At 37.9% G+C, this 144,179-nt stretch overlaps 2 long non-coding RNA genes, 1 other non-coding gene and 3 pseudogenes across 5 annotated transcripts; 2 read left to right on the forward strand and 4 right to left on the reverse strand.

Annotated features, from left to right (window-relative positions):
• Positions 1 to 35,779: 35,779 nt before the first annotated feature.
• On the reverse strand, positions 35,780 to 40,734 carry LOC138891670 (uncharacterized). 2 transcript variants are annotated; one of them, XR_011408039.1, is made up of 3 exons: positions 40,298 to 40,734; positions 40,091 to 40,184; positions 35,780 to 35,867 (listed from the first exon to the last, which is right to left on the reverse strand). It is a non-coding gene; the product is annotated as an uncharacterized lncRNA (long non-coding RNA). The 2 variants fall into 2 exon arrangements; XR_011408038.1 differs by lacking the exon at positions 35,780 to 35,867 and adding an exon at positions 36,133 to 36,812 and having other exon boundaries at positions 40,298 to 40,733.
• Positions 40,735 to 46,934: 6,200 nt separating this feature from the next.
• LOC104098053 (TMV resistance protein N-like) lies at positions 46,935 to 66,013 on the reverse strand (annotated as a pseudogene).
• Positions 66,014 to 71,470: 5,457 nt separating this feature from the next.
• Positions 71,471 to 96,726, forward strand: LOC104098050 (uncharacterized). Of its 2 annotated transcripts, XR_004507446.2 has the most exons (4): positions 71,471 to 71,646; positions 72,591 to 73,131; positions 73,344 to 73,568; positions 96,402 to 96,726. It is a non-coding gene; the product is annotated as an uncharacterized lncRNA (long non-coding RNA). The 2 variants fall into 2 exon arrangements; XR_686679.3 differs by lacking the exon at positions 96,402 to 96,726 and having other exon boundaries at positions 73,344 to 73,641.
• On the forward strand, positions 90,403 to 90,509 carry LOC117277171 (small nucleolar RNA R71). Its single transcript, XR_004507447.1, has one exon. It is a non-coding gene; the product is annotated as a small nucleolar RNA R71 (small nucleolar RNA).
• A 36,600-nt stretch (positions 96,727 to 133,326) lies between the features above and the next one.
• LOC138891672 (TMV resistance protein N-like) lies at positions 133,327 to 134,894 on the reverse strand (annotated as a pseudogene).
• Positions 134,895 to 134,944: 50 nt separating this feature from the next.
• LOC104101302 (TMV resistance protein N-like) overlaps positions 134,945 to 144,179 on the reverse strand; it is a 13,727-nt pseudogene continuing 4,492 nt past the window's right edge.

Genomic DNA, 144,179 nt, shown 5'->3' on the forward strand with positions numbered 1-144,179 from the left:
CCGATGAACCATTCCACTCCAGCTTAGGTAATGCTGGAATAGCCAAGGTAACAGTCTTGGCATGACAATCTAGAATAGCATGATATGGAGATAACTAGTCCATGCCCAGAATAATTTCAAAATCGGTCATATCAAGCAATAGGAGATCTGCTCTAGTTTCATAACCACATAATGCAATAATACAGGACCGATAAATCCGGTTCACAACAACATAATCGCCCACAGGAGTGGACACATACACAGGAGTACTCAAGGACTCACGAGAAACACCTAGGAATAGAGCAAATAGAGATGACACATATGAATATGTAGATCCTGGATCAAATAATACTAAGGCATCTTTGCCGCAAATAGAAATAATACATGTAATCATGGCATTTGAGGCCTCTGCATCTGGTCTGGCCAGAAAAGCATAGAACCGAGCTGGAGCGCCAACTGGCTGGCCTCCGCCTGGCTGACCTCCACCTCTAGGACGGCCCCTACCCACCTGTCCTCCACCTCTTGGTGGTCGGATAACTGGTGGGGCAACTGGTCCAGTAATCATAGGCTGCTGACCCTGTTGCACTAGCTTACCCCGAAGCCTAGGCAAAATCTCCGTATGTGACTGGGATCCCCGCACTCATAACAACTCTTCGGTGCGATGGGCTGCTGACTAAGAGTCTGGCCCTGGGGAACTGAATACCCACTGGGAAGACCCTGAATAGCTGGTCGGAGATAAGAACTCTCTGGTAGGGGTCTATGCTCCCCCGCCCGCCTGAGATGTGGCTGGGTTTGCCGAAAATAAACCAGCCTGAGTCATATTGTCCATGAACGCACCATACAACATATGACATCCTGGAATCTTGGTGTAGATTTGAAATCCACCGGAGCTGGCTCTGCCACATGCATCTCACCCTGTTCCTCAACAATAGGGTTATCTGTTGGACCCACTAGCGGCATAACTGGAACAGTCTTGGGACGTCCTCGCCCCCTACCACGGGTTGGAGCCCTCCCTCGGCCTCTGCCTCGGCCTCTGCCTCGGCCTCTAGCAACTAGGGGGAGTAGCTCTTCCCTGGTCTGAAACCTCATTAGAGCACGTTCTCACCATCTGTGAGACAATAGGAGAAAGATAATTAGTATTACCTCAATTGCACGATAGAATATGAAGAAAGGTAGTTTCCTAACACCCTATAGCCACTCGAAGATAAGTACAGACGTCTCTGTACCGATCCGCAAGACTCTATTAGGTCTGCTGATAACTTGTGAGACCTATGTAAACCTAGTGCTCTGATACCATATTGTCACGATCCAATTTCACTTATAGGTCGTGATGGCGCCCAACACTATAGCTAGGCAAGCCAACTAATAAATTAAATATATATCGATAAAATTTAAATCCAAAAAAAATAATAAGGCACCAAATTCTACCAATGTGTGTGCCAAAACCTGGTGTCACAAGTGTATGAGCATCTAGTAGATTATACAAAACTCCAAATACTGTCTGAAATAAAAATAGACAGAATTAAAAAAAATACAAGAAAAGGCACTGGTAGCTGCAGGACGGCTCAGAAGGCAGCTCACCACTATGCCCCTGGATAACGAGGATGTGCGATGATAGGTCCTCCACTAGTATCTGTCTCAGATCCTGCACAAAAAGTACAGCAAGTGTAGTATGAGTACGTAAACAACGTGTACCCAGTAAGTATCAAGCCTAATTTCGAAGTGGTAGAGACGAGATGGCCGACTTTGACACTCACTAAGGGTCAACAATAATAAATGAAATAAATTATAATTATTCAAATCAGCATGATTCACAGAGTTAACAATAATTTTATTCAATTAGCAGAAATAATAAAAATCCTTCAAATGTAACAATTTTCTAATTTATTAATTAAATCCTTCAATTTCAATAAAATGTTCAATTTATCAAATAGCTTTACAAGCTGCAATTCAATTTCAATAAATTTTCAATTTATCAAATAGCTTTACAAGCTGCAATAAACTGTCCAAGTATCGTGTAATTATTATTATTATTAAGCACGATTTCTGCCGAGGTCGTACGGCCCGATCCAGAGTGTCGTGTACACTGCCGAGGGACGTGCGGTACGATCCATAGATGCATCTATCCTGCCGAGGCGTTCGGCCCGCTCCACAAAAAAGGAGGACATTTTCTTATGTACCTCCGGAAGGAGAGTATATTTATTATAAGATAAATTTGGGAGAAAGAATAATTTTTCTTAACAATTAATTAATTTAAACAGAAAATCAAGTATATGAGATTTCTATCCTTTAATATTTTTATCTAACAGTTCACAATATATATATATATATATATATATATATATATATATATATATATATATATATATATATCAAGTAATATTAATTAAATAAAAAATATAATTTACACAAGTAATTTATGTTTTGAGTCCTAAACTACTCGGACTTTAGCATTTATAGTAGCTACGCACGGACTCTCGTCACCCCGTGCATACGTAAACCCCTATAATTAGCAACATTCTTCTGTGGGACCCACGTCTCGAAATCCAGTAAAAGTCACGAAATCAGACAACCCATTCAATTACGAGTCCAACCATACCAATTTCACTCAAATTCGACTCCGAATCGATACCGAAATCTCGAAAATTCGTTTTTATGAGATTTCAAAAATTTCTCAAATTTCAATCTCAAAACACTAATTAAATGGTGAAAATAATGATATATTTGTGTATATAGACCAAATCCGAGTTGGAATCACTTACCCCAATATCTTTCCTTGAAAATCTGTCAAAAGTCGCCTCTACTCAAGCTCAAGTTCATCAAAAATTGCAAATGGGACGAATGCCCCTGTTTTTATAACTTACATATCTGTCGAGGCTGACCTCGATCCTGGACCTCGATCATGGAGTCCGATCATGGAGTTAGATCATGAAGTTCGATCATGGAGTCCGATCATGGAGTCTAATCATGGGCCTCGATCTTGGGCTCGATCACAACCTAGAATTTCCAGCAGAAGAGAAAAATTGTAGCAGCTGTTTTTAAGTCCAACTTTTGATTTGTTAACCATCCGAAACTCACCCGAGGCCCTCGGGGTCCTCAACCAAATATACCAACAAGTTCTAAAATATCATACGAACTTATTTGAAACCTCAAATCACATAAAACGACGCTAAAATTATGAATTATGCTCCAATTCAAGCTTAATGAAACTTAAAATTTCCAACTTCTATATTCGATGTCGAAACCTATCAAATCAAGTCCGATTGACCTCAAATTTTGCACACACAAGTCATAAATGATATAACGGATCTATAAAAAATTTTGAAACCGTATTCCGACTCCGCTATTAAAAAGTCAACTCCCCGCTCAAACTTCCAAACTTAAATTCTTGTTTTAGCCATTTCAAGCTTAATTTCACTATGGACTTCCAAATAAAATTTCGATCACGCTCCTAAGTCTAAAATCACCATACGGAACTGTTGGAATCATCAAAATTCTATTCCGGAGTCGTTTGCACATAATTCGATATTCGGTCACTATATGAACTTAAACTTTTAATTTTTTATCAAAATTTCATATCTCGGGATAGGTACCTCGGAATTTGATTCCGGGAATACACCCAAGTCTCAAATTACGATACGGACCTACCGGAACTATCAAAATACTGATCCGAGTCCGTTTGCTCAAAATATTGACCAAAGTCAATTCAATTGAGTTTTAAAAATCTAATTCACATTTTAATCCATTTTTCACATAAAAACTTTTCGAAAAATTTTACGGACTGCGCACGCAAGTCGAGGAATGATAAATAGTAATTTTTGAGGTCTTAGAATACAGAATTAATTATTAAATTTTAAAATGACATTTTGGATCATCGCACCAATAACCTACGTTTCGTCTCTTTTTTCCTTCTGAAACATATTTTTTCCTATTCTTTGTTTGTAGATTTGGAGTAATGACAACCTGTTATAGATGGTATATTATGAAACATGATAGCTAGGTTGTATACAATATAAAGTCCTACCAGTTTGTCATAACTTGTGCATGGCACAATTCACTGATTTTGGTTGCTCTTGTCGCCACTTTCATCGCTCAACTCTAAGGGTATTTTTATTCTGATTAAAGGTGCGTTTATATATATGGGGGATATTTCTATAATATTATCAATTCGGGGGACAAAGATTAACACAAACAGCCGCCCATCTAATTACTTAAATTAAAAATAGCCGGTAGACGTATAATATATGCATAATTTATGTATTATATATGTATATATGTGTATAATATATGTATATGATTAGAAAAAATAAATAATGAATATGACCGACTATTAATGTAAATATCCCAAGTTTTAAGACTTACTTCAAAAAGTCCCCTTTTCTGTCAAATCTCACTGTGCACTAGGCTTCGACGGGCAGTGGCAGACGCACGTGGTGGCAAGCGGGTTCAACTGAACCCGCTTTATCAAAAAATAATACTGTGTATATGTATACATTAGGATTAAAACTGCGTAAATTTTGTATAAATATTTTATTTGAACCCACTTGACAACTACTATTTTACGACTAAAGTTATGTACTTCTAAGATTGTACTCGCTTACACAAAATTCTGAGTCCGCCACTGTCGACGGGTGGAAAGGAATCACCTAGTTTTGTCGTTCCAAGTTCACTAGTCCACCCACATGAGTGATTTATTTGTTGTGTGAAGCTAAGTTGAATCAAATAATTGACATAGATAATCATAGCTTAGCTTTACCTCAAGGAGAAAAAAGACAGTCACTGCTTAGTTTACTCAGAAGGGAAAGGCGATCATAGCATATATAGCTTACACTGTGTGCGCGCGTGCGTCCTAGAGAAGTAGTATTACTGAATAAAGAATGGCATTTAACTCACTGCATGTATAATTTTTAAATATATTATAAATTTAAATAATCTAGCGTACGGAGGGGACCTCAGTTGGCGGACAACAATCGCACTGACATCGGTTACTTAGCCTTACGTCGCCCTTTCAAGGAACTTCAGGAAGGCGCCGCGTAACAGTTATTATGATTAGAAAAACCTTTGTAAAAGAAGAAGAAGAAGAAAAGAAAATAACAGGATACCTCTACACTTGTAACATTTTTAAGGATCCAACTCAATGACCTCTCCTGACTACAAAGTTTGAGTAAATTTTGACATACTGATTTATACCTTTTACTCTTTTTTTGAAGTCTAACTAAATGAAATAATCAAAAAACGTTACTCACGACCATACGGTTTAAGAAAAATGTCAGGAAAAAACAGAGAGAAGATAATTAGAGATAACTCATATGATCTTAGATATTCAAAAAAATATCTTTCAATGTTATTATATTCTTTTTGCTTTTACAAAATGTTACAACTTCACAATATTTTTGTCCTACCCCTCTCGCTAGGTTACATGCTTTGGATATCTAGGGTATGCAACGTGAGCCATGTCCGCTAGAAGTAATTGTTGCATCGAATGTGGTGGACGATGCAATATTACCAAGTTTTCTATTTGTGTTCTTCCCAACTTGGCCAAGTGATCAGCACACGTATTTCCTTGCCTCAAAGTATGGATTAGAGTTATTCCAAGTTTATATATGAGGCTCCTGCATTCTTCCATCACAACCCTATCCGGGTGACTTTCAGGGACGTTACCTTCCACAGTTAGCCACATTAGGGCATCTCTCGAGTCGGTTTCGATTATTACATTTTTCAAGTTGTAACTTTTTGCTAGAGTCAGACCGCCATGTATAGCCCATAACTCCGGTGTAAGACTTGATGTCGCTCTCATGTTAAGTCGTCCGTAAAATCCTCCTATCCACCTTCCTTTATCATCTCGAGCAACGCCTCCGAACCCTGCTAGCCCTGAATTAGGCATAAAACTGCCGTCTGTGTTGATCTTGATAAACCCTTTAGGAGGAAATGACCAACATATGAAAATAGGTGTAGTACTATGTTGAATTTTTGTTGATTGAAAATGGCAATTAGTTGCACTTCTAGGGCCGATTGGAAGATGACTTTGCCAGCAAATAGAAGACACGTACAATGATGCCATAGCTTTTTAAATACCACGAGATTCCACTATAAGACTCTGTTTTGACTATCAAAGGAAGAAAAAGAGACTATAGAATTAAACAGAAAATTGGAGCTCTTAAATTTATTATCACAACACATGTATATATATAAACATGCAACCTAGCTAATCCTAATTTATGTAGGATTCTGCGTTTAGGAAATTAATAAGGAAATAGGAAACTAAATAACGTGACTTTTAAAATCCTAATTCGAACTCATATGGGATTTCCATTTAAGAAACCCAGACGGAGAAGGAAACAAAAGAAAAAATGGAAATGAAAACGTGACTTTTTAAATCAAAACTCCAATGGGGTTTCCATTTAGGAAATCGAGGCGGAAAGTGAAACAAAAAAAATTAGTATTATAAATTATATGGTTTCGGATCCCCTTCTTATATTCATTATTATTACTATCCCATGTTAAATAAAATTATAAATTATGATTTTGCCACTAAAAATTTTCCTACCTACGAAGATGAATAAAATCCGTTTAAACCAAAAAAATGATAAAAATAAAATCCATTAGAAAAGCACATCAACTAAAAACTCGTTCCTGTGAAATTCGTAACAAAAATACTCTCAATATAATACTTACATTGGAAAGAACTCTTTTGCTTCTTAGAGCCCGTTTGGCAAGTTATCAAAAATTGATTATTTTGAAATGTATTTTTTCGAAGTGCTTTATCCAAAAGTATTTTTGAAAAACAAAACAGTTTGTGTTTGACCAATTTATTTAAGAAGTACTTTTTATAACATTTGGTAAACAAATTTGATTTGACCAATCTTTCTTAAAAGTACTTTTGAGTGTCAAATAACAAAAAGGATAGTATCAAGGTCTTATAATTATTTTAAAGAGAAAAATAAACTGAAATATTTATCGTAAGAGACTTTTATTATTTTTTGTTTTATTTAATTAAAATATAAAACATAAAATAAGCATACATATTAAAGAAATAAATATAACATATAAAGTTATACCAAAGCATATAATATTATCTAGTATAATTACTTATTGTTTACATGATGATTTGAATAATCAAAATAAATCATTCAGTATGAATTAGAAGTCTATTCCACAAATTACTATATATTGATAATTCACCATAAAATAATAATTAGGAAAGTCACTCACATATGATAACATCTCTCCACAATTTTATCTCTAATTCTATCACACAACGCCTCCATATTAGTAAAAGACTTGCCTTGCATTTCTTAAGGAATACCAGAAGGCCAATCTCCTTCCTCAATCTCTACAGTAATGTCTTCATTAGCACAGTAGTTGAATTCCTTATCGGTAGAAGAATGTTATTGGATGAAATTTTGTACAGCTATGGTAGCTGTAACAAGATGATTCTGAGTGTCAAACATGAAAATTGGCATTGAGAGTAAAATAGAAATAATTTTAAATATACAAAAAATTATTATTTTCATAAAAAAAAAAGTTAAGTATGTTTACATTCAAATTCAAAAAAACTAACTAATTATTAACAACACATAATGCATAATTGTTTTAAAAAAAATTAAATTAAAAAATAATCTAATTATTACCTATCCTAACTAACTTTGTACTAAATTGCCAAGTGGCCTATTTGTAGGTAATTTTCACAAATTAGATTTGATGACTGTTTTAAAGATTCCGCAATTAATAGCCTATAAGAGAAGAAATTATAAATGATTATTTGTAAGAAAAGATTTGATAATCCAAAGAAGGGTGTAGATAATTTGCTTTAGCGTGGACTAAGAATAAGATAATTTGAAAAGTTACAAGACATTACACAAAGAAAAAATCAAAAACAAGAAAAGTCAATAAAGAATTTGGAAAGTTACAAAAGTAGAAGTTAGAGTAAAGGAAAGAGTGAAGATCAATAGCCAAAAGATAGAAGATTTTCAAGTTAAGATCACTACAAGAGTAACATGTCAGCTTCCTTTTCATGGTTGGTACAAATGTAATATTGATGGAGCTTCAAAGGGCAATCCTGGACCTAGCTCCCTAGGCTTTTGCGTGAGGGATGATGAAGGTGATGTGGTGTATGCTAGGGCAGTAGACCTGGAAGTGACAACTAATGTGGTGGCTGAAGCTAAGGCTATTCTTCAAGGGTTGGAATATTTTATGGAGCATGATCTTCACCCTCTCATACCGGAGACTGATTCATTGGTGATGAAGAAGGCGATAGAAGGGGAATGTGATCCTCCTTGGGTAATTGCACAGGATGTGAAGAAAATTATAGAGATGAAGGATAACTTCAATGTGATCTTTCAACATGTGTTCAGAGAAGGCAACTCAGTGGCGGATTTTATAGCTAACATTGTGTTCTCTTTTACAGGTACATCTGAGTTTCATTCATTCTCTGAACTGCCTAGTGCATGGAAGAGGTTGATCAATCTAGACAAATCTCAATCACCTAACCTTAGGGTTAGGATAGAAAAGAGAAGAATCCCAGACTGATGGCTTTACAGGATTGGACTCTGCACAAACTGATATGTCCAAATGCTAAGGAAAATGCTGAACCCATCATATAGTATTTTTGGAGATTGTTATATCATTTCTCAGTGGTATTAGCATGTTTTAATGCTCAATCTGAGGATGGTTTAGTAATGTTTAGAATGATGTCTACATTAAAGGTCCTAGTAGGGAAGGATCTGAGCTTACAAGATCACAAAAAGGCACAATTTCAAAGGCTGGCCTTTGCCTTGCAAAGCCTGCTTAATTCCTGGCTTTTGCCTTGCAAAGCCAGCCTAAAGCCAGCTCATACCTGGCTTTTGCCTTGTAAAGCCTGGCTAAAGCCAGCTCATGCCTGGCTCTTGCCTTGTAAGGCCTGCCTAAAGCCAGCTCTAGCCTGGCTTTTGCCCTGCAAAGACTGCCTAAAGCCAGCTCAAGCCTGGCTTTTGCCTTGTAAAGCCTGGCTTTTGCCTTGTAAAGCCTGGCTTTTGCCTTGTAAAGCCTGCCTAAAGCCAGCTCTAGCCTGGCTTTTGCCCTGCAAAGCCTGCCTAAAGTCAGCTCAAGCCTGGCTTTTGCCTAGCAAAGCCTGACTAAAGCCAGCTCATGCTTGGCCTTTGCCTTGCAATGCCTGCCTAAAGCCAGCTCAAGCTTGGATTTTGCCTTGCAAAGCTTGCCTAAAGCCAGGCTCCTCTTCTACATATTAATTTTGATGAGTGAGAATATGATTAATACTTGAACAAAATTAGTCCACTGCATATGGAGATCATATAGTAGCTACACTTGGAAGACTATGCTAGCTTCAATTCTATGGTGGAGATGTTTGGAATTCATTTTAGCCTATGGACAATATACCCTGGCGCCTGGTGAGAGCTTGATAGGTGCTTCTTGGTATTTGCCAATGACAATTGGATTCACATACACTAATAGGAGAAAGAAGCATTCAACTTATCTTGTTGTAATAGCTAGTTCATTAGATTTTAGCTTTTTCTATCTTTTTAATAGCTAGTAGCTTCATGCAACTTCTATTTTGGTTTGGACATCTTGTAAGCTTTGGACCTATTTTGGGATTTTATTTATATATTAGCCACTAGAAAAGTGTTGCCGAGTAGTATAGTTGCTTAAAATAACATACTGCACTAGCTGACAGGATATGCCTACAAGCCTCTACTGATGGATGTACTGTGATCGGAACAGGGCCCCGACCTACCCATAACCTATCTACATATATACACAAGATGTACACCAAACTTCTAGACCCGGCAACTCCAAAGGACGGGGAGCTTGCCGATAAAGCTAAAGTCGGGCAACACTTACTGAGGAAGTCTACCCGTCTATCTGTCTGAACCTGCACGCATGAAATGTAGTACCCCCAGGAAGGGACGTCAGTACACAATAGTGTACCGAGTATGTAAGGCAATATATTGAAAACTGAAACTGAACTGATAATATAATAACTGAAAGCAACTGGGGGTCAACGATAATTTGAAGATATGCTCACTTGCTGATACTAACTCTATTATAGTAAGTAAAATAATTGTCCGGCCTTATAAGGCTCAGTATATATATAACTGCTCTGCCGTAATAGGCTCGCTCATATGCGCTCGTCCATACTAGGCTCTGTATCTCGGCTAACTAGGCTCGCTCATAGGCGCTCAGCCACAGTAGGCTCGATATATAACTTACCATCTGATCAGAGGTTGCCCAATAGGGGCCTGCCCATCGATTATAGCTCGATGGTAATGAAAATACTGTAATAATGTATATATAAGATCTCTTCTCTCTTGACTGGAAGAAGATAATACTCAATTAAATATGAAGTCCCGATAAGGAGATTGATGTAATTTATGAGACTAGGATAATGCATATAAATTCAGGAGTATGAACTTCTCTTTATGCCTCGTTATCAAATACATGTAATTACGAGATCATGCCAAACTGAAGGAAGGCTTAGCCTTAACATAACCGGATTAGGAAAAAGTCCGTGCGATGTTCTTGGAAAAGGTTGCACCGTACTCCTTTAGAACCGCAAAATTTTACGTTGCTATGATTTCAATAATTCTCGTTATTTTTTTGTGTAGAAATTTGAAGAATCACGTTGCTAGTGTAAGGTTTAGAATCTGATTTGAAGTGTTTTTGAGAATGAAATTTGTTGAAAACTTGCTAAGTGTAGCGTCTGTTTGAAATGCTTAAATTAGAAAGATGTTATAAGACTTCTTACAGAAAACTTGCTATATTGAGTGTTCTGTTTGAGATGGTTGAATTAGGAAAAATGTTATAAGATCTCTTACTTTGTTTCTTTAAGTCCAATGAAGCCAAATACTAAATGACTTACACGTACTCACTTATGATGCCACCTTTCAATTAAGATCATTAGTCACTTATTTTAAATGGAGGGGTTGCCACATTTAGTCATTATCATATATATCCCTAATTAATTAGGTGATATCCCATTATCCAATAATTAACTAATTACCTACATAATTAAGAATTATCTCAACTTACTTAAAATACTACTCATTTTTAATACACCTTATACATCATACTATCGCGGTCATATGGTACCTTGTATGGCACTAGTCCATAAATACAGGGTATTATAGCTTGGACCGTATTTTATCCCAAATTGCCAAACTTCGACGAAACTCATTTTCTTCTATTTGCTTACCTTCTCTCCTTCACGAATTTTACTCATCATGTATTTGAAATAGCATAATGCTTATAATCCCAAAATAACTCCATTCCCGAACTTATGTCGATTAGCTTACTACGGAACATTAACGTATGAAAACGCAAGACGTAACATTCTGGCACCAATACTTCTTCACCAGTTGATCAAAATACTTCTTCACCAGCTGATCAAAGTAACCCTTCACCTGTTGATATAGGTATTTCTGAAACCTCACCTAGCCTCTCAAATACTATAGACCATCATACCACTGATACTTCCTCATCCCCAAGCCTCACAAGACCATCCAGAACAGTCAAAACACCAAGCTACCTAAATGAATATGTTTATTCTCTTCCAAATCTAAAGAACAATGCCTCACACCCTGTTTTACTCAATATTCCTTCTTCAAATCACCAACATATCTGTTTTAATGCATTAAGCAAAGATAGTCAGCATATGATGAGAAATATTTCTCATGAATCTGAGCCATGTTCTTATGAGGACGCAACCTTAAACCCTGCATGGCAAGCAGCCATGACACAAGAGTTTGAGGCTTTGTATGCTAACCATACTTGGGATTTAGTGGCATTGATTGCAGGTAAGAAAGCCATAGGATGCAAATGGGTGTATAAAATCAAGCACAAAGCAGATGGCATTGTTGAGAAGTTCAAGGAAATACTTATGGTGAAAGGATACACATAATAAGCCAGAATAGACTATACTGAAACATTTTCTCTAATTGTCAAGATGACAACTATTAGGACCCTGATCAGTATAGCAGTTAAAAGAGGCTGGGACCTATTCCAATTAGATGTGAACAATGCATTATTGTATGGAGACCTAAATGAAGAGGTGTATATGGATGTACCACATGGATTTCAGATTGAGGTTCCTAGTCTAGTTTGCAAATTAAACAAGTCCTTGTATGGACTGAAACAAGCAAGCAGACAGTGTTATGACAAGCTGACTGAGGCATTGTATACCGGGGTTTTTAGACATTCAGACAATAATTACGTTCTGTAAGAAGGATGGCTCTTTAATTATGTTTGTGGTACAAACACAAATATAGAAGAAATGAAGGCACTAAAAGCTTTCATCTATGATCAGTTCAAAATTAAGGATCTAGGGAGGTTGCATTATTTCTTGGGACTGGAAGTGTTCTACAAAGATAATGGGGTCCCCATTTCTAAGAGAAAGTTCACTGCAAATCTGTTGAAAGAGTATGAAACTTAGTACACTTTAGTCTCTTCTCCTCTTGACTATACTGTCAAGCTGAAGGCAGAACCCTGTTGGCAGATCCTACTCACTATAAAAAGTTAGTTGGGAAGCTCAACTTCCTTACTAACACAAGGTTGGATATTACCTATAGTGTTCAGCACTTAAGTAAATTCATGTAAACACCTAGAGAGTCTCATCTTAAAGCTGCCTTCCATGTCTTAAGATATCTTAAGAATGATCCAACCTCAGGCATTTTCTTTTCCAACAACCTATATTGTACTGCGAAGGCCTTTTGTGACTCAGATTGGGCTGTATGCCCTGATTCTAGAAGATCAGTGAGTGGACACATTGTCTTGCTAGGTGATAGCCCTATTAGCTGGAAATCTAAGAAGCATGAAACAATTTCCATCTCCTTTGCAGAGGCAGAGTATAGATCTGTAAGAAAGGTGGTTGGAGAACTAGTCTGTCTTAAAAGATTGCTGGAAGAACTGATAGTTCATTTCTCACATCCTATCTCAGTTTTTTTGTGATAGCCAAGCTGCAGTACATATGGCAAGAAACCCAATGTTTCATGAACGTACCAAGTATATAGAAGTGGATTGTCATTTTGTACGAGACAAATTGCATGATGGTCTTATCACCCTGCATCACATCCTAATGAGTGTTGATTTTACCATTTATTTTAGTCCCTTTATTTAGTTTTTGCATCCGTTAATTAAAATATAAGGTTAAGTATTGTGTATTGCAAGATTTTCAGGTAAATAAAGTCTTGAAGAGAATTGAAATCAAATGAAGTGGAATTAAGCAAAAAAGAGTTGAAATAGTGCAAAATCCTTAAGTGATTTCGCATGTGCGAAACACTGTTCGCTTCTGCGAGCTCACATCTGCGAGAAGAGGGACACTTCTTCTTCTTTTTCTTCTTCTTCTTCTTCTTCTTTTCTGAGTTTGCATGGCCGTATCCCCTAATTCCCCGTTTCCTTATGATTAGTGTTATTATTAGTGGTGAGAAAATTGGTTGAGTTTAGTGTGTTTGCTTGGTGCTGTTGAAACAAAATTGGGGAAATCTGAATTACCCAAATTGTTTTAAGAAAAGTCAATACACTTTATGCTTATCATGTGTTCGACGAATTGTCCAAGTGAAATAATATTGCCATTGGCCCTGAAATCATGTGTAACTGAGTCTCCTAATCATTTAGTACACCAATTTAGAAGTCTTGAGTATAAATTGTGTGGCAAAATCATGTTTGAAATTGAAAAAAGATGATAGTTCAGGGCTTTTGAACCCTCTGATGAACACCACAGAAGCGGAAAAAGGGTCGCAGATGCGGTCTTGCACCTGCGATGCCTAATCCGAAGGTGAGATTTTTAGTCAGCAGTGACATTGCGTAGAAGAGATATAATTTCCACAGAAGCGGAACCGCACCTGCGAGAAGTTTTCCGCAGGTGCGATGACTGGCAGAATTGTGCAATTCCAGTAGCTTTGCAACTGGAGCTTTCGGAGCCTGTTTGACTTAGTTCTTTGCCCTAGTTTATGTCCTTTAAATTGTTTAACATATCTCTAATGCCCGACTAACTTTATTTTGACTTTTTAGGTACTTTAAGCTTAAAATGGACCTGAACATGAACGAAAATGTGGCGCTTAATCATGAAATTGAGAGTGAGACTATGGAGGAACAATTCGACACTGATCGATTCATGTATGCTGATTGTCATTGCCGATATTATGACAACCTTTATACAAAGAAGGTCGTACTTGAAAAGGGAATCTCTGAGGATAAATTGGCCGAGCTACTTCCCAATTTTTATGGCCGTCTACAGACCACCGACTAGTCTTGTTTCATGCCTACTCCATGTGAGGAAAATAAGGAGTGGGTTCGTGAATTTTACGCAAACCTTAAGCGTACATACTTCGACGACCCATAACTCACCATAAGAAGCAAAACAGTAAGGTTTGGAACTGAACAAATCAATGATATTTTAGGGCTTCCCGGCCATCCACTTGAGCCGGTACGAGAAAAAGATCATTGCTCAAATGGAGATTGGATAGTTTCTAAACTTTATCCCCCACCCAAAAGAGCAAAGTAGGCCAACAAGAGAAAGGGTTTGAAGTCCATCGACTTCATAACTAAGGCCAAGATGTGGCTTTACATCATATGAAACAGAGTCTCACCTTTTGGCAATGTTTCATATGGCAGGACTGTGAAGTAACCTACAGGCTTGCACTACCACCTAGTTATCAGCAGTTCATCCGGTGTTTCATATATCCATGCTCCGAAAATACCATGGTGATCCGCCCCATGTATTAGATTTTGGCTTAGTCCAATAGGACAAAGATTTGACTTATGAAGAGGAGTCGATAGCTATTCTATCCCGGCAGGTCCGACAGTTGAGGTCTAAAAGTTATCCTTCAGTTCGGGTGCAATGGAGAGGTCAGTCGATTGAGACAACTACTTGGGAGTCCGTGTCGTACATACATAGTAGATATCCACACACCAGCTCAGGTATTTTTCTAATTTCGTTCGAGGACGAACGTTTGTTTTAGAGGTGGAGAATGTGATGATCCAATATGTCATCTCTAATTTTGAACATTCATTTCTGTATTCTGAGACCTTGAGTAGAACCTTTCAGAATTTCTCGACTTGCGTGCGTAGTCTGTAAATTTTTTTGGAAAGTTTTTATGCGAAAAATTGATTAAAATGTAAAATAGTGCTTTAAAACTCACTTAAGTTAACTTCAGTTAATATTTTGAACAAACGGACCCGGATCAATATTTTGATAGTTCCGTATCATAATTTGGGACTTGGACGTATGCCTGAAATTTAATTTGGAGGTCCCTAGCTTGAGATATCGCCATTTATTGAAAATTAGAAGTTTGAAAGCTTAAAGATTCTAAAGTTTGACCGTCAATTTGATTTTATGGATATCGGATTCAGATTGAGATTCCGAGAGTTGGAATAGCTCCGTTATATCATTTATGACTTGTGCGTCAAATCTAAAATCATTTTGGATTCATTTAATACGTTTCGGCACAGGTTTTGTAAAGTGAAAAGTTTGAAACTCGTAAGTCCGAATCGAGTTGTGATTTGTAGTTTCAACATTGTTTGACATGATTTTTGACCCCGAGTAAGTCTGTAATATGTTACGAGACTTGATGGAATATTCGGACGAGGTCTCGAGAGGCTCGAGTGAGTTTCAGACGAGTTTCAGACCATTTTGTTCAAGAACACATGTCTGGTTCTAGTGTGTCGCACCTACGCAATTTTGGTCGCAGGTGCGTGATCGCTTCTGCGAAGGCAGTGTCGCTTCTGTGACTTTGAGCCAGGGGAGAAGCTTCGCTTCTACGAAGCTTGGGACGCAGGTGCGATGCCCGCTTCTGCTGTGCCATGATCGCAGATGCGATCTTTTGCGCTTCTGCGGTTCCCTTCGCGCATCTGCGCAGTCTCTTATGCGACGTGAAGGTCCGCAGATGCGGTCCTCTGCTTTGCTGCCTTGTTCCACAAATGCGAGATTTGTCTCGCAAATGCGACCTCGCAGATGCGACCTCGCAGATGCGAAAATGCTGGACAGAATACATAAAATCGGGCGTTAGCCATTTTTACTCATTTTTGAGTTTTGAGTCTCGGATTTGGGCGATTTCAAAGGGGTTTTTCATGAATTCAACTTGGGTAAGTGTTCTATATCTGAAAGTGATTATATTTCATAAATCCATATTTATATTCTTCGTTTATTTCGGATTTATATGGAAGAAATCAGTATTTTTTTTTAAAACTTTCCAAAAATAAAAAATTTAGGATTTGAAAGACAATTCGATGTCGGAATTCGATAATTTTAGTATGGTTGAACTAGTATCAGAACGGGTGTCCAGATTCAATGATTTTTCGTTGGGTTCCGAAAAATGGGCCCCACTTTGACCTTTGGTTAACATTTCCAAAACTGACTTAAATTAAGTCTCTTTCAAATTATGAATAATTTCTAAAGATCCCATTGAATTGTTGGCCAATAATTTGATAGGTTTGGAGACTAACTCGAAAGGAAAAGTTGTGGTCGAGTGATCACTTGAAATTGCGAAATGAGGTAAGTGTCGTGGTTAACCTTGACTTGAGGGAATAGAACCCTTGATTATGTGGGTATGAATCCCCGAATTTGGTATGGTATAAATTGTTTGGAGGTGACGCACACGATAGGTGACGAGTATGTGGACGTGCACCATATAAATTGTGTCTTGAATAAATCTTATGCAGTTGTAAGATTAATGAATCATGTTATTATCTGAACATTTTCCACGTGTTTGAGAAATTGAGCTGAGTTTCTTAAAGATCATGTTCAGGCTACGTGCCAATATTTTAGGACCCATGGGGTCGTATTGCTGTTGAATTAATTGTTCAAAAATATACATTTCCCACTCAATAATATTTGTCCATTGTGAGGATATTTATGGGATTGAGTTGCGCGACGCAGCAGGCCATAATGGCTTTATACGTTATTATTATATGGATCGGGGTTGTCCGCCTGCAGCAAGCCTTATAGGCTTTACTATTTCCTGGATCGGGGCTGCCCGCCTGCAGTAGGCCTTATAGGCTTTGTTACTATACGGATCGGGACTGCTCACATGCAGTAGGCCATATTGGCTTTGTATTACGTTTGGGCTGAAGGAGCCCCTCCGGAGTCTGTACACTCCCCCAGTGAGCGTAGATGATCATATATATTCGGGATGGACTTCCCAATGCATGGAGTTTCCTTACTTACTACTTATATATATATATATATATATATATATATATATATATATATATATATATATGTGATAGATTTTCCTAGAACATGGACTTGCCTTACTTATTTGTATTGTAACGAGTTTATCTGGACATGGATCACAACCTTTCATCCGCAGACCGACGGGCAGTCAGAGCGGACAATTTAGATTTTGGAGGATATGCTCAGGGAATGTGTGATTGACTTTAGAGGTCAGTGGGATCGTTTCTTGCCTTTGGCCGAGTTCTATTCTAATAACAGTTACCAATCCAATATCGAGATGGCTTTATATGGTCGGCGATACCATTCGCCCATCGGATGGTTTGAGCCCGGTGATGCTAAATTATATGGTACTGATTTGGTGAAAGATGCCTTGGAACAGGTAAAGTTGATTCACGAGTGACTTTCGTACAGCACAGTCTAGACAGAAGAGTTACGCAGATCAGAAAGCGCAAGATTTATCATTTATGATGGGTGAAAAAGTTCTCTTGAAGGTTTCACCGATGAAGGGAATCATGAGATTCGCGAAGAAGGGCAAGTTGAGCCCGAGGTTTATAGGCCCATTTGAGGTGTTGAGATGAGTTGGGGAGGTTGCTTATGAGCTTGCATTGCCTCCCAGCCTATCGGGAGTTCATCCAGTTTTTCGTGTATCTATGCTCCGAAAGTATCATGCCGACCTATCACATGTGTTAGACTTTAGCACAGTTCAGCTAGATAATATCTTGGGTTATGAAGAGGAGCCAGTTACCATTGTTGATAAACAGGTTCACTAGTTGAGGTCCAAGAGGATTTCTACAGTAAAAGTCCAGTAGAGGGGCCAACTAGTCGATGAAGTGACTTGGGAGGCCGAGGAAAACATGTGGAGCAGATATCCACACTTATTCAGCACTTCAGGTGTAATTCTAAACCCTTTCGAGGACGAACGTTTGTTTTAGAGGTGGAGAATGCGATAACCCAAAATATCATCTTTAAATTTAATAATTAATTCTGTGTTCTAAGACCTCGAAAAGCACTATTTATCATTCCTCAACTTGCGTGCACAGTCCGTAAAATTTTTCAGAAAGTTTTTATGTGAAAAATAGATTAAAATGTGAATTAGAGCTTTAAGACTCAACTGAGTTGACTTTGAATAACATTTTGAGCAAATGAACTCGGATCAGTGTTTTGATAGTTCCAGTAGATCTGTATCGTGATTTGGGACTGGGGCGTATGCCTAGAATCAAATTCCGAGGTCCCTAGCCCGAGATATGAAATTTTGATAAAAAATTAAAAGTTTAAGTTCAAATAGTGGACGGATTTCGAATTATGTGCAAATGACCCCGGAATAGAATTTTGATGATTCCAATAGCTCCGGATGGTGATTTTGGACTTAGGAGCATGATCAGAATTTTATTTGGAAGTCCATAGTGAAATTAAGCTTGAAATGGCTAAAACAAGAATTTAAATTTGCAAGTTTGACAGGAGTCGGAATACAGTTCCGAAAATTTTCATAGCTCTGTTATGTCATTTATGACTTGTGTGTGCAAAATTTGAGGTCAATTGGACTTGATTTGATAGATTTCGACATCGAATGTAGAAGTTGAAAAATTTAAGTTTCATTAAGCTTGAATTGGAGCACAATTCATGGTTTTAGCGTCGTTTTATGTTATTTGAGGTTTCAAATAAGTTCGTATGATGTTTTAGGACTTGTTGGTATATTTGGTTGAGGTCCCGAGGGTCTCGGATGAATTTCGGATGGTTAACAGATCAAAAGTTGGACTTAAAAATATCTGCTGCAAATTTTCTCTTCTGTTGGAAATTCTGGGCTGTGATCGAGCCCAAGATCGAGGCCCATGATCGGACTCCATGATCAAGGTCCAAGATCGAGGTCAGCCTTGACAGATATGTAAGTTATAAAAACAGGGGCATTCGTCCCATTTGTCATTTTGACGAACTTGAGCTTGAGGAGAGGCGACTTTTGACAGATTTTCAAGGAAAGACATTGGAGTAAGTGATTCCAACTCGAATTTGGTCTATATACACAATTATATCATTGTTTTCACCATTTAATTAGTGTTTTGAGATTGAAATTTGGAAAATTTTTGAAATCTAATAGAAACGAATTTTTTAGATTTCGGTATCGATTCGGAGTCGGATTTGAGTGAAATTAGTATGGTTGGACTCGTAATTGAATGGGTTATCTGATTTCATAACTTTCTCCGGATTCTGAGACGTGGCCCCCACAGACGAATTTTTAATTAATTTCGGGATTTTTATTGAAAATGTAGTATTTTCTTATATAGTTGATTCCTATAAATTTTATTGATTATATCGAATTATTTTTTGTTAGATTCGAGCCAATCAAAGTTGGATAATCGAGGAAAGGGCCTTCTAGTGGATTAAATTGGAGCAAATTGAGGTAAGTCTCTTGTCTAATCTTACGAGGGAGAAATTACCCCATAGGTGATTAGATTAAATAATTGTTGCTAATTATGGGGGGCTACATACGTACGAGGTGATGAGAGTCCGTGCGTAGCTACTATTAATACTAAAATTCGGGTAGTTTAGGACTCAAAGCATGAATTACTTGTGTAAATTCTATTCTTTATTTAATTAATATTATTTGATATATATATATATATATATATATATATATATATATATATATATATATATATATATATATATATATATATATAATGTTAGATAAAAATATTAAAGGATGGAAATCTCATATACTTAATTTTCTGTTTAAATTAATTAATTGTTAAGAGAAATTATTCTTCCTCCCGAATTTATCTTATAATAAATATACTCTCCTTCCGGAGGTACATAAGAAAATATCCTCCTTTCTTGTGGAGCGGGCCGAACACCTCGGCAGGATAGATGCATCTATGGATTGTGTCGCACGTTCCTCGCCAGTGTACACGACACTCTGGATAGGGTCGTACGACCTCAGCAGAAATCATGCTTAATAATAATAATAATTACATAATACTTGGACAGTTTATTGCAGCTTGTAAAGCTATTTGATAAATTGAAAATTTATTGAAATTGAATTGCAGCTTGTAAAGCTATTTGATAAATTGAAAATTTTATTGAAATTGAAGGATTTAATTAAAAGATTGGAAATTGTTACATTTGAAGGATTTTTATTATTTCTGCTAATTGAATAAAATTATTGGTAACTCTGTGAATCATGCTCACACCGTGCAACCGAACTATCTCCTGAATAAAAATTTGGGCCAAACTCTCTGAAGTATACGTAGTCACAACCGGAATGAAATGTGCCGACTTGGTCAACCTGTCAACAATGACCCAAACTGCATCAAACTCCCGCAAGGTCCGCGGCAACCCAACTACAAAGTCCATAGTGATGCGTTCCCATTTCCACTCTGGTATAGTCATCTGCTGAAGTAGGCCACCTGGCCTCTGGTGCTCATATTTAACTTGCTGACAATTTAGACACCTAGCTACATGCTCACCAATGTCCTTTTTCATTCGTCGCCACCAATAATGCTGCCTCAGGTCACGATACATCTTCGTAGCACCTGGATGAATAGAATACCAAGAACTGTGTGCCTCTTCTAGGATATATTTCCTCAGTCCATCCACATTAGGGACACATAGACGATCCTGGAGTCACAGAATGCCATCCGCTCCAATAGTAACTTCCTTGGCATCACCCCGTAGTACCGTTTCTCGAAGAACCATTAAGTGTGGATCATCATACTGGCGAGCCTTGATCTGTTCAAATAGTGAAGACTGAGCTACAACACATGCAAGAACTCGGCTGGGCTCTGAAATATCCAGCCGCACAAGTCTGTTGGCCAAGGGCTAAATATCTGAAGCCAATGGCCTCTCCTCTGCTGAAATGAAAGCCAAATTACCCATACTCTCCGCCTTTCTACTCAAGGCGTCTGCAACCATATTTGCTTTGCCCGGATGATACAGGATAGTAATATCATAATCTTTTAGTAACTCAAGCCATCTGCGTTGTCTCAGATTTAGGTCCCTTTGCTTGAACAAATATTGCAAACTGCGATGATCAGTGTAAACTTCACAAGACACCCCATAAAGAAAATGCCTCCAAATCTTAAGAGCGTGAACAATCGCAGCTAACTCCAAATCATGTACTGGATAATTCTTCTTGTGCGGCTTCTGTTGACGTGAAGCATATGCAATAACTCGCCCTTCCTGCATCAATACACAACCCAAACCAATGCGTGAAGCATCGCAATACACTGTATACATCCCCGAACCGGAAGGCAACACTAACACTAGTGTTGTAGTCAATGCTGTCTTGAGCTTCTGAAAGCTCACCTCACAATCATTGGACCATCAGAACGGAGCACCCTTCTGGGTTTATTTGGTCAAAGGTGCTGCAATAGATGAAAAACCATCCACGAACCGACGATGATAACCTGTTAAACCCAGAAAACTCCTGATCTCAGTTGTCGAAGTGGGACGATGCCAATTTTGAATTGTTTCAATCTTTTTGGGATCAACCTTAATACCCTCGCCCGATACAATATGCCCCAAAAATGCTATAGACTCTAGTCATAACTCACATTTGGAGAACTTAGCATATAGCTTTTGTTCCCGCAATGTCTGAAGCACTACTCTCATATGTTGCTCATGCTCCTCCTTACTGCGCGAGTAGATCAAAATGTCATCAATGAAGACAATGACAAATGAATCAATATATGGCCTGAATACCCTATTCTTCAAATCCATAAACGCTGCCGGAGCGTTACTTAAACCGAAGGACATCACCAGAAACTCATAATGACCATATCTAGTCTAGAAAGCAGTCTTCGGAACATCCGAATCCCGAAACTTCAACTGATGGTACCTCGACCTCAAGTCGATCTTAGAGAACACCCTAGCAACCATCCAACCGGTCAAATAGAATATCAATACATGACAACGAGTACTTGTTCTTAATAGTGACTTTGTTCAATTGGCGATAATCAATACATATCCGCATAGTTCCATCCTTCTTCTTTACAAATAATACCGGTGCACCCCAAGGCGATACACTCGGTCTGACAAACCCTTTGGCTAGTAACTCCTCAAGTTGTTCTTTCAATTCTTTCAATTCTTTAGGAGCCATACGATACGGTGGGATAGATATAGGCTGAGTATCTGGAGCCAAGTCAATACAGAAATCAATATCACGATCAGGTGGCATACCTGGAAGATCTGAAGGAAATACATCGGAGAACTCCCTAACTACAGGCACTAATTCAATAGCCGGAGTCTCTCCAGTAGTATCCCGAACATATGCCAGATAAGCCAAGCAACCTTTCTCAACCATGTGTTGAGCCTTTATAAAAGAAATAACTCGATTAAATGAACTAACAGACGAACCATTCCACTCCAGCTTAGGTAATGCTGGAATAGCCAAGGTAACAGTCTTGGCATGACAATCTAGAATAGCATGATATGGAGATAACTAGTCCATGCCCAGAATAATTTCAAAATCGGTCATATCAAGCAATAGGAGATCTGCTCTAGTTTCATAACCACATAATGCAATAATACAGGACCGATAGATCCGGTTTACAACAACATAATCGCCCACAGGAGTGGACACATACACAGGAGTACTCAAGGACTCACGAGAAACACCCAGGAATAGAGCAAATAGAGATGACACATATGAATATGTAGATCCTGGATCAAATAATACTAAGCCATCTTTGCCGCAAACAGAAATAATACATGTAATCATGGCATTTGAGGCCTCTGCATCTGGTCTGGCCAGAAAAGCATAGAACCGAGCTGGAGCGCCAACTGGTTGGCCTCCGCCTGGCTGACCTCCACCTCTAGGATGGCCCCTACCCACCTGTCCTCCACCTCTTGGTGGTCAGATAACTGGTGGGGCAACTGGTCCAGTAATCATAGGCTGCTGACCCTGTTGCACTAGCTTACCCCGAAGCCTAGGCAAAATCTCCATATGTGACTGGGATCCCCGCACTCATAACAACTCTTTGGTGCGATGGGCTGCTGACTAAGAGTCTGGCCCTGGGGAACTGAATACCCACTAGGAAGACTCTGAATAGCTGGTGGGAGATAAGAACTCTCTGGTATAGCACTGAAATAAGGTCCTAGTGGAGCACTCCGAGGATGCGGTTGTGCTGGACATGGGGGCCTGCTAGACTGCCCTCTCACGAACTGACCTCTGCCCCCAGACGGAGCACCTCTGAACTCTGCAAAATACCTAAACCGCTTATCTCTCATAACCTGCTCTCGGCTCCGCTGACGTACACCCTCAATCCTGCGGGCTATCTCCATGACTAGCTTATAAGAAGTACCCATCTCAACCTCTCGAGCCATAGTAGCCTGAATGCCAGTATGTAAGCCCGCAACAAACCTCTGCACTCTCTCCGCCTTAGTTGGGAGTATCATAAGTGCATGGCGAGATAACTCAGAAAAGCTCACCTCATAATCGGTCACTAACATCTGACCCTGCTGGAGCTGCTCAAACTGAAACCTCAACTCTTCCCTCTGGGAGGTACCTTAGTACTTTGATACTTTTACCAGTCTGTTTCTCAACTTCACTACAGAACCTTTTGAACATTTCAAAAGATTAAGATATGTGTTTCATAAGATACACAAATTCATATCTTGACATATCATCAGTGAAGATGATGAAGTAAGAATATCCACCTCTAGCTTGAATTTTCATGGGCCCACAAACATTTATATGAATTAGTCCCAATAATTCAGAAGCTCTTTCTCCATTTTTAGTAAATGGAGATTTGGTCATTTTTCCTTTGAGACAAGATTCACAGGTTAGATATGATTCAAAATTATACTTGTCAAGGTACCCTTCCTTGTACAACTTATTAATTCTTTTCTCTCCAATATGACCAAGTCTACAATGCCAAAGGTATGTATGATTTACTTGATCATCTCTTTTTCTCTTAACACTAGAAACATGCATAATCGAATTAGCATTCACATTAGGTAAGACATAAAAATCATGTTGGAGATAGTCATTCACATATAAATTATCACCATAATAAATAGAGCAAATACCATTGCCTATGAACCCTTTGGAAGTCAAGTCGTTTCTCACATATATTTTAAAGGTAGGTACTCTTACCAATTGTATCCCCATACAATATCCTTAAATAATTTTATGTCAAATAGTCCCCTGGCAGTCAGGTCGATCCTATTGGCAGAGTTGAGTTCAACCATCATGAAAGCAAAGAACTTATTAAATTCTATACTCCCCCGGTTAGTCCAGGCGTCTAGTGTAAAATTAAATAATTCTTTCAATCCATGCATCTAATGCAATAAATAATTTTAACATATTCTCGAACTATAAGTCTCCTGGTTGTCAGGCCGCTCCATATAAACAAGAAATAAATACAATTATTTATTTTGATGGATAGATTTGCAATAAAATATCTTATATTTTATTATTTAAGAACTCAAATTTTAGTAAGACGGAGCTGTTACCAAAATAATTTTCAATGACATAAAGATCAAATCTTTTATAGCATGTGAATTTAGTTCAAGTTGTCTACATGCTTAGTCCTAAATTAATTTACATCACATGTAATGAATAATTAAAAAATATGTAATGAACAAGCACATGACATAAAAACGAAATTCAACATCTTCTAACATGTTTATCTTATATATCATATAAACATAATTCATGCCAGAAAACTATTATTAATTAATATCTCATGAACTAATAACAATTAAACTAATAGTAGAATCCAATAACCTATTATAGATTACCGTCATATCTAATACAAAAAATTTCAAATTCAAGTTATGAACTATCTCAATAGATTAAATTATATGTATACATATTTTATTCACAATAAAATTATATCAATTCATATGCATTCAAACAATTTGACTATTGCACATGACACATGTATGATTTGAACTCTTCAAATATAATCTTAAAATATTTCGTAAATAAATTTTAGACACAACAAACCACGGCTCTAATACCACTGTAGGATTGCTGGAGGTGTTCATAACACGCAACAGAAGACAATAACAATCCTAGGAATATCTTTTCGTGTTTAAAATTTATTTACATGTCAAAGATCGGATCTAAGGCGTACCTGGTGAAGAGAGTCTCGTTTCAAAAATTCTTCGATAGTGCGAAGACTCTATACGTATCCACACCGAGACCGGTCATTACTATCAACTCTTTGATCAATAAAAACCGCGAACAAATTGAACGAAAAATATTGTGTTGAAATTTTCTCAAAAATTTCAACTCAAAGGTAGAAGAATAAGAAATAATATAATATTTTCTCTTTGGGGCACACATACACCTTATAGGTTTTCATATATTCTTCAATTTCACAAATATATCTCTATATATAAGTGAATGGAAAGAGAAGAATTAAAATGGTGTTTTAATTCCTTTCCAAGTCAAAGTTGAACTTTAGAAAAATAATTCCAAGGAAGAATTAATTGGTGTTTTGTGGACTTTAAATTAGTCTCCTTATTAATATTTAATATATATTCCATATATTAATAATGTCATGACCCAAACTCTCACCTATTGTGATGGCGCCTAACTCAATACTAGGTAAGCCGCCAATTCCAATGAATTACCATATCTTTTAAATTTGAAAACATAATAATTAAATTCAGCGAAACAAAATCTCACAAATACAAATATAAACACTCCCAAAACCCGATGTCACTGAGTACATGAGCATCTAAATAAATACAAAGTTTGACTGATAAAAATTACTGTCTGAAATATAGAATAGCACAATAACTAAACAGAAAGGGAATCAAGTATGTGGTCTTCAAGCAGCTACCTTGATAGTCTCCAACGGAAAGAACTCTGAATTCTAATAGCCGTCGTATCCGGGAGCAGCTGGATCTGCACACGAGGTGCAGAGTGTAGTGTGAGTACAACTAACTCGATAAGTAACAAGACTAACCTCTGGGATGAAAGCAATGACAAGCTCCGCAGATACAATCCAGTATAAATAATGGTACAAAACGTAGACATGCTTCTAAATTTATCAGTTAAACTCAGTACAAATGAAATAGATCAATACTACATGATATGAAGAATATGACATCTCAGTAAAAGACCTCATGTAAATACCGATCACAAATTATCCGGTCACTCGGTACTGTTTATGGCCAATCCATCCCAGGGGTGTTCCAACCCGTATATAAATACACATCGACTGACAGTCAGTCACTCAGTACCGTATAAGGCTAATCCAGCCCTAGGGTAATTTATCCCCAAATATAAATGATACTGACAAGATCCATGTCCAGATAAACTCTTTACAATATAAATACTTTGGGCAAGATCCATGCCGAGGGAAGATCTATCCCTCAATATAAATGCTTCGGGCAAGATCCATCCCTCAATATAAATGTTTCAGGCAAGATCCATGCCCAGGAAAGATCCATCCCTCAATATAAATCAATCGCGCTCACTGGGGGTGTGTGCAGACTCCGGAGGGATTCCTTCAGCCCAAGCGCTATAAATCAACCGCACTCACTAGGGGTGTGTGCAGACTTTCGGAGGGGCTCCTTCAGCCCAAGCGATATATAAAGCCTATATGGCCTATTGCAGACGGGCAATCCCGATCCATATAATAATAAAGCCTATAAGGCCTGCGGCAGGCGGGCAACCCCATCCATATTATAATAAAGTATATAAAGTCAATATGGCCTGCTGCGGCGTACATCCCGATCCCATAATTATCCTCACAATCAGGCCCTCGGCCTCACTCAGTCATCAATCTCTCCAGTCTCTCTCTCATGGGCTCACAATGTCATAAAAATAGCCCGAAAATGATGATATGATGTATCAATAAGTAACAACAAAGACTGAGATATGATATGTAATGATATGAATATGACATAGTATAAATTTTTAATTTAAAATAATTAATTCAACAGCAACATGACCCCATGGGTCCCAAAATATTGGCACGTAGCCTAAACATGATCTTTAATAAGAATCTCATCTCAATTTCCTAACACGAGGAGAATATTCGGATAATAATACGATTCATTAATTTTACAACTGCACAGGATCAGATTTCGACCCCGATATCAAAAAGTCAGTTCCCCGCTCAAACTTCCAAACTTAACTTACTATTTTAGCCATTTCAAGCCAAATTCTACTATGGACTTCCAAATAATTTTTCGGATACGCTCCTAAGTCCAAAATTACCATACGGATCTATTGGAATCATCAAAACTCTAGTCAGGGGTCGTTTACACATAAGTCAATATCCGATCAACTATTTTAACTTAAGCTTCCAACATGAAATTCATTCTTCTAAGCTAACTCCGAAATACCTGAAAACTAAAACCGACAATTCACACAAGTCATAATACCTCGTAGGAAGTTATTCAAGACTTCAAATATTTTAAAGGAACGTAAATGCTTAAAATGACCGGTCGGGTCGTTACAATCTCCCCCACTTAAATATACGTTCGTCATCGAACGTGCCAAGAGTTGTTCCTAAGCCTTTAAATCATTGTTCCTCCTTACCATGCACATACCTGGGGGTGATCCCACGTCACCCTATTCTATATAGGCCTGACAACATAACATAACTGAAAATCATTAATTTAACCTTAGCCCGAAACTTGGAGCCCAATTTCTAACACCCAGAATTCTTTCCAAGATCTAAATCTCACACACCGCTTAAGTCTGAACAAACAGTATCAAGCCATATCCATAACCCCAGTTATAATCACATTACATACTACACAACTCACATGCTCGCAGCACCATTCCCGATCACAATCATAGTAATTACTCCAAACCAACCAAGTATCTGGACCCGCACGGACAATTCACGTGCCAAAAATATCAGTACATGGATCCGCACGGATAACTCACGTGCCAATAACATAATCCGCCTGGCATGGTCACAAGCCTCTAATCCAAGCATATCATACAGGAGCAATCAAATAAGTACACATGAACCATCGTAACTGATCACAACTCCAGCACTCGCATGGCTATCACATCCTTCATGCACAATCATCCCACTAGGAATATTTCCATAATTCCTCCGTGCCACATATCAATAACTCGTATATCAGTAGTCTATTAACTAGGTGAGTATCGCAATACCGATGACATCTGAAAGTCAGAACACAATGCGCCTTTTGAAATCCGCACCCTTCTCAGGATTACCGCACAGTTATAACATTCATCTAAATATCTGAAACTGACCATGCTGTCCAACATTCATTACCTTCTCTTCAAGACTGAACTGTCACCTAGTACATGCAAATCATAATCCCGCACAACACACCACATCTATTATGCCATCATGTGACAAGCACAAGAATCCCATTACTAACTCTGAGTCACCAGCAAATTACATACCCGGTTAGTTAGAAACATTCCTCTTGCTTCCTTCCAGGAGGAAATCACAATACACAACACGTTTCCCACGTCAGTAGAAAATATCTGGTTCAAACCATGGTAGAAACCATTAAGAACGCTTTGAAATCTATTTGCACCTAATTGAGCTATCATAACTAATTTCCTCTAACTCGTCCAAGCCAAGCAGGTCACCCAAACATCTGTAAAGCCTCCACATCATTATTACCCAAAAGAACCGAGCATGACATTACCATACTGGTCTAACCTACTACCCAGTTGTCCTATTTACTTAGAGTTTCTTCTAAATTATCCTCCATTTGATACTTCTCCTTGTCAGAACTCCATGATCCTTACCGAAAGCTCACTACAAGACACCCTAACATAAAACCATACTGCCATAAGGCCCATAAGCCATTGTATGCCTCTTAAGTACCTCCATAAATACCACAACTGTAACGCTCACTCTGAAAATACCTTATATGAATTTAAAATTATTCTTCTTATCTTTCTTATACTAAAATGTAGAATCCATAATCATATAGAATTACCGCAAATCCTGGTACCATTAAATGTGATCTCAGATTCTATCCATGCGCAAATCCGAAAAAATTCTCAATTTCCACATATACATTTTGAATCTATTAGAACCCTCTCGAGAGTCACCCACTTTGCTCAAATCCAAATTGCACCGCCCAAACGGGCCAAAAGATATGTGCCCCATTATCACAACAACACCCAAAGAAGTAACTATGCCTTAATACTACCAATCAAATTCATACTTCGTGCACACTACATTCTTTAAATAACAACTTAATCATTTCATGATTATTTTTATATACTCATAAAGTGCAATATAACCTGTATTCAGGAATTTCTTTACTCGAGTCATCCTCGATCTCAATCTCTGCAAGTCATAACCGATTCACATGTATGCCTCAAACCGAAACCAGTACAACACATAACCATGAAATCAACTTGTCAATAGTAGGCTCCCCCAATAGGCTCAAACCCATTCCACTGCTCATCGAGCACAAATTCCACTCGTAGGGACATTACCGGACATATGAGTCTAAATGTATAGGTTACAACTGAATCTACCGAGTCTAAGCTGCGGTCTAAACCTGGCCTCAAGTCCTCCAGACTGGCCCATCACCAAAACATAGAATACACATCTTGAACCTCGTTCATAGAATCACAAGCCGGCGATGCACAACTGATATTGAGCGCTCACATACGCACACGAATGCGTGGAAGGAATTCAAATATTTATATTTCAAACTGAATCAATTGCGCACGATAGAAAACAAGAAAGTGAAATTTTCCTAAGGGTTCGACAACCTCTCGAAGATAAGTACAGACGTCTCTGTATCGATCCGCAAAACTCTACTAAACCTGCTCATGACTCATGAGACCTATGTTACCTAGAGCTCTGATAGCAACTTGTGACGACCCAAAATCTCACCTGTCGTGATGGCGCCCAATTCAATACTAGACAAGCTGCCAATCCCAATGAACAACTATATCTTTTAAATTTGAAAATATAATAATTAAATTCAGCGGAAGAAATCTCATAAATACAAATATAAACACTCCCAAAACCCGATGTCACTGAGTACATAAGCATCTAAATAAATACAAAGTCTGACTGGTAAAAATTACTGTCTTAAATATAGAACAGTACAATAACTAAACAAGAAGGGAATCAAGTTTGCGGTCTTCAAGTAGTTACCTTGATAGTCTCCAACGGAAAGAACTCTGAATTCTAATAGTCGTCGTATCCGGGAGCACCTGGATCTGCACACGAGGTGCAGAGTATATTATGAGTACAACTAACTCAATAAGTAATAAGACTAACTTCTGGGCTGGAAGCAATGACGAGCTACGCTGATACAATCCAGTATAAATAATGGTACAAAATGTAGACATGCTTCCAAATTTATCAGTTAAACTCAGTATAAGTGAAATAAATCAATATTGCATGATATGAAGATTATGACATCTCAGTAAAAGACCTCATGTAAATATCGGTCACAAATTATCCGGTCACTCGGTATTGTTTATGGCCAATCCATCCCAGGGGTGTTCCAACCCGTATATAAATACACATCGACTGACAGTCAGTCACTCAGTACCATATAAGGCCAATCCAGCCCTAGGGTAATATATCCCCGAATATAAATGATACGAATAAGATTCATGTCCAGATAAACTCATTACAATATAAATACTTCGGGAAAGATCCATGCCGAGGGAAGATCCATCCCTCAATATAAATGCTTCGGGCAAGATTCATGCCCAGGGAAGATCCACCCCTCAATATAAATCAACCGCGCTCACTAGGGGTGTGTGCAGACTCCGGAGGGGTTCCTTCAACCCAAGCGCTATAAATTAACCGCGCTCATTGGGGGTGTGTGCAGACTCTCGGAGGGGCTCCTTCAGCCCAAGCGCTATATAAAGCCTATATGGCCTACTGCTTACGGGCAGTCCCGATCCGTTTAATAATAAAGCCTATAAGGCCTGCTGCAGGCGGGCAACCCCGATCCATATAATAATAAAGTATATAAAGCCAATATGGCCTGCTGCGGCGTACAGCCCGATCCCATAATTATCCTCACAATCAGGCCCTCGGCCTCACTCAGTCATCAATCTCTCTAGTCTCTCTCTCATGGGCTCACAATGTCATAAAAATAGCCCGAAAATGATGATATGATGTATCAATAAATAACAACAAAGACTGAGATATGATATGTAATAACATGAATATGACTGAGTATAAATTTTCAATTTAAAACAATTAATTCAACAGCAACACGACCCCATGGGTCCCAAAATATTGGCACGTAGCCTAAATATGATCTTTAATAAGAGTCTCAGCTTAATTTCCTAACACGAGGAGAATATTCGGATAATAACATGATTCATTAATTTTACAACTACACAGGATTTATTCACGACATAATTTCTGTGGTGCACATCTACATGCTCGTCACCTATCGTGTGTGTCACCTCCAAACAATTTATATCATACCAAATTTCGAGGATTCATACCCTCAAAACCAAGTTTAGAAGTGTTACTTACCTCAAACCATGTAATTCTTTACTTTGCTATGCCCTTGCCTCGCAAATCGTCCTCCGAATGCCTCGAATCTAGTCACAATTAATTCATTTCAATCAATAAAATTCATTGAAATTAATTCCATAAGAAAATGCTAATTTTCCATAAAAATTCAAAATTTAGCTCAAATATCGCCCGTGGGGCCCACGTCTCGGAACCCGACAAAAGTTATAAAATCCGTCAACCCATTCAATTACGAGTTCAACCATACTAATTTCACTCAAATCCGACTCTAAATCGGTGTTCAACTCCCAAAAATTCGTTTTATGAAATTTCTACAATTTTCTCCAAATTTCCATCTCAAAATACTGATTACATGATGCAAACAATGATATATTCATGTATGTTAACCAAATCTGAGTTAGAATCACTTATCCCGATGAATTTCTTGAAAATCCCCCAAAAAAATCATCTCAAACCGAGCTCCCAAGGTCCAAAAATAAAATAATAACCTAAGCCTCGGTTATATAGCACATTCTCTAAACTCACCATGTACGGTCCGCACAATCCGCACATCCCAGCTCCTGCGGTAGCACAAAAATGGTGTGGCCGCACCTTTTTTGGTGACTGCACTGCTATGCCTTAGTATTTTGGCAATAACTTTCTCTACAGATGTCCAAATGGAAACTAGACACAAAGTGCTATAACTTTTATTTTTGAATCATCTCAAAATTCCTTGTAGATCAAAAGATATAAACTTCCGAAGTCGGACCGGCGAATCTGCATAACTCCTTGGAGTGCGGCCGCACACAGAATTGTGCGGTCCGCACTCCTCCTTTGAGGTCCGCATTTTTCTGGTGTGGTCCGCACTCTTATGTGCGGTCCGCACCTCTCCTTCGCCTTAGCACCCCAAAATGTGCCGTCCGCACCCCCAAAAGTGCCAGAATAATATTAGAGTGCCGAAATGCACGGACTCGCTCAAAACTCACTCCGAAACTCATCCGGAACCTCCCGGACACAAACCATATATGAATTTCAATCATAAAACACGCTACGGACCACGCACTCAAAATACTGAAAAGAGGTTGTTTTGACCCGATATTGACCATGGCCAAACTCTCAATTTTCTTAACTTTACTAATCTCTCAACCAATGACCCAAAAATACACCCAAGCCCCTTAGGACCTCAACCAAATATACCAACATATTCCATAACATAACACGGACCTACTCGAGGCCTCAAATCACATCAAATAACATCAAAACGTCGAATCGCACCTCAAATCAAAATCTATGAACTTTGAACTTTTAGATTCTATATCTTGTGCCGAAACACATCAAATCAATCCGGAATGACTTCAAATTTTGCACACAAGTCATAAATTACATAACGAAGCTATTCAAATTTTCAGAATCGGATTCCGACCCCTATATCAAAAAGTCAACTCCCCGGTCAAACTTCCAAACTTAACTTTCTATTTTAGGCATTTCAAGCCAAATTCTACTATGGATTTCCAAATAATTTTTCGGACACACTCCTAAGTCCAAAATCACCATACAGAACTATTGGAATCATCAAAACTCTAGTCCGGGGTCATTTACACATAAGTCAATATCCGGTCAACTATTTCAACTTAAGTTTCCAACATGAAATTCATTCTTCTAAGCTAATTCCGATATACCTTAAAACCAAAACCGACAATTCACACAAGTCATAATACCTCGTAAGAAGTTATTCAAGACTTCAAATAGTTTAAAGGAGCGTAAATGCTCAAAATGACCTGTCGGATCCTTACAAATAAATGTTAATTATAAGTACCAAATATATATATATCACACACACACACACACACACACACACACATATATATATATATATATATATATATATATATATATATATATATATATATATATATATATTCAATCAAGAGATATAATTTAATTTTCTATTCCAAATAGAAAACTTCAATTTGTTCACAATATTAATTATATTCTCTGTGCTAGCAAAGAATATAAAAATATTTTATTTGGACTAATAACTAAATTTATTTGACTAAATTAAATTTTTTAATTTAATTATCAAATAATAAAGTAATTCATCCTTTAACAAAGATCAGAACACTCGTTAGTGTGCGACCCCATAGGTTCAATACTAAATCGGTAGTAAATTGATCACATCAATATACTAATCAAGGGTGGCGTCTAGCAACACTCCTCAACGACCGGATAGCATGAAGTATACAATTTACTCTCAAGAACCGGTAGAAAAATAATGCATTAATTCCTTCTGTCCTTATAGCTTTGGGTCACCCTAGGATATGGTTCAACTGTCAAATCCTAATAGGGGACCAACTATGTGTTCATGTAAAAAATAATCAACCATTGAATGACCTAAGAAACTCTTTTCTACTTCCATTCAATCGCCCTGGCCAAGGTCTTAATTTGGTGGGTTATAATTCACGACAACATGGAGCTTAAACTCACTACCAAGAGTTGACAGATTCCATCTTGATCAATCACTAATTCTACAAGTATTTAATCGTACCCAATACCCTTTCAACTATCGCCCTAGGGCCATATGTGTCTAGTATCAAAGCACAATAAATAACTTGTCAATTACTATGATGATATCAGGTCAAATGAAACTCTTACATCACATTCTTCAAGAGAATAAACTATTGACAGTTTATGGTAATTCTAACCATTAGGAATTATCCAATGATTTGGTTCAATGATCATATCTCTATATGCATCATCTATTTATGTGATTTAGTTAATGAGATCAACTAATCTTTATCCCATAAAGACGATCACATAAATATTGATCTAACCGGACTACCAATGTCCAAATTAATAATCCTACGATCAAGAACAAATTTAGATTAAATTATAAGAAACTTCACTCTCATTATCATGATCTCCATCATGATGACAAGTATCAAAATTTAATCAAATACCTTATCAAATTAATCAAGCAATTAATAACAACTATGATAAAAGAATATCAAATGACATATATTTTTATATCAAATAACATTCACAAAAATATGTTCAAATCATCAAATATGAGATTGGATATAGGGCATATTTAATATATCCCAAACAAGTTGCTCTACTACTGGAGGTACGTTCCCTTCCTAAAAATAGTTCCACTTTGGTCCGTTTGCTTTGTGATGTGAGGCGGCTTATTAATAGTTCCATTGCTTCTTTCATCCACCCGTTTTGGCAAAGTTTTCTTGCTTCGCGCACATTCATCTGCAATTGGTTTGTGGAAGCTACTTGTCAAAGGCGAAGATATGAATTCGTTTTCATAATGAAATTTAGAAACAACGAATTATTGCATACCCAAGTTCTTTAGTGAATCTCTTACTAAGGCCAAGAGCCTACTTGTTCTGCTGCAAACAGAGGAAACATCTGCCCTTCATAGGCAGTGTCACTGGTTCTGTTCTCAAAGTACCATGTTCCCAGTTTGCTCTGCAAAAGTAATCCAAAACCCAAAATAAAACTTCTTAGAACCACTTATAAGTAATCAAAATACAGATGCTATTACTTTATCAAGATCAACGTTGAATAAGACAGCAGACATAAAGATAATCGCGTATTCCTAAAGCGAAACGATCACATCTAATCATGAATCAGTGCATTCAGTCTTGAGCAAAGGACTTACAAGTAACTTCTGGCTTAAAAATCTAGCACTCAATATTTTGTTAGAAATGGAAATGTCATTCAACTGATGTAATAGACAAGTTAATGCAAAGACATTGTTGCTTGTTTTTCACCTTTTTCCTGCAAAAGAAGTACTCCTACTGATCCATTTTATATGACACAATGAAATGCTCTTATAGGCATAAAAATGTCAATTTTAAAACCATAAGGTCTAAAAGGGAACTTTTGGTACGTGACAAAATTCTTCTATCTTTCTTAAAAACTCCATGTTCAGTCAAACATTGTCATATAAATGAACCGGATGTAGTAGTACAAAAGAAGAGAAAGAGATCATGAGGGAGTACTAAACTCAACTTCACCTCGCGCTCCAGCTTCCTCCACTGTCTCATGTTGTGCTGCATCTTCGACTTTTTCATCATTTTCCCAACCTCCCTGCCACAACAAGAGAGATATCTGAATTTAAAACAGAGTTTCCTCCAACATACTCCTCAAAGAGAGCATCAAAACGATATATTAAAAAGTTTTAAACTCATGGATCAGTAGCTACCTTTGGGAATAACAACCCTTTCCCTTTTCTCTGGAACTTGTGAGAAGAATTTCAAAGGAATCCTCATCTAGTACCACAGTGAAATTTTTATCTGTAGAGTATACGTCTGCAGAAAGACACGATCAGGGAAACAAATACAGTTAATAATTGAACTACAACCTTAACACCAAATATGTCTTTCCACATGAAAATCAGTACACAAAGACAAAATCTGAAACTTGGTACTCAGAAAAGCAGAAAACTAGCTTTCGGTAAATGAATTATGATGAAGCATCAAGACATGACTCAAGTAGCAACATGTCACAGAATACTCCACGGGCTGTCACTTCAGCCCCAGGACCCGAAACCACACACTACTAGAGGTTGCTTCGCATATCTTTCAATCGTGAATGCAATTATGTTATCCTATCCTGAGAGTTGTGCAAAAGGGTGTTCCTTACTGTATCTCCACAGCTCGACGGCTCCTTTTCTATCGACAACATCCACTACTCCAACGTATCTCAAGACCTTCATATACATCAATTTTGTTAGAAGGAGCACCTGAATCTATTCTTTCTGTGGAAGCATCTGTTCATTCCTCAGTGAAAGGAAATGCTACTCAGGGGTCAAAAAAGAAAGCTGGTGCCTCACCAGAAAGACTTGGTTCGTAGAGTAGAGGCCTTTCACCAAGATATTGGTTTTAAGCTCCTGCGGCTGACTTTTTGTCTTACGACACGACATGGTAAATGATTGAGTGCGCTTTCCTTTCTCCTACTCCTACTTCGGGAAGGGAAGTGCTAAAGGGCGGGCATGCTCGACTAAAAGGAGAGGAAAGGTTCTTCACTTTCGGCACGGGCGCGGACTCCGCGATCTCTGGGTCGCCTAGGTTTGATTTCTTCCGCCTCTTGAGATCCGCTATCTCTATGATTTGATCCTTCGCGTATCGGCCCCATACTTCTTTGATCTCCCTTTCTCCTGACGTAAGAAAGTGACACAGGCTTTTCCAAACTTGACGGTCAAGTTCCCTGCTACTTCCGTAGATAAGCCTTGGATGAGCCTAACAACCATGTACCTGGAAGCACTTTTGTTTTCAACCACCAAATGGCAAAAGGAAGGTAAAATAGCACAAATCCAAGAAAACAAAACATCTAATACATGCTTGTGACCAGGGGCGGATGCATGTTTGATGAAGCGGTATCACGTGACACCGCTTCATCGGAAAATTTTATTAAATATATGTATTAATACTGTGAGAAAACGGATAAGTAAGAAAAAATGACACCACTTGACATAAATTGTCTCTTGGTGAGTTGGTTATGTGCTTGATTTTGTTCTTGTGGTTAAAGTTGTGCTTATATAGAAATGAACTCGGGACCTTTTCTAACATAAGATTCAACAGAAACAAATAGATTAAGATAATTTCTTATCCAAAAATATGATAATTAAAGTTATTATTCATGTTCTTTTATAAATTTTGACACCGCATACAAAAATTTCTGCTTACGCCCCTGCTTGTGACCTACTCAACCTTGTGACAAGAAAATATTTTGTCATGCAATGGCTGCAACTGAACAAGATTGAATCACGCATAAATAATCCTTGTGACTTCTTTCCCTCTCTCATCTCACTTTCTCCCTCAAAGATTGGATCAAATCAGTAGTCAATGATGAAGCACGACACTACATACTATGACTTATCTGGTACTAAAATTCTAAATGTAAGAGCAATTTTCCTATGCAGGAACTGCTAAGTATTTGAAGGAATGATGGTATGGAGATGTAGAAAATTCCTTTCTTCCATTAGGCTCTCAGTCTCAGATTGATGCTCTACTTGGGGGAATGTATTTTACCAGATAGAAAATATTTCTCGTACGTGAGGCTTCTTGATATAGAAGCACGTACAGATGTACAAATCAAGTTGAGAACTATGCCGTTTTTGTAAACTATAGGGGAATGATGCTCAAATATCACACAGCAAAGCCAAAGAAGTTCAGATACACGTCCTAATAAAAGACTCCAATTAACCAATCCGAACATCAAATTGGTTAATAACAATTAAGATATTATGATACATCAAAACAAATGATAATTAATTATTGAGGAAAAAGCCTAGTCTGTCATTCTCATTACAAAGGTGAGTAAACTACTCCTCCCGACTCAATTTATATGGTACTATTTCCTTTTTATTTACTCCCAAAAAGAATGTCACATTTCTATGAGTGTATTTTGGCATGAATTTTCTTGGAAAATAAGTGGGTTTCTTACCTATAGACCCAAAAAGATGATTCTTGATTTTTCTTTAATATTTGTTCATGAATTTCCCATGCAGAGAAGGAAACCAATCCTATGGTTTGACTAGAAAGTTGTGGGAAAATGAATAATGAAACATCCAGGAAACTTCATTTACGGAATTTTAAAAACATGAAATGGAGATATATTTAAAAGATGCCAAAATTAGAATCTTCATATATCTCAAATCTTTAGATGTTTTAATTTGACAATAAATAGAATTAAGCTTCTTTCCAATTTATCAAAGGGATAATGCATAAAATCCTCCCCGACCTATGACCATATTACCAACTACACACATTTTCTTTTCGGGGGTCCTATTACCCCCTGAACTATTTTAAAGTGTAATAAACACCACCCTAAGTGCTGACGTGGTATAAAGAGTGTTCACACTCTCCTAAGGGCATGTGGACGTTACAAAAATAATTTTAAAATTGATTAACATGTACAAGTGTCATCTTTTGATTGGACATTACACAATTAATTGCATCTAATTAATTAGTCTCCTTCGTCTTCTAAGCCTCTTCTTACACTGACTAGTTCCTGCACACAATTACAGTTTCTTCATTTTTTTAAATACAATTGGACTTGTTTTTTATGTTAATATAAAGTGGGCGTAGCAACCGAAAAGGCAGGCGAAAATTAAGATGCCACTGTTTTCCTTTCCCATATCTGGCTAGTTTAAATTTTAAATAGGAGATAAAAATAGAAAATAAAAAAAGAGGAGAACGAACGATGTTACAATATACAGTATTCCGCGTACACTTTCTTGTACATTTTCAAAAATAACTATCCAAATTAAGCTTCAAAATTTATTTTCTTCCCAGTTTTATTTATTTCCATATACAAAAAGTAAAATATCTAGATAACCTCTTAAATTTGTCGCAATTTGTATACTTCAACTTAGCTTGTGACATGATAGACATTATTATTTGAAAATATTGTTTTACGGATATCTTATATTGACCTAACAAATTACTAGTGTTTCACTTAAATTGAGCATATGAGGGGCTCAATATTGTTTTTTCCCCTCTCTTTTCCAAGTACAATATTTAGTGCCCGTTTGGCCTAAGAAATTTTTTACTTCTTTTGCAAATTTTTTTTACTTTTTTCGGAATCAGTGTTTGGCCATAAAATTTTCAAATTTCACTTGAAGTTAAATTTCAAAATTTTGCGAAAATTTGAAAAACTCCAATAAAATGATGTTCGGCCAGAACTGACAATATCAAACAAGTATTATATAAAACCCATCAATAACTCAGTTCACCGGAGAATAAAGATCTCGTCGTAAACGGCAAGTCGTGATAAAAAGGGAGGGACATCTAACGTTTAATAAGTTCTGGCCATTGAAATGAAAAATGATTGAGAAATTAGGAAAGAGAAAAAAAGAATACTTTAAGAAATACTTTATGTTAGACATATGGAAGTCCAAATTGTCAATCTTTTGGAGTTGGAGCTCAGATGAGGCTTTTGCCTTTTGGCCGGATATGATAATGAAGGTCTGCAAATAGGAAAACAAGGAAGAAGGAGAAAAAGGTGAAAAAAAGTTTTTAAGTAAGAAATACACGTTTTAGGCGCGTGTATTTCACCACTTTGCACATATCTGGTTATAGCTTTTTAGGGGGTAAATAATTACACTTTAAAATAGTTCAGGGGATAATAGGACCCCTGAAAAGAAAAGGTGTGTAGTTGGTAATATGGTCATAGGTCAGGGAGGATTTTCTGCATTATCCCTTTATCAAACATGCAGCTAAATGAAGTAATTTTATAAGCATGGAATAATATTGTTTGATATGGTTAGATATATAGCGCATCCTTAATCAGATCTTAGTTATGGCTAGCCCACCTTGGAAGACTATATGTTGTAAAATTGAAAAATGCAGCATAAACCATATGTTAGTATTAATTTCATGACCTTGAAGTTCAATTTGATAGTATAATATAGAGTATACTAACACTATTAATCAAACATGTAGCATGGTTTGAAGAAATTAAATGAAAAAGCTGACAATGAGAATGGTTAATCATGGAAAATTATACTTGTTGGAATCTTTTAACTCACCATGGTTAATCATGGGTCAAAACAGGCGGAGACAAGATGGAGAATCAATTGAAAAAACTCATTGTTGATATGTACATAACCCATTGATGAGCTCCTGTCAATAGAGGAAAGAAGAAACAAAACAAAAAGGAAAAAATAAGACAGAATGAGAAAAAAAAGTTCATTGGTTTTGGAAAAAGACTATAGCTAATAGAAGGAGAGAATTACATAAAAAGCGAGAACACAATTTCACCGCCAACTAGGAAAAATTTCTGGGAATGAACGATTGAGCCCCAAAATTTCTGAAGAGACTGGCGACTGTTATTCCCGGTCAATATTCCTGTATTTGTAAATATTAATTCTGCAAAATATAAGTTAACGTAATGAAACAATAATAATAAATTCGAGCCCACTGAATTCACAGTGTTTCCTTAAGGAATTTAATCCCCTCCTAGTACCCAAGGTAATGGATTATTTCCTCCCAGGATAGAACGAATAACACACTGGTGTAGCGGTACTTCAAACCCCAGTGTTTCGGCGAACACAAAGTTCGGTAGCAAATCACACTTACAGTTGCTTTGTTTGAAGTTAAAAAACAATGCAGAACGAAGGAGTATATACTCAGAAAAACGTATGGAAGTTCTGAGAGGAAGGAGTGCAATGTATAGCCAATTTGTTGAGCGAATTGTATGTTGAGTTAAGTATTTCTTCAACATTTGCTGCTCATATATATAGCAGCCAAGAAGGAGTGCAAGACCAAACGTCCACCCTTCATGGTGGAGCAAGCATTACATGTTTGTGGAGCAAGCACTTCATGGTGGGAAGACCATTATCCGGCTGCCAAATTATCAATACACGGATTGAAAAATATCCGTTACAAATACGGATAATCTTACGTTAATATTTACTATTAACAAATAAATTTGGTCCAAAAAATTAATCAATCAATCGATCATTTGACCAAATCCAAATCCAAATCCGAATCCGAAGCCGAATCCGAAGCCGAAGCCGAAGCCGTAGCCGAAGCCGAGCGAGCGACGACGACGGCGCGAGGCTTGCTTTCTTCTTAACTCTTTAAGAGCTACAAGAAGAGCAATTATATATATACCCACCAAAAATATCTTCCACTTCCAATATGGGACAATGTCTCATTGTTAAGAGGGGAAACTTAAAATTTTACTCAAAATTTTATTTTCCCTCCATTTCCCATTCATCCTCATTTTAAGAATATTACATCTTAAAAATAAAACCTCAACAATCCCCCACATGAATGGGGAATGGCTATATCACGGAAGTATGCATGAAAAACTGTGTGATTTACAAGCAAGGATTAATTGCATCTGGATAAGTAGGTTTCCCTTTGAACTTTCCGTAGTAAACTTATGTCGGATATACTCGGTCAATCGGTAGATTTGATATCTTTGAACCGTCGATCTTTGGTGTATACCTAGACAACCATAAGTCACACAATCAACCCTTAACCGTCTTTGGTTCTCATTGTTGTGTTCGTTTCAGCCATGAACACCGCCTGGTTTCATAAGTGCGTAGAGAACTGGCCTTACAAAGTTCTCCTTGAAGCGGCTCACACTTCACACTTAAATAGGTGATTCCTAAACGTGTCATCCTGTAGATACACTATTTGATATACCCCGTATCAAATTTAGAAATCATTAAAAAGCCTTAATGCTTTATCCTTGGTACTGAACATTGTCTCATCACGAGAATGGACTAAAATTTTATTTGACAATGTTGAACCGTCATTAATGACTTTGTTTGATCTCTTTGAACCTAGATCTTGGGATCTCCAGTCTTCTAGGTAGAGTTACCGCCACAATGACTTGTTCTCGGCCATAGCCCCATTCCCCTTGATGATTTCTCAACTACCTCTCTAGTTAGGCCTTTTGTAAGTGGATCCGACACATTATCACTTGACTTTACATAGTCAATTGTGATAATTCCTCTAGAGAGTAATTGCCTAACGGTTTTATGTCTTCGTCGTATATGACGAGATTTACCGTTATACATGACGCTCCCAGCCCTTCCAATTGCCGCTTGACTATCACAATGTATGCATATTGGTGCCAACGGTTTGGGCCAAAATGGAATGTCTTCCAAGAAATTCCGGAGCCATTCAGCTTCTTCACCGGCTTTATCTAAGGCTATGAATTCAGCCTCCATTGTAGAGCGGGCAATACATGTTTGTTTGGACGACTTCCAAGATACCGCTCCTCCACCAATAGTGAATACATATCCACTCGTGGACTTAGAATCAGTTGAACCGGTGATCCAATTTGCATCACAGTATCCCTCAATCACCGCAGGGAAATTACTGTAGTGCAATTCAAAGTTCTGGGTATGTTCTAAATATCCCAAAACTCGTTTCATTGCCATCCAATGAGATTGGCCTGGATTGCTCGTATATCGACTCAGTTTACTTATAGCACAAGCTATGTCTGGTCGTGTACAATTCATGATATACATTAAGCATCCCAATACACGAGCATAATCCAATTGTGATATGCTTTGGCCTTTGTTCTTTGCTAATACAAGATTCACGTCAATTGGAGTCTTTGCAACTTTAAAGCCCAAGTGCTTGAATTTTTCAAGTACTGTCTTAATATAATGAGATTGTGACAATGCCAGACCTTGAGGAGTCTTATTGATCTTAATTCCCAGAATTAAATCAGCAACTCCCAAGTCTTTCATATCAAACTTGCTATTGAGCATACGCTTAGTAGCATTTATGTTGGCAATGTCATTACTCATTATCAACATATCATCCACATATAGGCAAACAATGACTGTGATTTGGAACATTTTTAATGTACACGCATTTATCACATTCATTTATCTTAAAACCATTTGACAACATTGTTTGGTCAAATTTCGCATGCCATTGTTTGGGTGCTTGTTTTAGTCCGTAAAGAGACTTAACAAGTCTACATACCTTCTTTTCTTTACCTGGAACCACAAACCCTTCAGGTTGTTCCATGTAAATTTCTTCCTCCAACTCTCCATTTAAGAAGGCCGTCTTAACATCCATTTGATGAATTTCAAGACCATACACTGCAGCTAATACTACTAACATCCGTATGGACGTAATTCTTGTAACTGGAGAGTATGTATCAAAGTAGTCTAGACCTTCTCGTTGTCTATACCCTTTGACTACGAGCCTTGCCTTGAATTTATCAATAGTGCCATCATCTTTGATTTTTCTCTTAAAAATCCATTTAGAACCCAAAGGTTTATTTCCAGGAGGAAGATCAACCAATTCCCATGTATGGTTGTTCAATATGGATTCTATTTCACTATTGACTGCCTCTTTCCAAAACAATGATTCCGAAGAAGTCATAGCTTCTTTAAATGTTTGAGGCTCATTCTCCAATAAGAAAGTCACAAAATCTGGTCCAAATGAAGTAGACGTTCTTTGACGTTTACTACGTCTTGGATTCTCCTGATTACATGTACTTTCTTTTGTTTCTTCCCGAGGTCGTTTAGATCCTTCACCAAACGACTCACATTCCTTTTTATACGGATATATATTTTCAAAAAACTCAGCATTATCTGATTCTATAACCGTATTATTATGAATGTCGGGATTTTCTGATTTATGAACCAGAAATCGATATGCTTTACTATTTATCGCATATCCTATGAAAACACAATCAACGGTTTTCGGTCCTATCTTTACCCTTTTGGGTTTAGGAACTTGCGCTTTTGCCAAACACCCCCACACTTTAAAATAATTCAAGTTGGGCTTCCTTCCTTTCCATTGTTCATAAGGAATGGATTGTGTTTTGCTATGGGGCACTCGATTTAATATTCGATTAGCCGTAAGAATGGCTTCCCCCACAAGTTCTGTGGCAAACCAGAACTTATCAACAACGCATTCATCATCTCCTTTAATGTGCGATTCTTTCTTTCCGCAATCCCATTAGATTGGGGCGTGTAAGGGGCTGTTGTTTGATGAATAATTCCATATTCTAAACATATTTCTTCAAAAGGAGATTCATATTCACCACCCCTATCACTTCTTATCATTTTTACTTTCTTGTTAAGTTGCGTTTCAACTTCATTTTTGTATTGCCTGAATGCGTCTATTGCTTCATCTTTACTATTCAGTAAGTAAACATAGCAATATCGAGTACCATCGTCAATAAAAGTTATGAAATACTTCTTTCCACCGCGAGATGGTATTGACTTCATGTCACAAATATCTGTGTGAATTAAGTCTAAAGGATTTGAATTCCTTTCAACTGACTTATAAGGATGTTTAACATACTTAGATTCCACACATATTTGACATTTTGATTTTTCGCATTCAAACTTGGGCAGTACTTCCAAGTTAATCATTTTCCGCAAGGTTTTATAATTGACATGACCCAAACGTACATGCCATAAATCATTTGACTCAAGTAAGTAAGAAGAAGCTGAAATATTATTATTATTTTCAACAACCATTACATTTAGATTGAAAAGGCCCTCGGTGAGGTAACCTTTTCCCACAAATATTCCATTCTTACTAATTACAACCTTGTTGGATACAAAAACGCACTTAAAACCGTGTTTAACAAGAAGTCCAGTAGAGACTAAATTCTTTCTCATTTCGGGAACATGAAGGACATTGTTCAAAGTCATGACCTTGCCAGAAGTCATTTTTAGAAATACCTTCCCATATCCTTCAACTTTTGCTGTTGAAGCATTTCCCATATAAACTGTCTCTCCGGGTTCAGCAAGAGCATAGGTAGCAAAAGCCTCTCTAACTGCACAAACATGGCGAGTGGCTCCTGAATCAAACCACCACAGTTTAGGATTTCCCACCAAGTTACATTCAGAGAGCATGGCACACAAGTTATCAACATCATCATGGTTTACTACCATGTTTGCTTGACCCCTTTTCTTGTCTTTCTTCGGAGCACGACACTCCGTAGATTTGTGTCCGGTTTTCCCACAGTTGTAGCAGTTTCCACTGAACCGCTTCTTGCTTGGGTTGTATTTCGGACCAGAAGCCTTCTTCCTCTTTTTGTTAGCTTCAACAATATTTGCTCCCATTATTGTTGAATTTCCACGGCCTCTCCTTTCAGCAGCTTTATTGTCCTCTTCGATTCTCAACCGAACAATGAGATCTTCAAGGGACATTTCCTTTCGTTTGTGTTTCAAATAATTTTTGAAGTCCTTCCACAACGGAGGCAACTTCTCAATCATTGCTGCTACTTGGAATGCTTCGTTGATTACAAGACCTTCAGCAAGTAGATCATGAATAATCACTTGCAATTCCTGGACTTGAGTAATAACAGACTTGCTATCTATCATTTTGTAGTCCAGAAATTTTGCGGCAATGAATTTCTTCATCCCGGCATCTTCAGTCTTATATTTCTTTTCAAGCGCATTCCACAATTCTTTGGATGTCTCCATGCTACTGTATACATTATACAGATTATCATCCAGTCCGCTAAGAATATAATTCTTGCATAAAAAATCAGAATGCTTCCATGCTTCAATCACGAGAAAGCGTTCATTATCTGGAGTTTTATCCGGCAGATCAGGAATATCTTCCTTGATGAACTTCTGTAGACATAACGTAGTTAAGTAGAAGAACATCTTCTGCTGCCAGCGTTTGAAATCAATCCCGGAAAATTTTCCGGGTTTTTCTGCCGGTGCCAACGCCGGTGTTCGGCTTGTCGTTGCGTTGGCAGTCACCATCGGAACAGCTTGGTTTTCGTTTTCAGTCATCATCTTTTCTGTAAAAGAATGACACAAACAAACGTTTAATACACGTTTTCAAACTGGAGTAAAAATCACGTAGATTTTAATATCCAACAAAATGCCACGAAGGCTTAACTCTCCAAAACGGGAGTACACAAACCACAAAGGTTTTAGTTTGCAGAATAATAAGAATAACACAAGTACAGAAATAAATATTAAATTCCTTAAGATTGTTATTCCCGGTCAATATTCCTGTATTTGTAAATATTAATTCTGCAAAATATAAGTTAACGTAATGAAACAATAATAATAAATTCGAGCCCACTGAATTCACAGTGTTTCCTTAAGGAATTTAATCCCCTCCTAGTACCCAAGGTAATGGATTATTTCCTCCCAGGATAGAACGAATAACACACTGGTGTAGCGGTACTTCAAACCCCAGTGTTTCGGCGAACACAAAGTTCGGTAGCAAATCACACTTACAGTTGCTTTGTTTGAAGTTAAAAAACAATGCAGAACGAAGGAGTATATACTCAGAAAAACGTATGGAAGTTCTGAGAGGAAGGAGTGCAATGTATAGCCAATTTGTTGAGCGAATTGTATGTTGAGTTAAGTATTTCTTCAACATTTGCTGCTCATATATATAGCAGCCAAGAAGGAGTGCAAGACCAAACGTCCACCCTTCATGGTGGAGCAAGCATTACATGTTTGTGGAGCAAGCACTTCATGGTGGGAAGACCATTATCCGGCTGCCAAATTATCAATACACGGATTGGAAAATATCCGTTACAAATACGGATAATCTTACGTTAATATTTACTATTAACAAATAAATTTGGTCCAAAAAATTAATCAATCAATCGATCATTTGACCAAATCCAAATCCAAATCCAAATCCGAAGCCGAAGCCGAAGCCGTAGCCGTAGCCGTAGCCGAAGCCGAGCCGAGCGAGCGAGCGACGACGACGGCGCGAGGCTTGCTTTCTTCTTAACTCTTTAAGAGCTACAAGAAGAGCAATTATATATATACCCACCAAAAATATCTTCCACTTCCAATATGGGACAATGTCTCATTGTTAAGAGGGAAAAACTTAAAATTTTACTCAAAATTTTATTTTCCCTCCATTTCCCATTCATCCTCATTTTAAGAATATTACATCTTAAAAATAAAACCTCAACAGCGACTCTACTTGTTGCTGTAAATTCTCAATGACAGAGCTGCCCTGAATATTAGAATGTGACCTTTGTTTCTTACCAGAGGAGCAACTAGCTTCATTGATCGCGGAGTCATGGTGTTCACTATTGTCATGTCTGCTCCTCCTTATCTTAGTGCAATTTTCTGTTGACTCATCATTATTTTCCCTCATTTGTAACAAGGCCTCAATCTCAGGTTCATCTTTATTTTTTTTTATAAGGTAAATTGTATTAATCAAAAGGGAGAGAACTCCCATATACACGAAGTATACTAAAAACGTAGAGAATTTACATCAGAACATGATTCTCTACAAGACGCCAAATCTTCTATACAAGTAGGGGCTAAATGAGTGCACCGAAAAGCGATCAAAGATAAAAGACTATTCTTAAGATGTGAAAAAGGAGACTCAATCTTCTCAAAAGCTCTCCTATTTCTCTCCCATATGAGAGCTAACAGGGCGAATTTCCACGTCTTTTGCTTTCTTCTTCTACGAAAACCGCCCCACCTATATAACATTTCCTTTACAGTGCTTGGCATCACCCATTGAACACCAAAAAGATTCAGGATTGACCTCCACAATACAGAGGACACAGGGCAATACAACATAAGGTGATCAACTTCTTCCCTAGACCTTTTACACATGTAGCACCAACTAACAAGTGTAATTCCCCTATTTTGGAGATTTTCAGCAGTCAAGATCACTCCCCTTGCCACTAGCCATGCAAAAAAGTACACCTTCATGGGCGCCCTAGGAATCCAGATCGAGGAGTATGGAAAAGTGGTCTCCTCTCTCACCAACATACTCTGGTAAAAGGACTTTACGGTGAACAAACCATCGCCACACAAGCCCCATCTCCAATAGTCGCAGGATGGCTGGAGCATGTCTTGCCCGTATAGCAGTGCCAACAAGACTTGAAGCTCCGCAATCTCCCAATCTTGCATGTTCCTCCTGAATGAGAGGTCCCATACTACCCCCCCTTCATGCTCCTTGCGAATCTGTTGGACCATCAGTTCCTTCTAGTTTGAAACTCTAAAGACGTGGGGGAAGGAAACTCCACACCACCTATGATTCCAAAAGCTGATTCTCCTTCCATCTCCCACCCTATAAGTGATATTGCCACTGAATGCTTCCCAATTCTTCATGATACTCCTCCACATGCCACACCCAAAAGGTGTTGTGATCGCCTTGGTCCTCCAACCCCCTCCCATTGAATCGTACTTTTCTACTATGACCTCCCTCCATAGAGCATGCTCTTCTACCCCGAATCTCCACAGCCACTTTCCCATTAAAGCTCTGTTAAATACCCTAAGATCTTTCACTCCAAGTTTACCCCATTTCTTTGGGGAAGTGACTGTATGCCAATTCACTAGATGAAACTTTATAATTCCATCCGCCGCATCCCACAGAAAGTTCCTTTGAAGTCGCTCCAGTTTTTCTGTGATGCTCACCGGTGCTTGCAACAGGGATAAGTAATAGGTGGGCATACTCGATAAAGTGCTTTTGATAAGCACTTCCTTACCTCCTTTTGACAAATACTGTTTCTGCCACCCTGCTAATCTTTTTTCAACCCGCTCGATCACTGAATTTCAAACCGTAGTATCCTTATATGAAGCACCCAAAGGGAGGACCAGGTAAGTAGTGGGAAGGGAGCCCACCTTGCATCTGAGAACACTAGACAAGGCATCAATATTAGTAACCTCACCTATCGGGAAAATCTCACACTTGCCGATGTTGATTTTGAGTCCTGATACTAACTGAGACCATTGCAGGACCTACTTCAGGTAGGTCAACTGATCCATATAGGCATCACAGAAAACTAGTGTGTCATCCGCAAAAAGCAAATATGAGACTTTTCGGGCACTGAGCACCCCAATCGGAGCTGAGAATCCTCTCAAAAAACCTCTGCCCGTCGCACGATCCATCATTTTGCTCAGAGCATCCATCACTAGAATGAATAACATGGGGGATAGGGGGTCACCTTGCATGAGACCCCTGGAGCTGCCAAAGAAACCACACGGGCTACCATTAACCAGGACAGAGAATCTGATTGAGGAAATGCAGAACTTTATCCATCCCCTCCATCTTTCCCCAAACCCCATCCGCATCATAATGAAGTCCAGGAACTTCCAATTGACATGGTTGAAAGCCTTCTCAAGATCTAACTTGCATAGTAAGCCGGGTTCTCTATTTTTCCTTCTGGAGTCTACAAGTTCATTTGCCACTAAGGTAGCATCCACGATCCACCTACCTTCCACAAACGCATTTTGGGAGGACAAAACAGTCATGTCAAGAACCTTCTTAAGTCTGTTGGAAAGCACTTTAGAAATAATCTTGTAAATGCTCCCCACTAGACTAATAGGCCTGTAGTCTCTGATACAAGATGCACCTTCTTTCTTAGGCACAATAGTAATAAAGGAAGCATTGATACTTCTCTCGAAAACACCATTCACATGGAAGTATTCAATGGATTCCATCAACTCCCCCTTGATGGTGTCCCAAAAGAGCTGAAAGAAAGCCAAGGAAAAACCATCAAGCTCGGGGGCCTTATCACCAGCACAACACGACACAGCCTCGTACACCTCCTCCTCCTCAAAAATCCTTTCTAGCCACTCGTTATCTCCCTCCCCTATATGGTTGAACTCTATTCCCCCCAAAGTTGGCCTCTAACTAACTTCCTTTTTATTTAAGTTCTCATAAAACTCCGTTATCGCCCCTTTTACCTCCTCCTCTCCCTCAATCCTCACTCCATCCACAACTAAGGACTCTATGAGGTTTTTCCTTCGATTTGCGACCGACACCCTATGGAAATACTTGGTATTCGAATCCCCCTTCTTTAGCCAGAGCGCCCTCGATTTTTGCCGCCAACTAGTCTCCTGAGCTATTGCTAACTCGACTATTTCCCTCTTAACCTCCCCCAATCTCTCTTTCTCAGATTCGTCTAACTCCCCCACCCCTTCCTCTATTTCTAAATCCCCCAATTCATGCATAAGCTCCCTCATTTTAACCTCTACCCCTTCCAAAAACCTCCTTATTCCACCTAATAATATCTCTCTTGAGCAATTTGAGTTTCTTCGAAAGACGGTATGAAGGTGTCCCTGATACCCCATAGCTTGTCCACCATTCTTTCACCTTGTCACAGAATCCTGGCACTTTCAACCACATGTTTTTGAATCGGAAGGGAGCACGCACCCCCTCCCTCTGCATCCATCTAGCAAAATAGGCAAATGATCTGAAGTCAACCTAGGTAAAGGAATCTGCAGCACATTCGGCACCAGCTCATCCCATGAGGGAGATATCAGGAATCTATCAATTCTAGACCTTGAGTTGGAATCCTCCGCCCTGGCCCAAGTAAACCTTTCCCACGACAGAGGAAGATCAATGAGAAAGTGATCATTGATGAAGTTAGAAAACTCCTCCATGGCCCTCGAAATCACACTACCCCCTAATCTCTCCTCCAGGAATCTAATAATGTTAAAGTCTCTCCCTAGAACCCATGGAATGTCCCATTCCCCCATAATATTGGTCAGTTCCTCCCAGAAAGACACCTTGGACCCTTCCCCTACCGGCCCATACACTCCCCCAAATCCCCACTCCACCCCACTCACTCTATATTTGACGAGAGCTGCCAAAGAGAAAACTCCCTTCCTAATCTCCTTTACCTCCAAGCTTCTATCATCCCATATAAGTAGGATACCCCCGGCACTTCCCACTGCTGGGACCCAGTCATATTTCACCCAGCTACCTCCCCAGACACTTCTCACGATCGTATCCGGTAAAACTTCCATTTTGGTCTCCTGAAAACAAACTAGGTCGGCACACCACTCCCTAACTCCCACTTTGATGATGGCCCTTTTGTTTGGGTCATTCATCCCCCTCACATTCCATGAAAGGATCTTAACTTCCATAAGTAACAATAGCCCCCAATTCCCCACCCCCCCCTAGCCGAGGTCCCTTTCTCTTTGTCACACACTCGCCCCCTTCTCTGATACACCACTATATCCCCTAAGTTATTTTGCTTAACACCTTTACACAACTCCTTCCCTGCATCATCGTAAAGGGATTGTTGCTCAATCTCCCTCAATAGTTCTAACACCCTATCTTCCTTCCCTTCAACAGAAACACCTAAAAATTTCCCAAAGTTTAATAGTTTATCCTCCATCCAAAAAGACATATCCCCTCCTCCGATCCTTGACGAAATTGGGCAGGCTTCTTCTATATATGCCCTTTCCTTGCTACTACCAGAGGAATACAAGACCATAGCATTGCTAGCACTAGGAGTTTTAACCTCCGAAATGGTCTCACCGTTTCCTTGGGGGTCAGCAACCTCTGAAATTAATACCCCACTGCTATAGGAATGTCCAGAACCATCAGTAGGGTAGCATGGCGGAAGAGAGCACGGAACCCTTGGCGGCATATTAACTGAAAATACTGGTCCGACACTAACATCAATTGGGGCATGCTCAACAATCTCCCTAGAAGAAGAAGAAGCTTTAAGTGTGGCCTCAGCACAACTAAGCCCAAGAGCAGGTGAGGGGTTGATGGAACCGGGTCCAGCAGAGGCGGTGGGCCGTGGATTAACAGCACCATCCTTAGCTGGTTTTGCCCCTGCAGCAGCGGCCATCGTAGAGGGGCACATGTCACTAGAGCTCGGTGAAGGAGTGCCACTGTGTGAAGCACCTTGGCCAGAGGAAGGAGGAACAACTGTTCCTATATGCTTAGAAGCCTTATCATGCGCAGCTTGAAATAAACTGGGCCCCTTAGGATCAATTCTAATGGAATTGGGGAAAGTTGCTGGGCCCATCTGAGGAGGCCCAGGCCTATACTTGCTGAAAACATGCCCGGCCCTATGATAAGTAGAAGAGGACCGTCCCATTCTGTCTTTCCAGCCCGCCTCACTGACCCATTCACGTCTTCTCCTCCTGTTAAAATTTTGTCTTCCTCCCCCAATTTCAAACCTCCCGTCTCTTCTCGATCTAACGTTTGATTCCGGCTTAATCCCGTGATCCGGTGAACCCTCCCCTCCCCCTCAGAGACTGATTTTCCCTCCCCTCCCTTCTATCTGACCTTCCATTTTCTTCCGTCGCTATCACAGGCATAAAGATAGGGCGAAATTCAGGGCTCAACCGAACCCTATAACTCAAGTAGCCATCTTCCACCACAGTGGAGACATAGATTCTGCCCCCTTTCCTCACCACAATCCTCACTCGCGAGAGATCGTGTAAACTACAAGTGACATCAATAAAACCTCCACAGATTTCCCCTATCTTCTTGAATAGGTCAAGACACCAAAGATGCACCAGGAGACCCACCATGTTGACCACCAATGTTTCGCCAGTGAAGCGAGGGTCAAGACACCCATCATGCTCCACCCATCTGTCTAGATTTAAAAAGTTCCCATTGAACCACCTGTTTCCTCTGACAAGAATTTTTGAAGATTGAGACTTGTCAACAAAACGAAAGAGATATTGAGTGTCCCCCAATTGCGATATTTTCAGCCCGTCCTTGACGTTCCATGCCTCTGCTGCCCAGTTCCTAACAGCCTCCGGAGAACCAACCCATTTGGAGAAAGACCCAATAAGACTAGATTCCAAAAAACCCTTGCGCCTGAGGGTGTGCTCCTTGGACAGCGTGAAGTGCGGCTCCTGTCCTACGTCGAGCTTTCGATGGCATCTTTCCCCAAGTTCTAGGGCTGGCCAAGAGACAGCTTTCATAAAAGACATGTTTTCCAGTTTTCTAGATTCTAGAGAGAAAAAAGAGCTTCTCTATGTACAATCCATCATATTCTAAATGCGGCTGTCCCGGAAAAACTGGCCGGAAAAAGCCTCAATAGTCGGGATAACAGTATTCACAGTGGGTGAAAATAGTATATATGAAGGGAGGAAGGTTTTCTCGTACTGAACACAGGAAACAATCGTCAGAAACTGGGGTTTAAAGGCCGAAAAAAGAAAAAGTCATCGGAATTTGGTGAAACTGGCACGGGATGGCTCGGAAATGCCTCGAGAAGAGGCTGTCTGAAGAAAAAATTTTTGAAAAGTCACCGGAAAAGGCCACACGCGCCGGCGCATGGCTGAAATCTCGCCGGAAAGACAGGCGAGTTGGCGGCGCATGAGAGCTCAGTTGCCGGAGAAATTTACTGGGGTTTGGACGCGGGGAGCTTGGCTCTTGATGGGTGTGGTGGAAAATTAGGAAGAAGAATAGATGGAAGAGGCTCGGCCATAGGAAGCACTGTTGCGAAGGCACTGTTGCGATGGCACTGTTGCGATCCTTCAGGTTCTGAACAAGCCTGTTCGCAATGCTTTTCTTTTTAGTGATTGATCAGTATTCCTTCATCTTTATACAACAAACGAAATCCAAACTCCTTCATTGCTCCAGAAAAAGATAACGTAATAAGACCATAGTCATTTGGTGTTTTTCCATTTGCCTTAGATGGATCCCATAAACAAGCAAGAGGTACAAAGAAAAAATGAATAGTAAATTCTTCATCACATTCTGAATGGTCGAAAAACTCTAGTTCCAGGGTCATCCACGACATCTCATCGTTACAAAAGGGAATCAAGTGGGCTGTGGTGTCAATTAAGCAGCCAGAGTAACATATAGCAAATCCCAAGAAGTTATCGCGTATATACCAATTTTCAAGCAAATTGACTGATACACTACTAACCATTCCCTGAAGGCGGAACCAACTTGGGATCCTCTTCCCTTGATGCAAAATGGTAAACACTCTTTGTGACAAGGAACCTGAAATAAAGATGTCATTTTGATACAAGGTAAGTTGAAACGAATTATAGAACGAATTAAGATCCCTTATCACACAGTCTAGCATGTGAATCTCTAACTCCAATTTCATGCTTCCAAGGATATCAGGAAAATATTCTAAATTAGAACATTTCTGTAGCAGCAGACATTTAAGGGAATCAGTCAAATTTAATTCAGTGAGCTTTTCAAAAACTCCTATGGAATGAGGAACCTCTTCAAGATTCATACAATATAACAGATTCAAAGTTTCCAAATTTGGCATTCCCATGAAATCTGGCAACTCTTTAAGCCTATAACAATATGATAAGTCCAACGATCGAAGAGCACCAAGTTGGGCCATGCTTTGAGGCAAATGCTCAAAATAATTTCCCTTGAGATATAACTCTTTCAAAGAATATAAGCTGCCAATGTCTTCTGGAAGTCCTCCATCTATTAGATTGCAGTAACTGAGATTCAGAAATTTCAATGACCATAACCCTTCAGCCACGGGAGGGAACACAAAGTAAGCTGCAATTTGACCATTATCTGATTCTTTTTTTTGCAAAAGTCAAGGAGTTAAGTTTGTTCAAGCGGACGATGGAAGTTGGAGGCCGTGATATTAAGGTATTGATGGCATCAAGTTTCTCCAAGTTATCTAAATCTCCTATCTCTTTTGGCAAACTTTCAAGTCTGTAGCAAAACGGCACATCTAGACTAACCAAATTTTTCAACCTACAGATGCTGCTTGGAAGAGTTACAAGGTCTTTTAAAAAGCTCAAGTCTAGCTTGGTAATATGAGTTTGGTGCTGGATAGATGATAGGTTTTTCATTTCTGGAAATTTCTGTAAACTAGAGCAACCATGCAATTCCAGATGTTCAAGAGATTCCACGTTAACACATGAAAACCTCTTAAGGCGTTCACACCAAGTCAAATTTAACTCGACAGAGTTTTCTGCAACATCCCAGGAAGTAGTGAAGCTCTTCAAAATTACTGCAAAAACTCAAATCCAAATACTCCAAATTTGGCATCCCCGTGAAATCTGGTGTTCGCATCAGGCTTCCAGAGCCGCTGAGAATTAGCTTTCTTAGAGACGGCAAATGCTATTCAGAAAATGTTTGAATGAGTTTATTGAAATTCTTAGTTAAATGGTGATGAGAATATTTGAAAAAAAAAAGGACTGAAAGATCCCATAGTAATACTATGAGAACAACCCAAAATAATATAAAATACTTCCTCCATTCAATTTTACTTATCCAATATACTAAAAATACATTTTTACTTTAATTGACCCCTATGCTAAATCAAGAGAAAGACAATTTTTTTTTTCATGTTTTACCCTTATAATTAACTACTCATTCCCCAAATCATTTCCCAATTCTTTTGGAAATGCTATCGTTTTATGGGTAAAATTGTAAAATACATACTTCATTTATTTTTTCTTAAAGAAAGTGCAAAGTCAAAAGTGAACAACTAAAAGTGAAAGGAGGGAGTACATTAATTTGAGTTCATGGAATTAATAACCTATTTTCATTTAAAGACTTGCATCATAATTCTAGGACAAACATAGAACAGGTGAAAGCAATAATATTTGCTCATTAATAAAGGATAAAGATGGTTAGAGAGAAAAATAAAAATAAAGTTGAATTCAGCTATTATACCGTTATTTCCGTCCATAAATGACGCAGTGAACTAGACTGGAGTTTAAGATGAACGAGCCTTTTGGGTTCAAATGTAGATGGCAATGACTCCCAAGGATAGCAAAACCAGACAAACCAACGCAAGCTGTTGGGCAAATACTCAATGGAACCATTATGGAAAATGGAGCCAGCCCGGATCCTCTGTAACTCATCACGTATATATAATATCCTAAGACTTTTCATATTTCTCATGCCCTCTCTGCTAAAACATAGTCCTTTAAAACAAAGAAACCAAATTGCTTCCATTGCCTTTGTCCCCTGGTAAAAAGATTATTAGCTTACAAAGTATAGCTTCAAATGTCAGTAATAAATCTCCTTGCCAATATGACCTATGTTGCTCGAACTCGCCAAAAATATTATCGGGTACGTGTTAGATCCTTCAAAAGTAGTGTATTTTTGAAGGATTCGACACGGGTGTGACATTATTTTGGAGAGTCCCACAACATAGAATATGACTACACAGAGTGGCTAATTTCATCACGTTTTGTATTTATTATTGCACTTTAAGTTCTTGAAAAACACCATTAAATTTTTTTAAGGTACAGTATTAGCTAGGTCTTTTTCAAGAAACATGTTGCTTAAGAGAAATACTTTGTATAATTAATTCTTAATTCTACTTTGTTTGTAATAATATTTTTTCTAAGACCTTCTTTAGAGGCAAGTAAAGTTTTTCATGCAATACCAATAAATTGTAGTAGTTTTTTAACATTAAAAATAATCAATGGTAACAAGAATCCCCATTGAGTTATTATGTATAAAATGTCATACAAATCTCAAGTAATCAGAAGAATGATGGATTAAACAGATTAAGTGCCTACTAGACTAATTCATGGCTTAATAACATCAGTATAATGGATTAGGCAACGCTAATTAAAGTGCCTACTTGAGGACTTAGGCAACATCAGGCAATTAATGTTACTTTTTATAATCTTACTAAAACAACAATTAAAATGACTTACATGCGAGAATATGAAGCAAGAAGAACATATAATTGAAATTGCTGACCCTTTTATGTATTTGGAATATGAAAAACAGAAATTGAATATTAGTGCAGTGTTTAGCCTACTTACCGTATTGCTGATCATCACTTCTTCGAAATCTTCAGCGAGCCATAGTCTGCTATGTTCTCCCGGATCCTTTTGCATGTTCACTACATATTTACCCATATCTTGTATTAAGTCATGCATTTCAATCGTATCTTTTTCGGAGATGAACACAAGAGATTTATCAATTAGGACACGCAATCCGATTCAGCTCCATAATCACAGCTCTCAAGAATTTGCATGATCTCATCTTTTTTTCTCCCTCGTAAAAAGCATGTTATATCTAAAAATATCCTCTGTTCTATGGGCTCTAATCCATCATAACTAATTTTGAGCTTGTCAACAATTTCTGAATTAGAGTATTTTTTTCATTTGCATTATAGTACTTTTCCACTCTGTTATATCCCTCTTATGCAAGAAAGAACCCCACACTTTCAGCTCTAAAGGAAGGCCTTTAGCATGACTTACTACTTCCAACGTTAGCTCCTCAAAACACTCGTATGGAATGTTAGGATTGGGAACTCGGGTAGTACAGAATTTAGCCAAACAACGGTAAAATGACAATAACAAAGACAATGAAAGTTGATGATAACATCAATTAAAGAATATAAAGAAGACACAAATTTAACGTGGTTCGGTCAAGGTGACCTACGCCCACAAGCGGAGAGGAGCAATTTCACTATACCAACAAGAGTACAAAATTAGAGTAAATACTCTAATTAATCCCAAATACCCCAAAGAGAATAACCTCACAAGATCACTCCAAAGAAAGGGTTCACACAAGTGTTTCCCAACACTCACTCTCTTACAAAATACTCTATAATGAAATAAAGGAGGAGCAAGAAAGACAAGAGTGAAAAGCTCTTGAATTTGTGTGTTTACAAATGAGGAGAAACTCCTCTATTTATAGCAAGAAATCATTGGCCTAATAATGGATATTATGTCATGGCAAATGTCATGATCCACAAATTTGTTATAATGGATATTATGTCATGGCAAATGTCATGTACCACAAATTTGTTATAATGGATATTATGTCATGAAAAATGTCATAAAAATTTGGCCATATTACAAATCTCTACCTTGGCCTAATTTCGGCTTATATATAGTAAATTTGCTCCACCTTCTCCGCAAAAATCCCAATGGGCAAAATCATTCTTCATAAATGCCAATCAAGTTCAGGCAAAGCTTGAACTTGGTCACTAAAAGAGGTTTTGTGAACATGTCAGCATGATTGTCTCTAGTGTTGATCTTCTGAACAGAGACTTTTCTTTCAGCAATGGTTTCTTGGATGAAATGATACTTTATATCAATGTGCTTCGTCCTCTCATGATACATTTGATCTTTAGTCAAGTGAATGGCACTTTGACTATCACAGAAAATGGTAATACCACTTTGGTGTAAACTGAGTTCCGCAAATAGACCCTTCAACCATAAAGCTTCTTTGGTCGCCTCGGTCACTGCCATATATTCTGCTTCGGTAGTAGATAAAGCTACTACATGTTGTAATGTAGCTTTCCAACTAATAGCGCAACCACCGATACAAAATACATAGCCTGTCAGGGATCTTCTTTTGTCAAGATCACGTGCATAATCTGAGTCTACAAAACCAACCAAAGTGTTAGTATTTCTCCCAAACTCCAAACATGTGTTTGAAGTAACTCGCAAGTATCTGAGAATCCATTTCACAGCATGCCAATGTGCTTTACCAGGGCAAGCCATATACCGGCTTACCAAGCTCACTGCTTGTGAAATATCTGGACGTGTACAAACCATTGCATACATAATACTGCCGACTGCACTGGAATAAGGAACCTGTGCCATGTACCTCTCTTCTTCCTCTGACTGCGGTGACTGAGCAGCTGATAACTTAAAATGAGCAGCAAGAGGGGTACTAACTGGTTTAGCATCTTTCATGCCAAACCTCTCCAAAACTTTCTCCAAGTACTTCTTCTGGGTCAGAAATAACTTGTTGGCTTTTCGATCTCTTTTGATCTCTATGCCAAGGATTTTCTTAGCTGCTCCCAAATCTTTCATCTCAAATTCACTTTTCAGCTGACTTTTCAAATTGTAAATTTCTGTTAAATCCTTAGCAGCAATGAGCAGGTCATCAACATATAATAATAGGTACACAAATGAACCATCAGTTAACTTTCGGAAGTAAACACAACTATCATACATGCTCCTCGAATAACCATGACCCAACATAAATGAATCAAACCTTTATACCATTGTCTTGGAGACTGCTTTAATCCGTACAAGGATTTCTTCAACAAGCAAACATGATCTTCTTTTCCTTCAATTTCAAATCCTTCGGGTTGATGCATGTATATTTGTTCCTCAAGTTCGCCATGTAAGAAAGCTGCCTTAACATCAAGTTGTTCTAATTCCAAATCATACATGGCAACGAAGGCAAGCAATACACGAATAGAGCTATGTTTAATAACAGATGAGAAAATATCATTAAAATCAACTCCTTGTACCTAACTATAGCCCTTTGCAACTAATCGTGCTTTATACCTCGCATCTTCAACCCCTGGAATGCCATCCTTTTTCTTGAAGACCTATTTGCAACCAACAATTCTTTTTCCTGATGGAGGTTTCACAAGAGACCAAGTACCATTCTTGTGGAGATACTCAATTTTTTCTTAATTGCAATCAGCCACTTGGCTAAGTCAGCACCAGAAACTGCTTCTGAATATTTTGATAGTTCTCCAATTTCTTCAGTTTCCTGTGCAACTGAAAAAGCAAATGCAACATAATCTCCAAACCTTAATGGTTGTTTACCTTCTCTTTTTGGTCTATGTTTGGCTATAGAATACTCCTCTTCTTCTGGTTCAACTTCAGGAGTCTCAACTTCAGGAATTTCAGCTTCTGTCTCAATTTCAGGAGTTTCAACTGTATTTTGCTCCAAAGTTGATGAGTTTGGCTCAGAAGGAATGCCAATCTCAATCTCCACCTGGTTCTGTGTACTCTTTCATTTATCTATATTACAAGAACTAGAAGACTCTTTTCTAGAATGCAACATAGAGGATTCATCAAAGATTACATCTCTACTAATTATAAATTTTGGTGCCGTGGGATCAGGATACCATAGTCGGTATCCTTTCACCCCAGATGCATACCCAAGGAAAATGCACTTTTTAGCCCTTGGCTCTAATTTTCCATCATTTACATGCATGTATGTAGGGAAACCAAATATCTTTAAATCAGAATAATTAACAGGAGTACCTGACCACATTTTCTCTGGAGTCTTAAAGTTCAAAGGTGCAGAAGGAGCTCGGTTGATAATATAACAAGCTGTACAGATAGCTTCTGCCCAAAAGGCATTTGTCAACCCAGCATTTAAAATCATGCAACGAGCCCTTTCCAAAAGAGTTCTATTCATCCTTTCTGCCACACCATTTTTCTGAGGTGTCATTCTCACAGTACGATGTCGAGCAATTCCTTCATTCTTGCAAAATTCGTTGAATTCATCATTACAAAATTCCAAGCCATTATCTGTTCTAAGCCTCTTAACCTGTTTTCCTGTTTGCTTCTCAATCAAAACTTTTCATTGTTTGAAATTTAAGAAAACATCACTTTTATTTTTCAGGAAATAAACCCAAACTTTCCTTGATTAATCATCAATGAAAGTTAACATATACCTGGCACCACCTTTTGATGGGGTACGTGAAGGACCCCAAAGATCTGAATGAATGTAATCCAAAGTACCTTTTGTTCTATGAATCGCTGGAGATTTGAAGTTGACTCTTTTCTGCTTCCCGAACACACAATGTTCACAGAACTCCATATTTTTGGTACTTTGGCCACATAAAAGACCTCTTTTACTGAGGATGGAAAGACTTTTTTCACTCATATGCCCCAATCGCATATGCCACAATTTGGTGATATCAGAATCTGATTTATATGATATTGAAACTGCAGCAGCACCTGTAACAGTAGATCCCAAAAGAGTATACAACGTACCAGATCTGCGTGCTTTCATAATCACAAGAGCACTATGAGAAATTTTCAGAACTCCACCTTCACCTGTGTACTTGCACCCAAGAGATTCTAGAGTGCCCAAAGAGATGAGATTTTTCTTCAAGTCAGGAACATGTCTAACATCGGTGAGAGTTCTCACCACACTATCATGCATTTTGATTCGGACTGTACCTTTTTCAATAACTTTGCAGGCAGCATTGTTGCCTATCAAGATAACTCCACCTCCAATAGATTCATATGTGGTAAATAAATCCCGACTGGGACACATATGATAAGAACAACCCGAATCTTAAATCCACTCATTGTTAGATTTGAAACTATTATTAGTTGCTAAAAAAATAGTTCCCTCAGTCTCATCAACAGCTACACTTGCTTCGGCAGTATCAGTATTTTTGTGCTCATTTTTCTTTTCTGTATGCTTTTCTTTGTTTTTCAATTTAAAGCATTCAGAAATAATGTGACCTTTCTTATGACAATATTTGCACATGACATTTCTGTATCTAGATTTTGACCTTGCTTTAGGTTTCTCACTCCTTGAATCTTTCTTATTGGATCTACCTCTTATGAATGAGCTTTCCCCTTAGTTCCCCAGTAATATCTTTATCTATTTGTTCTTTTGATTTCAAAATAGATTTGATATCTTTATAAGAGATATTATCCTTTCCATAAAGCATAGTATCTCTTATATGTTTAAACGACTGGGGTAAGGAAATAAGCAATAACACAGCTTGATCCTCATCTTTGATTTTAGCATCTATGCTACTTAAATTCATAAGAAGAGAATCAAAAGTATCAAGATGAGTAAGTATAGAGGTACCTTCAGCCATACGAAAAGTGTAGAGTTTTTGCTTTAGATAAAGTCTGTTTTCTACTGTTCTTTACATATATAGGGTTTTAAGTTTTTCCCATATTTCTTTGGCTGAGCTTTCTGCTGCAACTTCACGCAAAACCTCATTTGAAAGATTTAAAATAATACCTGCTTTTGCCTTTTTGTCTATGACGACAAACTCCTCGTCTATCATTTTATCCGGCATCTTCTCCTTTCCTTGTAGTGCCAAATCTAAGCCATCCTGAATTAGGATAGCTTCCATATTTAATTACCACATTCCGAAGTTTTCAGTTCGGTCAAATTTCTCAACATAAGACTTTGTTAGAATTATTTTGGCTATTTAAACTAACCCGGTTAGATCTGGTTCTGATACCAATTTGTTAGGATCGAAAACCTGGGTAGTGCAAAATTTAGCCAAACAACGGTAAAATGACAATAACAAATATAATGGAAGTTGATGATAATAACAATTAAAGAATATAAAGAAGACACAAAATTAACGTGGTTCGGTCAAGGTGACCTACGTCCACAAGCGGAGAGGAGCAATTTTACTATACCAACAAGAGTACAAAATTAGAGTAAATACTCTAATTAATCTCAAATACCCCAAAAGAATAATCTCACAAGATCACTCCAAAGAAAGGGTTCACACAAGTATTTTCCAACACTCACTCTCTTACAAAATACTCTATAATGAAATAAAGGAGGAGAAAGAAAGACAAGAGTGAAAAGCTCTTGAATTTATGTGTTTATAAATGAGGAGAAACTTCTCTATTTATAGGAAGAAATTCTTGGCCTAATAACGGATATTATGTCATGGCAAATGTCATGATCCACAAATTTGTTATAATGGATATTATGTCATGGAAAATATCATGAACCACAAATTTATTATAATGGATATTATGTCATGGAAAATGTCATAAAAATTTGGCCATATTACATGGAACATCTTCCTTAAAAGCGTATCGATTGAACAATCGAATAGCTTCATGGTCAGCTAGTGTAGTCACTTCATATAATGCATCCTTCTTCCCTATCAAATGTTTGTCTCTAGTTGTTGCAATAATTCTACTTCCATTGCCGAACCAACCAAGATCCCCGGCTAGGTACTCCAAATGGTCTCTGTGATCTATGTCATCAAGCACAACTAAAACCTTCTTAAAACGAAGTCTTCGAGCCATCAGGTGCTTTCCGTCCTCCTTATTATTCATGGAATTAGCATTTTTCCTTAACAGTTCTGAGAGAAGGATATTTTGTAAAGAATGCATTCCATATTTGTTTTTTCTTTAACATCCGCAAGGAAACAAGTACCTTCAAATCGATACGAAAGAGTATCAAATATAGCTCTTGATATTGTTGTTTCACCGACTCCCCCCATGCCCCATATCCCTACAATCCGAACATCATTGATTTCTATCTGTAGTAGGGATTTTACTTCCTCTAAAGGTGGATTTATTCCCACAATATCTTGCAAATAAGATGAAGAAAACTTGCATAACTTGGAAATTTGGTCAACGATCTGCTGAACACAGTCTGATTCAATTCTACAAAAAATAAGAACATTGTTGATATAATACAGGTAAGAAAGTCAATAACAAAAAGTGTTTCACAGTGTATAGTGCATAATTATGATAAAAAGGACACATAAATCAAACTCTTGAAGAACCAATCAAAATAGTATCTATGCAACAATAGAATTGAGTAATTAAACTCATAAGCTATGTCTTCTTACTTATAGAAGCATATACAATCAACCATCAATCTTCTTTTAGAAAAAATGAAAAATTTATTTATAGAATCTATTTAACTCATTTTTGAGGTATAGAATATGTGTAGCTAGTCTTCATAGAAGCATCCAAATTTGAATGCAAAGTATTCCCTCTGTTCCAGCTAACGTGTTTTTAACTCACCTGTCACGAATATCACAACCTTTGAGATTTTCCGCTTCAGTTAAAGCACTCCATCTTTGTACCTTCTGCATTCCCTCAACATCATCCTTAAACTTTGATTCATGTTTGTAAAAGGCTTCAGCAAAGCTCTGCTTTTGGTATCGAATTATTGATGGATCCACATTATAGAAAACCGGTATGACAGTTTGTTCAAATTTAGTCTTGCATTCCATGATCTTCACTAGTTCATCCAAGCACCACCTCGATGTACCATAATTCTTTGAGAAAATGATGACAGCAACTTGAGACTCTTCGAAAGCTTTACAAAGTTCTTCTGAGATGGATGCGCCATGCTCTAGCCTTTGTTAGCTTCAAGGTTTTCCGTATTAATTTTAATGATACCAAACCAACATAATTATTAATGAAAGAACATTTACTTGTGGTAATCTTATTTTTGCACAGGTTTATTTAAGAAAGAAGATGCTGGTAAAGATTCAAACAAATATGGGAAAGAGAATATCTTGTGAGGAATTTATCAAGGAAGATTATTTAGAGATTTAATCTCCAAGCGTCATAGAAGGAATAATATTTGAAGTGAAATTTCAAATATTGAATGGCTTACTACAATATCATAAGAAGATCTACCGAAATTATGGAAGGAATATCTTGAAAAGAAGATTGCTAAAATCTTGGAGAAGATCTATTTTTTTGTGCAAGGAAGATCCTATTTGGAAAAAATACTACAAGGACAAGGAAGAATATATTCTCTATAGAAAGAAAATATATTATGAATATAGTACATTCGATATTATGGAAAGAGATTATTTTTCAAGACCTACTAAAGGAACATTGGAAAATTATGGAAGAATGCTTCCTAAAGTTTTGGACAAGATTTACTACGTATGGAAGAAAGGAATATTCTTACTACAATATTATAGTAAGAAATTATATTTCCAAGAACAAAGAAGAGAATCACAGAGAATGGAATGAGGTTAAATATGGGACATGATCTTGCACAAAAGGAAAGAAGGTAGCTAATATTCTAAAAGGAATATTCTGCAAGTTCTTACATAGGTAATGAATAAGGAGATGTTGGTGATGAGTTATAAAAGTTCAATCATTAAAGAATCATTCCTTAAATCAAGATTCTCTCCTAATGAGATAAAGAAGCCCAAGTCCAAGCATAGTAAAAAGAATCGTCAAAGGTCTGTTATATTATATAGAGGAGATTTGCTATTCAAATACATTTTGAAGCATTCATTTTATGGAAAGGGAATTAATGTTGTCTCTGGTACAAAATGAATATCATGCAACGGTCAAATCTTTAAAAAAAAACCCAAGCACTTCAACTATGAGGAAAATCAGTAATTCATATCAAGGAAGATCTTCAACAAATATGAAGTGAAGATACTGCATCAAGAGGAACAACTATTTAAAGAAGAGTTGAAGACATTTCGTAGCACCAGCTTCGCAGACAACTTTCCTACTCTCTCTACACCTTAGTCAAGCACTGTATTCTTCAGTTTACTAGTGTCATAAAAGATAGAGAGAAAGGGAAAACTACTGAGAGGTTGCGTCATTGTTCATTTCTTTGGTGAACGAGTGAAAACCAAAGTGTCGTTGTTGGTGAGCGAGTGAAACTCAACCTTGTCAACGTTGGTGGTGATCGCTAAAAACCACAAAGGCTGTACTCAATTCAATTTACGAAGAGATCTAAAAGACAACACTCTTGCAATACAAGAGGACTGGATTAGGATACCACATTGGTTCTGAACCAGTATAAAAATTCCGGTGTTATTTATTTTACTGCTCTCATATTTTACACTTTACTGTTTGTTGTGAGTAGTATCTGTTTAAATAGAAAAGACTAATAGTTCTGTGCAGGCTATCTTCGCATCAGTCGACTAAGTCTATACCATAGTCAAACTAATTTTTTAGCAGGCGTACAATTCACCGCTCCCCTCTTGTACTTTCAGCCTTTTGTCGTCTTGAAAGGTGAATATGCCCCTATTTCTCAAGCCTTCATATAAGTGCCCTGTAAATGTTTTACGAGTATCTTCACCTCTAAAACTTAGGAAAGCATCGTACTTCCATCCAGGACAGTACTGTGAATTACTCGCGAAAGAAGAAGATGATGACATGGATTCAGTTTATTGGTTGATATGAAAAAAAACTGTGTGGATAGATTGTGGTCGTGTTAAGAGATCAGCTGAATAGCTGATGATATTTCAGAAAAATATTACATACAGCAGAGAAGAATAAGCAAGTATCACTTCAAATATGAAAGCTTCTAAGACGATGGGCACTACTCCAGTTGAATAAAACTATTGCTATTGGATCTAGTCAACTGATATATATATCTATATAGCATTATATGTGGTACATTTTTATTGAATATTAATAGAAGTAAGTAGTAGGAATTTTCTGTAAAGCTTCTTAATCTCTTTCTCCAGTTGATTAGAATTATTGTTTATTGAGTTTTCTTTGAACTGTATGTAATAGAATGTATTAGGAAACCAAAAGTCCACTATAAGATGTACACAATGAGCAGCTAAAAGTACAAGCCGATGAAGAAACAAAGAAAACAATATGCCCAGTTGAATAGAATTATTGCTCCAAAGTTCAAATACTATGTCTACTTAATTCTATGCAAAATGGCAATAGAAAGAATCAACTAATTAAGTAAATTACCTTGTAATTCTCTTCCGAAAGAAAATTGTATATCCCTACGACTGTTGGAGCAAAAGTTGTTAGACCCAGAGTCGCAGTCTTCCTCTATCTCTGCCCATTTTCCTCCTCTTCTTTCAGTTTCTTAACTTCTTTTTTCCTTTAGCCCTTTTCTTTGGGCTGTGTGTTTTTGAGTGTGTGTTTGGGGGAAAAATGTGTTAAAAAAGATATGTAAGTGTTGTGTGTTATGAAAATAATTATATTGTAGATGTCCATTTATTACTCTGCTATAGATAATCTTCCTGAAGAAGATTATCCATTCATTACTCTGTTGAAGTTTATCTACAAGCAGCTGATACGGGCAGGTTGCAAGTAACTCAATGAAAATGAAATGATTTGCAGCAGTTTCTTATTAAACAGGCAGGTGCAAGAAGCTCATGCAGACAACTTACAAGCAGCTAAAGAAAAGCATTGCAGCTGCTTCCTTTCTTCTATAAATAGAGGAGTTGTGAGTTCATTATGAACATAACTTTGAAAGATGAATAAAATATCAATCTCCCTCTATACTTGTCTTCATTTTATTTATTTTATAGTCTTTATTTTATAACACGTTATCAGCACGAGACTCTGCCATCTCGAACAAATAGTCTGAGGTACGAAGCAAGAACAAGGCATGAGCAAAAGGTCAGCGCCGGACCCGGTGTCAGTGCTACGAGCATCGTACAGTTTTATCTGCTTGGGATTTTGGCGGAAGAGGTTTGTCCAGGACACCATTACTTACAATAAAGACAAACTCTTACCACTTCTGCAAACTATCGATTGCAAAGTCACCAAGTGTGGCATTGAAGATTGACAATCTGGAGTAGTTAAATTTGCGTAATTTAATTTGAGCCTTCTGCTTATATTTTTATATCTTTATCATCGTTTGCTTGGTTATATATTACGTATACAGTACCTATTTTGGTATTTGTTTTCATCCTTGTCATCTTAATAAAGGATTACAAAGTGGATAACATTGTTAGATCCACTTAAACTCTAGCAGAGTTTGTAAGAAATATACAACCACCAGAAGTGGTTATGTTTCGTATATCTCATTATAACTAAATTTTGTTAACCACCAGAAGTGGTATATGGCTATGACCACCAGAAGTGATAATTTAGACTTTCTATGGTTACAATTAAAGATAAGCTAGAGAAATATTCTTTATATTACATGCACACCTCGATTTGCTCATGAAGTAGTAAATATTTTAAAAGAGGTTGAAGCATCACAATTTGATGTGATTAATGCGCGTTCAGATAATTATGTTCGATTTCCTGAAGGATGAGAATTTTTGATAAATATTAATCTATTCCCTGAAGTGAATGTGATAATATTAATAAAGTCGTAAATATGAACGCGCTCTTGTTGTAAATATATTACAATTCACCTCCAGAAGAGTTAATATGATTGAGAGAATATATACTCAATATTTCCTATTTTAAATTTGCTCCTGAAGAAGTAACACAATTGAAATTTCCTCCTGAAGTAGGAAAATATTTTGAAGCAGTATCTTTATGTGCTTAAACAAAATAATGAGTTATTCAAAGTTATTTTTGAAGAGTGAATGAAGAAATACCACAACTCACCTCCTTAAGAGGTAGAATAATATAGGATATAAATATTATTTTTGTAGCATAAAGATCATTGCCACACGTACTTGTTGTACGTAAAGCATCTTGGATAATTTTATTAAGTATCATTCTAAGGAAAAAGCATTCTTGTAGAATGCTTTCTACTACAACCACATTAATATATTATGGTTAGTTATTGAGTTCCCCGAAGGAAATAACAACCTGTGTATCTTTCCTTAAAAGATGCAATGACTATGTGGTTGCCATATTGATATAAAATATTCAGATGTTAATGAAATTTCTCCTTGAGGAGATATTTGTCACAAAGTTAGTGGTAGAAATATTAAAATTCTTAATTTTCGTCATTTATAAATTTAGAATTAACTTTATATTATTCATTTGATTATGATTTTCTCTCATGACACCAGAAGTGTCTGAGCAATATTTGGTAGTACAACAAAAGCTCATGAAGAGCTAACTATTTTGTCTAGAAGACACATGACACACGTAGTGTCTGAATAATATTTGATTGTGGACAATAAATGAAAGGCTCCCGAAGAGCTTATTTGTCATTATTGTGATCAAAACATATGTTATGATAAACCGAAGTTTACTAATACATATGACTATTATACTGAGACTACAAATGATTGAGAGATTGAAAATCTTTATGTTTTCACAATCATATGGGGTAAATATGTATGTGAGAAGATACCTGTCTTACTTTTCAAATTTGTACTACATCATATATCACAATATACCAGAAGTTTACTAATGCAAAAGCAACCACAGTAAATCAGAAATTTACTGATGCAAAAGTTTATGCCATAGTAAACCAGAAGTTTACTTAGAGATAGCGCATGCCACAATAAACTTGAAGTTTTCATTTGTCATTTTTAAATGAGCTATTTGAGAATTCAGATAAGCATATACTGAAGAACTAGAAGATTCTTCAAGAATTCTCTTGTGTTGCTTGTTCTCATAATAATTTGATTATACCAGCTAAAGTTGGGACTAAAATCCCAGAATTCTGGAATATATAAAAGGTGAATATGAGCTCATTCACCTATTATGTGAACTACTTATAGATGCATATATAAGATAGTTTCATGTATGTTTATTGTCAACCTGCAGTTTGACATTTGAAATTGTCTTTCTCAATTAAGAGCATAATTTTCAGATTATGAAATCAAGATAGTTCATCTTGATGATCCTGGTTTATATCCAGACTAGTTTAGCATTGAATACCTCCTATTAATAGCTAAACTATTGCTTATGAGAACAAAGCCTCATGTGTTGGTCTAAGATTTTATAAATTACATACAGCAACACTTGTATGCATCAGACCAACAAAATATGATAAGTCCTCCTTTCACAATTGGTTTAGGATAAAAAACCAAATATTTTTACTATCTAATAACTTTTGATGTGTGGTATATGATTAATTTCTCTACCACAAGCACAAAGATATATTTCCCAAAGAAGATTGAGGACATGAGTTAATTTTTGTAATATTTGGGGGATGGAATAAAACAGCTGGAAAATATACTATATGAATCGAATTATCATTAATATGATCCTCGCTTAGAAGATAATTCAAGTCAAGAAGCATTTGCTGGTCCAAAATTAAATATTATATTTCAGCTGCAAATGCTCCTATTAAAATTAAAGTCCCTGAAGGATAGAGTTTATTGTACGCATGAAGCGTGGTAGACCAATCGGTTCCAAAGGTAACAATCCTTGAAAAGAATAGGAGCAAATGATCAAAATGATCATAATAAGGAGGGAATAAGCTCTGGAAGAGCCCATGACATAACATTTCATGAAACTCCAGAAGAAGTTCGGGTACCTAAAAAATAAAGAAAGTGATGAGATCTCAACAAGTTATGTCGCTTGCGAACTGATACGAAATGATCGTCGACGATATATTTGATACAATATAGTGCACAATATTATAAAAGATTGTGAGGATCAGACCTGTAGTCCAGACACCTGAAGATATCATGCCATTTAAATGTAAGTCATAACCTATATGACTCATTTGATTAATTCTATATAAAGATCCCTGAAGGATTTAAAATACCTGAAGCAAATTCAAAATCTCGGAAAATGTATTCAATCAGATTACAAAGATCTTTGTATGGTTTAAAGTAATTTGGGCGCATGTGGTATAATTGCCTCACTGAATTGATGAATGAAGGTTATATAAATGATGACATTTGTGCATGCGTTTTTTACAAAGAAAATGACATCAAAATTTGTAATACTTGTTAATTATGTTGATGACATAAATCTTGTTGGAACTCCAGAAGAGCTCTAAAAGGCAATTGAATATCTTAAGAAAGAATTTGAGATGAAAGATCTTGGAAAGACAACTTTGTCTTGGTCTGCAAATTCAATATTTAGCAGACGGGATCTTTATCCATCAATCTGCCTATACATAAAGGGTTTTAAAACGCTTTTACATGGACAAAGCGTATCCATTGAGTACACCAATGATTGTTCGATCACTTGAAGTGAATAAGGACCCGTTCTGACCTCCAGAAGAGGATGAGGAACTCCTTGGTCCTGAAACACCCTATCTCAGTGCAATTGGTGCACTTATGTATCTTGTTAATGCTACAAGGCCTGGCATAGCATTTTCTATTAATTTACTAGCAAGATATAACTCTTCTCCTATACGAAGACATTGGAATGGGATTAAGCATATATTGCGATATTTAAAGGGAACTCTTGATATGGGTTTGTTTTATGATAACAAAGGTAGTGCAGATCTTGTTGGTTATGCAGCTGCAAGTTATTTATCGGATCCCCATAAAGCTCGATCTCAAACCGGGTACGTGTTTACATGTGGAGGTACTATCATATCATGGCGCTCCACAAACAAATCTATTGTTGCTACTTCTTCAAATCATGTTGAGATAATAGCTATTCATGAAGCAAGTAGGGAATGCGTATGGTTGAGATCAACGATTCAATTTATTCGAGAAAAATGTGGTTTGAAATGTGATAAATGATCCACAATTTTATACGAAGACAATGCTTCATGCATAGCCCAATGAAAGGGAGGATTTATAAAAGGAGATAGAACGAAACACATTTCACCAAAATTATTCTACACACGTGATCTTCGGAAAAATGGTGACATTGGTGTGTAACAAATCTGTTCAAGTGACAATCCGGCCGATTTATTCACTAAATCTTTGCCAACTTCAACTTTTGAGAAGATGGTATACAAGATTGGAATGCGGAGACTCAAATATTTGAAACAAGGTTTTCATCAGGGGGAGTAAAATACGCGATATACTCTTTTTTCCTTACTAAGATTTTTTCCACAGGGTTTTGCTTATAAGGTTTTTAATGAGGCAGCTAGAAATGCGTATTACTAAATATGTGTACTATTTTTCCTTCACTAGGATTTTTCCACTGGGTTTTCCTTGTAAGGTTTTAACGAGGCACAATACCTTTTAATGAACATCCAAGAGGGAGTGTTATGAAAATAATTATAATGTGGATGTCCATTTATTACTCCGCTATAGATAATCTTCCTGAAGAAGATTATCCATTAAGTACTCTGTTGAAGTTTATCTACAAGCAGCTGATGCAGGCAGGTTGCAAGCAGCTCAATGAAATAATTTGCAGCAGCTTCTTATTAAACAAGCAGGTTGCAAGAAGTTCATGCAGACCGCTTACAAGCAACTAAAGAAAAGCCTTGCAGTTGCTTCCTGAAAAGCCTCGCAGCTGCTTCCTTTCTTCTATAAATAGAGTAGTTGTGAGTTCATTATGAACATAACTTTGAAAGATGAATAAAATATCAATCTCCTTCTATACTTGTCTTCATTTTATTTCTTTTATAGTCTTTATTTTATAACATTGTGCAAGTACTTGGACACTTTTTTTATTAACAAAAGGTTGACTTATTAAGAAGGATTAGGGGTGATATTGGTCAAATTAGAAATAAAAAAACTTTGGGGTCAAATTTAAAATACTAAACAATAAAAATAAAAACCCATCTTCTAATACGCTACAGCACTTTCCAACTTCTCCCTATTTTCTCTATCTTCTCTTTTCAAAACAACACCCGATTTTCCTCCAAACTTTTCTAACTTTTCTCTCAAATTCAATCTCCAAACTTAAGAATACTATAGGGCTTCAAAAACCGGTTCCATTTCGTTCAAATTTTCTTTGAAGTCTGAGATTCCATCATCATGGTAGGGTTTTTTTTTCTTTTTTCTATCATATTGGTAAACCCTAAACTTGTTATTTCAACCCTAAATTGATTTTTGGGGTATTTTTGTATCTTCTTATTGTTGTATAGTTTTTGTGCCTAAATTCTAGAGTTATTGTGTAGTTGATATTTTTTACCGAAAATTTGATATTTTTATGTTTTTTAATTGTAGCCGTTGATGTGGTTGTTCCACATGCACATAAAATTAGTTGTTGTGATATTGAAACAGGGGGATATAACTCTATTTTGGGTTTGTGGAATACTTTTTTGCACAAATGTTTCAAACATGTGAGTTAAGTGTTTGAAACATCTTAAGATATTGTTAAATATTCGTGTTGTTGTTGTATGTTGTGAAGTTATTGTAATATTTATCTGAGTTTGGTTAATGATATTTTGAGCTAAGTGTCTGAAACATCTCATTAAGATGTTTGAAGCTTCATATAAGATGTTTGAAACATCTGTAAGGATTTTTAACAATCCATGAGATGTTTCACCAAAAGATACCTGATTATCATAATGAGATGGTTGAATATTTAGCGATTAAAAAAAATCATTGATAGAGACGTATAGATAAAGAAGTTTGGAGAACTATAATATGAACATTGCTAGCTTGCTTTCAAACTCCATCTAACTAGCTAGAGACTTAAATTACTATATCTTGCTTAGAATTTGTAGATGGCAAAAAATTGATTTTACCTCTTAAGCTCAATCTTGTATGACGATTCAATGCAACACCTTTAGAGATGTTTGAAATATCCGAGCAAGATGTTTCAAACATCTCATTAAGATGTTTCAAACATCTTAAAACATCTTAATGAGATGTTTCACCAAAGAATACTTAAATATTTATAGTTTTATTTTTTTTATGTGTTAGGTATTATTTATTTATTTATTTTATTAATGGTCGTTACTTGTTTGTGTGTGCAGATAAATGGCAAATGGACGTGTGCCAAAGACATGTGGAAGAGGAAGATATAAATCTCATTCCAAAAGATCTAGCAAAAGAATTAAGACATCTCAGGAGGATGAGCTACAAAAATCAATTGTAGCTGAAATGGAAGCCAAACCACTTCAGGTAGTAGAAGGAGTGGATGCTGGAGAAGAAGAAAAAGAAAACGAAAATGAAGAGGAAATTGAGAAAGAAAATAAAGAGGAAACAGAGAATATACTATGAGGGAATGCTAGAGAAGCGGAAACAGAGAAAGAAAAAGAAGAGGAAATAGAAAAGGAAAAAGAAGAGGAAACAAGGAAAGTAAGAGAAGAAAAGATAAATGTTGATGAACAAGAATCAAAAGAGGATACAACAATTGATGAAAGAGAAGAGGAGACAAATATTGACGATGAAGCATCAGTAGCAAATACTGATGAAAAAGCTTCAAGAGAAGAAGTAGATGAAGAAGAAAAAGAGGCAGCGACAGAAAGAAGAAAAAAGAGAAAGAATGATAATGCACATTCTCAATCTGTTGAGGTAAGTTTAATATGTTTCAAACATCTCACTTGATGTTTAAAGTTAAGCTTAATATGTTTCAAACATCTCACTGGATGTTTAAAGTTTCTGTCTGGATGCTTGAAATATTTCTTAGGATGTTTCACTAAACATGACTATAAAAAGATCTTTTTAGTTATTAAATTAATTATTATTTTGCCTTTGATTAATCAACACCTTTAAATCATGTACAGGATGAGATGCCTGAGGATGAGTCTGACAGTTGCGAGGTTGAAGATGAAGAAGGAGGAGGAGAAGAAGAAGAAGAAAAAGAGGCAGCGGCAGAAAGAAGAAAACAAAGAAAGAATGATAATGCACCTTCTCAATCTGTTGAGGAAAGCTTAATATGCTTCAAACATGTCACGACCCATTTTACCCCTCCGAAAGGTGTCATGACGACACCTAGTCTCTACGACTAGGTAAGCCTACTATTTCAGAAACATAAAAGAAAAACATTACAATGAAAGCTAAACAATATGATTTAATATGCAAGGATAGTGCCACTCGGCATATACAATACATTACTCCCAAAACCCGGAATGTCGCTAATCACAAGCTTCTATAAGTCTATATAGCTCTATACAAAATATCTGAAGAAAACAAAAGAAAATCTCTACGCGGGGGAATAGAAGGGGACTCCGAGGTCTGCGGACGCGAGCAGAAGTACCTTGAAGTCTCCTAAATCAGCAAGCGCGCACTAAATCCGAGGTTGATAGCTCGTACCTGGATCTGCACACGAAAAACATGTGTAGGAAAGGGCATGAGTACACCACAATGGTACCCAGTAAGTGCCAAGCCTAACCTCGATCAAGTAGTGACAAGGTCAGGTCAGAGCCCTACCGGTGTAAATATAATGAATTTAAGCAGTAAGAGATATAAGTATATTCTACAGTAAAACAGTTAAGGAAGTTCACAGAATTAACAGTCAAGGGAGCCCTCGGCTCAGAACAAGGAAATACAACAGGGAATCTCTCGAGATACCGTCCCGTAGTCCCGAATTAATTATGAAGTACATGGGGATCTCCCGGAATACGTCCGTAGTCCCAAAATAAATATGCAGTGCTGGGGGATCTCCATGAATACGTCCGTAGTCCCAAAGTGAATATGCAAGACATGGGGATCTCCCGGAATACGTCTGTAGTCCCAAAATAAATATGCAGTGCTGGGGATCTCCCGGAATACGTCCGTAGTCCCAAAGTAAATATGCAGCTCAAAATGACATGACAGTTACATCATCGAAATGTACATTTCAAACTAAACACAACCAAGGAAAATAGGAATCTACCTAAACATACTGCACAGGAATTCATATAGACAGTCAAAATACGTAGGCATGCTTTCCTAATCTGAACTAGGTAATTAAACATGGTAGTGCAGTTCAAACAGGAAAAAACAATTTAAGATTTAGAAGGAAAAAAACCCGGGATTTTTACAATAATATCCTGTGTACGTACTCGTCACCTCACGTACATGACGCTCACACATCATACAGTATCAAACATCCTAAGGGGAAGTTCCCCCCCACAAAGTTAGGCAAACCACTTACCTCGAACAAATCAATCTGAAACCGCTATATTGCCACGAGTATCCAACTCCGAATGGCCCAAATCTAACCAAATCAATTGCATAATGTAAATATAACTATAGGTAACTACTTTAGCTAATAAATTCGAAGCTAAGGAATGAAAATAGGAAAAACGCCCAAAAAGTCTCCCCGGGCCCACGACTCAGAATCGGGTAAAGGTTACCAATTTAGAACACCCATTCCCTCACGAGATCACTCGTACAAAAATTATCTAAATTCGATGCCTAAAATCCGACTCCGAAATTCCATTGGGGAACTTTCCCCCCATTTCCCCACATTTCTCACTCAATTTCCTTGATTAAATGAAGAAACTACAATAAATTAATGAAATATGATCAAAATAGGATTAGGAATTTTTACCCAATGTCTTCCTCTTCAAAACCCTCGAAAAATCGCCTTCCCCCGAGCTCAAAATCGAATTTGTGTAAAATGAGCATTAGCCCTCGATTTTGCCCTTTTCTGCCCAGCGATTTCCGCATCAGCGGACCCAGGACCGCACCTGCAAACGAACCATCATAGGTAGGGCTGCTTATCGGGCGGATCGGGCAATTATTTATGCTTAACGGTTCGTCTTATCGATTATCGGCTTTTAAATATATTAATCCGCTAGCCACCCGATAAGATATCGGGCGGATTGGTATCGGTTTAGCTATTATCAGGCGATTTATCGGCCTATTTAATCTGTATTACAGAGGCCTATTTTGGCAACACATTGATATAGTGATAGGGTGATACCACAGCTGCACAACATGATATATTAAACTTTTTCATCATACTGATAGTATCACAAGAGACAATCAATAATGGACAAACATACTTGAACCTTCACACACTGAGGAGCAAGGCATTAAGCTCCTCAAAATTAGCTAAATGTAGTCAAGCTTATGGCTCTACAGTCTGCACATTCTTTAGCTAACATAGCACTTCCTAACGTGGCAATTACATCCGTCAAAATGAGTCCGGACTTGGCTTGGCTTTCACTTTTATATAAGCATATGGTTTCTTCACCAATCATACACACAATACACACCATACACACCACAAAAATCATTCTTAAGATTCCATCAAAGAGATAAACACAACAACATCCAATATTTTATCCAATATCAGTAGGAGCAAGCTCAGGCTATGGCCGTCTGGAGGAAACGAGGAGGTGACTTAATTCTTAGAGAAGAGAATAGTTGTTGTTGGTGTGTTGCCTCAACCTTCATAGAGTAGAGAGTAGAGAGTAGAGAGTGAGTGGCAACGCGAGAGGGCTGTGTTTTGAGAGCTGAGTTCACTTCTAACTAGTGACTGCTGGCAAGGGAAATTAGAAATTAGATTTTAGGGTTTCTAATAGTGGATAAATGGAAAGGATATTTAATATACATATAATATAAAAATATATAAATATAAAAATTCTTAACGGGTTAACGGTTTATCTAATAAGAAAATTGATTAATTCGCCCCCAAATCGATAAGCCATTAATAATAAAATTTCAATCTGTTCTCCATCCGTTAATCCGATAACCCGATACCAGTAAGCCATTAAGTCGCTTTTGCAGTTCGGTTTTTGGTTTCGGTTTAGTTTTGAACACCCTTAATCACAGGTGCGAAATCCACTTAACTGGGCTGGGAACGCATCTGCAAGCACTGGGCCGCACCTGCGAGCCCGCACCTGCAGTCCCTCGGCCGCTCCTACGCTTCCGCTTCTGCGGACTATTCATCGCACCTGCGACCCCAGCTGATAAGGCCCAACTCCACATTTGTGCCTGATCTTCCGCATATGCAAGTCCGCACCTGCGGCCTCCCCTCCGCAGGTGCGAAACACTAGAACCAGTAAAACTCAGCAATTTCCTAAGTCGAACTTTCAATCCGTTAAGCATTCGAAACACACCGGAGGCCCCCGCGACCTCAACCAAACATACCAACTAATCCTATAACACCATACGAACTTAGTTGAGCCTTCAAACCATATCGAACAACATCAATAACATGAATTAAGCACAGATTCAAGCCTAAGAAACTTTGAATTTTCCAAATTCTACAAACGACGCCGAAACATATCAAACCTTGTCCGAATAATTTCAAATTTCACACACAGGTCACAAATAACATTACGAACCTACATCCACTTCCGGAGTTCCATTTCGGGCTCGATATCAACCTATTGATATTGTGGATAATTAAACATAGAATAATTGAATACGTCAAATAATTGATCGTGGACCTATTGACCTTGCGAACATCAACCTATTTAATACTTCGAATAATTGATCGTCCACTTGTTGATCTTGTGGATAATTATACATCGACATATTAAATTGATATAGTAAATAGGTTTAATAATTAATAATCAACCTATTGACCTTATGAAAAAGTAAATATCAACCTATTGAATACTTCAAATGATTGATCGTCAACCTATTGATCTTGTAGATTTAACTATAATCGATATCAAACATCCTAATAAATGTTAGAAACATCTGTATTAGATGTTTCAGACATCCTTGGGATGTTTGAAACATCTAACGCAGATGTTTCAAACATCTAACACAGATGTTTCAAACATCCCAAAGATGTTTGAAGAAATTAGATGGTAGTTGAAAGTGGAAAAGAATACAAGGACATAATAACATCAATATCAAACTACCGTTAAACATCAAGCTACTTAATACTTCAAATGATTGATCGTCAACCTAATGATCTTGTGGATAATTATACGTTAATTATACAAATCTAGATATCATTTAGTTCTCCAATAACATCAACATCAAATTATCAAAACAAGTACAACAACAAAGTCATTAAGCCACAATGGAGTTGCTTGTTCCTTCAGTTCTCTTCTTGCAAGTAGTTCTTTTGTGGCCAGTCCTTTTGCATAATTTCCCGTCAAAAATGTCCCATCAACATCTATGACCTTCCTCATAAACAAAAATCCCCGAATCCAAGCTTCATAAGCTACAAAAAAGTACTGAAACTTCCCCTTGTTATCAAGCTTCCGTTCTGTCTTACTTCCTTCATTTGCCTTCCTAAGCGCGTAGCGGTACGCATCTAAAATTTCATACCCGTGCTCTGGAGTCCCCCTTGCCATAGCCTTTGCAATATGACCTCCCTTCATACATTTCCAATAACTAACATTACAACCCAAATTTAAACGAACTGTTTTCATAATTTCTTTGTTAGATGGACCTCTTCCCTCTTCAAACTTAGAATGAATGTATTCACCAATGACATCCGGTGAGCCGTGTGGATGCTTTTCTGTAAGATATTGTGACCATTATATGAGCTCATTCTTGTACCTCATAATATAAAACCTGTCAGTACTTATATATTTGATGGCTCACAACCACCACTTGCAATTGTTGTCTACACATTTGACACAGTACACAAATTTGGTACTCTTCACTGATTTGAAACGGAAAGGAGCCTTCAAGGAAGCAAGCTTCAATGACACAACTTGCTCGCACTTATTTTTGAAACTTAAACCCTTATAAAACTTCGTGCCGTCTTTATAATTGTGCCTGCTTTGTGTTGTCGGTTCTACCTCTTGTGAGTTACTTTCAACTCCAGGAAAGTTTGCATATTCTTCTTCTTCGGTTTCTGGTATATCAATATTCAAAGGATCCATTTTTAGAATATCGCTATTCAAAAGATATTCTTCAATATCATCCAATCCATGGCTATCATGTTGTTCCATTAGAGGTGAATTTGGAAATTCTACCAATCTTTCAATCACATATACCCTTTGAATGGGCTTATTTTCAACTTTCAAATAATAGCTCAAACAATCATAATTCTTTATTTTAAAGGGAACTACTTTATTGTGCTTTTCACCAATGCTATGCATGTAAGTTATGGACATATCACTCAGATAACAAGTTAATTCACAACCAGCAATAATCTTGTCAATAAACTCATCATACGTAACATCTCTATGCACATTTATTAGAACCGTCTCTTTACTCTTCGAACACAAGGTAAAACGTGTAGAGGACTCCACCCATTCACCATGCCAATCGACTCCCAATACAATATAATCAACCATTTTGTAATGGAATACCTGCAAATATCACAAATATATAAATAAGTGGTATAAATAATTAACTTTTTTGCAAACATCCGAATTATGTTTCAAACTTTCTAAGAAGATGTTTAAAACATCTTGAGAATATACGTAGGATGTTTGAAATATCCTGAGAGGATGTTTGAAACATCCTGAATAGACTTTCAGGATTTTTGAAACAACTACCTACAATTATATCAGGATGTTTTAAACATCTCACAGAATATTTTAAACATCTCACTGGATGTTTGAATCATCTCACTGGATGTTTGAAACATCTTGTCAAACATCTCACCAGATGTTTGAAACATATCACATGATGCTTAAGGAATCACAAAAACTTGAGTTCTGCAGACGAAAAAGAATAAGATTAAGCATCAATCTTTACTTACCAACAATGACGAATAGATTGAATATCTCCCTTGAAATAATGCACAAGTCAATTTAGCAAATCACGATCAAGTGTTTCTCAATGATGCAAGGGTCAATCTCAAATTGTTCTTTTTCTTCACTAATCTTTCTCAACAAAGAACAAGAGCCTCAAAGAAGAAGATCTATAATAATGTCGGGATTAAAGAAAGAAGAATAAGAGATTAAACACAGTAGAAGAAAGAAGAAGCAGAAGAAGAATAAGAGAAAAAATGTAGGTTTTTGTGAATTGAGAATAAGGAATGGGGGTGGGGAGCGGGAATGAGAGCTGGGGAGGTTTTCCATTTTTTTAGAGAGGGTGGGCCCATTTGGGGCAGTTGTGATAATTGCAAAAGTTTGAGTTTTTTTAAAACCTAGTTATAAATATTAAAAACTAACAATGAAAGTATCTTTTTTACACCAATCTTAGCACTTTTGTCTTATAAATTGCTTTAAGTGTTCAAAAGTCCTATAAATTTAATTCTCCCATGTTTTTTTTTGGGGGGGGGGGGGAGGGGTGCTCAATTGTAAATTTTTTATTTCACAAAATTAACTCTTTTTATGATTGTGTTATAGATATTGTTTTGCTTGATAATGCAAAACCCAAAAAATCAGATCGAGGAAAATTGAACCATACCAAATCTATTTTACTTCGAATTGGATTTATTTTCTTTCAAAATTGAAAATCAAACAACTGAATTTTAATAATAGGAAATCAAATATACACCTTATTTTCGTGTACAAATAACGATAATTACGCATCAATCTCAAGCAAGTTACAAACTTTGAGTTGGCTATATAAACACTAGTTAGCTATAGTCGGACGATTCTCAATGAGACATGTTTTGAATATTGTAGGACACAAAGATATACATTTAAAAATTCTTAATTATTTTCAAATTCTAAATATGACAAATATGAAAGGACAAATAGATTAACAAGAAAAAATAGAAAAATGGGTATCCGATGATTCATAAGTTATAGAATGGGAGTTGATCACGCCCAACTATGCCTTATAAAAAGGACTAAGCAGCCGTTGTAAACATAATTTGGTTTACAAGTCCAGAGTCGAATCCCACAGGGAATTAATGTACTAATCACACTTTTAGTTCAGTAAGAATCCAAATAATCAACTTCCAACAAGATTGAATAATGACTTGAGTGTTTACTAACTAATAACAAGGTAATTAAAAACTATAATTTTATTACTAACAAAGCAACTGTTATAGACAAGATTAGGAAGATCTAGAGTTACGATTTTCCCTCTTATCGAAATCCTCCCTGCTACGTCTGCTACAAATTCGCCTAGATACTCTCTACCGATCGTGAGCACTTTAGGTGTCGTAATTCTCTTCCGAGTAAATACAAAAATTTACTGAGCGTATTCTTCTGAATTACGCTGGCTAGCACTGGTTTACCACTCACTACAATCGCACCAAGGTTTCGTTATTCCTAAACCCACCTTTAAACCCTCTGTATTGATCCCTCATATACGTTAGGAGTGATGTTGTTCAACAACTACTTAAACGTGTACCCATTTCCAAGTAATACACATTAAATAGGCATAACTGATTGAGGGCCCTTCAATCAACCACAATAATCATGTAGTTTAACAAGTAGAGAAAATTCAATGGCAAATTTATATTAAACACAACAAAGTTTCATCCTCCAAGAGGTTCCATCAAACCCTAGAATAAAGAGTTTAGCTACTCATAATTATTTTCACAATCACAATATAAGAATTCATCATCAATGAGAAAAAAGTAAGAAAGAAAGATAAAAACTCGTTTCCGAATCTTCTGTCTCGCTCCTTGCCTGTTCTTGCCTTCAAAGTTCTTCTAAAAACCAAGATACCCTCTTTTTGGGCAAGCTGGGCTTCATATATGTCAAAGATGGTCGCATCTGGAATTATAATTTTAGCCCTAGAATATTTTTTTCTCAGAAGGACGTGCACGTCCGCATACCTGGGTAGGTGACTGCGCATCTGGCCGTGCACTTTGGCCAGTTTCTACCTGACTTGCGCGGCCCAGTGTACGGTCAGTGCGCGGCCGCGCCCCTGGGCAATTTTCTTCACTCTTCTTCGTTCGTCTTTTTAAGTGCGTTAACCTCCTTCGATCCTCAAACGGATTCCCAATTTATTCCATAAGCTTTTACTTGGCCTTCAATGCTCCATATTAGCTCCAAAATGCTCCTTAACCTCATCGTAGCCCGGAATTGCTCCCGCACAGCATAAAATTCTCAATTAGAGCAATTTATTATCATTTAACTCTCAAACATCAGTAAAGTGCAACTAGTTTAGAGTGCAAATAGTGGCCAAACTACATAGTTATAGCCTACTATCAATACCCCACATTTAAACTATTGCTCATCCCCGAGCAATCAAACCACACTCTACATAGACACAACTTCACTAAGCGACTTTCCTAACTCATCACACCGAGAATATTTCACATAGATTAAGCACAGTAGTGTAATATCTTCACCTCAAGAATTGACTCACAAGCACCACACATTATTCCCAACTTACTCAGTTACTCTAACACAGAGGTCAAGAATTTTCTTTCCTTCATGAATCAAGTGTCCACTCACAACAAAAGAGAATCGTTCCACAATTAATAAAATTCACGAACAATGAGGAACTTCAAGATAGATAGAATTCACTCAATCTCAGAAACGATATTCATGTGCCACAAAAGATGCTCCATAGGATTGCCCATAGTGTACTACTCTACTAATTGAGTTCATTCAGTCAAGGATCAAGTAGGACTTTTAACTGGTTGTAATGTAGGTTGTTGGACAGGTAGGATACATTTGTATAAAAGAGTGACTACACCTCCCTAAGCACTTTAATACATATACTTTTGCAGTCATAACCCCACACTTATGTCAAACCATACTCCACCTTCAAATCAATATACATTAAATCCCATTTATTTAACCACACTTATATCAAGATTCACCACTTATCAAGGAATTATTTTTTTCACAGCAATACACTATATGTTTTTTTTCTTTTTCAATTCAAGTGACTCTTACTTTTTCAAAACAGTGCACCTTTCTTCTTATTTCATTAGTTCCACTCAAGAGCCAAACCAACCACCCCACACTTTAACTTTTACCAAGTTCATAACTATTCAAGTGCTCATGCGAGGTTAAAGGGTTCAAATAGATGGCTAATTCAAACAAAGGGATAAGGCTTGTAATGTGGTTGCCAAAGAAACAGGATTGAGGCTCAAAGGGGTTAACAACGATACATAACAATTAGGTGGATAAAATATACATATCTGGCTCAACAAAGAAACGCCTATATCACTTCCAAGACTGAACAAAACTACTATTTCGCTTTGCAAACACACATGGCAAGTTCTAGGCATCACACGCAATGCACAGAATACAACAAACCTCACACACACACATGGCACATGACTCACTCAAGATTGGATCATCAAAACACTCTAGTCAAAGTACTTAAGCCAAGTTAAGAACATACAATTTAAGGCACTTCTACAAGAGTAAACAACTGAGCCTAAGCTTCACACTAAATCACTCGCTATTTTCAAGGCATAACGAAGTTAAGAGACCCCGTTTCCATTTCAGCCGATACCCCACGGGTTCCTACTTCTAAAATAATTAAAACTAACAACACCCGGTTCAAACGAAACCCTTGAAAAAGAACCGTGGCCCAAAGAAAAACCAAGGGAGAATTGATACACTACTAATAAAAGAAAATCATTTTTTTTCTTAGACTTTAATCCCTCAAGAAACCCATCGAATGATATCCATCGTCGGGAAAAATCGAAACTTTTGAGTTTTTTTTGTAATATATATTCAACTAACCAACGAAACTAACACTAATCTACATTACTATATACATACAATATACATACAAAATATCCCCCACCCCACGCTTTAAATGGTGGCATGTCCCCGTGCCACACAAAAAAAAAATGCAAGGTAAAGGAAACTTCCCTGGTAGCGTCGGTCCTGGTTGGAGACAGTGCCGGGCTCGAGATGGCAAGCCTTGCCAAGTGCACGCAGCCATGCCATGACCTTCCTCTCAGATTTTGCATTTTGGGTAGCAAGTGCATCTACTCGAGCCCCTAAGTCCGTGACAGAAGTACGTAAACCTACCATTTCATGCCTGAAGGCCGTCATTCTCGTGTCCCATCTGACCATAGATGTTCCCTCAGCCTCAGCAACCTGCTCATGTGGTGGTGATGCAGCCACAACCTCAGCCTGCCCTTCATCTCCCTCATCTGGAGTATCAGACTTATCGTTATTTTCTTTGACAAGTACCACAAGATCCTTCCCAATGGTCACTTTATCAGCCCGAAACTTCTATTCTTTTTTAACCTTTCCATCGAAGTTCACTTTCTCCGGTACACGTGCTGCCCGGCATAATCTAGTGATTAAGGAAGGAAATAAGAACCTATACCTATGCACTGGACAACGAATGAACATTTCGTCGTGAATAACCTTAGCCACATCAAAATCGTGGCCAATGATAAAGCACCAGATCAGTGCAGCCCGGGGACCATTCACCTCAGTGGTGTTAAAAGAAGGCATCATGCGGCTATTGATGATATAAAGCCAACACTTCCCTTCAAAGGTGAGCGAAGCCAAGTGAAACTTCTGCCCTTTCTTAATCCACACTACATCTTTGTTTGGCACACATATTGTTCTAAAAAACAAATTCCAGGAGGTTGGTTCTCTACTATAGGTGTCATAATAGTCCTCCGCTCCACCAAATACTGGCAACCATTAAGCCCTCTTAATGGCGTCGATAGATTCATCAGCACTCTTATGTCGTACCGTGTAGACATGGTCCATAAGTTCCGAGAAGTTTGCGTAGAACTCTCGAACAACCATTAAATTGGCGTCATCAGGTTCTACAAAGAAAATACCCAGCCCGCGCCGAACCGATTCCTCATACATATTGGGACAATCATTCTGGAGGGACCCCATATCAATTCCCTATTCCTGTATAGGTTTCTTGGGAGCCTTCTGACCAAAATATTCCTGGGCTGAGCTGGATACGAACCTTGTACTGTTAAACTGGGGTGCATTGGTCGAGGCCGACGATCGGGATGAGCCTGCGTGACCACTACAAGAGGCACCTGTGTTTCTTCGTTTCTTGGAGGGCATCATACTACCTGAAACAAATACCACTATTAGTAAAAGGCACGATGTGTGAACCAAGAGCGGTTACTCAGACTTCACCAGCACACTTGGTCACAAAATTACATTCTCAAACTCACTATGGCATTTACAAACACTTGATGTGCACGTTCACCCGAACTCCCCAAATACCCAATTATAACCCTAATTCAACCATAAATATACCAAAGTCTAATCCAACCCAACAAAGTTAAATTCAACTATCACCTCACATATAAACAAGTATACTAGCAATATAAAGAAAAGAAAAGAACAACAATGAATTCTACTACAATACAAAGAAAAAAAAAAGAAAAAAAAGGAAAAAGAAAAAAAACTAACTAAATTAAGCGGGAAACAGAAACATGACACTTACCTGAGAGAACTTGTGAGGATTTGGGTTGGGAAGTGATGGAATATGAGAGATGGGGGAAAGGGTGTAGGGTTTTGATTTTGAAATTGGGGAGAAAGGAAGGGTTTGGGCATTTTGTTTCTTGTGTTTAGAGAGGGGGGTTTTAGATTTAGGAGAGGAGAATGGGGAAAGGGGGGGGGGGGGGGGGGTACTATTAAAAGAAAAACAAAGAAAGAAAAAAAGAAAAGAAAAAAATAAAAATAAAATAAAATAAACTAATTAAATACCCTACAACACGGCACGGTTCGTGCGCGGCCGCGCATGTGTGGCAGTGAAGGTCCAAAGTTGTGCGGCGACATATGCCGTCAGTGCGCGTCCGCGCATGTGTGTCAGTGGGGGTCTTAAAATGTGCGGTCACCAACGCGGTCTGTGCGCGGCCGCGCACGTGTGGCAGTGAAGGTCCAAAAATGTGCGGCCATGTGCATGGTCAGTGCGCGGCCGTGCACGTTTGAAGTATCAACTTCTCGACTTATGCCACTTTTATCCCCTCTTCAAATTGATTTCTTCACCTGAATCATTCCAGCCCGCACACATTCATCCTTGCACATTGATAAACCTGTCAATACTTCCACAATTCAAAATCAAACACGAAAAATAACAAAAACACAAAAAAATAAAATTGAGTTTCCTCCCAAGAAACGCTTGATTTAATGTCGTGACACGATTAATTACAACAAACCCATGGGTTGCCTCCCAAGAAGCGCCTGATTTAATGTCGCGGCACGATTCGGGTTATCCCTTGTCAGGGATCTTTCAAGTACACGGTCGAGATCATTTTATCTTCCTTAACCATGCCCTGGTATTGTTTTAGCCTTTGTCCATTAACTTTGAACTTGCGGGAGCCATCTTACGATGTAATCTCGACGACTCCAGTAGGATGCGTCTCTACCAAACGAAATGGTCCCGACCATCTTGACTTCAACTTTCCTGGAAACAACCTCAATTTTGAACTACATCAATACCATATCTCCAGGTTTAAAGTTCTGCTCAATAATATTTTTGTCATGCATCATCTTCATTCTCTCCTTATATAGTCTTGCGCTCTCAAAAGCATGGTAGCGAAACTCATCAAGCTCGTGCAACTCAGTGACTCTCCTTGTACCCGCCTCTTCTATGTCGAGATTCAACTGCCTTAATGCCCATAAGGCTCTATGCTCCAACTCTACTGGTAAGTGACATGCCTTCCCAAACACCAATTTGTACGACGACATGCCAATCAGAGTTCTGAAAGCGGTACGATATGCCTAGAGTGCATCATCTAACTTTCTCGCCCAATATGTTCTTGAAGCATTCATAGTCTTTGTCAAAACGCTATTTATTTCTCTGTTTGAAGCTTCAACTAGCACACTCATTTGTGGATGATATGGGGTGGCAACCTTGTGGCGTACACCATACTTTTCTAATAACTTGGCGAAGGCACAATTACAGAAGTGAGTGCCTCCGTCACTGATTATTGCCATTGGGGTGCCAAATCGGGTGAATACATTCTATCTCAAAAAAATAATTACCCCATTTGCATCATTTGTAAGGAGCGCTACAGCCTACACCCATTTTGACACATAGTCCATAACTACGAGTATGTACTTGTTGCCATATGAGTTGACGAACGGCCCCATGAAATCGATTCCCCATATGTCAAACACTTCTACCTCCTGAATTGGGTTCATATGCATCTCATATCGGCAGGAAATATTCCCAGTTCATTGGCATTCATCACAACCCTTCACCCATAAGTGTGCATCTTTGAACAACATCAGCCAGTAGAAGCCCGACTCCAACACTTTCGCAGCTATCCTTACTCCCCCGAAATGGCCACCATATGGTGATGCGTGGCAAGCCTGCAAAATAGAAGATTGGTCTATCTCGGGGATACATCCGCGGATCATGTTATCAACAAAAATCCTTAGCAGATAAGGCTTACCCCAATAATGCATTCGACAGTCATGAAAGAACTTTTTCTTTTGGACAGAGGAAGGGTCATAGGGGACAATACCGCTCGCCAGGTAGTTTGCAATGTCTGCATACCATGGCGCCCCCTCCATTGCCATTGTTAGTAATTGTTCATACGGAAATGTCTCAGTTATATCTTCTACCTCTACCTTCTTTTCAGCTCCCTCATACCTTGAAAGGTGGTCTGCCACTTGGTTCTCTGCCCTTTTCCTATCGCGGATCTCCAAATCGAATTCTTGTAGCAAAAGAACCCAACGGATCAAGCGTGGCTTCGACTCCTTCTTTGCTATCAGGTACCTAAGTTCTGCATGGTCAGTATAAACAATCACTTTTGAACCAATCAAATAAGACCTGAATTTGTCGAATGCAAACATCAAATCCAACATCTCTTTCTCAGTAACGGTACAATTGAGTTGTGCACCGCTTAGCGTTCTGCTTGCATAGTAAATTAGGTGCACCAGTTTGTCCTTTCACTGCCCCAGAACTGCTCCTATAGCATAGTCACTCGCATAACACATGAGCTCAAATGATTGCTCCCAGTTGGGTGCAACGATGATTGGTGAAGTCACCAGTCTCTTCTTCAGCTCCTCAAATGCTAACCTGCAATCATCAGAAAAGACAAAGGAATGATCCTTTTCAAGGAGTTTACAAAAGGGGTTAGCAAATTTTAGAGAAATCCTTTATAAATCGCCTGTAGAAACTGGCGTGCCCAAGGAAACTTCTTACTGCCTTGACCGAAGTGGGCGGTGGTAACTTCTAAATCACGTCAACCTTAGCATGGTCGACCTTAATACCCTTACTTGACACTCGATGTCCCAACACTATACCTTCTTGCACCATAAAATGGCACTTGTCCCAGTTGAGCACTAAATTTGTCTCCACACACCTTTTCAACACTCTTCTTAAATTGTGAAGATAGTCTTCGAATGAATCCCCCACCACTGAGAAATACTCCATAAAGACTTCCATAATATCTTCAACCATATCAGTGAAAATGGCTAACATACACCTCTGAAAGGTGGCCAGTGCATTGCATAGGCCAAACGACATTCTCCGATAGTCAAAGATGCCATACGGACAAGTAAACGACATTTTCTCTCTATCCTCAGGGGCTATTGAAATCTTATTGTACCCCGAATATCCATCCAAAAAGCATAAGTGAGACCTCCCTGCCAATCTATCCAACATTTGGTCAATGAATGGTAGGGGAAAATGGTCTTTCCGGGTGGCCGTGTTCAGTTTTCTGTAATCCATGCAAATTCGCCAACTCGTGACTGTACGAGTCGATATCAACTCATTAATCTCATTTTGCACTACAGTCATTCCACCCATCTTTGGCACACACTGAACTGGGCTGACCCAATTACTGTTAGAGATGGGGAAGATGATTCACGCATCTAACCTCTTTATCACTTCTTTCTTCACCACTTCTTTCATGTTAGGGTTCAGCCTTCTTTGATGTTCTCTGGAAGGTTTGTGCCCATCTTCCAGTAAAATATTATGCATATAAAATGCTGGGATGATCCCCTTAATATCTGCAATGGTCCAGCCAGTTTCAGTCTTGCATTCCATTAACACCTGCAAAAGTTGTTCTGCCTGCACATCTAATAATCTGAATGAGATAATAACATGTAAAGTGGATTTAGGTCCCAAGAAGGCATACCTGAGGTGAGACGGTAACGGTTTTAGCTCCAACTGTGGTGGCTCTTCAATTGATGACTTAGCTGGAGGTGTTTTTCTTTCTTCTAAGTGTAAGGGCTCGAATTCGAGCTCTCTTTCCACTACCCTTGCCCTTCAAGGGACAAAACCCACTCCGCCAAGTCCTCACCATCCATTTCTTATAAGTTCATGAGGTAGGCTGCTAGAGGATCTTGTCCGTTCAGAGTCTCATCTTCCTCCTCCAAAATCACATCCACAGCCTCTATTAGAGAGCAGTTAGCAAATTCACCGGGTCGCAGCATATATTTCTGCACATTGAACATTATCTCTTCATCGTTCAGTCTCATCTTTAGCTCCCAAGTTTCATAATCAATTAGAGCTCTCCCAGTGGCCAAGAATGGACTTCCCAAAATTATGGGAATTTCCTCGTCAACCCGGCAGTCCAGAATGACAAAATCTGTCGGAAACACAAACTTTCCAACCTGCACTAGCACATCATTAAGTATACCTGAGGGCCTCTTCATCGTTCGGTCGGCTAGCTGTAGTAACATGGATTTGGGTCTTGCTCTTCCAATGCCTAACCTTTTATAAATAGCCAAGGATATCAGATTTATGCTCACCCCCAAATCACAAAGTGCCTTAGCAAAAGCATAGTTGCCTATTGTGTGTGAGATTGTGAAACTCCCTGGGTCAGACAACTTCTCATTTATGGGTCTCATTACAACCGTGCTACATGTCTGAGTTAGTGTAACCGTGGCCAACTCTTGAAAGTCGAACTTACGAGACATCAAGTCCTTCATCAATTTAGCATAACCAGGCATTTCCTTCAAGGCGACAATCAATGGAATGTTCACCTGGATTTGCTTCAACACCTCCATGAATTTCTTATACTGCTCATCTTTTTTATATTTGGCCAATCTCCGGGGGAACGGTGCTGGAGGCCGCTTCTTTCCTGTAATTTGAGTTTGAACCTGCCCGAGCTCTGTTTTGACTGCCTTCTCTTTCACTAACTCAGTTTCCTTCGCAACCTCTTTTTCTTTGCTAGATTCAGCTGGTGCATATTGTACCGTCACCTTTGTTAACCCTGTCGAATCATCTACATCGATTGGTACTGACACGAGTGTTTCAGTTGGTCGGCTTTCGTGAGCAATTTCTTGCTCTAGATCAAGATCTCTACCATTTCTTAAACTCACCTCCATAAGCTACCTCGGGCCCTGATCTTTTGGATTGACATGCGTGTCTGCGGGCAACGTCCCTTGAGGGCGATTATTCAGAGCCATGGAAAACTGCCCTAATTGGATCTCAATGCCTTTTATCGCTGAGTCATGTGCTTCAACCTTCTCTTGCATTTTTTCATTGAACCCAATCAGTTGTTGCAACATTCCTTTAATTTTGGACAACCCATCATCTTGTCTCACTATCTGTTGTTGTTGAGGTTATTGATAAGCTAGTTACTGGTTTTGCTGATTGTAGCCATGTTGCCTTTGGTAAGGCACAACTTGACCCTGTGGTCTCATCTCTCCAGGATTGTTACCATTATTATACTGTTGTTGTGCTGGTCTATACTGCTGATTCTGCTGCCCCCAATTCTGACCACCTTGCCGCTGTCCTCCATAGTTGGCCACATAGTTCATATTCTCCTGATAGTTCTGGTTGTCACTTTCCGCACTCCACGAGCATACATATGGTTGGTTGATGCATGGTGTACATAAACCCCCATTAGTCGCGTCAACTATGTGTACATGCTGCTTCTGGCCTGATTCATCAATCTTTTTGGTGAGGATACTCATTTGTGTTATCAGAGTGGCCATATTTTCAGCTATGGAGTTTTTTGGATCCAAGTCCACTAAGTGAACAACACGAGTGATCGTAGAGTCTCTTGTCATCCATCTTGAGTTTTAAGCCATTTTATCGAGTAAAATCTTGCATTCTCTGAATGATTTGCTCAAAAATGCTCCTCCTGCTGAAACATCAACATTGGCCTTCAAGTTGTCTGCCAATCCCATGTAGAACATTTTCCCCAACATCTGATCTAGAATGCCATGATGAGGACACTTAACTAGCATACCTTTGAAACTCTCCCACGTTTCTTGTAGTGTCTTTGTTGGTCTCTTCATGAAGCTCAATATCTCGTCAATTTGTTTGGTTAGGTGGGTAGAACTTGTTCAAAAATTGCTTGACTAATTCCTCCCAAGTAGTGATGGAATTTATGGGGAGTGAATTGAGCCAAGTCTGAGCCCCTCCCGTCACCGATAATGGAAACAACAACAACCTTATTGCTTCTGGTGTCACATTTGGTTGCCTTTGCGTGACACATATCGACAGGAAATTTTTTAGATGTTGTTGAGGATATTCAATGTAAGACCCTGAAAACAGTCCCTTGTTCTGCAACAAATGTAGCATGTTGTTCGTGATTTGGAATGATTCTGCTTGTATCTGAGGGACTGCAATTGTTGTTGCCAGATTTTCGGCGGTTGGTTGTGCCCAATCATACAAGGATGCTTCTGGTACAAGAGACACCACACCCTGATTGTTTGGTTCATTCGCATTATTTCTGTTGTTGTTTGGAATTTCTATTCCGTCATCCATTTCTGGTTTGATTTGTTCTGTTGAATTCTGTTGTTGTTTGTCTTTCTTGTTCGCACGATTCAATGCCTTGAAAACTTTCTCAGGATCTGATAATGTGTCGAACAATTCACCAGTTCTTGAGGAGTTTCTAGGCATGCACCTGTAACACCCAAGACTACAAACGTAAAAAATTCAATGTATTTAGTTTACATTAGAAAATTGACTACACTAAGAATTCTAGCTCTTCTTTTTGCTCCAATTAATAACACCGTTAATTCCTCGGAAACGATGCCAAAATTTGATCACGTCTAACTATGCCTTATAAAAGGACTAAGCGGTCATTGCAAACATAATCCGGTTTACAAGTCCGGAGTCGAATCCCACAGGGAATTCACGTACTAATCACACTTTTAGTTCAGCAAGAATCCAAATAATCAACTTCCAACAAGATTGAATAATGACTTGAGTGTTTACTAACTAATAGCAAAGTAATTAAAAACTATAATTTTATTACTAACAAAGAAACTATTGTAGATAAGATTAGGAAGATCTAGAGTTACGATTTCCCCTCTTATCGGATGTCATGCCCCGAACCTGGGCCTGGACGTAACACGACACTCGGTGCCTGACTACATGTGACCGAGCGAACCAACTGGCTAGCTGAATCAATATGTGATATCATAACATACTGAATGCGGAAGATAAACTAACACATGCTGATATACTGAAAGTCTAAATGATATAAATCAAATGCGGAAACACTAATATAAGCCTGAAACATATATGTAGCAACATTGCTTAACCTTAAATTCCTGTGACTCTGTCTAACTGTTACTCTAGTCTATGAAGCCTCTAATGAAGCACTGAAAACACTGACTGTCTTAAAATACTGAAGACTGTAAGGTAATGATAATGCCCCAAAAGAACTGGCGATCACCAAATAGCTGGTACGAGAATCCTAGCGCTCTGAATCATCAACCTGTAAATCATTACCTGCATCGTGAGATGCAGGCCCCGGGCAAAAAGGGACGTCAGTACATTTGAATTGCACTGGTATGTAAAGCAACTGAAAGAAAGAATTATAAATACTGAAACTGAAACTAAGCTGATGATTGAGAATTGATAACTGAAATGATAACTATTGAAACTGAAACTAAAATGATAACTGATAGGTGATAACTGATAACTGATAACTGAACAAATGAAGTAAGGATATGAATACTCCCTCTTCTGAATGATGAACCACCTGTTTATCTGAATAAATAAATTGCGGCCTCAGGCCCAATATATATGTGCACAAACTGCGGCTTCGGGCCCAAGTATACGTATACATAACTGCGGCCTCAGGCCCAAAGATGCATAAAGTATAACTACAGCCTCAGGCCCAAATACAGGGGTTCAACATTCAGGGATTCAAAATCAGAAACTGAGAATCATACTACAATACATGATACTGAAATACTGAATCATATTGAATTACATGATACTCGAATGCTTAATAGAACTAGATTGAGACATATATTCATGAACTGATTATGAAAACTGAAACTTCAACTGTTTATGACATGTTGAGTAATCTAGACTGAGACTCATGGGGATCAAACCCAAGTCTATATTGATTACGCACTGATTTCACAACGTTCAGAATGAAAGTCATGAACGAGTTACGAAGCTAGAGAATAGAAGTCCTGCAACTATTCAAGGAACTAGGCTTAACTATATTTCTGAGGAAATTAGTAACGTGGTAAAGGAAACATAGTGTAGGGAGAATTATTAACATTCCCAAACATAGAGAGTTAGCCTCACATACCTTAACTTCCTTCTCTTGAGCATAATACAACATTCGCCAACCCTTTCAGCTTTAATCTATATCAATACAAGTCAGAGGGATTACAAATTAGCAACAATAATCATGTTTTGGTCACTTAGGCATTTTATCAAACACTTGGTGGCATAAAGCTTCATAGCCCTTATTAATGGTGTTTCTACACCCAATAACCCATTCTCTTGCTCCTAGATAAATTCTAAAGTCTCAAATGGTTATAATCAACATCATTCTTCATCACCCATAAGGTAAACAACACCCTTAACCAATAATCAACAATCAACAACCCAAACCTATAACTATTCATGCTTTTCTATCAAACCCATCAACACATATCTCATGAACTAGAGTCTATAATCATTAATCTAATGTTAGAATCAATTAGAGGGTAAAGACATTACCTTTTTGAAGTTCAATCCCCTTGAATTCGAGTTCTAGGGTTCCTTATCTCAACAATGATGTCCCAATCGAATATCTAATGATATGGAGGTTTTACCCATGTTAATAAGGTATTGGAAAATTAAAATTAACTTAGAATCACCATTAGAACTTACCTTGGATGGTGGAGGGACCCTTAAGGAGTTAGGTTTTTGAGAGCTCCCCTTTCTAGAGCAAGTTTTTGTGTTTTGGGGGTGTGGGGGACGAAGTAGGGCTTTAAAATGGCTCTCCGAGTGCGCCCCCGCGCACCTGAAGTACTGACTGCAGAAAATGGCAGTAACACTGCCACAAGTGCACGGCCGCGCACGGGGCGCGCACTTGGGCATGCATATTGCGCACTATTCTGTAAAACGCACATAACCTTTTTCACAGAGAACCGTTCGGGATCCATAATATATTGTTGGAAAGATATTTCAAAGGCCTACAACTTTCATGTTTTGAGTTTTCCCAAATTCCTTACACAGTTTCACTAAACCCTGCTGGAAGATAGACCTTCTGTAAACTTAGTCGATTTTGTCGAATCTTATGCACCTCACTTTCCATCTTGATTTTGAAACAACTATTTTCACCCATACTTATCCCGATAGGACTTCATATATCTAAAATATCAAATTAATACCCATTTAACATATCCATACCTAATCCGAATGTATGGGGTGTTACATCGGAATCCTCCCTGCTACAAATTCGCCTATATACTCTCTACCGATCGTGAGAACTTTAGGTGTTGTAATTCTCTTCCGAGTAAATACAATAATTTACTAAATGTATTCTTCCGAATTACGCTAGCTAGCACTAGTTTACCACTCACTACAATCGCACCAAGGTTTCGTTATTCCTAAACCCACCTTTAAACCCTCTGTATTGATCCCTCATATACGTTAGGAGTGATGTTGTTCAACAACTACCTAAATGTATACCCTTTTCCAAGTAATACACACTAAATAGGCATAGCCGATTGAGGGCCCTTCAATCAACCACAATAATCACATAGTTGAACAAGTAGAGAAAATTCAATGGCAAATTTATATTAAACACAACAAAGTTTCATCCTCCAAGAGGTTCCATCAAACCCTAGAATAAAGAGTTTAGCTACTCATAATTGTTTTCACAATCACAATATAAGAATTCATCATCAATGAGAAAAAAAGGAAGAAAGAAAGATAAAAACTCGTTTTCGAATCTTCCGTCTCGCTCCTTGCATGTTCTTGCCTTCAAAGTTCTTCTAAAAACCAAGATACCCTCTTTTTGGGCGAGCTGGGCTTCATATAGGTCAAGGACGGTCGCATCTGGAATTACAATTTTAGCCCTGGAATATTTTTTTCTCAGAAGGACGTGCGCGGCCGCGCACCTGGGCAGGTGACCGCGCATCTGGCCGCGCACTTTGGCCAGTTTCTGCCTGACTTGTGCGGTCAGTGCACGGCCGCGCACCTGGGCAATTTTCTGCACTCTTCTTCGTTCTTCTTTTTAAGTGCGCTAAGCTCCTTCGATCCTCAAACGGATTCCCAATTTATTCTATAAGCTTTTTCTTGGCCTTCAATGCTCCATATTAGTTCCAAAACGCTCCTTAACCTCATCGTATCCCGGAATTACTCCTGCACGGCATAAAATTCTCAATTAGAGCAATTTATTATCATTTAACGCTTAAACACCAGTAAAGTGCAGCCAATTTAGAGTGCAAATAGTGGCCAAACTACATAGTTATAGCCTACTATCAGGAGTCAATACTCCAAATTGCAGTCGAATTTATTTTTGGGAAAACCCAATCCGTCATCCAATTTGGAAGGACATATACGAGCTAACTATTTTGGTGTCCATTAATTAACTGTAGAATGAGCTCCATTAATTGAGACTCGAGAGCGACTGAGCGAGAGCTCATATAACTAATTTTACAATTAGCCCTTAAAGAGTCCAGAAAAACATTTCCTTGAACGTTGTGGTTGTTATGTTTCTATCGTATAGTATTGTATTGTTCTGTATGATATGTTTGGATAGATTGTATTATTTTTCGTCGTTTCATGATGTCACACACTAATAATATGGAGAATACACTTACAATATTATAAAGAAAAAGTAAGGTACGAGGTAGAATTATTATATAAAAAGGTAGAGTAAAGAATAAAATAGGATTATTTAATAATATGGAAGGGCAAGATGAGATAAAAAAATAATAAGAAAACGATGCGACCACATCAAATTGGTCATTACATAAAATGGCATTTTTTATCGTTACGTAACAACGGATTTAACGATACGATAAAATAAAATTTAAGAAACAATCAAAACAAACATTGTATTTAAAGTAACAATACGATACAATACAACAGGTAACAACCACCCCAAACAAGTTATTAGATGCATCAATATACATCACCAATACGCTTCACCAATACATCACCATAAACTCCCCAGAAAATGCACTGGCCTGAAAAACCCACCAAAATCTTACTTCATGGTTTAAAAGCCATTTTAGCCATTTCTTAGGGGATTTATGCTTAGATGTCAAACAGCAAAGCTAAAGAATTCTAGAGATTTGTCCTTATAAAAGACTCTGATTAACCAATTTGTACAAACGAAATAACAATTAAAGTATTCAGCTTTTCATAAAACCATTGACACATCAAAAAATGAATATGATAATGTCGCTATTTAGGAGAAAGCATAGTCCTTCATTCTCATTGAAAAGGTGAGTAACTAATTAAAGAAACAGATTACTTTATTTAAATAGCGGTTGTTACTTCATTCATCGTAATTTCTCTCAGAGAAAGTATTATCTTTCCATTTTAGAGTTTGTGAGTACTTTAAGGTAAGAATTGATTTAAGAACACATGGTTCCAGGATCTGATTTGTGTATCTAAGTTTAAACTTGTTCACATCCTTTCACTCACCATGGTTAATCATGGCTCACCACAAACGGCGACAAGATGGAGAATCAATTGACAATGTCACACCTCCTCTTTCGTTAAGAGTTTTTTCTCATTAAAGTGATATTATTTTGAACAGGGATTACTTTATTATTGTTTACGGAGTCGCCACTCCGAATTCAGTTTTGGTGTTCCGAGTCACCTTTTGTTTGAATCCTTAGTGATATTTAGCTTAAAGTATATATATTTATATGTATATAGCCTCATGTTTTACTTGTGTTTCATGGATTTCAGATGTAAACTGTATTGATTTATGTTAATTCGTGGTGTTTTATGTGCAGGAATCATCCGGAGGCAACAAGGGGTGAAAGATGCGAGATTAGAACCAAAACAGAGAAAAAATGAAAAATGTTGAATTCCAGCGCCACAGGCAGCGCCCCACGCCACCTGTGGCGCTGTTTACAGAATGTCCAATTTGCCAGTGCCACGGCCAGCGCCCCACACTGCCCTGGGTGCTGGTGACGGGAAATCATTCCTACTTCGCCTAGGACAAGGTTATTTCGTCCCAAGACCCCCCAACTCGTATAAAAGCAAGTCTAAACCTAATTTGGAGGATATCTAACATACTTTGAAGGAGAATTCATGGGGAGGAACACACCACGCTTGGAGGAGGCTTCTAACTAGTTTTTCTTTTCTTCTCTTCCTTTATTCTCATAGTTTATTAGTTCTCGAGTTATGAGTGCTACATGAACGTTGTAGTTTAAAGCTTGAATTGTTCTTATTATTTTATTATATTGGTTTATTTATTCCATCTTGCGCTTAATTATTAATTGAATACTATCTAAGAATCTAGGATTAAACTCGGGAGAGGGAATTCTAGATTGCATATAAGATTGAGTAGAGCAGGATCTTGAACTCGAGTATCGGGAATGAATTTGCGATTAGGATAGGGATATACCTAATCGTCTTGCTTTGTTATTATACGAGAATTATTAATGCGTTCTTGTTAATCCTAATTTCATAGGAATATAGGCGTTAAGTTAGCTTGAATAGGCGAGTGGTACTTCGGGAGAAGGCTACAAGTAATATTAATCTTGTCAATCAATAAACTAGATAAATTAATTGGACAATTTAGGTAGAAAACTTAACGGGATTGTTAGCTAACCCATAGCTCTAGAATATCGTCTCTCATTGAATTCGTGTCTACTTTCGCCAACTTGTTTTCGTTAATCTCTTAGTTTGTTACTCTAGATTAGTTTTAGTTAAATATTCATACTTTAGGATTCGCTTGAATAGATTAATTGTCTTAGTTTAATTTAGTTGATAGTTAATCATAGGTTCCTGTGGGTACGATACCTGGACTTACAATCCTATATTACTTGGCGACCACGTATACTTAGAGTTTGCGTTTGGGAGAAACAAGTTTTTGGCGCCGTTGCCGGGGACTTGAATATTGACTACTTTCTAGTTTTCGCTTTAATTGTTTATTTCGTCAAGTCTAACGTTATTTGATTGTTGCTCTGATCTCAGGAACTTTGCTTGAATGCGAAGGGTCAGAAGCAAGGATAGACTTCAAGGCTTTGACCCCGAACCTGAGAGAATATTTCACAAGAGATTGAGGGAAGCAAGGGACACAAACAATCTTCAGGCACTTGTTCAATTTAATGTGAACATGGCAGAGGATCAACATTTGGTTGTTCAGGAGGTGTTGATGCCCAGCATTGTGAAGCCCATAATCACTGGGCACTTTGAACTGAAACAGAGCATGATCCAGCTACTACATGCGAATGGACAGTTTATGGGTCTTCCACACGAGGGATCCACAACAGCACATCATGAACTTCTTGGATATTAGTGATACTTATATCACTAACGGAGTCACTCCAAACTATGTGAGGCTCACACTTTTCCCATTCTCTCTGTTGGGCGAAGTAAAGCGATGGCTGAAGGCAGAACCAACTAACTCTATTACATCATGGAATGATCTGGCAAGGAAATTTTGGCAAGATTCTTCCCTTCAAGCAAAATTGCAAAGATCAGAAGTGAGATAGTTGCCTTCAAACAGAAAGCGGGGGAGTCGTTATACTCAGCTTGGGAAAGGTTCAAGGGGCTGCTCAGAGACAATCAGACAAATGAAGTGTTAGCTCACACTTTCATAGAAGGGCTACATCTCGAGACAAAGATTGTGGTAGATATTGCAGCTGCAGGTCAAGTGTTGGAGAAAAACATTGATGAGATATATGCGTTATTGAACAAATTCTCCAAAAGCAATCCTAATTGTCAAGGAGAGATGGGCAGACATACAAGACAAAAATCAACAGGGGTTCTCGAGTTAGATATCGTCTCTGCATTATCAGCGCAGATTTCCACATTGACCAACCAAGTCAATCAGATGACCTTGGTTATTAAATAGAAACAAGCCCAGCCAGTGCAACAGGTTCAATTGTTTTGTGAAGTATGTGGAGAGTGTCACACATGCGACTTATGCCCAGTTAATCCAGAGTCTATCTGTTTTGTAGGTAATGCAAATAGGGGCTAGACAAACCAGTATGGGAACACTTACAATCCTAACTGGAGGAACAACCCAAACTTCTCTTGGGGTGGAAACCAAGGTGCTCAAAATCAGTACAGGCTACAAGCACCTCAACAACAATATAGACCACCTCAGGCTGAACAACATGCAAACTCGACGAGTCACCTTGAGGAAATAAAGAAGAATTCTATGACTGACCAGCAGGCCTAAACAACAAATATGATGAAGAAAGTAATGCTGACCAGCAGTCCCAAGCAGCAATAATGAGAAATTTGGTGCGACAAATGGGAAAACTTTCTAGTGCCCAAAATTCTCGATCGGTTGGAGCTCTTCTGTCCCAACCCGAAATTTCCCACCGACGGGACCGTGATGGCGCCTAACATTTCACTTGCTAGGCAAACCAACGTTAGAAAATCGTTAAACCAATTTCTTATTTCCATTCAGTAAATAATAATAATTAACTAAGATGAAATATAATAAGTGCGGAATATCATAAAACAGTATTAATTACAACCACCCGGATCTGGAGTCACAATTCACGAGCATTCTAGAATTTACTACAAGTAATAGTCTGAAAGAAATACAACTGTCTGAATGAAAGAAAACAGTTAGACATAAAAGATAGACGGGGACTTCAAGGTCGGTGAACGCCGATAGATCTACCTTGAGTCTCCGGTCAGCGGACCAGTAGCAAATCTTGATCAACCTGATCCGGTATCAAAATCTACACAAAAATTGCAGAGTGCAGCATCAGTACAACCGATCCCATGTACTGGTAAGTATCGAGCCTAACCTCGGCGAAGTAGTGACGAGGCTAGGACTAGACTCCCACATATAACCTGAACAGTATAATCATGCTAGTGGCAACAACAATAAGTAAAGCAATAACGCAGAAATAATAGGAAGGGGACATATAGTGGGGGAATACAACATAAAGAGTGAGAACAATGAAAGGACAGAATTAAACAGAAAATCCGTAAATGAATTGAGCAATTAAAACAGCAAAGGAAAACTGCACAGTATCACCCTTCGTGCTTGTACTCTCGATATCACCAAATAAATAAATAGAACGGCACGACATCACCCTTTGTGCTTTTACTCTCTTCCTCACAATATAAATAATTCATGCACGACATCACCCTTCATGCTTTACACTCTTCCTCACAATATAATTAAATTATGCACGGCATCACCCTTCGTGCTTTACACTCTTCCTCACAATATAATTTAATTTATGCACGGCATCACCCTTCGTGCTTTACACTCTTCCTCACAATTCACAAAATCAATAACAACGGATAGAGAGAAGTTTCACAAGAAATCAATTTCATCAATGATTAACTTCACAATTTAACATTTCGACCTCGAATCAATATTCACAATCTTATCGACCTTGGTGGAACCAGATACAAGTCTCCCAACATTTCAACAACAACAATAAGCATGGATAACAAGATTTAAGACTACAATTTGCAAGAAATGGAATTTCACTCGCATGCTATGACTCGACCACAACGTATAGATGCTCGTCACCTCAACTATACGTAGTATTCAACAACAAAACACGTAGAAAATACTCACACAATACCTATTCCCTCAAGCCAAAGTTAGACACAATACTTACCTCGCTCCGAAGGCCACTTAATTCTCAATCACAGCTTTTCCTTTGGAATTCACCTCCAAACCACTTGTATCTATTCAAAAATGATTCAATAATATCAAATGTTGCTAAAGGAATTAATTATATTTCTTAAATTAAATTTCCAAAAGTTTCCTCCAAAAAGTCAAAAAATCGACCCCGGGCCCGCTTGGTCAAAACCCGAGGTTCGGACCAAAATCCTTTTACCCATTCTACCCCGAGCCCGAATATGTAATTAGTTTTGGAATCCGACCTCAAATCGAGGTCTAAATCCCCAAATTCCTGAAATTCCTAATTTCTACCCTAACCCCTAATTCTACCATGAAACTCTAGATTTTTGGTTGCAAGTTAAAGAAATGTAATGGGTAATTGAAAGAAAATGGTTTAGAATCACTTACCAACAATTTGAGGAAGAAATTACTCTTGAAAAATTGCCTCTCACCGTTTGGTTTTTGAGAAAAATGAGTTTTTGGCTAAAATCCCGTTTTTGGATTCTGTTAAGTGCTGGGCGACAGTGTTCATCGCGTTCGCGAGAGCACTGTCGCGTTTGCGAAGGGTACTGGCTGCCAAGCCTTCGCGTTCGCGAGCCCAGCTCGCGTTCGCGATGATTACTCCCCCGGACTTCGCATTCACGGGACATGGCTCGCATTCGTGATGAAGCAACGACCAACCCCCTCCCCCCCAGGTCCCCACATGCTTCGCGTTCGCATTGAGACAATCGTGCTCGCGAAAGGTAAGTCCCCCACCACTTCGCGTTCATGAGAGTACCTTCGCGAACGCGAAGAAGGACATGCCAGAACACAGACTCTGTAGAAAAACCAGATTTCCAAAGTCCAAAACATCCCGTGGCCTATCCGAAACTCACTCGATCCCTCGGGGCTCTAAACCAAACATGCACACAAGTCTAAAAACAACATACGGACCTTCTCGAGCGATCAAATCGCCAAAATAAAACCTAGAACTCTAAATTTAGCACCAAATCAAATGAAATTCTCAAAACGCTTTAAAATTTCTATTTTCTCAACTGGACGTCCGAATCACGTCAAATAAACTATGTTTCTCACCAAATTTCACAGACATGTCTTAAATATCATAATGAACCTGTACCGGGATCAAAAACCAAAATACGGACCCGATACTAACAATGCCAAATATCAATCAATTCTTAAAAACAAATAATTTCCAAACTTTTAATTTTCATCAAAAAATTATAACTCAAGCTAGGGACCTTCGAATTCGATTCCGGGCATACGCCTAGGTCCCATAATTCGATATGGACCTACCGGGACCGTCAAACCACAGATCCAGGCCTGTTTATCAAAAATATTGACCGAAGTCAATTAAAATCAACCTTTATGGCAAAAATTTCTTATTTTTATTAGTTTTCAACATAAAAACTTTTCGGAAACCTGTCCGAACTGCACACGCAAATCGAGGAGGGTAAAAATGAGATTTTTAAGACTTAAGAGCGCAGATTCGAGTTATAAAACATAAGATGACCTTTTGGGTCATCACATTCTCCACCTCTAAAATAACCGTTTGTCCTCAAACGGACTTAGTAAAGTACCCGGGCTGGTGAAAAGGTGTGGATATCTACTCCGCATATCGGACTCGGACTCCCAAGTAGCTGCCTCAATAGGCTGAGCTCTCCACTGCACTCGAACTGAAGGGTAGCTCTTTGATCTCAACTGGCGAACTTGTCGGGCTAGAATCACCACCAGCTCCTCCTCGTAAGTTAAATCCTTGTCCAATTGGATAGAGCTGAAATCTAACACATGGGACGGATCGTCGTGATACTTTCAAAGCATGGACACATGGAATACCAGATGAACAATTGCTAAACTAGGCGGCAGCGCAAGCCTGTAAGCCACCTCTCCCACTCTCTCCAAAATCTCAAAAGGTCCGATATACCTAGGGCTCAACTTGCCCTTTTTTCGAACCTCATTACACCCTTCATGGGTGATACCCGAAGTAACACTCTCTCTGCTACCTTGAATGCAACATCACGAACTATACGGTCGGCATAACTCTTTTGCCTGGACTGAGCTATGCGAAGTCGATCCTGAATAATCTTGACCTTATCCAAGGCATCCTATACTAAGTCTATGCCCAACAACCGAGCCTCTCCCAGATCGAACCACCCAACTAGCGACCGACACCGCCTACCATATAATGCCTCATAGGGATCCATCTGAATGCTCGACTGGTAGCTGTTATTGTAGGCGAACTCTGCAAGGGGCAAGAACTGATCCCACGATCCTCCGAAGTCTATAACACAAGCGCGTAGCATATCCTCCAAGATCTGAATAGTACGCTCGGATTACCCGTCCGTCTGAAGATGAAATAATGTGCTCAACTCAACCCGCGTACCCAACTCACGCTGTACTGCCCTCCAAAAGTGCGAGGTAAACTGCATACCTCGATCAGAAATGATAGACACGGGCACACCGTGAAGACGGATGATATCTCGAATATAAATCTCTGCCAACTGCTCTGAGGAACAGGTAATTGCCGTAGGAATGAAATGCGCTGACTTAGTCAGACTGTCCACAATAACCCAAACTGCATCGAACTTTCTCTCAGTTTGTGGGAGTCCAACAACAAAATCCATAGTGATACGCTCCCACTTCCACTCAGAAATATCTAACTTCTGAAGTAAACCACTAGGTCTCTGATGCTCACACTTTACCTGCTGGCAATTTAGGCACCGAGATACATAGGCAACTATGTCCTTCTTCATTCGCCTCCACCAATAATGCTACCTAAAGTCCTGATACATCTTGGCGGCGCCTTTCACGATGATCACTGCCCCTGGCCTTCGCGTTAGTGAGACATGGCTCGCGTTCGCGATGAAGAAACGACCAACCACCCCCCAGGTCCCCACATGCTTCGTGTTCGCGTTGAGACAGTCGCGCTCGCGAAGGGTAAGTACCCCATCACTTCGCGTTCGCGACCAGGCCTTCGCGTTCGCGAAGAAGAATATTTCAGCTGCCCGGTTTACTCTTTGTGTTCGCGAGAGTACCTTTGCGAACGCGAAGAAGGACATGCCAGAACACAGACTCTACAGAAAAAACAGATTTCCAAAGTCCAAAACATCTCGTGGCCTATCCGAAACTCACTCGAGCCCTCGGGGTTCCAAACCAAACATGCACACAAGTCTAAAAACATCATACGGACCTTCTCGCACGATCAAATCGCCAAAATAACACCTAGAACTCTAAATTTAGCACCAAATCAAATGAAATTCTCAAGAACGCTTTAAAATTTCTATTTTCTCAACTGGACGTCCGAATCACTTCAAATCAAATCTGTTTCTCACCAAATTTCACAGACATGTCTTAAATATCATAATGAACCTGTACCGACCTCCGAAACCAAAATACGAACCTGATACTAATAATGCCAAATATCAATCAATTCTTAAAAACAAATAATTTCCAAACTTTTAATTTTCATCAAAAATTTATAACTCAAGCTAGGGACCTCCGAATTCGATTCCGGGCATACGCCCAGGTCCCATAATTCAATACAGACCTACCGAGACTGTCAAAACATGGATCCGGGCCCGTTTACCAAAAATGTTGACCAAAGTCAACTAAAATAAACTTTTAAGGCAAAAATTCTTATTTTCATTAGTTTTTAACATAAAAGCTTTTCGGAAACTTGCCCCAACTGCGCACGCAAATCGAGAAGGGTAAAAATGAGAATTTTAAGAGTTGAGAGCGCAGATTCAAGTTCTAAAACATAAGATGACCTTTTGGGTCATCACATCTTCCAAGCGACACTGAGGCTAATCCTAAGGCATCTATTAATGTTGTGTCATTGAGGAATGGGAGACGGTTAAAAGAAGTCCAGTCGAAAAATAGAAAAAATGTGACCTTTGACGAGAAGCCGGCCACCATAGAGGCGTAATCAGAAAAATCCAAGGAGTTAGAGAAGCCAGCTGAAGATGCGGTGGCTAAGCAACCCCACCATCAGTTGTGAGGCCACCACCTCTGTTCTCTCAAAGATTGCAGAAAGTGAAGGATAATGCCGCAAATAAAAAGTTTCTTGATATTTTGAAGCAGGTGCAAATCAATATTCCACTGGTCGACATTTTGAAAGAAATACCCAAATATGCTAAATACATCAAGGACATAGTGGCAAATAAAGGAGGTTGACCGAGTTCGAGATTGTGGTACTCATTGAGGAATGTAGATTAAGAATTTAAAGAAAGCTACCTCAGAAATTAAAGGATCCGAGTAGTTTCACTATCCAAATCTCGATTGGTACATGCACTCGGGCGGGCTTTATGTGATCTTGGAGCGAGTATCAATTTGATGTCACTATCTGTGTCCAGACAGTTGAAGATGAGATGATGGGAGAAATTGAGCAAGTACTTGACATGTCTTGCAGTTATGTCCATGGGATTGGGAGATTTGAGGAGTTGGACAGTCCCGTCACTCTGACCCCTCCTAGGCCATATATTGAAGAAGCTCCAAAGCTAGAACTTAAGCCCCTTTCCAGCACATCTGCGCTATGTTTATTTGGGGAACTCTGAGACATTGTCAGTGATTATCTCATCCAGCTTGACTAATATACAATAAGAGAAATTGCTCCGAGTACTTCGTGGGCATAAAAAGGCTATAGGTTGGACAATTGTTGACATTAAGAGAATCAATCCATCATTTTGCATGCATAAAATATTTCTGGAAGATGGACACCGCCCAGTGTTGAGCAGCAAAAGATATTAAATCCCTTATGAAAGAGGTTGTGAAGAAGGAAGTAACTAAGTGGCTCAATGCATGTATCATCTTTCCTATCTCTGACAACAACTAGGTAAGCCCAATGCAACGTGTGCCTAAAATGGGGGGTTGACTGTGGTAGAGACTAAGAAAAATGAGCTAATTCCTACTCGCACTGTGACAAGGTTGAGAGTGTTTATTGATTACAGAAAGCTCAACAAAGCAACCTGCAAAGACCAATTCCCACTTCCATTCATAGACAAAATGTTGGAAAGATTGGCGGGGCATGCACCGGCCACTTTCCAGAGGTGCATGATGACTATTTTCACCGATATAGTGGAAACAATTGTGAAAGTCTTTATGGATGATTTTTCAGTCTTTGGGTCTTCTTATGATGGTTGTTTGAAGAATTTGAGCAAGGTGTTGGCCATTGTGAAGAACAAATCTAGTGTTGAATTTGAAAAACTGGCATTTTATGGTGCAGGAAAGCATCGTGTTGGGCCACAGAGTGTCAAGGAGCGGCATTGAAGTTGATAAAGAAAAGGTGGAGGCGGTTGAAAAATTACCTCCACCCATTTCTGTGAAGGGTGTCCGAAGTTTCTTGGGACACCAGATTCTATCGACGCTTTATTAAGGATTTTTCAAAAACTGCTACTCCTTTATGCAGGTTGTTGAAAAGGATGTAACTTTCACTTTTGATGATGCCTGCCTGGAAGCATTTGAGGAGCTAAAAAAGCAGTTGGTTGTTGCCCCATTATTGCGGCACCAGATTGGTCCTTACCATTTGAACTTATGTGTGATGCAAGTGACCATGCTATTGGGGCAATGCTAGACCAGAGGAAGGACAATATGTTTTATTCCATCTACTATGCAACTAAGACTCTTGATGATCCACAGGTGAATTACACCACCATTGAAAAGGAGTTGTTGGCCGTTGTGTGGGCCTTTGTGAATTTTTGGGCATACTTGGTGGGAACAAAACTCATAGTCTATACCGATCATGCAACAATCAGATATCTATTTACAAAAAAGGAATCCAAGGCTAGATTGATGAAATGGGTTTTGTTGTTGCAGGAATTTGATGTAGAAATACGAGATCGAAAGGGCATAGAGAATCATATAGCTGACCATCTATCAAGGCTGGAAAATCATGACCACATAGATGAGGGTGGACAAATTAAAGAGGTATTTCCTAATGAGCAACTTTTTGCTATCACCCAAGACCCTCCCCCATAGTACGCGGACTATGTGAATTATCTTGTGAGTGGGGTACTTTCTCTTGAAATTGAATCTGAAGCTAGAAAGAGGTTTCTACATGATGTGAACATCTACTACTGGGATGATCCACTCTAGTAAAAGCAGTATGATGATCAGTTGATGAGGAGATGTATTTCAAAAAAAGAGGTGGAATTAGTATTGTATGATTGTCATTCATCACCTTATGGGGGCCATCATGGAGGTAATAGAACAACTGCAAAGGTATTACAATCTGGGTTCTTTTGGCCAACATTATTCAAGGATGTTCATGCATTTGTTAAGAAGTGTGACCGGTGGTAAAGAACAAGAACAATCACAAAGAGGCATGAGATGCCTTTGAATAACATCCTGGAGGTCGAGATTTTTTATTTATGGGGGATAGATTTTATGGGACCATTCCCATTGTCCAGATGAAACAAATACATCTTGCTAGCAGTTGACGACGTGTCAAAATGGGTAGATGTGGTTACATTGCTAACGAATGATGTCATGGTGGTAGATGCATTTGTGAAGAAGAACATATTCTCGATTTGGGACTCCACGGACTTGATTAGTGATGAAGGGATACATTTTTGCAATCAGTTGTTGAATAACCTTCTAGCTAAATATGGAGTCCCCCATAGAGTTTCCACAGCATATCATCCGCAAACAAGTGGACAAGTTGTGGTCCCTAACAGAGAAATAAAACAAATATTAGAGAAGACAATGAGTGTGAATAGAAAAGATTGGGCTGCAAAGTTAGATGATGCCTTGTGGGCATATAGATTTGCTACAAAACACCAATTGGGGTGTCTCCGTATAAGCTTGTCTATGGGAAGGCATGTCACTTGCATGTTGAACTTGAACACAAAGTGTATTGGGCCATTAAAAAGTTAAATATGGACCTCTAAGCCGCCGGCGAGAAGAGACTCTTGCAGTTGAATAAGTTAGATGAGTTCCAAACCACGTCACTTCGAACCAGGCCAACAAGTATTATTTTTCAATTCTAGGATCAAGTTGTTTCCTGAAAAGTTGAAATCGAGATGGTCAGGTCTATTTGAGATGGTGAGAGTCACTCCTTATAGTGCAATTAAGTTGCACGCTTTACATGGTGAAAGGAAAGTTTTAGTGAATGGACACAGAGTCAAGCACTATTGGGGAGGAATCATTAATCATGAGAAAACCAAAGTAGTACTCGCTGATGAGTAAGCGAGGCCCTGCGTCGTGCCGCGGCGTTAAATCAGGCGCTTGTTGGGAGGCAACCCAAATTTTATTTCTTTCATAGCTTAGCTTTTTAATTTTTTTTAGTTAGAGTAGACTAGAGTTTGCATTTTCTTTGTAGACATAGAAATTATAGGCAGAATGGTGCGGGGCATGTAAATTGGATATATAAAGGGCTCGAGGGATCGGGATGTTATCAAAAAAATAAATTCACGAATCAGCGCCCAGGCCAGTGCTCCACGCTGCCTGGGGCGCCCTTTACAGATTGTCAAAACTCCCCGCCGCTAGCCTTGCGTAGAGCGCTGGGCTGGGGGGTGAGCAGGTAAGTTTTTTTTTGTTTTCGTGTATTGTTTTGTTTTTATTTATTAGATTAATACCCAACCCATTAACCCAACCCATATACCCATCTATACTAAAATTATAACCCACATTATGACCCATACCCATACCCATATTAAATTAAAACACAACTCCAAAACCATAACTCTATTTCTCTCTCTCATCTTAGCGTAAATCTCTCCCTATCTCAAGCTTCAGCCGCGTGCTTTCTTCATCCTCTCTCTCAACTTACTCAAGCTCCTCTCTTACTCTCATCCTAAATCCTATAGGTATGTTTTCTTCTTCTTCTTCTTCTTCTTCTTCTTCTTGTTCTTTTAATTGATAGATGATAATAAACATTCTCCTCCCCCAATTGCCCTAATCCCCAAATTTTGCACCTAAGTTGCTTCTTAAGACTTGTTTTATGGCTGGTGGCCTGAATGTGGGACGAAATTAGTTTGTGGTCGTATTATATACGAAGTAGTAAACTAGAATTCCCTCTACTTCGTTGAAATTTGGGAGGATCACCATGTTCCACCATTGTTAAATAAAAGTGCACACACGTCATGCCCACAAGGTGTTTGTTAAAATGTTTGAATGATAATTTTGTGCACCGGTAAAGTCTGAGTAACCGAATGTAGTTATATGTGACATCGAGCTAAGTGTGGGGTGTGTGGGTATAATTTTACATACTTGGGAGCTTAGTTTTAATGCACACAGGTCGCCCACACCATGCATCCTATATTATGTATGTTGTAGCACTTTGTAGAATTAGCTAATTTAGTGTAGTAGTTGTAAATATTAAGTACCATATTCCACTTTCTTGCATTGAGGTTAATTCACTTCGCCGTGATCAATCACTTATTTGTGTGGCATAGTTAGTGCCTTTTAGCTATTATATGGCATGGGGAAGTCTTGATTACCCATTCTTGTGGTGCAACACGTGTGCGTTTTAGACCACGATTGTGAGTATTATACATTGAGCCTTCGGTTTTAAGTGTGGGGTCATTTTTTGACTAGCACGACAACCATAGGCGGATTTCTTGATTCGTTCTCACATTCATGCTTATTTGTGTTGTAGGTTTCTATGGCTCGTGATAATGCAAACAAAGGCAGTGTAATAGGGAAGTCCTCCACCACTTCCCTCGTGCCCAAAAATTGCAAGCCAGGAGAAGGATCCTCAAGGCAAGCTAAGGGGAAACAAGTTGTCGAAGGATCACAACAGACACCATTGCAATCAAGGCCTCGTTTGAAACTAACCAGTGATGCTGCTATTGCATGGCATAAGGACTTCGTGCCATATGGGCGGTACGTCTCTAAGATGGGATTAATGTGAAAGATTTAGAAAGGAACTTCCCGGACGTGCTTGGCCGATTGCGAGTACTAAACATGGAAAAATTCATAGAATTCCCCGGTCATGCAAATTTGAGCATGGTACGGGAACTGTACGTCTACTGGACTGCAGACTTGTTTAGGTCATATGTATATGTTAAGGACGTTCCACTGGATAGGCGGTCTTTATGTGCATTTTGGGGGGTTAAGAACTCCTACTCGAGGACGCTAAAGAAATTTGTCAAAAGCCCAAGCTACACAGAAATACGTCACACTCTTTGTGGCGTCGATTCAAATGCCAAGTGGACTAGAAAGAAAGGTGAGATCCATCTTCAGATGGTTTGCTCTGATTTCAACAAGACCGCCAAAGTGTGGCAGAACTTCGTGCAGGCTCGACTCATGCCAGTTAAACACAACATCGAATGCACTCGGGCTCGAGCGTGTGTGATATTCTTTTTGATGTTTGGGAGACCCACTAATATGGGTGAGATCATGTTGGGGGAGATGGCACACACACGATTTGGGTGGCAGATTAAGAGGTTTTTCTTTGACAGCTTGCTCACGCAGTATATGCTCTCCCGGGAGGTGCGGAATACCTAGGGTATGATGAGGTGGTGGAGGATCCTAAAGGGTTGTTGTACATCACATCCTTGTTGGATACTACGTCTAAGCTCACTCAGGCAGCACGGAATGAAAGAGACAAGAACTTCAACAAGTATCTCCATAACTCTTTAAATGTATTCATGAGCAGGATGGGTGTATCAGACGAGGGGCGTATGCATTTATGCAATAATTTGCCGGGTTCTTCCAATGAGATGTTGGGGATAGCACCTGGCAGCCCCGTTCACTAGTCAGATAATGCAAACACTTACAAAAGGCTCCGACACAGAGGACGAGAATGGTGATGATGTCACGAGGCCCATGTCTTTGGTGCCTCTAGGACCTGATAATGATGCACCCAAAACTGCAGATGGCGGGCATGATGAGGAGGGGGAATCCGACTAGCAGGGAGTTTTCTTTTCACCCTACTATTTTTACATTTTTACATGGATCGGGGGCTATGTATATGCTAAGTGTGGGGTGGGAGAACTACTGCCTGTGATGTATATTGTATAACTTGTATCAATTTGTTACTTTTTATTAGTTTTTACTTAGTCTAGCTTATAGTCTAGTTTGTTTTCGAAAAAAGAAAAAGAAAACAAAATACAAAAATACAAGAAAGAAAAAACATAGGAAAAGCTTGGACTTTTTCCGATGATAGATCTGTTGGACAATTTATTTGAGGGATAAAGTCCAATTAAAAATACCAAAAAGATATTTTTTAGGATAGTTAGGTAGTATCCCTTGGTATTTCTTTGGGCGTCAGTTCATTTCCAAGGGTGTAGTGCGAACCGGGTACTTTATTGTTTTTAGTAGTAGGGTAGGAAGAAACTGAGTTGCTCTGAGATACCTACTAACATGTTTGGTGCTGGCACATGCACTCTATCTTCCTATACATTTGATTTGAATTGTGATGCATGAGTAAAGTAAATAGCCTATTTTGTGACGCCTTTTCTCAGTTGTTCGACTTGTATGCTACATAGTGCAATATTGCTTAAAATTTCTCAACTATATGTTCTTTCTTGAGTTGAGAGTTGAATAGAACTGTCTCGATTGAGTCATGTGCAATATGTGTGTGAGATATTGTGATCTTCTGTGATATCCCGTGTAGTCTAGAACTTGCCCCGTGTGTTAATCGAAGCGAAATCATTAAGTTGTGCTAGTCTAGGAGATGACATAGGTGTTTCTTGCTCGACCATAGATGTGCTTGTCACTTGAAGATAAAATTTTCCGTTACTAGCCCCTTTGAGCCTATGGACCTTTTCTTTGGAACCCACATTACAAGTTGTACCCCTATTTTGTTCTTAATTTGAGATTGTTGAACCTTTACCTAACACTTAGTCGTTAAAAGAAGTAAGGTGAGAGATTGGGGAGTAGCTTTCAAGTGGAACCATGGAAGGGCCCTTAAGGTGCACTAAAGTTGAAAAAAGGTCACTAGCCGATGAACCTTAATGTATGGAGTGTGTGTAGAAAAAAAAGAGAAAAAAAGAAAAAGATTGCAAGAAAGAAAAAGAATAGTTCAAATCATTAAGAAAAGCACACATCTTCTAATACTACTAATTCTTGCTAGTGAAAATATAGAGGTGCTTAATTAAAAAGAGGGTTGTGTTATATATGGTGTATGGTGAGTGAATTGATTGAGAAGAAGATATGCTCGAATTGTGAGTGTAGTGTATTAAAATGCTTAGGAGGGTTAGTCACTATTCCTAAATGTATCATACCCGTCCCTTAACCTACATTATAGCCTTAAAGTCCTAATTGATCCTAGATTTGGCTAGCTTAGATTAGTAAAGATGTACACTACGGGTAATCTTATGGTATGACCATGGGACACACATGAAATTCTTTGTGAGAGTGAGTGAATTTTGTTTAATTGTTTGATGTTCTTAAATTATGTACAAAGGCATACTTGAATGTGTGGATTACTTTATATTCCCTCTTTTGTTTGTTGGTGAGGGCACATGATCTCATAAAGGATTGGTAATATTGTAAACTTCTCTTATTGGGTGAGTGCGCGAGTTGAGGGCGCTTAGGGGTAACGAGTCGGCTCTTGAGGTAGGGTGGTTAAGGATAGGTTGTTTGAATTGATTGAATTGAAATAGTAGACTTGGCATGTTTAAAATGTGAAGAATGTAAAATTTGTATGTTCGTGCCTGATTGCCGGTATCGACCATTGTCAAGGGTAGAGTGTATGGTTAAAAATTGAAATGCTCCTTTCTAGTTGAGACGTGTACGTTGTTGGGGTGTAGCTGATAGTCCCGTTGCTCGAGGACGGGCAAGATTCTAAGAGTAGGGTGTTGATATTTAGATTAAAGTATATATATATATATATATATATATATATATATATATATATATATATATATATATATATGTATATCGAATCATGTTTTACTTGTGTTTCGTGTATTTCAGATGTAAAATGTATTGATTTATGTTAATTCGTGGTGTCTTTATATGTATGAATCATCAGGAGGCAATAGAGGCTGAAAGGTGCGAGATTAGAGCCAAAGCAGAGAAAAAACGGACAATGTTGAATTCTAGTACCCCACGCCACCTGTGGCGCCGTTTACAGAATGTCCAATTTTCCAGTGCCAGGGCCAGGGCCCCACGCTTCCCTGGGCGCTGGTGACGGGAAATCATTCCTACTTCGCCCGGGACAAGATTATTTCGGCCCAAGACCCCCTCAACTCATATAAAAGCAAGTTTAAACCTAATTTGGAAGATATATAACATACTTTGAAGGAGAATTCACGTGGAGGAACACACACCACACTTGGAGGAGGCTTCTAACTAGTTTTTATTCTCTTATTTTCCTTTAATCTCATAGTTTATTAGTTCTAGAGTTATGGGTGCTACATGAACGTTGTAGTTTTGAAGCTTGAATTGTTCTTATTATTTTATCATATTGGTTTATTTATTCCATCTTGCGCTTAATTATTTTATTGCTTGACCACCAATTGAATACGATCTATGAATCTAGAATTTAACTAAGGAGAGGGAATTCTAGATTGCATATAAGATTGAGTAGAGCAAGATCTTGAACTCGAGCATCGGGAACGGATTTGTGGTTAGGATAGGGATATATCTAATCGCCTTGCTTGGTTATTATACAGGAATTATTAATGTGTTCTTGTTAATCCTAATTGCATAGGAATATAGGCGTTAGGTTAGCTTGAATAAGCGAGTAGTACTTCGGGAGAAGGCTACGAGTAATATTAACCCTGTCAATCAATAAACTAGATAAATTAATTGGAAAATTAGGTAGAAAACTCAACGGGATTGTTAGCTAACCCATAACTCTAGAATATCGTCTCTCATTGAATTCGTGTCTATTTTTGCCAACTTGTTTCCGTTAATCTCTTAGTTTGTTACTCTAGATTAGGTTTAGTTAAATATTCATACTTTAGGATTCGCTTGAATAGATTAATTGTCTTAGTTTAATTTAGTTGATAATTAATCACAAGTTCCTGTGGGTACGATATCTGGACTTACAATCATATATTACTTGGCGACCATGTATACTTAAAATTTGCGAGTACTTTAAGATAAGAACTGAATTAAGAACACATTATTCCAGGATCTGATTTATGTATCTAAGTTTAAACTTGTTCACATCCTTTAACTCACCATGGTTAATCATGGCTCACCACAAATGGCGATAAGATGGAGAATCAATTGACAATGTCACACCTCCTCTTTCGTTAAGAGTTTTTTCCCATTAAAGCGATATTATTTTGAATAGGGATTACTTTATTATTGTTACGCAGTCGCCACTCCGAATTGAGTTATGGTGTTCTGAGTCACCTTTTTTTTGAATCCTTAGTCAAAGGAAGGTTTGACTTCAATTATTATGGTTCGCGAACATAAAAGACCGGATAAGCAATTTTATTGACCAGGGAGAAAGTGTGAAGCATTACCCCAATCCTGTGATTCTAGCATGATCACTTAATCAACTTATCTTGGCTTTAACTAGTTCTTGGATTATTCCATATTTTTTTACTCCTTATTATTACCGCTGATTATTGATTAACTCTTTTTGATTGTTTTTGACCCACGAGCATGTAGGCACACAAGGTCATTAGTTGGTTAAGTGTATCAAACCACGGAACGTGTAAGTCTACTTGGCTAAACACGGTGATCATGGAGCGAGAATGCACACACGACCCTTTTATTAGTTGAAATAGGTCCATTCAAGGTTCGAGTATGAACACATAGGCTAACATTGATTATTTTAGACATTGATGAGTTGTTTAATATCAACCACGGATTAGGTATGAACACATGGCCAATATTTGAAGCATTATTCTATTCTTTGGTATTATATTATGAAATTATTAATGAATAAAATATTTTTAGAAGTTTGAATTGACTTATCGTTTATGGAAGTGGGCCAAATTATGGAATTATTGACTAGTAGGCTAGTGTAGCAATCAAAGATAAAGGCATCTTGTGAATGTACGACAATTGGGCCAGCCTTATAAATGAATACTAAGGTCAAGTCTGACCAGTTAAACTCATTTTGGCCCATTACAGTTCTAAAATCTTATTCTAAACCCAATTAATTCTATAACGACTCGACCAGTCATTTTGAGAATTAGCGCCTCTTCGGTGGCTTAAGGTCTCGAGCAACTTCGTGTTATGTGTTGTGACTTGGGTCTGTGGTCGAGTTCGGGTTTCAGATGGTTCGGGATTAATTCGGAAGAAGGATTCTTGTTTTAGAAGCTTAAGCGGTAAGAGTTGACAGGAGTTTGACTTTTGTGTGGACGACTCCGAAATGGTATTTTGAGGATTCCAAAAGCTTAGTATGGTGATTTTGGACTTAGGAGTGCGTCCAGATTTGGATTTGGAGGTCCGTAAGGTAATTGGAAGCATTTCGATGAAATTGGAAAGTTGAAATTTTGGAAGGTTGAGAGGTTTGACCGAGAGTTGACTTTGGTGATATCGGGGTCGGATTGCGATTCCGTGACTTTGATTAGCTCAGTTATGTCATTTGGTACTTGCGTACAAAATTCGACGTCATTCCGGGTTGATTTGACATATTTCGGCACGAGTTTTGGAAGTTGGAAGATTTGAAAGTTCGTAAGTTTGATTTGTAGTGCGATTCGTGGCTTTTGACGTTGTTTGATGTGATTTGAGATCTCGAGCAGGTCTGTGTTATGTTATGGAACATGTTGGTATGTTTCGATGGGGTCTCGGGGGGCCTTGGGTGTATTTTGGATGGGCTACGGGCCATTTCTTCAGGTTTTTGAGTTGCTAGTTTCTGATGTTACCGTTACTCTTCGCGATTGCGAAGATGAAGATACGATTGCGTAAGGTTCCTTGGAGCTCAGGATTTTTGTTCACCGCGAACGCGATTGTGGTCATGCTTTCGCGAAGCTTATGCAGTCAGATGTCTGCGTTCGCGTAGCATAGCCGTAGCAGCTGGTATTTTTCTTCCCCTTTTGCGATCGCACGTGCTCTTTCGCGATCGCGTAGTACGTTTCTTTGGGAAGCAGTTGTTCCCTTCTTATCGATCACATGTGTTATATTTTTGGGCAGTAGTAATTTCTTCTTCGCGGTCGCATTATCTCTTCCACGATCGCGATGTGTAAATACCTGGGCAACAGAGTATATTTTTCAAAATCGAGGGTTTGGCGTTTTTACCATATCTTGAGTTGTAGACCTCGGTTTTGAGCGATCTTTCATGGTTTTTTCAAACAAACACCCGAAATTTATTATATTTCATGATTCCATCTTTAGTTTTATCTTATAATTAGTGTTTTGAGTAGAGGGAAAATGGGAATTTTTGAAGAAGTCTTTCAAAATGAAAAATGATTATATGAAGGACGAATTGATGTCGGAAATTGCTAATTTTCGCATGGTTGAACTCGTATCAGAATGAGTGTTCGGGTTTGGTAAATTTTATCGGGTTCCGAGATGCAGGCCCTTTTAGGTTGACTTTTTTATTTTTGTTAAAGATTGAAGCTTTATTATCCGAAAATATTTCTTATGAGTTTTATTTATGATTAGAACCTATTTTGGTTAGATTTGAGCCGTCCGGAGGTTGTTTCACTCAAGAAGTTCATTTTAGAATAATGATCTAGCTTCTTTGAGGTAAGTATCTTGCCTAACCTTTTGTGGGGGAAGGGGGAGGATTTCCCTTAGGCATTGAGTCATTTGTGCAATTTAAAATTCGTGTACGCGAGGTGACGAGTACGTACTCGAGCTTATATGTGAGATTTCTATCGGTTTAAACTCTTAGGCATCTTTCATGTATTTAATTGTAAATTGTTGGCACATGATTACTCTTACATACTTTATTTGGCGTTGTTAGCATTCATGATACTTCTTACATGATATTTTGCACTTATATGTTTTAGTTGAAGTTGATGCCTTCCTTATTGGCTTGTGACTCTTAATTGTTACGTTCCTTCTATGACTCTGTGCTTATCTGCTACCTGTCATTTTTTATAAGCAGGGATATATTATATAAATATCATAACATAGAGTTTACATAGTTAGCATTGTCCGAAGGCACATTACCTACTTGGCTATTAAAGAAACTACTAATGTCACATAGGACATTTTTATTTCCAAACGATGCAAGCTTAGAGCATGCATCTTTGCTAATGTTTTTAACTAGGTAGACAGGACCTTCATAGTCATAGGATAAGACAGCGGTTACAAAAGATGGTGGATAGTACATAATTGCAAGATCCCTACCAATGCTTTCCTGAATAGCATTTTTAGCCAGCTTGTGTGCTGGCTTGTTGGCCTCTCTGAAGTTGTGCTGGATTATTTGAACTTTCATCTGGTTCATCAATGACCTGCATTCATGAATAATGTTGTTAAGGGATGTGTTGCCATTTTCTAAGCAGCTAATGACATCCGTAGAGTCTGATTCCACTTCTAAGTTAGTGAAACCTTGTTCCATTGCAAGATGTAGGCATGTCTTTAGTGCCATCAGGTCAGCATGCAATGGAGATCGACCTGGTAGAGACCCTTGGAATCCAACCACCCACTTACCCTTATTGTCCATGAACAGGCCCCCAAAGCCACATAGAGAAGTTTCTTGTTTAAAGGAACTATCGATGTTAAGCTTAATGTGGTTACAAGTTGGCTTAAGCCATTTTACTGAGATTGGGATTTTTTGTTGTGGCATATCTTCCTTGTCAGTGAGGAGTTTAAATTCCACTGATAGCTTGTAAGCATACTGAATTCTTTGTTTGTGGTGTTATTGTATAAGTTGTTGTTTATATTCACCCAAATAGTCCATATAGCAAAAGGAAACAATTCTTTCCAATTGATGATGCCCTTTTTTAGTAAACAGTTGTAATCGCGAATGTTGATCAACCAATTACCAGTTATATTCCAGCTTTCCATATCTATCCCTAACTGTAGCCAAAAATCTCTTACGGTTGTGCAGTGCATGAATATGTGGGTAATGGTTTCCTTATGACTCTCGCAAAAGGTGCAAGTAGGGTCAATGTTTATACCAATGTGATTTAAGTAGCTTCTAGTAGGTAGTCTCTCATGGTAGCATTTCCAAATCAAGAATTTTATTTTGTTTGGACAAGTCATCTTCCAAATCCAAGCTTAATCCTTACCATCGTCTGATTGAGTGCCTAATAGGTTGTAGCACGGCTTGCTAGTAAAGTGACAATTTGTGGTTAGTGACCAAATAGGAGTGTCAAAGTTTTTGGAGTTAGGAGTGGTGGAATTTATTTTGTTGATCAAGAAGGGTTGAAGTTCTATGGAAATTTTTGATAAGTCCCGCTGATTATTAATCCATATATCCTTAATAGCTAGCCTATCGTCATGCTGGGTTAGGGGACCATAAATGTATTGGCGTAATGGTGGGGATTGATGAATCCAACTGTTGTTCCAAACACTGAGATTTGATAATTTGTATCTAATACCTTTGCTACAAATATCCCATCCATGAATAATGTTATACCAAATAAACGAAGAATTCTTAAATTTTTCTAGTACTATGAAGCGCATGAATTATTTTTACCCGGGGGAATGAGTGTTTGAGAGGAGCCTCCAAGACAGGTTGGCAAGGTTTACTAAGTTTTTGCCCTTGGCCGTATGAATCCCTAAACCACCCTCCTTTTTGTCCTTGGTGATAGTGTCCCATTTTATAAGATGGAGTTTTTTGGAGGTGGCATTTGTACCCCATAAGAAGTTTCGTTGGATTTTATCAATATTTTTTAGAATCTTTGAGGGTAATAGGGTGTTTAACCAAAAAATTAGATTCTCAGTCAAAGCCTACTTTTAGAAGTACTCGGGCTACTGATAAGCAAGAAATCTCGTATTCTCTCAATAATAAGAAAGGAAATTAATATGAGAAATAGCAAAGTAATCGATTGAAAGCAAAAGAAAGTAATTGTATTCCAATAATAATCAGAACGTGTCCTTACAAATGAAATCTCCTTCCCTTATATAGGAATCTATAAGTACAACGTTTCTTCCCTTTTATGACCGAATCATTATGAGCATTAATGACATTAATGAGACATTACAATTGGCAATCGTAACTGTTCATGAAGATTGTGTAACATTTATGATCCTTCTTCCTCATTAATTGACGATTCGTGAATCCTCCTTCTTTACTGTCTTGATTCATCATACCAGTGTATCTTCATTTAGTAATTTAGGCTCGAGCGACCGTACCTCTTTCATCTCGTGAGTGATTTAATCGTACCTATTACGACTCGTGCATCTTTTAATGCAACTCTCCAACTGTTGCTTTCTTAGTGATCCACGTGTCTTGCCATATCAGCCACATATATAATTCCACATGTAATATTTATTTTTACCAATACATATAGTCCCCCCACTTGCCAATTATTCAACAATTGAATATTTGGGAAGTGGATCACATTTATGGCGGGAATCTTTTGCCGCCGTTTCCTATGTATTATTGTGCCTTCTTCAGAATTAATGCGTCGTATGTCACTTATATTTAATCCACATGGCATTCATTGATTGGACCTACAACTCTTCAGCGATTGTTAGGGCTTTTTTGCGGCTGCGTCAGTCACGAAGTGAATGTTTCATTATGATGTTTCCATCATGACTCCCTTTACAGAACGCTTGCTTTTTCTTAAAAATACCTCTTATGCCTTTGCTTTCACGAAAAACCTTCAATCTACAGTATTCTTCTTCCATAATAGTTCTTGTTTACTGGCAAGTATTATTTTCTTATACAACCATGTCTTCACCAAACCCTGATCCTCGTAGAGTAGTTATAGTAGATGAACTTCCCTCTTCATCTGCTCCTGTCAGGAGTAGAACAGGTGGCAGATTACGTAGCTTAAGATCTGTATCTATTCGTGGTTCTACTTCTCAACCCAGTGTTGCTACCCCTTCGTCTTCTAGAACTAGGGCTTCTTCTTCTCATAGATCCTCTACCAGAAGTAGGGATTCAAGTAAACCTCTTCGGGAACACACTGTTGATGAAATTATCCCTGCTGAACTTTCCTTCTCTACTGATCATGAATCAATTAGAAACCAAGTTACTTCTATGACTTTTCATGATCGTGCTGATGTTTACCCTTCCCAGATTACTGAGGGTTTGATTTCTCTTGTGCGAAGAGAATGTCATTGAAAAGTTGATTTCCCAATTTTAGTCCCTAACGCAAATCAAAGGATCACTTCATACAAAGCTGGTTATTCTATCCCTTTACATTAGGCTTCAGACCACCTATTGACCCAGTCATTATAGAATTTTGCCGTTTCTTTAACGTTTGTTTAGGATAGATTGGTCCTATCGTATGGAGAGTTGTGGCATGCTTAAGATACTTGTCTAATTTGGCCTTTTTACCCTTTACCTTCTATCACTTGATTCATCTTTATTCCCCCAAGTTGTTTCGTTCTGGGGTATTTACTCTCGTGGCCAGAAGTAAGAGAGTTTTGGTTAGCCCTGAAGATGACAAGGATCATGGCTGGTATGCTCGTTTCGTTGTTGTTCCCACAAGTGGTTTAGTGGGTGAAGAGAACATGCCTTTTTCCAGAAAAATGGAACTTTGCACGTAAGTTTCTTTTCATACTTTCTTCTTCTTTTTTCTTTATTGAAGAAAAAAGAACTTACAATCTCGTGATTTTTTTTTCTCTCTTTTCAGCAACCATGGAAGTTGTTGAAGAAATTCCAGACTTCCGTGCTTGGGTAGAAAAATTGTTGGTTGTTGCTCCTATGGAAGGAATGTCCTGGAAGTACCTTTCTAATAGGTTTTGTTGGAAAGTGAAGACTCATGGTATCTATTCAATGTTCTACCTTGCTTTCATATTTATTTGAAATTTACTAACTTCTTCTTCTGCTAGGGTTTCCCATTCGGGGTGTTAGCACTGCATCTATTGCTGCATCGAAACTTTCTCTGTCTATGGCTCAAGAGATGATCTTGAATTCCTCATCAAAGAGAAAAGCTGATAGAGCTCACGGTTCCAAGGGTGAAGAGGAACGAGATGAGGGATCGTTAGTACGTAAGCCTCGAGCTAGGAGACGTGTCATTTCGGATGATGAAGCTACTCCTCCTCCCAGTTCTGTTCCCATGCATGAGACCGAAAGTGCCACTTTGGTGAGCTTTGATGAAGAGATGACTGCCGCACCCCGTGACTCTACAAAATAACTTTTTTCCCATGGGTTTGATAGTGAAGACTTCGGCTTTGTTTCTGAGGAAGCGCCTCTTGCCTCTTTTCCAGTATCTGCACTTGTTGATCCTCAGTTTCCTGCACCTATTGTTGTTGCCATTGCTCCACCCGTGGCTGTTTTGACTCCCTCAATTGCCCCTACTGTTACCACTTCTCATGTTGAATTTGGTTCTTCTAGTAATAGTAGGATAATGAAAAACGTTACCATCGAAGTCCCCGAGGATGGTAATCTTCTAAAGAAATCTGGCCAAGCTGATGTATGGCTGAAACCGTTGATTGGCCCAGTTGAGAAGTCCAAATTGGAAATCCATAATTATTTAACGTGGATGGATGATATTGTCCATTCATCTTTAAAGGTATAAGCCTTAGCTTTTTATTTTGCTTGTGATTTTCTTTTCATCTTTATTTGATAATCACATTTTCCTTTTCTCGTATAGATCAACCTAATAGGCACGGAGCTGATGAAGAGGATTTTCCATACTGAGTAGTTAATGAATGACTATTGCAACAAAGAAGACAACTGGAAGGAGCAGTTTGAAGGACTTCAGCTTGAGAAAGAAGTTTTAGATGAGGAGAAGTGTACCTTGGATCAACAAGTGAAGGTAATGGCACCAGAGTTGGCGATTGAGAAAGCCTTTTCCAGTCAAGTAGGCAAGGATAAATACCTTCTCGAGTCTTCATTTGCCGAGCAGCTTTCCAAAGCCACTGAAGAAATTAGGGGTTTGAAAGAAATGCTTAACCAGAAGGAAGTTTACGCCGGGGAGCTTGTTCAAATGCTCACCCGGACTCAAGAAGATCTTTGTGCGTCTTCCAGCAAGGTTCAGTTCTTAGAAAGGTCACTCGCCCATTTACAAGCTTCTTATGATGCTGCTTTAACTGAAAAGGAAGAGTTGAGAGCCAAAATTGAGCAGTAGGAGAGGTATTATGAAGCCTTTGAGGACAAAGCTACTGTTGATGTAAGCTGGGCTTTTTTGAACACGTGCCTCGAAACTTTAATGGAGGCAAGCCAAGAAAGCTTTGACTTAGCTGCTGAAATTGCAAAAACTAAGGAAACTATTGAGAAAACTCAGCAGAGTCAAAACTTTTCTTCACCTGAGGTCGGCATTCCCGAGGGTGATGAACTTACTCCTGGTAAAGCTGATGTTCAAACCTCTTTTGCTCAAGTCGAACCTTCTGCTGCTGCAGATGATGCCATCTTGAATCCTCCTGATAGTACTGGTTCAGAACCTGCCCCATAATGGAAGTTTGTTTGGAAAGTTTGTTGTGTTGTTTTTGTTTATGGTGGAATGATTGGGATGTTTTACCCCTGGTCCGTTTTGGGGTTTAGTATCAAATACTTAGGTTTGAACTAAGTATATACTTAGTTTTAACCAAGTTTATATAATATTACATTCGGAGTTTTTGTTCAACTCTTATAATATCTTATTTAGAGTTTCTGTTCTACTCTCTTATATTGCATTTAAAAATGCTTCAATACTCTGTGACTTTTTGAATAAGCACGAATTATAAAAGAGGGCCTTTTTATAAACGACACTTAATGAAGAAGACGTCTCAACTTCATATTGGTGTAAACATACGAAAGAAGAAGTAGGAACATACATATTTGTTGAATAATTTGAGGAAGTTTTGTATTTTTGAACTTTCAAACTGTATAACACTTTACATGTATTCAAGTAGCATCTACAACTCTTTCATAACTGTTTTCTTTATAACAGATTTTATAAAATTCAAGGGTATATCTTGCAACCCATGACTAAATATTGCCTTTAACCTAGGTTCTCGTAAGATTTTGTAATTTACGTCTGCGAGTGTATACTTCATCATAGGTTTTTGAATCAGGCTTGTCTTTTTGGCTCTTGATTTGCTTTAACTTTCGATTTGTTGGGTAGATTGACCCAGGCTTGACTCGAATTCTGACTTTTTTAGTCTTCTTTGCCTTCCATATATATAGTCCCCAAGTGTTAGAGCTTTGAAGTATGAAATCTCGAGCACTTGGTTATTTCTTCCATGTGGTCCATTTTCTGAAAAGGAAAAAATATACAGGACTCAGAGGTATATATTTTTTTAGATGATGACTGCTTAACCCTTTTTATTTCCATCAGAAAGATTGTAACCCTAGACCAGGAATAATTTTGCATCTGTGTGTCTTTCAGGTCTAATATCATCATTTGGTGTGGGCTAGCTTTTTTCCTATCATCTAAAATTGTTAGTATAATCTTAACTGTACAAAACAAAAATCGTAATTAAGTGATACCTGACCGGGGGTATTTCTTTCGCTCAGAAATAATATTTCTTCAAATGAATAGTATTCCAACTCGAAGGTAAAACCTTGCCGTCCATAGTTTATAACTCGTAAGCACCCTTTCTAGCGATACCACAAACTTTATAAGGTCCTTCCCAATTTGGGTTCAACGTTCCTGCTCCAGTTGTTTTTGTTGATTGGAAAACCTTTTTGAGAACGAAGTCCCCAATCTTGAAGTATCTGAGATGGGCCTTCCTGTTGTAGTAGCGTTCTATGATTTGCCTTTGTGCTGCCATCCTTATTAAAGCCACTTCTCTTCTTTGTTCGAGTAAATCCAAGTTTGTTCTCAATTCTTCATCGTTTGACTCTTCCATCGCCAGTGTGAATCTCGTACTTGGTTCTCCTATTTTGACTGGGATTAAAGCCTATGAACCGTAAACAAGTGAAAATGGTGTTTCTCTTGTAGTTATTTTTTCTATTGTTCTATAAGCCCATAATACTCCTGGTAATACCTCAGGCCAATTGCCTTTTGATTTCTCCAATATCTTCTTCAAATTATTAATGATAATCTTATTTATCGACTCAGCTTGTCCATTTGCCACGGGATGATAAGGTGAAGAGGTTATTCGTTTGATTTGCCAACTTTGAAAAATTTCTGTGATTTCGAGCCTATAAACTGTGGGCCATTATCACATACGATTTCTTTTGGTATTCCAAATCGGCATATAATATTTCGCCAAATGAAATCCTTTATCTCTTTTTCTCGTACCTGTTTGAAAGCTCGTGCCTCTACCCATTTGGAAAAATAATCTGTTAATACTAAAAATAATCGTACCTTTCCTTTAGCTTATGGTAAAGGGCCTATTATATCTATTCCCCACTTTATAAATGGCCATGGGGAAATAACTGTATGTAATATTCTGCAGGGCGGTGCATATTATTGCCGTGTCGTTGACATTTATCACACTTGTCTACAAAATTCTTTGCATCATCTTCCATTTTAGGCCAGTAGTATCCTGCCATGATTAGTGTTTTAACTAAAGATCTTCCACCTGCATGATTTTCGCAATGCCTCTCATGCACTTCTTTCATCACATATTCCGTTTGAGCGGGTCTAAGTCACCTTGCTAAAGAACCACCGAACATCTTTCGATATAAATTTCCTCGAATTAAATAATAACGGGCAGCTTTTTGTCGAAGCAATTGAGACTCTTGCTTGCCATCACGTACGATCCCATACTGCAAAAAATTAACAATCTCGTTTCTCCAATCCTAGGTTAAATTATTAAATCTTACCCCATTCTTATCCTGGTCCAGCGCTGAATGAAATAAATGTATTACAATAGTATTTTTTGCACTTGTTACTTCCGCAACTGACGCAAGGTTAGCTAACGCACCCGCTTCTGCATTTTCTTCCATGGGTATTTGCACGATCTTCCATGATTGGAATTGTCTGATCAGTTCTCGTGCCTTTTCCAAGTATTGTTGCATTTGTGCCTCTCTAGCTATGTAAGTCCCCTGCATCTGATTGACTACCAGCTGAGAATCACTTTTAATCACAATTTGCTCTATGGAGAGTTCTCGTGCCAGTTCCAAACCTGCAATTACAGCTTCGTACTCTGCTTCATTGTTAGTAATAGGGTAACACTTAATTGCTTGTCTTATACTTTCCCTCGAGGGTGGAATTAGGACAATACCCAAACCGGCTCCTTTAACATTTGAGGAACCATCAGTAAATAAAGTCCACGTACCTGGATTAGATCTAGTGAATATTTGTAATTCCTTTTCTAATCCAGGAACTATTTTTTTTGCTAAAATCCGCTACAAAATCTGCTAAAACTTGAGATTTTATTGCAGTTCTAGGTTGGTACATGATATCATATTCACTGAGTTCTATTGCCCACTTGGCTAATCTTCCCGACAAATCTTGTTTATGCAAAATATTCCTTAAAGAATATGCAGTTATTATAGAAATATGGTGACATTGAAAGTATGGTCTCAATTTTCTAGATGCCATAAATAATGCTAAAGCAAGTTTTTCTAGATGAGGATATCTAGTCTCAACATCCAACAAAGATTTACTAACATAATAAATTGGAGATTGCTTACCTTTGTCTTCTCGTACTAAAACTGCACTTACAGCTATTTCTGAAACTGCGAGATATACAAACAGTTTCTCTCCATCCCTTGGTTTAGCCAGCAAAGGAGGATTTGATAAGTATGCCTTCAAATTTTTGAGGGCTTGTTGGCATTCCTCATTCCATTCGAACTCATTTTGCTTTTTCAACACTGAAAAGAATTTGAAACTTTTCTCTGAAGATTTTGAAATGAATCTTCCCAGAGCTACAATCCTACCTGTCAATCTTTGTACCTCTTCTTTGGTCGTGAGTATATCAGGTATTTCTTCAATAGCTTTAATCTGTGAAGGATTTACTTCAATACCCCTATTAGATACAAGGAAACCTAAGAACTTACCTGAAGCTACGCCAAAAGCGCACTTTTCTGGGTTCAATTTCATATTATAGTTGCGGAGGATCTCGAAGGTATTTGAAAAATGTTGAAAATGATCTTCCGCTTGTGTGGATTTGACCAACATATCATCAATATACACCTCCATGATCTTTCCCAGGTGTTCTTGGAACAACTTGGTCACCAACCTCTGATATGTGGCTCCAGCATTTTTTAAGCCAAAAGGCATGACTTTGTAACAATAAGTCCCCCTGTCCGTAATGAATGAAGTTTTTTCTTCATCTAAGGGATCCATTTTTATTGGATTATAACCAGAATATGCATCTAAAAAGCTTAATAGCTCATGACCTGCGGTAGAATCAATCAATTGATCTATATGCGGTAAAGGGAATGAATCCTTTGGACATGCTTTATTTAAGTGAGTGTAATCTACACAAACTCACCATTTACCGTTCTTTTTTGGAACTACCACAGTATTAGCTAACCAATTAGGATATTTTACCTCGCGTATTGAACCGATCTTTAAGAGTTTTTGTACCTCATCATTGATCACTTGATTTTTGAATGATCATTGCTTCCTCTTCTTTTGCTTGACAAGTACATATGATGGATCTTCATTTAATTTATGGGTCATCACCTCCGGAGGTATATCTGTCATATCTGAATGCGACCATGCAAAACAATCTGCGTTAGCTTTTAAGAATTCAATTATCTTACCTCTCATTTTCGGGCTTAGCTTTGCTCCAGTATGAACTTTTCGATCTGGCCATTGCCCGAATAGTACAACAGCTTCGAGTTCCTCAATTGTTGTTTTGATGTTTTCACTCTCCATTGGTTCTTGAGTTACATCCAGTCTCAAATCCACATTGGTTTGTTTTGATACAATTTCAGTTGAGATTTGATTTACCACATCTTCCTCGTTTGCACCTGTATCTTTCTGTCTTGGCTGCATCATTGAGTTGATATTCTTTGAAGTTTGTTGATCCCCTCGAATCTGTCGAATTCTCCATTTTGAAGGGAATTTAATAACCTGATGCTATGTAGACGGCACATCATCCATGTCATGAATCCATGGCCTCCCAAGAATCACATTGTAGGCCATGTCCGTGACTATCACTTGAAATTTTGTTTCTTTGATGACTCCTTCCGCGAATGTATTTAGCTTCATCTCACCCTTTGTAATAACGGTTGAATTATCAAACCTAGATAAGGAACGTGCTTTTGGAATTATTTGATTGCCAATTAGCATTTCGTTCACCACTCACAATAAAATAATATTCACGGAGCTACCTGAATCAATCAAAACTCGTTTTACATTAGTATCATGTATAAGTAAAGATATTACCAGTGCATCATTGTGGGGAATCATCAAGCCGTCCACATCTGCATCGTCAAATGTTGTGTTGTCTTCTTCCAAAGTTTGACAAACTCGCTTCCCGTGAGTTACTGTGAACTTTAACATCCTTTTCGTAGTTGTGTATGTTACACCATTGACTTCTTCTCCTTCGCTTATCACGTTCACTGTTCTCTTCGGTGATGGAGGTTTTGGAGGCTCTAGTCTATTTTTCATGTAATATTGTTTTCCTTTTTCACTAAACAGATCTATCAAGTACCCTTGCTTCAACGGATGTTCTACTTTACCTTGTAACAGTCTGCAATCTGATGTTTTATGGCCATGGTTGTTGTGAAATTCACACCAGAAATATGGATTTCTTCTGTTTGGGTTTGATCTCATTTCCTTTGGCCACATACCTTATCTCCCATGCTTCTTAAAACAACAACCAACTCGGAAGTACTAATATTAAAACTGTAATCACCAATCCTTACATTTGCGTTGGTATCCCTTTTATGCTCACTTCGATCTTTTCTGAATCTCGATGATGATGAACCTGAATCTCGGTTTATAAATCTATGATCGGGTCGTGTATTTTCTGGTTTTGAACGTGAATCTCGTCCTGAGGGTCCCATATAAGGCTCGTACCTATTTTTACCAGACCTTTTCTCAGATTCTGACCGTCTCGACCCTGTTTTCTCATCAACATTTGATTGAGCAATGATGTCTTCTTCGATCCGCAACTTGGCACTATACCTATTATAGACATCATTCCATGTTGTGGAAGGGAACTCTCGTAAGCTTTCTTTAAATCTTCTCATAGCTTCTGAACTTCTTTCATTTAAATTACTTGCAAATGTCATGGCCGCCCAATTGTCAGGTACTCTTGGTAACAACATCCTTTCACGCTGGAATCTGTCTACAAATCCTCGAAGCAATTCTGTATCACCTTGCTTTACTTTAAAGATGTCTTCCATTCTTTTTTCCACTTTTTGAGCTCCCGAGTGTGCTTTTATAAACAAATCTTCAAGCTCAGAAAAAGAGTCAATAGACTTTTCAGGTGAAAGAGAACACCCCGTTAACGCCCCTTTCGTGAGTGTTTCTCCAAACGTTTTTACCACAACACTGATTCGATCTCCTGTTTGGTTAAATCATTGTCTTTTACTCCTGTGGTGAACGCAGTGACATGGTCACGTGGATCAGTCGTTCCATCATATTTTGGGATGTCAGGCATTTTGAACTTCTTGGTGATGGTCAATGGAGTTGCGCTTGGTTTCCAAGATTGTTGCGAATATTTGTCAATATCTATTCCCTTAATCACAGGTGGTACGCCAGGTATTTTCTCAATACGGTCGTTTTGTTCTTTCACCTGTTTCTGCAAGGTTAGTAATAAAGTTTATAAATCATAATTATTAGGCGTACCTGGTCTCCCATAACGTGACTCATTGGGAGTTCCCCCGCTTCCTGAATTAGCTAATCCTAAGCGTGGGATTTCCATAGTTGTAGTACTATTTGGAGGAGGAGCTGGTGGCACAGCTGATAGTCCTCTCACGAAAGCCTGGAGGGCATTATTCACGTGTTCAGCGATCAACTGCTTCACAGCATCCTGCTCAATGATTTGTTCATCTCCATGTTGTTCATTATTGTGAGTAGTAGATCTTTCAGGTGACCCTTCTCGTAAAGTGCGTGATGTTCCCTGAGGTGATGGAACTGGAGTCCTTTCCACCTGCCGGTTATTGTCATTGACAATCGACATGATTTGGTTGTGAGAGAGAAAGATTTTGGAAAGTAAGAAGATTATTAGATTCCCGGTAACGGAACTAATTTGTTTAACCAAAAAATTAGATTCTCAGTCAAAGCCTATTTTTAGAAGTACTCGGGCTACTGATAACCAAGAAATCCTGTATTCTCTCAATAATAAGAAAGAAAATTAATATGAGAAATAGCAAAAAAAATCGATTGAAAGCAAAAGAAAGTAATTGTATTCCAATAATAATCAGAACGTGTCCTTACAAATGAAATCTCCTTCCCTTATATAGGAATCTATAAGTACAACGTTTCTTTATGACCGAATCATTATGAGCATTAATGACATTAATGAGACATTACAATTGGCAATCGTAACTGTTCATGAAGATTCTGTAATGTTTATGATCCTTCATCCTCATTAATTGACGATTCGTGAATCCTCCCTCTTTACTGTCTTGATTTATCCTGCCAGTGTCTCTTCATTTAATAATTTAGGCTCGAGCAACCGTACCTCTTTCATCTCGTGAGTAATTTACTCATACCTATTACGACTCGTGCATCTTTTATTGCAACTCTCCAGCTGTTGCTTTCTTAGTGATCCATGTGTCTTGCCATATCAGCCACATATATAATTACACGTGTAATATTTATTTTTACCAATACATAGGGTATATTGCATAATATGGTTAGGGAGAGAATTTAGGAACGAGGTAGCTAGGGTGCACCTTCCTGCCATGGTAAGACAATTTATTTTTCAGGTGGCTAATCTTGCTAGCATATTATCAATAACAAATTGGAAATCACTCGCTCTAGTTTTTGAATTTGTAATAGGAAAGCCTAAGTATTTTCCAAATGTGTAACTAATATTAATGTTGAGCAATTTAGATAAGTTGTTGCAGATGTTTTGGGGGAAGTGTTTGGAGATGATAATTTTTGATTTTGCCCTATTGATTGTCTGCCCTGACAAGGAGCAAAATAGATCAAGGCAATGCTTAATCGTATTTATAGATTTGTTATTGATCCTACACGTTAGGGTAAGGTCATCCGCGAAGAACAGGTGTGACAATTGATAATTGTTCTTACCTATAGTTATTGGATCCCTGCAACCCATATCTACTTTGTGATTGATAAGAGTGGAAAGCATTTCCATACAAAGGATAAATAAGTATGGAGACATCGGATCGCTTTGCCTAATACCCCTTGTAGGGGCAAAGTAATCAGTTCTAGAGCCATTGACTAGGATAGAAATTTTGGTTGAGGAAATACAGTTCATAATAAGCTTAGTAATGTTTGGGGGAATTTAAAGAAGGTGAAAGCTCTATAGATGAAAGATAATTCAAGACAATCAAAACCCTTTTTGAGGTCAATTTTTAAGAACATATTTTGTTTTTTACCATGGTATCTATTTAATTTGAGTATGAGTTCTTGAATAATAATAGCAGTGTCACTAGCCTTTCTATTTTTTGTAAAACTAGATTGATAGGGGCTAATGAGTCTATTCAGGAAGGGCTTTAATTGATTTGAAATGACTTTGGTAATGATTTTGTAAATAGTGTTAAATAGTCCAATAGGCCTAAAAAAATTTAAGTTATTAGCATTAGGAATTTTTGGGATAAGACATAGGAGGGTATCGTTTATGCCATTAGGAATTTTTCCACTATTGAAAGCTTCTTGACAAAGGCTAGTTATTGATTTGCCAACAATGTTCCAATATTTTTGGAAGAAGAAAGGGTGAAGGTCATCCAGGCCTGGAGCTTTGAATGGTTTAAAGGAGAAGCATGCCTTAATAATCTCATCGTTTGTGAGAGGATTATCTAGTGGGTATAGGTCAGTGTTATTACAGCTTTTAGGATCATTCCTTTATAGCATTTCAATTACTGGAGACATGCGTAGTTGTGAAAATCTTCCTAAAATAATCCCTAGTTATGATTGCACATCTTAGTTATCATGTGCCTTACTTGTTATGTCATTTTTGTAAAGTTTGTTGTATTCCCTTGATTTTTACGTGGTTCCTTTATTGCCGTGTACTCATACCCTTGATTGTAGAAATTTCTGTAAACTGAATTATTTAATTGTTGTTGTTGATTTAAATTATTGTATGGTGGGATGGGGTTGCACGCCGCAACATGTGAAATAAAGGTGAATTGTTATGGTTAAATAAGGGTGAATTATGATATTGATATTGTACGGTGGGATCGGGTTGCACACTGCAACAGGTGAAAAAGGGTGAATTGTTATGGTGAAATAAGGGTGAATTATGATATCAATATTGTATGGTGGGATCGGGTTGCGCGCCGCAACATATTTTGTTTACTATTATGATATTGTACGGTGGGTTCGGGTTGCATGCCGCAACATGTGAAATAAGGGTGAATTGTTATGGTGAAATAAGGGTGAAGTATGATATTGATATTATACGGTGGGATCGGGTTGCATGCCGCAACAGGTGAAAGAAGGGTGAATTGATATAGTGAAATAAGGGTGAATTATGATATTGACTCTGATTATATGGTGGGATCAGGTTGCGCGCCGCAACATATATTTATTTATTATTATTGATATTTACATGGTGGAATAAGGGTGAATAGTATTGTACGGTGGGATCGGATTGCACGCCGCAACAATTTATGTATTTTGTATTCCTTGTTGTATTGAATTGGCTTCGATTCTTTCGTGTGAGACTCTAAAGATTGAGTTGTTTTCATTAATTCATTGCCTTGCCGTCATTTGTTGAATTCTTTTCCTAATACTACTATTTTGGTGAATTGATTTTCAAGATGAATTTACTACGTTGAGTCATTACCTCATATCCTGCTGAGTTGTTAGTAATATAACGGTTGTAAATAAACGAATTAGCGACATCCTTACCTTCTATGACTCTTAAGTTAAGACTCGTTTTTCATTCGGTACTTTACTATTTTTAATAGTCGTCTATTTCACTTTAATTGATTTCTCAACTTAATCTCATTACCCTATCTAGTGTTTCTACTTTACTTAAAAAGAAATTGCTATTATGTTTAATTTATTAAATTCTATATTCAAATCAGTAGCTTATCCGATACTTTATTTAAACTCATTTCCTTGTTGCTTTTCTACTTGATTCAAAAATTGAAATTTTACTTTATTGGAAATAAAATGCTCCTTCGAACATTTTTTTATTAGCATTGGACACGGATATAAAGTACATGGTAGCATGTGGATTTTTTCGCGCGAAAGTGATATGAGATGTGGGCACGAGGTGCCGTGAGAATATGATAGTGGGTTGGGACTCGTGATTTGTGATTATGAGATAAGATACCACAGAGTGACCTTGTTGTGAAAAACCTGAATTTGAAAGACTTGATTAATTGGTTGTACTCGTGTTCCTAATTTGTTTTTGATTGATACTCTACGGAATTATTATTGCTTTGTTTTTTATTTCCGTGGTTGATTTTTGTTGCCATTTCCTGCTTCATGTTTTTCATTATTATTGTTATGCTGCTATATTGCATATGTTATTTGACTAGTGAGTGTCTTGACGGTACCTCGTCACTATTCCACCGATGATAGTCTTGATACTTACTGAGTACCGGCTGTGGTGTACTCATGCTACACTTCTGCATATTTTTCTATACAGATTCAGGTACTTATGATTGAGTTGGTTGAAGACTTATGTCTACGCTGCTAGAGACTTCAAAGTATACCTGTTCGACATTCGCAGGCCCCGAAGTCACCTTCTATTGTATTTATTTCCATTGTTTCCTATTACTCTAGAACAATGATGTATTCATTATGTTAATTACTTCTAGAAAGGCTTATGACTTGTACTACCGGTTTGGGAGAATGTATGATGTTGAGACTATTGGCTTATTTAGAAATTTCCGGTCCATGTTTAATACCTGTTTAGTAAAACCTGTTATCATTTTGATATGTGTTATGCTTACCTAGTTGCTTACCTAGTTTTAGAGATTAGGTGACATCACGACTCCTTCGGAGGGATTTTGGGCCGTGACAAATTCAAATTAACTATCAAAAGTTCTTGTTTCTACGCCAACTAAACCAAACAACTTGTCCAACTTAACAAACCTTTCTTAACATGTAGCCTTGGGATAAAATGGTTTAAGCATCCGAGTACTCCAATTGCTAATTAACCCAGAAACCAACTCAATGACTATATTGAAACAAACAGTAAGGAGACAAACTCCATAAATTTCACAATACAAAAACATGTGTTCATAAGTATAGTAGTAGATCAAACAAAAATGGAAGGAATAAACCTCCAACCAATTCACTTAACTTGTACATATGTTTATCAAATAGCCATTCATGCTCCTTTCACATCCTTTTATATCCACGCCACACAGTAGCTTTATTGGTTCAAGTAAGGTATAAACAGATACTGATCAAACAGAAATTAAGGCCAAATCAAACAGAATCCATGGCTCTTGAAGTACTACGTTGGAAATTATGAGTTCAAACAAATTTGTTATTTCAGAAAGTGGCCAAATAAGCAAAATCAAGGTAATAGACCCATTCTCTTGTAGTATAAACCTACAGAGAGAAATTTAAAAATAGTCAAATTTACAAGTGGTTATTCAAAAATAACCACAGTTTCAAAAGTAATTAAAATTTAGCCATTTTTCATGTAAAGATAAATCTGAACGAAAACACTGTTCAAAATCTGAAAAATACTCCAGCATAATATACTGGAGTTCCAGTATACTTATGCTGGAACTCATACTAGAGTTCCAGCATAAGTATACTAGAACTCCAGTATATTATACTAGAGTTCCAGCAAAGTACACTGGTTCAGCATAATATGCTGGAAGTTCATACACAGGTGCTCGAATCTCCAGTATATTATGCTGGAACTTTCTGCGTGTTGGAGTTCCAGCATAATATGCTGGAAGTTCATACACAGGTGCATCGAACTCCAGTATATTATGCTGGACCGGTCTCTGTTGCAGCAAAATAGTGGCTATTTTTTAATGACTTGGCAAACGCTGGCTATTTTTGAATGACCAGTCCGAAAACTGGCTAGCCCGTATTATTTTTACAAACCTACACCCAACGAACTAAATCAGATCCCATAGACCACTAGCAATAAGTCAAAATCTCTTTTCGTTTTTAGCTCAAACAAACAAAAACGTCATATTTCAACCTATCAATGAAACTACTACTACAACAACAACAACAATAACAACAACAACAACAACGACCTAGTAAAATCCCGCTAGTAGGGACTATCAATGAAACTAGAAAAACTTATTAATACTAATAAATAATTCATCTCAATAAATGATAACTGAAACATGACAAAAGCTCATGAAATCTCAATAGATTACATAGATGACATGAAAATTCAAACAAATTCGCTAAGAACACTTCTATATTTGAAGGATGAGTGCAGAAAAGATAATAGGTGAGCAATGGACCTTTAGAAGCCTTTTCAAAAAATGAATCTGGGTTTACACTTTTCTTAGCCGCGACTAACCGAGAACCTCAAAATCTCGCCAGAACTCAACTGCAACCTCATCGTCCTCGACTCAAACCCATCTTTTTCATACAACTAAAACCAAAACTAGCTGGGCTTTGAATCACACGGTATTTCGATGTTTCTTACAAGACGAGGAACTGGCTTCATTGGTCACGGAGTCATGGTGTTCACTATTGTCATATCTGCTCCTCCTTATCCCAATGCAATGTTCTGTTGGCTCATTGTTATTTTCCCTCATTTGTAACAACGCCTCAAGCTCAGGTTCATCTTTATACAACAAACGGAATCCATACTCCTTCATTTCTCCAGAAAAAGATAGCCTAATAAGACCATAGTCATTTGGTGTTTTTCCATTTGCCTTAGATGTATCCCATAAGCCAGCAAGAGCTACTAAGAAAAAATGAATCATCGATTTCATTTCACATCTTGAATAGTCGTGTGAGGCAAGTTTCTGGGTCATCGACAATATCCCAACATCACCTAAGGGAATCAATTGAGCTATGGTTTCAACTACGCTGCCAAAGTAACATACAACAAATCCCAAGAAGTTATCCCATATGTACCAATTTTCAGGCAAATTGACAGATATAGTTCTATCAGTTCCCTGATAATGGAACCAACTTGGGACCTTCTTCTCAGAATGTACAATAGTAAACAAATTACAGATTGAATCATTGTACGTATCATCGTTATCATACAGTGGTTTGAATGTCACCCGCTGTAATTTCTTCTTCTTGGTTGCTATATTATGAATACTTTTCAGAGCCATATGACAATCTGCACGCAATGCATCTAATTCTGGTGGAAGTTCTGGAAGCTGTGTAAGACTCGTGCACTCTGTTAAGTCCAAGGATCGAAGAGCACCAAGTTGGGCTATACTTCGAGGCAAATGCTCAAAATTATTTCCACTGAGATTCAACTCTTTCAAAGCGGATAAGCATCCAATGTCTTCCGGAAGTCCTCCATCTATTAGATTGCAGTAACTGAGATTCAGAATTTCCAATGAGCGTAATCCTTGAGCCACCGGAGGGAACACAAAGTACACTTCATCTTCGACGCCTAGTTGTGATTTTTGTTTTGCAAAACTCAAGAATTTAAGCTTGTTCAATAGGATAATGGAAGGCGGAGGTTGTGAGATTATAGTATCTCTGGCATCAAGCCACTCCAAGTTTTCTAAATCCCCTATCTCTTCTGGCAAGATTTCAAGTTTTGAGCAATCTGACACATCTAGCTTCACCAAGCTTTTAAACTTACAAATGCAGCTCGGAAGTGTTACAAGGTTTTCTAGACCTCTCAAATCTAGATTTCTTATCACATTGCCTTGCATGTGAATCTCTAACTCAGAGTTTATGCTTCCATGGATTTCTGGAAATTTTTCTAAACTAGAGCAACCCCGTATCCACAGAAATTCAAGAGAATCAATGCACAGACCAGCCGTTCACAAGTATCCAATGATAATTTACGGAGATTTTTAAAAAATCCTAGGGAATGATGAACCTCTTCAAGATTCTCACAATATGACAGCTCCAACTTCTCCAAATTTGGCATCCCCATGAAATCTGGCAACTCTTTAAGCAAACTGCAACCTGATAAGTACAAGAATTGAAGAGCACCAAGTTGGGCTATGCTTTGAGGCAAATGCTCAAAATCATTGTAACCGAGATACAACTTTTTCAAAGAGGATAAGCATCCAATGTCTTCTGGAAGTCCTCCATCTATTAGATTGCAGTCACTGAGATGCAAAATTTCCAATGAGTGTAACCCTTCAGCCACCGGAGGGAACACAAAATACACGACTTGGCCTTCTTTTGATTCTCTTTGATCAAAAGACAACAATTTAAGTTTGTTCAAGCATACAATGGAAGAGGGAGGCCGTGAAATTAAAGTACGTGCAGCATCAAGCTTCTCCAAGTTTTCTAAATCCCCTATCTCTTCTGGCAAGATTTCAAGTTTTGAGCAATCCGACACATCTAGCTCCACTAAGCTTTTCAACATGCGAATGCTACTTGGAAGAGTTGCAATGTCTCTTAAATTGCTCAAATTTAGCTTGGTAATGTGAGTTTGGCACTGAGTAATAGATGATGGTAGTTCTCTTATCCCAGAGTATTGCATGTAAAGCTTTAACTCCAGCTTCATTCTTCCTAGGATTTCTGGAAATTTCTCTAAACTATAGCAACAATATAGTCCCAGATATTCAAGAGATTCCATGTTAACACATGGAAACCTCTTAAGGCGACGACAACTATCCAAATCTAACCGAATGAGTTTGCTGCAACATCCCAGGGAATAATGAACCTCTTCAAGATTACTACATTTCTTCAAATTCAAATACTCCAAATTTGGCATCCCCGTAAAATCTGGTGTTCGCATCAGGCTTTCAGATTCCCTGAGATCTAGCTTTCGCAGATACGTCAAATGCTATTCAGAACACAAAAAGAATGAGAGACAGCAAACACAAGAACAGACGGATAAAAGAATTATCATATCAATATGGTAGTGGGCTATCTATGAATCAAGAAACTATTTCGTTCTTTTTTTTTTCTTCCCAAATGACCTCTGTTCTCTTGAATTTTAATTATTGTTGCTAGTGTTCCTAAAAAGTATTAAGTAAAAGATTTACTCCCAAGACCAATAATGAACGGTTACATTTGGATCATGAGGGTCAACACATTATTTTGTGTGAAATTAGAAATTAATATTTTAATCTTAATATGGAAATTATATGTTTAGTAACTAAATAAAAGTGTATTATAAATAAAAGTACTGATAAATTTATTTAGACATGATTGAAAAATATTGTAGCCAAATAGAAAAATGTATGACTCTTTCAAGAAGTGTAATATAAAATGGGAAAACAAAGTGTTAAATTCAGAAGCAATGTATGCAAACTTACACAATATACAATTTAGGATAATATAGAAAGGTTGCAGAAACATTACATAAGGAATAATATATGTATAACACATTAATTTGAGCATTTGGAATTAACAATTTTTTTTCATTTAAGGACATGCATCACAATTCTAGGACAAGCCAAAATAGTAAGTAACTCAAATAAAACAGGACAAAAGCAATAATATATGGTCAATATCACTGAATTAAAGGAAAACGTTAGAGGAAAAAAATAAATAATTCAGCTATTGTACCTTTATCCCTGTCCATAAATGATGCACTGAACTGCGCCAGAATTGAAGATGAACAAGCCTTTTGGGTTCAAAATCAATTGACAAACCAACGCAAGTTGTTAGACAGGTACTCAATGGGGCCATCATGGCAATTGAAGTCATCACGGATCCACGAATTCAAGTACGCACGTATGTAGAATATCCTAAGCCTTTTCATATTTTTCATGGCCTCTTTGCTGAAGTATAATCGTTGAGAATAATGAAACCAGATTGCTTCCATTGCCTTGGTCCCCTGGTAAAAAGATTTTTAGTCCACAAAGTATAACTTCAAATGTCATATAAAATTCGCTTTGCCAATATGACTACTTTCTCACTCCTCCAGTTGCCAAATTTCATCATGGTTTGTACTATTTAATATTGCACTTGAAGTTATTTAAAATAAAAAATAATCAATCAGTCATAAAATATTAAAATATCATACACTTATCAAGTTAATCCAAAGAATGAAATTGGATCAAACAGATTAAATGGCTACTAGACTACTATGGCTTAATAGCATAAAAAAAATATATTATGCAGTGTTAATCAAAGTGGCTACTTGACGAATCAGGCAGTGTTAGGCAATTAATGTTACTTTTGCTTCTCCTACTAAAGTAAACAACTAAAATGACTAATGTGCGAGAATATGAAACAAGAGGAACATACATTTGGAAATCACCCTATATATTTTTGGAATATAAAAACTAGAAATTGAATATTATTGCATTGTTTAGCCTACTTACCGTATTATTGGTCATCATTTCTTCGAAATCTTCAGCGAGCCATAGTCTGCTACGTTCTCCCGGATCCTTTTGCATGTTCACTACATATTTACCCATATCTTGTATTAAGTCATGCATTTCAATCGTATCTTTTTCGGAGATGAACACAAGAGATTTGTCAATTAGGACACGCAATCCGATATCAGCTCCAAAATCACAGCTCTCAAGAATCTGTATGATCTCATCCTTTTCTGTCCCTCGTAAGAAGCATGCTATATCTAAAAATATCGCCTGTTCCATGGGCTCTAATCCATCATAACTAATTTTGAGCTTGTCAACAATTTCTGAATTGGAGTATTTTTTCATTTGCAGTATAGCACTTCTCCACTCTTTTATATCCCTCTTATGTAAGAAAGAACCCCACACTTTCAGCGCTAAAGGAAGGCCTTTAGCATGACTTACTACTTCCAATGTTAGCTTCTCAAAACACACATCTGGAACTTCTTCCTTAAAAGCATATCGATTGAACAATCGAATAGCTTCACGGTCAGCTAGTGTAGTCACTTCATATAATGCATCCTTCTTCCCTATCAAATGCTTGTCTCTAGTTGTTGCAATAATTCTACTGCCATTGCCGAACCAACCAAGATCCCCTGCTAGGTACTCCAAATGGTCTGTGTGATCTATGTCATCAAGCACAACTAAAACCTTCTTAGAACGAAGTCTACGAGCCATCAAGTGCTTTCCGTCCTCCTTATTATTCACGTAATTAGCGTTTTCCCTTAACAGTTCTGAAAGAACGATATTTTGCAAAGAATGCATTCCATAATTGTTTTCTTTAACATCCGCAAGGAAGCAAGTAACTTCAAATTGATACGAGAGTGTATCAAAAATGGCTCTTGCTATTGTCGTTTTACCAACTCCTCCCATGCCCCAGATCCCCACAAGCCAAACATCATTGATTTCTATCTGTAGTAGGGATTTTACTTCCTCTAAATGTGGATTTATTCCCACAATATCTTGCAAATAAGATAAAGAAAACTTGCATAACTTGGAAATTTGGTCAACGATCTGCTGAACGCAGTCTGATTCAATCCTACAAAAAATAAAAACATTGTTGATATATACAGGTAAGAAAGTCAATAACAAGAAGTGTTTCACACCGTATAGTGCATAATTATGATAAAAAGGACACATAAATCAAACTCTTGAAGAACCAATCAAAATAGTATCTACGTAACAATATAATTGAGTAATTAAACTGATAAGCTATGTCTTCTTACTTATAGAAGCATATATAATCAACCATCAATCTTCTTTTAGAAAATATGAAAAAATTATTTAAGGGTTCTGTTTAACTCATTTTTGAGGTATAGAATATGTGTAGCTAGTCTTCATAGAAGCATCCAAATTTGAATGCAAAGTATTCCCTCTGTTCAAGCTAAAGTGTTTTTAACTCACCTGTCACGAATATCACAGCCTTTGAGATTTGCCGCTTCAGTTAAAGCATTCCTCCATCTTTATACCTTCTGCAATCCCTCAACATCATCCTTAAACTTTGATTCATGTTTGTAAAAGGCTTCAGCAAAGCTCTGCTTTTGGTATCGAATTATTGATGGATCCACATCATAGAAGACCGGTATGACAGTTTGTTCAAATTTAGTCTTGCATTCCATGATCTTCACTAGTTCATCCAAGCACCACCTCGATGTAGCATAATTTTTTGAGAAAATGATGACGGCAACTTGAGACTCTTCGATAGCTTTACAAAGTTCTTCTGATATTGATGCGCCATGCTCTAGCCTTTTGGCGTCTTGAAAGGTGAATATTCCCCTGTTTCTCAAGCCTTCATATAAGTGCCCAGTAAACGTTTTGCGAGTATCTTCACCTCTAAAACTTAGGAAAACATCGTACTTCCATCCAGGACAGTACTGTGAATTACTCGCGAAAGAAGAAGATGATGCCATGGATTCAGTTTATTGGTTGATATGAAAAAAAACTGTGTGGATAGATTGTGGTCGTGTTAAGAGATCAGCTGAATAGCTGATGATATTTCAGAAAAATATTACATACAGCAGAGAAGAATAAGCAAGTATCACTTCAAATATGAAAGCTTCTAAGACGATGGGCTCTACTCCAGTTGAATAAAACTATTGCTATTGGATCTAGTCAACTGATATATATATATATCTATATAGCATTATATGTGGTACATTTTTATTGAATATTAATAGAAGTAAGTAGTAGGAAATTTCTGTAAAGCTTCTTAATCTCTTTCTCCAGTTGATTAGAATTATTGTTTATTGAGTTTTCTTTGAACTGTATGTAATAGAATGTATTAGGAAACCAAAAGTCCACTATAAGATGTACACAATGGGCAGCTAAAAGTACAAGCCGATGAAGAAACAAAGAAAACAATATGCCCAGTTGAATAGAATTATTGCTCCAAAGTTCAAATACTATGTCTACTTAATTCTATGTAAAATGGCAATAGTTTCAGTTGTAAATTTTTTATTTCATGTTTCACAAAAATGAACTCCTTTTATGGTTTTTCTATAAATATTATTTTGCTTGATAATTGAAAACCCAAAAAATCAATTCGAACAAAAAAGAAAATTGAACCAAACCAAATCTATTTTACTTCGAATTGGATTTATTTTCTTTCAAAATTAAAAAACAAACAACCAAATCAAAAGAACCAAATGTACACCTTATTTTTAGGTACAAATAACAATAATTATGCCTCAATCTCAAGAGAGTTACAGACTTATAGTCGGCTATATGAACACTATATAGTCGTTGATGATGCATCAACATACATCACCAATCTGCTTCACTAACTGATTTCAACCAAAATACAACTTATATACAAAGGGCGAAGCTCGAGTAGGTTACTTTTGAGTGACCTTCATGGCGGGTGTTCCGGTGTTAATGAGTTCGGAAAGAAGGTCAAGGATGAACAGTAAAAAACACAAAGGAAAGAGGAGATGGAGCTGACCTCGCTGCTGACTTTGGAGCAGGCTTGAATCAATATCAGAGTTGCAATTTACAAATAAGCAAGCTACAAAAAAATCCTATCCTATAGAAGAAGAGAAGAGACAAGCCACAGAGTGAGCCATGCATGTTGTTGCTTAAACGGCAACACCATGTAAAGCATAGAGACTACAGTGTGGCACATCAAACGTCTGAAACTTGGTAATAAAAAGGGAAGTTAATAATTGAACTACAACCTTAACACCAAATACATCTTTCCACATGAAAATCATACAACAAAGTCTAAAACTTGGTAATAAAAAATAAAATAAAAAAAAAGCAAAATACTGGCTTGCAGTAATTGAAGGGGAGCCTTGGCGTAACTGGTAAAGTTGTTGCCATATGACCAGGAGGTCACGGGTTCGAACAGTGAAAATAACATGTTGCAGAAATGCAGAGTAAGACGGTGTACTATAGACCCTTGTGATTCGGCCCTTCCGCGGACCCCCATATAGCGGGAGCTTAGTGCACCGGACTGCCCTTCACTGCCTTGCAGTAAATGAATTAAGATGGAGCACCAATAGTTGATGCAAGTCAGCTAGATGTCACAGCATACTCCACAAGCAGTCACTTCAGCTCCAGCAACTGGACCACACACTACTAATGGTTCTTCGCATGTCTTTCAATTGTAAATGTAATTATGTTATCCGATCCTGAGAGTTGTGCAAATGGGCGTTCATTATTGTATTTTTGCAGCTTGACAGTCGCTTTTCCATTGACACCATCCACGACTCCAACGTATCTCAACACCTTCATATACATCGATTTTGTCAGAAAAGAATAGCACAAATACAAGTAAAGAAAGCATACTTTGTTGCAAGGTTTTTTAAGTTTTGGAAAGCTTTCCTAGGAAACATGCATGTTTGTTGCAAGTGTTTTTTGAAATTTCTGATTTCTGCTATTTTCATGATATATTAAGTTGATTAATCTGGTACTTCTGCGATTGAAGTTCCAAATGAAACAGATTTTTCCTTTTCATGACTTTTTATGAAGAAAAAAAACACAATATTTAAGAAGATGTTTTACTCCCTCTATACTAAACTGAACCTCCACATTTAACTTGGTACAAATATGAAAATGGCCCTGCAAAAGTGTATTGCTAAAGTTAGAGCATGATCATTACGACAAGCAACATTTAAAGTTATGTAGTGTGTAAGAAACTTCTGGTTTTTCCAAGATGAAAATTATTTTGCAAGTGAAAAGGTGAACATCAGTTTCTGACGGAGAGAATACAAGACTAGTTGAGCTCTACATCCCAAAGGAAGAACAGTTCCAAGGCTTCTTTCATCCATCCATTTCGGCACAGCTTTCTTGCTTCGCGAACATTCATCTGAATTGGTTTTTGAAAGTCTACCTGTCAGCAAAGGCGAAGATGTGATATCATTTCACAAGACTACTATTCTGGTTTAAGAGAGGTGTCACGTCACCTTTACTAATAAGACCAGTATATAGTATAGATATGTGTAGATTTAAAAAGAATGGATTATTGCATACCCAAGTAAGTTCTCTCGCGAATCTCTTTCTCAGGCCAAGAGTCTAGTTGTTCTGCTACAAACAAAGGAAACATATGCTCTTCAAAGGCAATGCCACCGACTTTAGAGCAAAGGGCTTCCAAACTTGCAACTTACTTTCATTAGAATGTGACCTTTGTTTCTAATGTTATTACAGTATGCGACAGCAACTGGCTTCATCTGTCACGGAGTCATGGTGTTCACTATTGTCAGATCTGCTACTCCTTATCTCAATGTGATATTCTGTTGGTTCATTGTTATTTTCCCTAATTTGTAACAAGGCCTCAACCTCAGGTTCTTCTTTATACAACAAATGAAGTCCATACTTCTTCATTTCTCCAGAAAAAGATAGCCTAATAAGCCCATAGTCATTTGGTGTTTGTCCATCTGCCTTAGACGTATCCCATAAGCCAGCAAAAGGTACAAAGAAAAAATGTATATTATATTCTTTATCAAGATTTGAATGGGTCATGCAAATTTGAGCAAGTTTCTGGGTCATGCACGACATCCCGTCATCACATTTGGGAATCAATTGAGCTGTGGTGTCAATTAAGCTGCCATTGTAACATCCAGCAAATCCCAAGAATTTATCAGGTATATACCAATTTTCAGGCAAATTCACTGATACTCTACGATCCGTTCCCTGATAGAGGAACCAACTTGGGATCTTCTTGTGAGGATGCCAAATGGTAAGTACATTTTCGGACAAGGAATATGAAGCAGAGATATTCTGAAACAGGGCATGTGCAAACAAATTATATATAGAATCATTATGTGCATCATCCTTACCATACAGAGGCAAGAATTTCACCCTCTGTAGTTTCTTTCTCTTTGATACTAAATCATGGATACTTTTCAGAGCCATATGACAATCTACATACAATTCATTTAATTCTGGTGGAAGTTCTGGTAGTTGTGTAAGCCTCTCGCACTCTGTTAAGTCCAAGATTCGAAGAGCACCAAGTTGGGCTATGCTTTGAGGCAAATGCTCAAAATTATTTCCTGTGAGATCCAAATATTTCAAAGAGGATAAGGATCCAATATCTTCCGGAAGTCCTCCATCTGTTAGATTGCAGTTACTGAGATTCAGATATTCCAACGAGCATAATCCTTCAGCCACTGGAGGGAACTCAAAGTACATTCCATCCTTGCAGAATCCAAAATCCAAGACTCTAAGTTTGTTCAAGCGTACGATGGAAGACGGAGGTCGAGATATTAGGGTAAAGGTGGCATCAAGCCTCTCCAAGTTTTCTAAATCCCCGATCTCTTCTGGCAAGCTTTCAAGTTTTGAGCAACCCAACACACATAAAATAACCAAACTTTTCAACCTAGAGATGCTGCTTGGAAGAGCTACAAGGTTTTCCATACCGCTCAAATCTAGCTCGGTAATATGAGTTTGGTACTGAAAAAAAGAGGATGGTAGTTCCCTTATCCCAGAGCCTAGCATGTGAATCTCTATCTTCGGCTTCATTCTCCCGTGAATTTCTGGAAATGTCTCTAAACTATAGCAATCATTTACAGTCAGATATTCAAGAGATTCCACGTTAACACATGGAAACCTCTCAAGGCTTTCACAATAACTCAAATCTAACCGAATGAGTTTTCTACAACACCCCAGCGAATGGTGAACCTCATCAAGATTACTACATTCCTCCAAATTCAAATACTCCAAATTTGGCATTCCCTTGAAATCTGGTGTTCGTATCAAGCTTTTAGAGTAGCTGAGATCTATCGTCCGTAGAGACGGCAAATGCTGTTCAGAACGCAAACAGAATGAGAAAAAAGAAAGAACCTATTTTGTTGCTCCGCAGGATTCCAATAATAAAATATTTGATTAGTGGGGCTATCTATGAGACTATGAATTTAGAAACTGTTTTATTTTTTCATTTGTATTTGTGGGCATCAAATGACCTCTATTTTCTTGAATTCTTAATTACTTGTTGCTAGCGTTCCCAAAAAGTACTCCATTTATTACTCCCTCGACAACAAATGAATGATAGCATTTGAATTATGAGGGCCAACTCAGTATTTTGTATGGAATCAGAAATTTATTTTTTATATATGGAAAATTACTTGTTAAGAAACTGAATAAAAGTAGATTATAAATAAAAATATTGCTAACTATAATTTAACATGATTGAAAAAAAGGTAGCAAAGAGAAAAGTGTTTCTCACTTTTAAAA

The sequence above is a fragment of the Nicotiana tomentosiformis genome, chromosome 5 (assembly GCF_000390325.3).
Source record: "Nicotiana tomentosiformis chromosome 5, ASM39032v3, whole genome shotgun sequence".
Taxonomy (NCBI): Eukaryota; Viridiplantae; Streptophyta; class Magnoliopsida; order Solanales; family Solanaceae; genus Nicotiana; species Nicotiana tomentosiformis.